Source organism: Podarcis melisellensis (genome assembly GCF_964234715.1).
Source record: "Podarcis melisellensis genome assembly, chromosome: 5".
Lineage (NCBI taxonomy): Eukaryota > Metazoa > Chordata > Lepidosauria > Squamata > Lacertidae > Podarcis > Podarcis melisellensis.
Window position 1 is genome coordinate 68,730,248 of NC_138537.1, and position 121,896 is coordinate 68,852,143.

General features: G+C 44.8%; 1 protein-coding gene and 1 long non-coding RNA gene across 5 annotated transcripts; one reads left to right on the top strand and one right to left on the bottom strand.

The window, feature by feature from the left end:
• Positions 1-10,550: 10,550 nt before the first annotated feature.
• Positions 10,551-121,253, top strand: PALD1 (phosphatase domain containing paladin 1). 4 transcript variants are annotated; one of them, XM_081913089.1, is made up of 20 exons: positions 10,551-11,020; positions 57,461-57,652; positions 58,345-58,447; positions 59,062-59,241; positions 60,711-60,875; positions 61,815-61,975; positions 63,102-63,177; positions 64,646-64,797; positions 66,208-66,304; positions 67,182-67,286; positions 72,889-72,984; positions 74,434-74,568; positions 75,608-75,724; positions 76,657-76,836; positions 78,671-78,868; positions 80,123-80,263; positions 81,116-81,187; positions 82,245-82,385; positions 108,654-108,809; positions 120,869-121,253. In XM_081913089.1, the coding sequence occupies exons 2-20, from the start codon at positions 57,474-57,476 to the stop codon at positions 121,016-121,018; spliced, it is 2,604 nt and encodes an 867-aa protein (XP_081769215.1). In that variant the 5' UTR covers positions 10,551-11,020; positions 57,461-57,473; the 3' UTR covers positions 121,019-121,253. The 4 variants fall into 4 exon arrangements, with proteins under 4 accessions (XP_081769215.1, XP_081769216.1, XP_081769214.1 ...); XM_081913090.1 differs by lacking the exon at positions 10,551-11,020 and adding an exon at positions 18,847-19,020; XM_081913088.1 differs by lacking the exon at positions 10,551-11,020 and adding an exon at positions 20,979-21,374.
• LOC309370946 lies at positions 15,290-20,791 on the bottom strand. Its single transcript, XR_014168753.1, has 3 exons — positions 20,538-20,791; positions 18,054-18,225; positions 15,290-16,875 (listed from the first exon to the last, which is right to left on the bottom strand). It is a non-coding gene; the product is annotated as an uncharacterized lncRNA (long non-coding RNA).
• Positions 121,254-121,896: the final 643 nt, after the last annotated feature.

The window sequence follows — 121,896 nt, forward strand, 5'->3', positions numbered from 1 at the left end:
GTTGTGTTGACTGAACAATCACAAGTACATATTCAGTGGCTTGCCATTTTAAGACGCCAGAACACACAGGCACTCCGAACATGCCCTTTCCCATTACTATTAATCCTGATTCCAAGATACTAAGATGGAAAGTTGCACTTTTTTAAAAACAACAACAACAGTGCAGTTTTCTGCAACTGCACTGAGGAATGGTGTTTAACCCTTGGCAGTCACTTAAAATTATGTTTGCTGCTGGCTTTTATGCTGTAATGATGTTACTTGAAAGATTTCTACTTGATGGCTGAGTGAGTAAAAAGTTAACAAAAAAGAACCCGACAGCAAGTTAGTATTTTTACCCCCACAAACTCAAAACTGCAATTTCTTATATTGTGTCTTCCTCACAATGTCACCACCAAAGCTATATGGTGGGTGTTTAGATTTCATTTTATTTTGCTTTTGAAAAGCATCTTTGGCTGGCTGAGACTCCCAAGTGCTGCTGTGACAACTCTGATCTATACCAGTCATTTTAGATTACCAGGGCTGCAATATTTGGTCTATCAATCTTTAGATTAACAGGGCTGCAATATTTAGTCTATCAAACATTTTGGTCAGCAGAAAAAAGGAACAGTAGATTGAAAAAATAAACTTTAATACAAGTACTTCTACAAATTGCAGTGAAAACATCCCTTTTAGAGCCGCCCCTCCATTTGTGAGAGAAAATGGGTATGGGTTGTTTTTTTAAAGCTATTGTATATGCAAATACATGCAGTTTTAATTAGTTACCTGACTAAAACTTAACCATCAGCTAAGATTTATTTAATCACTTGACAGCCTTGTTGATCAGTCTGTATTAGCTTGTCTTTATTCACACCAGTAAGTGACGAGTCAGGGATGGCCAATGTCTGTATTCTGTGGCTGTTCTGGAGGCCAGAAATGTGCTTTGCCTCCCAAACTGGATGGCCAGGCAATCTTGCAGTAAAGGGACATCACAGTTGTGTCTGAGCCCAGACATTGTGTGCAAAAAGCCAAAGAGAGTTGTAGCATGAACCGTATCTCTTGCTTACCCCACTTGCAAACATTCCCCCCACCCCACCCCATTAGTGCTGAAATTGTAAGATACTTTTTACTATGCCTTTGATTAAAGTACATTAGGGCCACTAGCTAATACAATATTGGAAGATTGGGAATTATGAGGCTACCCTGGAAGAAGGAATACAGCTCTGGCCTTATCGCCTAGTGTAGTAAGGAAGCAAATTGTGGCTTCAAACATTGTGATGTTATGAAGAGACATCTGATGTGGGGCAGGGGGAACCACCACTGAAAAAGAAACCCAATGACATGGCACAGTGGTATATGATTTGGGGGCATGTTGCCAGAAATACCTAGATAACATGCATTTTGGGTGTGCCTTCATTCTGAGATAACCGAGAACGTGTATAAAACGCCATGCAAAAAAAGATATGGTAAATGTAGTGCATACATTGGCTGAAACCTGTGGTTGGAGTAGGCAGTTTTCTGCTTCAACTTGGCTTCTAAACTTCCAGCTTTCTGACATAACTGCCGCTGAAAGGAAAATGTGCCAGGAGGCCTGAGCCTCTACTATGCCTTATGTTTCCAATGCCCTTCCTTACCTATACAAAACAAGAATATTCAAGCTCCAACACCTGATTGTCCTTGTTTCTACGTTAAATCTTGCATCGTGAGTTTCTTGTTGCAATAACAAGTCAGATCCCAGGTTTTCAAAGAGCACTTTTGTTGGCCCTTAGCTAAAATTGGACATTTGGGCTTGCTATACCTGTAAGAACCCTTACAGCCCTCAAGAATTGCCGCTTTAGTAAGCCTTTCGTTCTTACGCCTTTGTATTTGGGAACCACCAGCTGGCTTTCACAACCAAGGGTTTGGTGCAGATGAGTCTTGAGTGGCGTAGAAAGATTGGGAACCGAGTCAGTATTTCATTTTAAAGGGGGATGATTGTGATGGTCTGGAATCAGGAGTCTTATCAGGAATATGTAGTTACACTTTTGCTTAATTTCCCCCATGATAGGTATCCTGATAGGTAGCTCACCAACTCATACAGATCACCAGTTTTTGTGACATAGACTAGAATTGAAGATACTCAAGTACTTAACTTCTACTGTGACTTACTTCTGTTGTATTAGTAACAGCTTTAGCATACTGAACTAACAGCAACATAATGGATGCTTAAATGTGGCCTTGGAATCTGTTCTGTGTTATGCTGGAGTACCACGTTTATTGACTTTGAACAGAAACCACATTTGGAAAAGTTGGCCAAATCAGTGGTGGAGTTCTTCGTACTGTCACCAAAGATCACTAGCACAGCGTTGTATCAAGTTGTACAAGTATTTCCACCAATGAAAAATGTTTCCAGACCCCAATTAAAAATCACAGTCACTATTACTTTTAAGTGTCACATTCTATGGTATTTGGTTGTGTACATAGGATGTAAGTTGCCAGTGGGATTTACCATTGTAAATCAACTAAGGCACTGGAAGGGATGCTAGCTTCCTTAAGAGACCCATGGAAGGTTTGAGATTTCACATCAGTAGGCCATTTCTTGTCCGGGATCCCTTCAAGCAGCCAGCACCAATTTCACACCGGGGAGTGACATTCTAATGTCAGCCTTGGGTTCCTGCTGTCCGCTGCCATTGTAGCCCTGATACTTCTCTTTGCAATTTCTGGTGCCTCTCAACCATTGATGATACTGTCCTTGAAATTTCAATAGATTGTTTTATTTCCACTAGTATAGTTAGCCATTGATTATATTCAGTATTTCACTTTGGGTCTCAGGACTGTGCTAAAACATTCTGGAGTAGTTTTCTAGTTGGGATATTTTGGCGTCAAAGATGAAGAGATGTTTCACTCCTTTCTTTTTTTTTTCATTTGTGCTAATTTTATTTCTCTCTAAATGTACTTGGCTGATTGATGTAGCAATGAGTTTTAACTCAGTTTTTCTTTCTCTCTTTGGGCTGGGAGAATAATTCCCTTCTGCATTTCCGTAATTGTTCATAATGGTAAAAGAGTTCATATAGGAAACCTTGATAGGCATTTTGAGAAGTAAACTTTGTTTATGCCCCTGCGACATTCTGTGAACTGAACTTGATTGCAACAGTTCATAAAATGGATTTACAGAAATTAGCTGCTCCTTATGTACATTCTGTGTGGCAATGATCTGCTTGCCTTTTTCTTTTATTTTTGTCTCCTTCATCCTGACATTATGCTGCACAGAAAGCTTGAGAGGTTGAAAGATTGGCTTTTGATAGTCATCAGCAAAATTGGGTAACTGTGGAAAATTATAAATCTATTGTGTGGAGAAAGGGTGAGTGCAAAAATTAAATATGTATATGTATGTGGGTGGATGCTTATACACACACACAAATATATATAAATATATATAGATATATATATGAATTTTTAGAGAAATAAAGAACTGTGTTGATGCTTTTAATGCAGGGAGAAATTTTACTTAGGGCTGATCATAGGGAATATCTGGTTTAGCAGAGCATATATTTCACAAAACCAGCTTTACAACATCCAAGGATAATTTATCTTGATCCCAAAATGCAAATGCAGCAGGAACCAGGTATAAAAAGTATGTGTGCGAGTCAAATAAGATTTGGAAGATTTCATCAGCATCTTGGCCTGTGTTTACATCAAGAACACAACAGGACTTCCCTTCCTCCTCTTGCAATCTCCCTCTCTCATGTCAATCTGCATCTCTGCAGGATGGTAATCCAGTGTGCCTTTCTTCACCTTAAGACAGGAGAAGAATTATTAACATTTGTGGGGCAGCTTGTTTTCTGGGTTTTTGTGGCCTCCTCGGGAAAAGTGTGGAGGCTGCTGCCAATAAAATTACTGAATGTCTCTGACACAATTTTTTTTTAATTGGTTATACCTGTCTCCTTCCTATTTACTGAACACGTCCTTCCTCACCCTCCATATTCTGTCTTTGTCTAAATGTAATCCTGGTTTAAAAGAAAACAGAAGTTGTCTGAACAATCCTTGGGCTACTTCTGTACAAATCTGGTTTTTACTGAAACAGGTGTTTAGGGAAAACACTCACCAATGGTTGCTGTTACCATGAGATCAATAAAGATCTTGATTATATCAAGCTGCAGTGTTGCGTGTTTTTCCATATTGAATCGGTAAGAAAACGTGGGGTTGAGGATAGCAAAAGCCAGAGCTGAGCACATTTCTCTTTGAAGAAATAAAACTTGATAGAAATATAGAATACAGTGGTACCTCAGGTTACATACGCTTCAGGTTACAGACTCCGCTAACCCAGAAATAGTGCTTCAGGTTAAGAACTGTGCTTCAGGATGAGAACAGAAATCGGGCTCCGGCGGCGCGAGGCCCCATTAGCTAAAGTGGTGCTTCAGGTTTAGAACAGTTTCAGGTTAAGTACAGACCTCCGGAACGAATTAAGTACTTAACCTGAGGTACCACTGTATTGGACAATAATTGGATTTGTAGTGAATTATTATATAGCATATAATAATTATATAGCATATAATAATTACCAAGAGACCTTCAACATCCATCATTTTGTTGATCATCACAAAGTCCTTGCTAGATAGGCTGATGTTACCTTTAACTATTGTGTTAGAACTGGTAGTACTGAATAATGCAATAGGCCATTCAATTTGAGAACCTGTTTTTCCCCCAACAGATGGGAGAAGAATACCAGTAATCAATGGCTTGTATTTTCTTGGATATTTTCTTGTGAACCTAAATCTGGATCAGAACATTTAGATCTTGTTTTAGGAGGAAGTCCATCCCTCTTCACCAAAACAAAGACATCTCCATCATCATTGCCATAAAGGTTTGCTCATTTATTCCCGTTTCTTCTTTCAGGAACATGAGGATGATTTCCTGCATAATTTTTACCTATCAAGAGTAACAATATAGATACATTTTAATGCTGATTTATTGAACAAGACACCCTGCTCTTACATGGAGTTCCCAGTGGTCTCTCAAATTAGTGGTCAGGTCCAAACTCGATTAGCTTCAGAATGCAATAACTTCTGGTATCCACAGTCCATATACCAGGTCCCATTTACAATATTTACAGTCTACTGAATGTTTACATATGGCATTGGAGTGATGCTCTTACTTGGCTACAGCCATTCATAAGCAGAAACTGTTTTCAATGAAAAGTGTTACCTAGGGCCAGCCTTTCAATTAGAGAAGTGTGATATCTGCCTCAAAAGTACAAGTCTTGCAAAAACTGGCTGACGAATGAACAGCAGCTGGCTGCCTCTCAATACTGACACCCTCAAATTTAGCTTCATGAAGCCCTGGGATTCTGAGGAAGTTGGGAATGCAGTGCAGAAGTCCTGCTGTTGCCTGACTGGGATTGGGAAGGGGATACAAGGAAACCAGTGGTGCTGGGGTGGCATGTCCAGGTTGGGAAGAGGAGAAGGGTGTGGTTCACAGAGCTGTCTTCTAGAGAGGACACAGGATGGTTTGCTTTATGTACATTTTGGGAACTTGTTTTCAGTTTAGCTCATGTGAGGACCTGCAACGGAATGTTGCAATGCACCCCCCACTTAGTGCAAGTGGGCTTTTCTCCTGGGCTTTAACCACCCTGGAACAAGAACTTTATAGTCGTGTTGAGCTGAGGGCTCTGAGAAGTGGTGAGAAAGTTCTCTGGAAAGCATAAGGACAGTATTCCCTTTCTTCACTTTCTTACTCTCTGCAAACTTTCCACTGTAGTACTACATGATGCTAGCCCTGAACCTGAGCTGCTTATTGCCAAATAGTGGTGAGCATAGTGGGAAGGTTTCTGCAAAAAGGAACTGTGTCCTTTTTCATTCTCTTCCTCCAGGCCTCCCCTTGATGGGAATGATATGTATGCTACTCTGAACTCCTTAGAGAAGATATTAAACTGAGCTTGATCCAGTTTCTTCCAAAATTGGTGGGTGCTACTTTTGGCTTACTTACCAGCATGTAGGTATTTTTTGCTGGCTGGAATCCCTCTTTCAATGGGGCAGAACAGTCCCTCATGGTAGAAGGCATTGTATTGCTTGGGGGTATACAACTGAGGAGCTCCTGCCTATCTCCTCAAAATTCACATTGAAGTCCATTCTTTCATGCAACTCCAGTTCTTTCAAGTTCAGTAAACGAGAGTTCCAGAGTTATTTATTGTTGTGCCTTTGCCTCTTGGTGACTTTTGGGGTCTCCTGCATAACATATTGGCAGTGGATATGCTGGGCCGTTATCTTGCCTTGGTAATGGGACTGGATTAGATCCAACAAACTGAAGCTCAAATCAGATAAAGACTGTTAGTGGGCAGTTCCATAGACTGGATGGATGAGAAGTTTGCCTGCTCTTGGTCACATGAATCACGTTAGATGGAATAAGGCAAAATGCAGTGAGCAGCTCAAACCCCAACCCATGTACAATATATGAGAAATATTCTTGATGCCCTGTGTTGACAGATGAAAGTTGGAACGCTGCTTATTTTGGGACTTGGATGTGGGCATCAGCAGGATGATATCACCTATGCTGATTTTGCACCTCAGTCTCCAGCTATTAATTAGGAAACTCAGTGAAAGTGTCTGCATGGCTAACAGTGAACTTCCACATTTGGCATGTTGTCAGGGGAGAAAAAGCCCTTCAAATGACGCTTCCTGTGCTTTGGCATGTTTTCTACTGCACTGAACTGAGAGCACATCCTGTGTGGTCTCAACTTGAGCGTGCCCTTGCCAAACTCAGTGTAGCAGTTCCTGCTTCAGTTATTCTGCTTACTCTCTTAAGTAAAATACAACAGGAACAGGTGCCTGTGGAGTGTGTGCGTGGGAAGGGGAGATAAAGGGAGAGGTGAAAGAGAGAGACCCATCCTCACCTTAATTCAACACTGGCCTTCACCTGGCACCATCACCTTGCCTTGTCCGACTCCTTCTTCCCAAGGACTTCCGCCCAGTCAAGACGATGACATTTGCTTACTGTATGGTGGCACTTTTGGGGAAGGGCGCCCCACTAAAGGCTCACCATCAGGGGGGACAACTTGAATAAAAATGGGGGGGGGAGCTGAGCCCCGCCCTGTGTCGTTGATTACATGATATGGTGCATGCACACTATTTGAACGGCGATGTCCATCAACTTTGGGGGGCTCTATCCCCCTCAAATATTGGGGGGGCTGAAGGGACCTTGGCCCCTGTACACACCGTATAAGATGGCACAGCTGAGGAGGAAGAAAAGGAGAAGCGTCCTTCCCTTCCCTGCTTGGCCTGCAGCCTCACCGGGCTCCTCGGGCTCCTCCTCCGGCCACTTTTTGCGCCAGTCCCGCCGAGAGAAGGTGCAGCCGCCACCGCTTCCTCCTCCTCCTCCTCCTCCGCAAGGATTGCCAGGGTCGTGCTGACCAGCGGCGGCGGCGGCGCCTCCCCTGCCCTGACTTGCCGCTTCTGTTTCGCCGGCCCTGCGAGCTACGCGCGCAAGGCGCCAAAACTGAAAGGGGAGAAAGCGCACAGGGGAAAGCGGGGAGGATTGGAGATCTGCAGGCTTGGGGGGGGGAGGGGGGTGCAGCAAAACAGTGAAAGGGGGAGAGCAGGCTAGACTTTCACCAAAACGGAGACGACGAATACATTTTTGTCCCACCTATCAGCTTCTGAAAATATCATCCACTTGCTCTTGGACTCTTCGACTTCTTCCTACGCGGAGAGGCAGACAGCCCTCCCGCCTCCCTCGCGAATATCGCTTGCGTCATTTGCTGCCTCAGTCCCGGCGTAATTATTCCTTATTTTAGCAAAGAAAAGGCATATGCATTATAAAAGCCCATGGCACCAACCATGTCTGAGGGAACCAAACAGTTGTCGGGACCCATTTGGTAAAGACAAAAAATGTAGGGTCCTTTAAGTCATCCCAATGAGGACTGAGCAAATGTGAGCTGACTGCGGAATAGCGCTGGATTTCGGGCCGTGCAGGACAAGCCCAGGGGGCACATCCTCCTCCTCTATTTATAGGGTGTACCAAATTTTGTCTTTGCTCAGGGTGCCATATTACCAAGGTCCACCTGGGGGCAGGGAATGAGAAGTAAGGAGTTTGGCTGAGATCCTTACTTAGGCCCCACTTTCCTTCTTCAGCATCCCTGGATTTATCACCAGAGTCTCCTGCTGCACCAAATCCTCTGTTCCCTAGCACCCTCCTTCGATGCCCTCAGAATGCCTCCTCCATAATCCCTCTCCTCACAATATTGCACCTTCATAAATCCTGAGCTCACAAACTTCTATTGCTGCTTTCCCACCTGAACTCCAGGTGAAAATCATTGTATATAGTTTTATGTTCAAGAATTGCCTCATCCACTCTTACGGATTCAAAACTCCCTTCACCTTGGATCTTTCACAATTGTGCCACAGGCCTACATTTCTCAACTTTTTAGCAATAAACTCCCTGCGTTGTCTTCCTCCTGGCCTAGAAGTCTGTTATCACTATAATCAATTTAACCACAACTCTCGCAACAATCTCTCCAATCCCACACCAAATTCCCTTTCTCCAGATTCTCCTGCATGTCATAGCAAGAAACAATACCTTCCTGACTCATCCTCACAGCCTCCATGGTTCTCTGATTCACTTTATACCCTCACACCCTCCATAGCTTTGAATTTATTTTCAGGATGCAACTTTACATTATTAATTATATAATAACACCCTTTAATATAAATATTTCCAGGGCTTCAGACACTCTTAATAAAAGCAATAAAGCAACAAACAGATATAACAAAAAGAGAAAATTGTAGAATCAGAATTTTTTAAAAAGCAAAGCCTGGGAAAATAACAAGGGGTTTGCTGGGGTGTCAGAAATAGTGAAAATTGGGTGGGATGTTTGCCCTAGGGAAAGCATCACCACTGATATGTCTCTTCAATAGACACCTGCCTCAGTTTAGATGGCAGGGACACACAAAGAGTATCTCTGAGGATGACCTCAGTTCACAGGCAGGGTGGCGGGACAGTAGGCAATCCTTCAGCTGCCCAGATCCAAACATTTGAAGCAAGGTGCGGAACCTCTGGCCCTCCAGATGTTGCTTGATTGTTACAATTATCAGTTTCGATGACTGTGTTGACCACAGCAAACTATGGCAAGTTCTTAAAGAAATGGGAGTGCCTGATCACCTCATCTGTCTCCTGAGAAATCTCTTATGTGGGACAAGAAGCTACAGTTAGAACTGGATATGGAACAACTGATTGGTTCAAAATTGGGAAAAGAGTATGACAAGGCTGTATATTGTCTCCCTGCTTATTTAACCTATATGCAGAATTCATCATGCGAAAGGCTGGGCTGGATGAATCCCAAGCCGGAATTAAGATTGCCGGAAGAAATATCAACAACCTCAGATATGCAGATGACACAACATTGATGGCAGAAAGTGAGGAGGAATTAAATAACCTTTTAATGAGGGTGAAAGAGGAGAGTGCAAAATATGGTCTGAAGCTCAACATCAAAAAACCGAAGATCATGGCCACTGGTCCCATCACCTCCTGGCAAATAGAAGGGGAAGAAATGGAGGCAGTGAGAGATTTTACTTTCTTGGGCTCAATGATCACTGCAGATGGTGACAGCAGCCACGAAATTAAAAGACGCCTGCTTCTTGGGAGAAAAGCAATGACAAACCTAGACAGCATCTTAAAAAGCAGAGACATCACCTTGCCAACAAAGGTCCGTATAGTTGAAGCTATGGTTTTCCCAGTAGTAATGTATGGAAGTGAGAGCTGGACCATCAAGAGGGCTGATCGCCAAAGAATTGATGCTTTTGAATTATGGTGCTGGAGGAGACTCTTGAGAGTCCCATGGACTGCAAGAAGATCAAACATGTCCATTCTTAAGCAAATCAGCCCTGAGTGCTCACTGGAAGGACAGATCCTGAAGCTGAGGCTCCAGTACTTTGGCCCCCTCATGAGAAGAGAAGACTCCCTGGGAAAGACCCTGATGTTGGGAAAGATGGAGGGCACAAGGAGAAGGGGAAGACAGAGGAGGAGATGGCTGGACAGTGTTCTTGCAGCTACCAGCATGAGTTTGACCAAACTGCGGGAGGCAGTGGAAGATAGGAGTGCCTGGCGTGCTCTGGTCCAACAACAACAACAAACAACAACATGCTTTCTGGCAAACGAGTAAATCTGCACATCCAAGTTTCTGAAGCCACGTCCATCCTTCGGCGGTTCAAAACATGCACTGAGCTTTAGGTTTAAGTTCTGCATAATGAGGTGTGTGCAAAGAAAGAAAGAAAGAAAGAAAGAGAGGAAAGGAGGGGCGGTTCCGAGTGCTGCTTTTTCGTGGGACGGGCACAAGAGCAGTAGCTGAAAAGAGCCATCTGTCTGCGCCGGGAAACAGCTGCAGCAGCTGGCAAAGCGCAGCCGGCTGCGCATGTCCCTCCCTCCGCCGCCGGCGCTTTTGTGCGCACATTTGTAGCCAAGCGAGGGCGGCCGGTGAGCCTGAGGGGGTTCCGTCCGCGGGAGAAGAAGCGGCGATCGGAACCTGGAGCTAGGGCAAGAGGCAGGAACTCCGCCCGGCTCCTTGTTTGGGGAGGAGCGCGCGGCAGTGGATGCGCCCCGGGCTCTGGGGAGGAGGAGGAGGAGGAACAAAAGGCTGGCCCAGGCGGCGCCCCTCGGCGCAGCTCCTCTCTCCAGAGCCGGCAGGGGATGCCGTCCCTCCGGTGAGTGAGTCCCCTCCTTTGGTGCTCCGCCTTTTGGGTCCGTCCCGCCGCCCTCGCTCCCCGCGTCTCCTGGCGAGCTGGCAGGAAGTGCTGCTGCTGCTGCCGCTGCTGCCTGAGTCTCGTCTCCATGCACCGGTTTACCGCGAAGAGCCACCGGGAAGGAGGTGAGGCAACAGGGGCCGCCTTGAGTTCCCCAGCTCTCGTGACTCCCGCAGCCCGCCGGGGATCGGAGGCCTGCCCTGGCGAGGGCAGCTGTTGGGGCTGAAGGGCAAGATCTCAGCCGTCGCCCCTGCAGACTTTCTTGGATGCGAGACGCTCGCTGGCTTGGCGAAGGGAACCTCGCGTTGGCATCCCGGCGCGCTTCATGCCTACTCGTAAGTAAACCCCACGGGGCTCATTGCAGCTGGCTGCCTAGGAAGGGGTGCTTGGGGTTGCAGCCTCACAGCAGGCTAGTCCATACATGTTTACTCGGAAGTAAGTTTCCTTCAGTGGGACTGAATTGGGTTCGTGTCCTATTGCATGCATGCATACTCTGAATGGGCAGCATGTGTGCGATCCAATATTTTTCCTTTAAAAAAACACCAAAACACCCCATTCCTGGTCGGAGACCAAAAGGCATTGTTAAATTAGGCATTGTTCCACGGTTTCCTTTGCATAGGTAGGGGAAGGTGTGGGTGCAATTCTCTGTGTGGGTCTCTAAGGCAGTCATCTCCATCCTGACCTCTCCAGATACCTTGGAGTACCAGTTCCCATCAGCCACAGCCAGTGGGGTCAGTGGTCAGGGGTGATGGGAGTTGTGGTCCAGAACATCTGGAGGGCACCAGGTTGGGGAAGGCTGCGTAGAGGGTATGAGCCTCACTTTGGAAGAGACACAGAGCGAAAGGTGCTGTGTTCAAAACCTAGGCACTCTCTTACATACAATGGTGTGTTAGTTTGTGGCCATCATCTAGAAATAACTAATGTGAATCTCAGTAGGATCTGCGTTTTTTTGTATGTGTGTTTAGGATCACACAGTGTGTTAAGTGGTGGTTAGTGCATGGCTAAAAGAATTCACATATGTATTATGGTTGGTGTTTTTACTCAGAGTAGAACTACTGAAGTTAATCAGCCTAACTTAGCCGTGTTCATTTATTTCAGTGGGCCTATTCTTAGTGAAACTTAGTGGAATGCCACCCTGTTCTGTTCTGATCTCTTGCCTCATGCCTACTGTTTTAAGCACTTCTTTGTTCACACAGTCAATGGGGCTGTCTTATTTCTCTGCAACAGCCTGATAATCCACAATGTTGCTAACTGGGGGGGGGGGGAAGCCACCTTCCTAGAAAATTGAGCCGTCTCTGCTTCATTTGCTTTCATTTTGACTCTTCAGCCTTTACCCTAAAAATATATACAGTATATCTTCCCAAAAATACCCTCAGGGAAAAAAGAAGAAAACATTCCACATCTCCCCGTGGGATCCCTGATGGAATCAGGACTCTTTAGTCTAGCACAAAAGCCTTGCAACCAGAGGAGGCAGTTCCTTCCATTAGGAAGGAAATAGGTTTGCTTTGCCTTGGGAGTTAGAAGGCCTGCACTGACTGGGAGCGATATTTAGCATTTTCGAGGCTTTCCCTGCTAGACTTGGCCATGTACCAAACCACGTTGTGTGCTTACTGCATGAGTCTTCTCCAAATGCAACTGTAATTTCTTTGCTTCACTTGCTATGCTGCAAGATACAAATGGACACGATCATAATAGAAAACCCTTACTGAGTCAGCACAGGCGGCTGTTGGTTTCCATGGCATGGCTTCTGCTTTTACTTAAATACAGTATAAATGGGTGCATCCAGACCTGTGATGTATTGCCCAATCTCCATCCCCTGACATGTCTCTGTCGCTCCTTTCTAGGTGAATTTTCTCACAGCAGCGCCTGCTTCTTCTTATAGAGCTCCTAACCCTAACCCTAACCCTAACCCTAACCCTAACCCTACTGCAATTGTTGTGGACCAGTCTTTCTGAACACTTCTTCTCTTCCCAGCCACTGACAGTGTTTGCACATAATGCTAAGCCAGCATCCGCCAGCCTTTTGGAGCCTGTGGGCACCTTTGGAGTTTTGAGAGAGTCTCATGGGCAATATTCCCTCTGGTTGCTTCTCTCTTCCACACCCCCCATGTTCCCCCTACAGAGAAAAAGAGATTTCCTTTGCATAGGTAGGGGAAGGTGTGGGTACAACTGGGGTCCAGGTAAAAGTAGGATCCCGTGGAATTAAAAACAAATCCTCTTGAATTCGCATAACTTTACAAGGAGACTCCAAAAAGCACACTGCAAGATGGAAGTTTACAATGGTAATAAGGCATTTTAGAGCCTGTGCCTACTATTAACGGGGGGGGGGGGGACATTGATCCTCCTGGATATTCATGACATAAGATGGCAGCAACACCATCAACAAATGACAGAAGTCATCTGTAGACAATAGAAGAGACCTATGATTTAACAGAGGTTTTGAGTGGATCCCTTGTAAAAAAAAAGTTATGAGGATCAAAAGGATTCATGTATCAAGGCCATGTTTTTTGCAGGTCATTCAATGGAGATGTGATTTCAGGGTGGTTTGGTGGGGATGGAGGGGAGGCAGGATCCATGGGGAGATTATTCCATTTCAATATTATTCAATTTACTGTGTAAATTGCACCTGCCTTAGTTCTCTGGCATTCCCTCTTTTCCCTCTCTGGCACTGTCTCCCTCTTGACTCCTGCAACACTCAGCTTGGTCTTCTTTGCCTCCCCTCCGATCACTGTTTTCCTCCCCCCCCCCCCGGCCGCTCAAACCCTTTCTCTCCTGCCCTTCTTAGTTGCTCCAGTTTCTGCTCAGGTGCCGCTCTGGGCCTTGAGAAGCATATAGAGCTGAAAGAGGAAGTGGGAAAGGGGACCACTCTTCCCATGCTTGCTTTCATCTGTATGTGCTTCACAAGAAGAAAGGTAACCCTTGCCCCTTCACCAGGAAGTGCGGAGGACAAGCAATAGAGTGTGCAGAAGCTTTGTGTGCACCAGGGAAAGTCTTCAAGGGTGCCATTGTGCCCGAGGGCATCATGTTGGGGACCCCATAAATATGGTTTAGTAAGCCACAATGTGCATAAGCTGTGTCCTGAGCACTCCTGCTTTGCGCCTGTCTTTGCACAAATGGGTAAACAAACCATGATGGGGATAGCTTACCACAGGGATCAGCAAACTTTTTCAGCAGGGGGCCAGTCCACTGTCCCTCAGACCTTGTGAGGGGCCAGACTATAATTTTTTTGGGAGGGGGGGGGAATGAACGAATTCCTATGCCCCACAAATAACCCAGAGATGCATTTTAAATAAAAGCATACATTCTACTCATGTAAAAACACACTGATTCCCGGACCGTCCGCGGGCCGGATTTAGAAGTTGATTGGGCCGGATCCGGCTCCAGGGTCTTCGTTTGCCTACCCATGGCTTAGCATGATGTCCAAGCCCAGGATCATGGTTGTGCTTGATTGTGGTTTAATAGGGTGAAACAAACCAAGATTATGGATTTGAATACCAGGCTATGCAGCTCAACTATCTCCATTGTGGTTTGTTTACTTGCTTGTGCAAGATGGAGGAAAGCAGCAGTGTTTGGACTGTGTGCACAAGTTAGTTTACTAAACCGTACTGAATGGCTTAGTGTAATGTGCAAACACTTGTCTTTTATTATCATAGACTTTTTTTAAAAAAGCAACAACATATTTTTGATGAACGCACATTGTTGCTGCTGTGTGCCTGGTGACCTATGCCTCTGTGTTAATTTTATCTGTTGAAAGGGAAGGACTCAGATCTCAGGCAGAAAACATACTTGGAAAGACATTTGATAAGAGGCCTTTTCTGTCCTTGGAGAGTCAGAATATTAGACAATACTGCACTGGCTTTGATAGAAGATTGCTTATTATGTTCTTCTTAAAGAGGCTGTACTGTCACCCCTTCACAATCCTCTCAAAGCTTCTCCCATTTTTTGGCTGTGGTTGGAATGTGTCTTTTTGTTGTTGTTGTAGCAGCATACAGTTTATATTTTACTGGCCTTGCATCTGTGGGTGTTCATATTCAGCATTATCCCCACCTAAGAGTGCCTCTCTTGTCATGTGGATAGTGCATCAATGGCATAATCAAGTGGGTGCTCTCCGCTGGTCTGGCAAACTGTCTGTTGTTTGTTCTACTCATTGCTTTCTGAAGCAGAAATCCTTGTGTGCTTAGCTACACCTGTGCATAAAAGACAGCAGTCACAAGCTTGCAAGGGTATCCTAGAGAGCAGCTGGGCTTCTGGTGTTTTGGCGCTCCAAATGTGGAGCTACTAATGTCTTGCCCTTGCTTAGACTGGGTTATGGAGCCTTTGCATGCCTGTATGTTAGTAGTAGTGGTAGTAAGTAAGTAAGTCCCTGGGTGGCTCCTAACAAAATATTAGAAACAATTTTGGCTTTAGACCTATAACAGTTACCAGAGAATAATTCTCCTTAAATTTCAGTGTAGGCTTACTTTTGAATAGGCATGTATAGGATTGCCCTGTTGATGACAGTTTTGTTCTAGAAATTTGTTTTTGTTGATAGAGAATTACTAGGGTTTCTTCTTGAGCGTTTGTGCTCTGCAAACAAATCCAGAATGGTCCAGAGTGGATCATTAGACTTCCTTTATTTGTTGCTTTTTCACAAAAAAGCCACAGAACCCCGTCACCAATTGTTATGTACAATTCTTATCCATGCATCTTTTAAAACCTTGTGTTCTTATTATGCAGTTACAACCACTGCTTTTCTCTCTCTCTCTGTGGGGGTACTCAAGGGTACACAGTACCAGAACCTTTATTTTCTAGTAGAAAAGTACAGGTTGCAATTATTTTGTTCTTGCAGTCATTCACGCTGGCATCTGATGGGTCTGCAGCCTGTAAGTTTTATCCAAGGAAGAGGGTTAGACAGGCACATCCATAGGGAGAGTCCAGCTCTCCCTCCCATTCACTGTGGATGCATATCTGAGGTATAAGTCTGAAAGTGGGAGCATAAGCAAATGTCCTGGAAGCAAATTAAAATGCACAAGGCATTAAGACTGGTGTCTGAAACAGGTATGTCCATATATGAGCTTCACGGTGCATTGTCTAGTGGCAGGCATTTTGCACATAGTTTCAAAGTCTAGAGAAGAGTTTTGGAATTAATTTCCAGTCTGCATGCCTCGCGTTGCACAAGGGCTCAGTAAACAAACACAAGACCTGTGTTGTTAAGGCTGCAAGCTTTTATAGCTGTTTGCTGAGGACCAACTTCAATGGGGATACAAATTAAGAATTTGAAGGTAGCATTTCCTTCTAACGACATATTATGTTTGCTTTATATAAAATTGCCATACATACATTACATTCTTTACAGATAAACTTAAGCAAAAAGGGGGGGTTGCTTGCAATGTAGAGACAGAGGCAAAGGGTTTCAAAGAGTCTGAAAATGAACAAGTGCAATTGCATGCATTTAGCTTATAGAAGAGGAGGATTGTGAATGGCAACTTGCAATTTTATAAACCAAAGCTTTCTTGCACTTCCTTCAGTATCTCAAAAAGGCAACTCTCCTGTAGTTTTAATAATATGCAGATGTATCCAAGCAAGAGGAGGTAGTTAATCAGCTGATAGCCCTGTGTATTGTAGGGGGAAAACACCCCACAACTTGTAGTGCTTACACATGTTTTGAAAAGTGTTTGATGTGGGTCAGTGGTGTGAAGTAGTACCTGAGCCCTGCTCCACGTTCCAGATCTTAGGAATATGTCATTTGTAAGTTTGCCTTCTGTTGTTGAACTGGGTAAAATTTCTGTAAAACCTTTCCCAATACAGTAGTTTCAAACAGAGCTTTCTGAACTTTTCATGTTGGTGATACAGTACTCTTTTTAAACAAGTGTCATTTTGCGAAACAGTAACTAAGTTTTACTAGGAAACAGGAGACTAAACTAACCCCTTTCCAGCCCTGGTAGGAGCAAGCTCTGGTTTTTTGTTTTATTAAAGATTTTGTTGATTTACAAAAGTGTACAATATATCTCTCTCGCGTTTTTTCTTCCCTTGTAACATTTTTACAAATCAGTTTCATTTGTGGAGACATTAGGAAGAAAAGGGGAAAGAGGTGGAGGAGGGGAAAGATGGGTGGGGGTGGGGTCGGGTGGCGATGTTTCTATTTTACTTACTATATGTAGGGTTTGGTGTGAGCGTTGCTTGTGCAGGTTCTTTGCTGTTCGCTTGTGTTCCTTTGGTGGTGAGAGAGGTTTGGTAAGCTCTGGCTTAAAGGAAGCAGTTTGTGTGGGAATGCCTTACTTTGCCAGAAGAGGTCCCTATTTGACAACTTATTGAAGTTTTTGATATGCTTTAAATAAAAATAGAACCGAGCTGTCCTGGTGTTAAATGCAATGGTAATGAATAAAATAATACAGCAATGATTAAAAGGTATAGATCTAGTATTAAAGTAGCTGTTGACTTTTGTGGTTCATATTGATGGCTTTGCTGTGCACCCTTTAGAGATTTTTAAAATATGAAGTGGTTTAGAAATGAGCTTTAGGTGTGGAAGGAAAACAGCAAATGATTGTGGATGAAAAGTGGTGGGAACCCACTGACCTTCTAGATGTTGCTGAACAGCGCCACCCGCGTCCCTCTACCCACAGCGCCACCCGCGTCCCTCTACCCACAGCGCCACCCGTGTCCCTCTACCCACAGCGCCACCCGCGTCCCTCTACCCACAGCGCCACCCGCGTCCCTCTACCCACAGCGCCACCCGTGTCCCATTCTTAGATGTGCTCATTCATATATCAGCTTGCGTCCCTATAATTCACAGAGAACCTAATGGCATGTACCATGCCAGAGGCACCTGAAAGTAAAAATAGTGTTTCTGATCTTAACCTGCCATATTTATGTCAACAAAAAGGCTTGTGGCACCTTAAAGATGGAGCAGATTTATTACGGCATAAGCATTTGTGCATCAGGGTGCACTTGGACCTTGGTGCATGAAAGCATATGCTACAATAAATGTGTTAAGGTGCCACAAATCTCAGTTGTTTTATTTTTTGTGGCAAACGACTAAGACAGCTACTTATTTGGAAGATGGCACGTTTATGACAACATCAAACAACTTGCACTGCTTGAAGGAGAAAGGCCTGTGGCAGAGATTTTGGCAGGAAACCCCCCCCCCCATTTGCATTATCTTTTTCAACCATCTTCTAAAACTTTTTAAACAAGCAGGCTTTTTAAAATCCCAAAACCCATTCACTCAGGGGACTGAATGGAGGCCTGGGGCTACTTGACCTTTACCGAAGTTAAAATGGTTACCAATGCAGGGGATTGTCCCATATTAGGTTGTTGTTGGTGCCTGTACGGCAAATTTGCGCGGTTTCCTTACAAACATTGTTTTTCAGAGCATAAGCGTCTCTCTCACCATGGAACAGAACTCTTGCAGACTTCCTTTCCTTAGGAAAGTTAATGCTGAGCTGTTTCCCCCTTTCCTCTTCAGCTCTCTGGTTTCACAAATAGCATTGTGGCAGCAAGAGTTAACAACAAAGATCTGTGAAAGGAAATCTCCACCACTTGGAAACAGCTTGGCAACAGTCCTCATTTGAAGAAGTGGGGGGGGGGTGAGAAGAGAAAATAAAATGAAAATACTGTAAATCCATTCTCTGGGCAGAATTGGCAACAACAGGAAAGAATCCCCCCCCCACCCGCGATTGTTGCAAAATTCTGCTTAGCTTTGAATTTTGCCTTTAAAAAAGGGGGGGGGGGCAATATCATGTGAACTTTTAGCTCTCTTCCTTTGTTGGCCTGCTGTGTCTTGCCCATTTTATCTCTTTGAAAGGACCGCTGTAAATCTCCACCACACATTCCTTGCAGGGGAAATTTTCTGATTTCTTATGCCATGCCTTTTAGTTTTCTTATCTTGGTGCTCAGAGTGACATATGCTTAAGCCTATCGAAAGCAAACCTAGGCCACAGCACCCTTAGCAGCCTGGCCAGTAAGGAGTTCCTGGGCCAAGCCAAAGTAAAATGAATTCCTATTGCCAGCTTGTAAGGAGCCAGTGTAGTTTGGCTAGTATCTTAACATCCATAGCATGAGCATTGTATTAACAGCCTTCCATGCCTTCAAACGTTACCATTTTCGGGCACTGCCTGGGTTCCCTTTACATTCCTCCTGATGTTTATTGGGCCGAATGCCTTTTCACTACTTTTCCTTTGGCTCAGTGGCCTCCTATAAATATTTGGCTTCTGCTTGGCAGCTGCAGTGCAGGTTGGCAGCGTTGTAGTAGGAGGAAGCATAATATTTAAAGAGCGTGTCCCATTTATGCATGGTTGCCACTTAATCCAATGCTTTCTCAGATGAAACTTGCTGACCGTAGAGAGAGACTCCGAAAGGTGAGGGATGTGATAATGTTAGGGTGGGCAAAGATATTTCGTAGCCCTACCTGGAGTTGCCAGGGACTGAACCTGCGATCACCTGCTTACAAATAATCGACTCTATGACTGAGCTAGCTGCAGACATTAAACAGTTTTCCACAGAAATGTTTTAGAAGCCAGTAGTGAAAAACGCCACAACGGTTTACTAGCAGAGCTGGCCCTACTATTAGGCAGAGTGAGGCCACTGCCTCATGAAGCTGATTTTGGGTGTCATGAAATAGTAGCAAATTATTGTTTTGATTGTTGTTGTTTCACTCCCAAGGTGAGATGCCTGTGAGATTTTTTTTTTCCATTTTGGGGGCCAAAATGTGAGTACTACACACCTTGACTGGGGGAGGGCACTTGGAATTTCTGCCTCAGGTAGGAAAATGTATTGGGCTGACTCTGCAAAAGAAACACCAAAGCAAAAGACATTCGGAAGATTTGTATATGTGGTGGGCCTCCTTAGGCAGGGCAAGATCTGTTTTGCTGGGTCTGGTCTGTGTGTGTGTGTGTGTGTGTGTATCTTCTCTCAGTCTCTGTTCTGATGTCTGCAGCTGAATCTGAAGAGAATCCTGAAACTGAACTTATATATTTATATTAGTTGGACCTGGAAGCTTTTGCTTTTCTTCCCTTGTGCTATGGTGCTGCTCTCTGTTTTAGTTTTTTTTTGGGTGGGGCAAAACTGCAGACTGCAGGTGAAAATGGATGGTGGATGAGACACGAGGAGTAATAAGCTTGGGGCTGCTTCGTGCATTCGGCGAAATAGTGGGAAAGGGATGCGCAACTGACGTGCTTCCAGGTATCGCGAAAGGAGAACGGGTGCATCTCTCCTGCAAAGTGATGCACATTTGGAACACTGACATCTTGCCAGAGAGGAGCTAACAGTTCCTTATGAAACTGCTGAGTCAACATTGTGCCAGCCATCTCAGGACCTGGTTCACTGCGGAAATGATTAGCAGTTCAGTGCAATAAGATGGATATATTTTAAAAATTGACTTGAAGTATTGTTGCATGTTAAGACTAATGGACCTCATATTACCTGCCAGGAGAGTGGTTAATACTAAATCAAGCAATTTCTGGTGCTTCCACCGACCTACACCGTAAGAAATGAGTCTTGAGTCTTTGCTCCAAGCAGATTGTAATTTAGATTTTTAAACAGTAGCGGAAGTGATAAGGGATATGCAGAAAAGTTATCGGCTAGGATGAAGCTGAATGAATGCAATCAAGTGCAGTTGCACGTAGGCTATTTTCCATTAGCATCTCCCTTTTCAAAGAGAGAAGCTTTTATTAATTCTCCTCACTTCTCCAAATACTCAAGGCTGCCTATGCTTTTGAAAAACAAGATGAAAACCATAGACATCAGTATGCAGCCCCTGTAAAGCCAGCCAGTCGAAGTAGATAATGACACATTCTTATGTGATTGTATACCAGTCCCTGCCTGTTTAATTTTATATACTGATAGTTGGGTGGGAATAAAATATTTTAGTAATTACCTTGAGAGTGTTGGAGCATTTCAAGGAAAGAACAACCAGCAGTCAATTCCTTGTTTTACGGATTCTGCTTTTCCTCCTGGATTGGTGGTTGCTGAGACATCTCCTGAAAAGGAGAATAAACGCGAAAAGCGAATGATGGCAGAAAGCTACATCTAGAAAAGCATCCCTGTCAGGGGAGATGGTGGTGTTTCTCAAAGGTGCAGAAGAAGCCCGTCCAGCGGTTCGATTCCTGAGCTGAGAAATCTGCGCTTTCCTCATCTTCTGTAGGAAACCTTGTCCTGCTTTGGCAGTCTCTCTAGCCTGTGGTCTCCTAGTGCCTTGTGGCTTTGGTTGCCAGGAATCCCAAGCTTTTCATTGGCAGAGAAGCCCACTGAGCTGGCCCTCTTTTTATATAAAGCCCACCCCCACACCCTCCAGCACACAGACAGCCGAGGCTGTTCTGCTCAGAGTGTGCAGATTCCCGGGGCTCTGCCGGCCCCTGTTTTCATTGGCAAACGGGATAGGATTTTTGATCTCTCGAAAACAAAAGTGCTACAGTCTCTCGGCTTCGGCTGAGAAGACTCTGCTGCAGCAATTGTTTTGCCCCCCCCCACCCCCAGAGATGGTTTTAACTGCTTAGCCACCGAAGTAGCAGCGGCGACAGCAGCAGCAAAGCCTTTGATGGAACGTCCTGAGAATTTGCAGAGAGAAAGGAGGGAAGAAGCTCCCTTTTAAATCGCTCCCGAGAAAGTTGGGCGGCATCGTTTGAATCGCCGAAGTTTATGTATTTATTTATTGTTGTTCTTCAGTGCACCGGGAAAAGGATACTGGATGCGCTCCCTTTATTCCTCAAGTCAGGTATCTTCGGAATTTTCTCCTCTCTGCTGTTCTCTTTTATGGTTCGAAACCCTCTCCTCCCACACTCTGGGATGGAAAAAGGGTCAGTTCTTCCATGGATGTAGAAATCTTTGATACCTGTCCCTCTTCATCTCAGCTCCTCACTTACTGATTTCTGTGGCTATTTAGTAGGCTTGTTTGTTTATATATCTATAAAAGCAAATCAGAAATGTCAGGTGCTTAGCCCTTGGATTTTCTATTTTAATTCTCAGGTTTGTGGAAGGTGCCTTACATTCTTGGGTGTTGCATGTTGTCTTGATGCTGTTGAAATGCAATTTGCTTTGAGCATTGAGGAGCACATTGGAAACATAAAAAATTTGCTACCTTTCTGCACCAATGTGTCTTTTTTAAGCTATATGAAACAAAAGTAATCTTTCACAAACTGGAGATTGACTTTTAAAAAAGAAAGAAATCAAGCAGATCAATACGTATCGTTTATATACAGCTTTAGGTTGTTCAATGTATTATCTAGACTTTTAAAAAAGCAAGCAAGCAAGCAGATCAATAGGTAACGTTTATATACAGCTTTAGGTTGTTCAGTGTATTACCTAGATAAAAACCCTGATATATGACCAACAGGAAGTTATGAATGTTGGGCTTATCTGTGGAATGGAAAATTATTCTCTCTGTAATCAAGGAGGGACTACTCCCCCCCTTTTTCTGTTATTGTTTTTGAAGCTAGGATTCTGAGAATTCTAATTTGGAACTTGTGGACAATAAAAAATGTCATTGAGACCCTAGGTGGGCAGTATGTGGTGCGTCCTCGCTATCTCTGTTTTTCTTTTATTTTTCTTAAGGACTAGCATGCTGATCTGGAAGTGAATGCTGCTGACAGTGGAATGCGATTCCAAGTGCGCTTAGAATTAAAGCCATAGTTTTATTTCTTCTCGTGCCAGATTTGGAAAACTCCCATGCAGCAAGTTTCTTTGGCAGTCTCCCAAGTCTATTTGTGCCTCCCATGGCTTGTTTGTAAGCCTAACGGTTTTCAAGACAGTATACTCTAGCAAATGGGGGTGGGGAACCCATTGTTTCCCTGGCAGAGGCTAAAGGCACTTTGTGGTGAAAAGGGGAAGGAAAGGCCTTGTGTGATGTTATGCTGAATGGTTTATTTGTTTTTTAAATGCTTGATTGTTCATACTTGCATCTGTACATCAAATACATATCTTCCTTATTTTACATAAGTCAGTTTTATCAAAATGAAAACCCAACAAAAGAATATAAGTCCTCCTACAATATATTTAGTAAATAAGTTTGACTTCCTGTCCTTTCCCAATTTTTCCACTCTAATAAACCTATTGCCTCATGAAACAATAATTCTGTTTTCTCCCTTTTATATGCCGAATGTTTTAAGGGATGGACTTAGGGCCAGGTCCTTTTCAGTGATGGCTCCAACCTGGTGGAATGCTCTGTCCCATGAGACTAGGGCCCTACGGGCCTGTAAGACAGAGCTATTCCACCTGGCCTTTAATTTGAATTCAGCCTGATCTTTGATTTTCCCTTTCTCCTCCCCTCCCCTTTTATGAAGATTACTCGTTCTGAGACCCCACAGCTAATTCTCCCCTGGCCTCCTCGCTGGCCCACGTAGGACTAATTCAACCAGCTAGCCCTGGTGACTATCTAATGTTTATTGGATAGATTTCCCCCAAATTGATTTTTGAACTTTGAATTTTATTGCCATTCCTGCATTTATGCTGTATTTTATGCTGCTTCTATGTTGTATTAAAATTAAGTGTTTTAAATTTGTTGTTAGCTGCCCTGAGCCCGGTTTTCTGAACCGGGAAGGGCGGGGTATAAATAAAAAAAATATTATTATTAGGCTGCAATCGTGTATCCCAGGAGTAAGCCCCCATTGAACTCAATGGAGCTTATACCTGAATATGTTGTTATAGGATTGTGCTGTTAGTTAGCTCGGAGGGCATCAGAACATTTTGCATAGCCATGTGCAGCCCATGAGCCTGTTTGAAACCTTCAGAATGAGGGTAGGGGAAGGTTTGAAATGGGTTTGTGTCCCGGGAGTGGCTTCATTGGTCTGCTGTAGCAAAAGCAACCTTATAGCTGCAGCTGGTTTACTGTGTTATATACAAATCATATCCACACCATGGCTTCCCCCAAGGAATCCTGGGAACTGCAGTTTATGAAGAGTGCTGGGGATAGTAGTTCTCTGAGGGGGTAAACCACAGATCCCAGGATTGTTTGGGGGAAGTGACGTGCTTCACATGTGTGGTACGGATGTGACCCCAAGGTTTTTGTGGGCTAGAAACTTGCCCCATCTTCATCAAAGATGTTTGAAGTAGTTTTCTTTCTACTCTCTCTTGTATTGCTCAAACCATTGGCTTACCTTTTGTATGGGAGAAAAAAAAAACCTATGTGTGTAGGACAATGGACCTACCCCAGCAAACACTTGATGCATGTGATATAGTAGGATAGTGGTTTTCATCTTTTTCAAGTCCACGTCTTTCTTGACAAGCTACATTCTTTCTGCGGCTTCCTTGTGGAAGCCACTTATACTGGGATGCGGGTGTCACTGTGGTCTAAACCACTGAGCCTCCTGGACTTGCCAATCAGAAGGTTGGCGGTTCAAATCCCTGCAATGGAGTGAGCTCCGGTTGCTCTGTCCCAGTTCCTGCCAACCTAGCAGTTTGAAAGCACACCAGTGCAAGTATATAAATCGGTACCACTATGGCTTCCATCACAGTGTTCTGTTGCACCAGAAGCGGTTTAGTCATGTTGGCCACATGACCCGGAAAACTGTCTGTGGACAAATGCCACCTCCCTCGGCCTGAAAGCGAGATGAGCGCCGCAACCCTATTATCACCTCTGACTGGACTTAACCGCACAGTGGTCCTTTACCTTTTACCTTTTTACACTGGGGTTCCATTATGGGATGCTTTCACCTTGAGCAAATAGACTCTTCCTACCCTTGCTGTCGGCAAACTGTAACAATGAAGTCACAGCTGACAAGAGGAAGCTCTGGTCCCTACGTTTTTTTTTTGGCTTCCTTAACCAGGCAGCCAAGAATGATGCCTAGGAACTCAGACTTCCCCTAACTGGTGCCCTCAAGATTTTGCTGGACTACAACTTCTATCATCCCTGACCATTGGCCATGCTAGATTGGACTGATGGGAGCTGGAGTGCAGCAATATCTGGTAGAAAAAAGGATGAGGTAACTGGAGAACCGAAGTTTCCTGAACAACGTCTACGGGGCTGCTGTTTTCTTTTGTTTGTGTTTGGCATGTACGAGGTCTAATTTTTGAAAAGAGGAGTCCTGGGGTTTGGGCTTTTATGGCGCTCCCTCTGCTTCATCTGCAAGCCCTACCACACCCTAGATGTGTGAGGTGGGAATGCAGCCTGCATCTTCAGAAGCCCTTAGGTTGGTTCATGCGTGCCTCGGCTAGTCTTGACATTGGTAATGGGTATCAGGACTGAGGTCTGGCTCAAATTAAGCCCTGGATGTTGAGTAGAACTCTAAAATTACACTTCTTCAGGCACTGAGACGTGTCTATTATGGAGGGTGTGCTGCCAGCTGTCTGACGGGATCAGCCTTTGTGTTCCTAACCCGGCTCCAAACCATGCCTTGTCACAGAACTATTGTTAAGAGGCTGCTATAAGGAGCTATAAGGCAGTCTGTCTGTCTGCCTCTGGATGTCTTTCTGTCTTGTTTTCAGTAATTTGGTGGAGTAGTGAAGCAATCTTAAGCTTGCATGTGCCAGAAAAGTAATTGGCACATGTGCTCCCCTACCCAGATTAGGCCACGCCCAAATCTAGTCACACGCAGAGGAAGTTTGTCCCAGCTCAGGAGGAAACAGTTAGTTTTCTCCTGGTTGGTATGAAGCATCCCTTAGCATGTCTATTCTAGGAATGTTGTACTTGACTGCTAGGTGTTTCATATCCCACTGTGGGTGGGTGGGGGGCACTCCCATGCGTGCAGGGCAGGGGTAGCCCTGTTTGTTATCAGTATTAACCCACATGGCCAAATATGATACCAAGCATGACTTCATCTTGCTATCTGGCCTGATCCTGGATTGGGTGGGATTACTCAAGGAGGTATATAGAATGGCAGCAAAGTTGAGAAATGTATACTGCAAAGTATACAGCTGGGCAAGGAGAGGATGGGGGGGGCATCATTTGCCCCCTCCAAAATCACAACTTTCTTTTTGTCCTGAGAATGTCCAAACATTCAGCCACAGCCCTAATTCACTGTACAGTGGTACCTCGGGTTAAGAACTTAATTCATTCTGGAGGTCCGTTCTTAACCTGAAACTGTTCTTAACCTGAGGTACCACTTTAGCTAATGGGGCCTCCCGCTGCCGCTGTGCGAAGCAAAGTTCTTAACCCGAGGTACTATTTCTGGGTTAGCGGAGTCTGTAACCTGAAGTGTCTGTAACCCGAGGTACCACTGTACAGAAATTAACACAAGGTGGGACTGTCAAATCCACTTATTTACTTTTGCTGTCATTTTGAAAACTGCTGTTACTGAAACAAGCAGACTGAGGATTGTGGCATAGGTTGCATTTTTTAAAAATTCAGACTTTGTTTACATACAAATGTATTTCTAAGCTGCATAACATTTTAAACATCTGTAAAACGAAAACACTAAAACAATGTAATAAAAGCTGAGAGGAAAAACAGAAGTCCAGAGGTCTTCAGGGGTCCAGTCTTATGGATCAGAGAAAGCCTTTGCGCATATGCCTTTACAAGACTCCTAAAGCAAACAATTGAAGGTGTTTCTCTTTTATATACAAATATGATCTCCAGTTTATTTACAAATATGATCTTAATGGATGTTTGACTTTGGAAACCATGATGTTTCCAATCTATTATGTAACGTTAAAGAAGTATTTGTAATTCATGATTTTGAATCGGGTATGCGCCCCAAATGCTATTTAACCAGGAAAAATAAATATTGGGAGGAATCGACTTGGTTCTCTGTTTTGCCAGTTTCCCCTCTGCTTTGGCAGAGACTGTGGCAATGGGGATGGATCGGCTAAGATAATCTCTGCTCTTCTGTTTGTTCTCCTGTTGGTTCAAGCAACCTCGTCTCCCAGAATCGCAGAATAGGTACAACCCAATGAAAACAATACATGTAAAATCATGCTAGTTACATAAATTTCCGACCTTATGCATATGTGCCCCATTGCATTCAACGAAATCTTACCTGCATATAAGACAGCACAGTGCAGGATTGCAACCTCCCTCAAGATCCCTTGAAATTAGTGGAGCTTATTTCTGAGTAGACATGTATGGGATTGCATTAGATGCATGCTCAACTTAAGGAGATTGACATTTTTATGGCATTCAGTGTCGCAAAATGTGGAATTGTCTGCTAGGATAGATAGTTTATAATAATAATAATAATAATAATAATAATAATAATAATAATAATGAGGCAGATGATGGAGGATTGGCTGCTATTAGTCTTGATAGCTAAATAGAAGCCTCCATCATCACAGGCAGACCCTGCTTGTCATCTTCCCAAAAGCAATTGGATAGCAATTGTTGGAAATGCCATTTCAGTGTTTTGTATACCAAACAGATCACGGCGCTTTGCAAGGGAGGTCCTCCTTCCTGCCAGTAATACCCATTAGGATATCTCTTCTGTGCAAGGTAAGAATTGTGTATTTTCTGTGGTGGCACCTAAACATCTCTGTTGTCTTTTTGAGATGAGCATAAACAGTTGTGGACTGTAAAGTGGGACGTCTGCTAAAACCTTTGTTTGCACTGGGCAGGGTGGTGTGCAGGGTTAAAGAGCCCTTGTGCTTTGGCAGCTCCCAGAGAGATGCATAATGAGACGTGGTGTTTGGGAAGCTCACAAGGACTTCAGTTGTTGTCTCCTGCAGTTATATGCTGCTGGCCAGCTCGTATTTTCCATTGCAAGTCTTGGCCTTCTTCCACCTCACTCACCTTCTTTCATGCTCATAGCTCCTAGAAACCTTATTGACATTTATATTCTAACTTTCCTCAAAGAACTTCAAGGGGGTACACACGCATGGTTCTCTGTATCTCCATTTTGTCCTCAAAAGGCTGAGAGACTTTGGGCAAATGGCCCAAAGTCACACAGCCAGCTTTGTGGCAGAATGGGGATTTGAACTCTTGACCTCTTGGGTCCTAACCTGACACTTTAACCACTATACCACATTGGCTGTCCTGATGGGAGTTGCAGTCCAACAACTTTTTGAGGACCACAGATTCCCCATCTCTCCTGTAAAGGCTGTTAATCTGACAAAAATACAGTTGTACCTTGGTTGACGAATGCCTTAGCAGTTGAACGTTTTGACTCCTGAAAGCTGCAAACCCAGAAGTGAGTGTTCTGGTTTGTAAATGTTCTTTCGGAAACCAAACATCCGGCAGGTCTCCTGTGGCCGATTGGAAGCCGCGCCTTTTGGAAGTCGAAGGGACTTCCGGAACGGCTTCCTTTCGGCTTCCAAGGTACGGCTGTAAATCCAAAGTTAGGTATTGGAATAAAAAAACTGTAGTGAAAGGGGCATAGATCGCCTCGTCTTCTGTTTTAAGGCCAGCCCATCAACACATCCCCTCCTGCCTGTGACACACCTAGATTGAGGTTGCGGTGTACCATATTTGGAGAGCAACTGTACCCCTAAGGCTGCTGGAGGAACGATTGGCTGTAGGTGACAGAAAAGCTGTGTGTCACAGGGAAAGGCAGAAGCCCCCTCCCTTTCTCTCTTCGCACCTCCAAATACAGTGGAACTGAAATAGAACTGGTCAGGCTTCCCACCCCCAAATTTCTCTCCGTGCTGCTCCCTGTCCAGTTACTAGCAGGTAGATGGTTCCGAAGTAAGTTTTATTTGGGTGGTTGCTAGGCTGCATGTGTATAATCTGGCCATGGGTAAGAACAACCTCTGTGAGTTGACGAGAGCCTTCCGATAATAAGCATACAGTATTGCCTTTCTGGGCTAACCTCAGATTGCACTGCAGCAGCTCCAAGCAAAACTGGAGAGCGCCAGGGTCTGCTGCCCTAAAACAGGGAGGGAGATTTTTGCTGAACTGCTTTGTGATGTTCATCTGGTCCCCATTAACTGGTCTAGTGCTACTAGTCACATAGGATAAAAAACAACCAGAGGTGGATCAGGGGCTTAATTCTATTTTGTAAAGTATTGTATTCATGTATTCAGAATGGCCATGTACTGCATTTAATAACTTGCCCCATCGCCATAGACGATCATGAATCCCATACAGGGGAATGAGCAGGCTGGTGGAGGCAATGGTTTTTGTTTTGCTTTTAAGAAACATACTTTGCAGGGCACTCCCCCCCCCCACTTACAGACTGTGCTCTCAGGTGTCTTAATTCTTTCAGTGTGGAAATATTATGAGTGTCTTGTAAACATGGTCGTTGCTGTTTTCAGGATTCTCTAAATTGGCAGGAGGAATGGTGGTTTTTGCTACGAATAGAACAAAATCATAGTCTTGAGTTTCCAAATATACATCCTTTTGTATGCTGTGTGCTTTTCCCCAGGCCAAAGCTTACACACGAGTGTTTCTTGTTATCTTAAGTGCTATGTAGCGTTTGGGTTTTGCCTGGGTGTTTCCTCTTATACTGGGTCGAAAACCTCATACTGATCCTTAGGTTCTTTCCCTTCTCTTGGCTTCTGTACGAAGAGATTTCTGGTCACCACGAAGAGCAGCTCTTTGCAGCTATAGATAACCACTTCATTCTTCTTCTTTTATGCAGAGGCATCAATAGATGTGGTGCCTGTAGAATCAACATGAGCAAAAACACACCAAACCCAGTTTTGTGGTTTCACACACACCCTCTCTTTCTTGACCCAAAGCACATCACAAGATTGTGGGGTGATAAGATGCATGCCATCCATAGCTCTTTAGAGGAGCAGTGAGATACGAAAGAAATGGCAACCCGCTATTTATTGTGTTATGACACCATAATTAGGGGCCTCTCCAAATTTTCCTTGTATTTGTGCATTCATGATGATTTGTTCATGTGATAGTATTGGGTAGATTATACATGATCCTGCTTTCAAAATTGTTTGCTTTTGCAAAAGCTTTGGGAGCAGAGACACTGCTTCATTTCTAACCAGTGCATGCCCTGTGGCTTCCTGCTGAAATCCCGTAATTTTTCATACTGCAAACGTCCCCAGGTTTTGTTTTTTTTGTCTCGCTTTTGTTGCACAAGGGTGCTCCTCCAGACCTCAATAATGTGATAACACTGGGGGGAGAGCATAGCAGAACAAATAATGAAATGAAATGATGTGTGGATAATACAGTATGAAACTACCACGAATTATTGCAGTTGCATCAGTGGCATGCTGCAGAATTTACCTTAAAAACCCACCTATCTAGAGGGGCCCAAGTCAATTTTTAACGTGTATTTCTCTGCTATTAAAAGAATACTTATGGTCCAAAAACTCTAGTGGTTGTCTCCACCATGGGGGAGGGGGGAATATCCATTTTTAAATTTATCCCAGGATATTCAAGCTGTTCACAACTACCCACTACTCTGTTCCCTTACAATTCAATTTTTGCTGTTAATTGCATGGCTTCAGATGCTTCTCAGATAAAACTGAATTCTGGGCTATAGGATCCCTATTGCAACCCCTGAAATTGGCCCCAAGCAAGTTTTAGGAATAGACCATTAGTTCCTTTTTAAAATGTGGGCAATAGCCTGCTTCAGAACAATATTTTAATGGATGCTTGGAGAAGCTACTGGAAATCGAGGCTTTAAAACTCCATTTGGCTTAAGTACTCATGTTTCACTGTGCATAACAGTAATAAATTTGGGGGGAAGAAATTTAATCTCCCTCTTCATGTAAACACACTGAGGTTCTAATAAGCCATCTAGATTCCTTGGTTTTTGGCAAGCAGCTTCTTCCTTTGCACATATTTGATGAAAATTATATCTGTTATGTCTAGGTTTCCACCATTTCTCCTTACACTGAAAACAGATGTTGTTAATAATATTTCCTCAGCAGTGCATGCCTCTGTTAAGTTAGTTCACAATTCCAATTATCATTGTGCGATATCCCTTCTATCTTCTTGAAGCAATAGCTGCTTCAGTTAAGTTGCCCAGTACAGTTATACTGGTAGATATAGTTTAGTTTAGAGTAATTTAGAAGCACAGAATTTGTAGAGTCGGAAGGGATAACAAATTTGGCCCTCCAGCTGTTTTGGGACTACAATTCCCATCATCCTTGACCACTGGTCCTGTTAGCTAGGGATGATGGGAGTTGTAGTCCAAAAACAGCTGGATGGCCAAGTTTGGCCACCACTGGCACTATGAGGATAATTTAGTCCAACCCCCTGCAATGCAGGTATCACTTGCCCAACTTGGAGCTTGAACCCACACCCTGACACTAAGAGTCTCATGCTGTACCAGCCAAGCTATACCAGCCACAAGAACACTTGGCAGCAGTGGGATTCAAACCCACACCTCCAGAGACTTGCCCCATAAGATAGTCTCTCTTCCCATTGACATATTATTATAGTATGAAATAACTGCATGCACCCTATTGTCATTTTAAACGTGAAAAAATAACTCCCAAGTTCTACCCTAATGTTTCTCTTCAAGGCAACTAGAACAGCATGGGGTTGTTTTAATTTCAGCCCGGCAATTGCAGAGCCTTGCTTGACAGCCTCCACTGCAGATTTTATTTGGTGAATTCAGCCCTGTATATAGGCTGGAGGGTTTTCAGGGATATAAATTGTTAAGCTGTGGGTGAACATGTCAGACAACACAGCGATTCTTCAAACAGCTCTTGTTTATTCACAGGCCAGAACAGAACTGAACTGAAGGGTTCAGCTAGCCTGCTTATATAGAGGTCCACTAGAACGCAACAGTAACCATTTTCTGTAACTATCCAATCACTGAATGTCACTTTCAATCCCTTATTTGTATATGTGGACCTGAGTGAAAACTATCTACAGTATCCCCCTGTAGGGTGAGAACTTCAGTACATAACATATATATTGGTCTAATGAGTAACAACTAAACAAACCTCTATTATCTTGCAGCTGTGCAAAATTTCCTTTGCTGTGCAGTCAAGGTAATTCTCAATTAATTTATGGCTCAGTGAAATTTCTAAGGTTTAACGTATGACCTACTGGGCTGCGAGCCTATGTACGAGGAGGATACTTAATGTGTTACTGCTTTACCAAAGACAAAGGATTGCTGTAAGGCATTTCAGTCTCATTAATGCCTGATTTGCTGTTGTCAAAAACACTCAGCTCATCTACCAGGCAGACTCTGCTTCTGTGCTGCACAGTCTGAAAGCCCCTTAGTGCCCAGTTTAAGAGGTCTTGGCTGCTGTTGACTAGTTTCTTCTTCATTTATTCTATTCTCCGTTTGCAAGATTGGATTATGGTGCATCTGCTATATGTAAGAGTTTTATGACTTAAGTGTAGTGCAGTAGGATGGAGCAGGGCCTCTGTGTGGGAGACCCTGCTTTGTCACAGAGCACCTCGTGTGCAAAACAGCACGTGCTCAGATGTGAGCTCTAGGGAGACTCGAGGAATTTGGTCTTTGCAAATTGCTTTGCAAAAAGACCTGATCTGCTCTTCTCAGACTATAACGCACGGGTCGGAACATAGCTGTCGGGACCATGTTCTAAAGTGTAGCTAGGCAATGAAGCAGCTGTTAGAGTATTGGAAAGCTCTGAAGCGCATAGCCCGCTGTTTGAAAGGGATTTTGCACTACAGGCTGAGGTTCTCCAGTCAGAAGACTGGTGGTCTTGAAATCTTTGCAGATGCTCGTTTTGGAAGTGGCACCACGGGTGGTACAAGCACTTCTGGAGTATGCTATGTGTACAGTGGTTGTCTGTTTGACTGGCTGTGCAAGAAGCATGACAGTAAGCCTAAGTTCCTGTGAAGCAGAACTCAATGCTCTGTCATTTTCACTCATGGATTGTGAATGGTTGATGCAACTGTTTCAGGACATCAGAGTTTCTGTAAAATGTCCTATAAAAGTGTATCAAGACGATAGATCCTGTTTGACTTTGTTGAACTCAGAGTTGCAAGCAAAGAACTAAGTACTTGCAGATTAAGCTACATCGTGCAAGGGAGTGTATTCAGAAAGGACTGATTCAGGTGTCCTACATGCCAGGAAATGAAATTCCTGCTGATCTGTTGTCTAAGGTTGTTAACAGAGAACAACTTAAGGTTTATGTACAGAGGTTGCAATTGGGTTGAACCACAGGTACTACAGGTTATGCGGAAAGGGGGAGAATGTTAGGATATTTCCTAACAGCAGCATGCTTATTTTCTATTTCTCCAGCTGTGGCAACATAGCTTTTGTTAGTTGAGCTCTACAAGTACGCCTTTAAATGCGTATGTTGACAGAAAGTGCACATGTAAATATTTTGAGATGATTTAAAAAACAGACAGGCCCACAGATTAATGTGGGAATGAAATGGAGCAACTCTGCCCCGCAGTGCCAAGGACTGCCGATATCCACACGGCAATGTTGCTCCTCCCAGAGTGTTAACTGTGCTGCAAAAGAGGTATAAAGAATTAAAACTGCTAGGCCTTTTCTTTTCTTTTTTGGATAGCCTGTTTGTCAGCGAGATGATGACAGCTTTTGCCTGCTTTGTATAGGTCCTCATGGCTGCAGCCTTCAGCACAATCACTCTAGGTTACAGTCCCACTGAAACCAGCAACACACTTTGAAAATTAATGGTTTGAAGACTCTTAATAAGCCCTGCAAGGGAACTCTGAGTTTGAATTGTCTTTATGCTGGAGCCTTGGTCGCAGGGCTTGTTGATGTGCCACAGAGCGACAGGGCCACAAATGTTCTAGGAGCAGGGTGAGATCAGACGAAGAGGTGTTGCCGATTATAAAAAAGGCCTCTCCTGCTGCACAGGAAGTGTCTCTTGGCACAGATTGAGCTTAATTAAACAGCCCGCAAAAGCTGCTGCCTTGGCTTGAGTGGGGAAAACAGGAACTTTTCCTCCCCTCCTAGAACTGCGTGCCTAATGTTCTTTCCGGCAATTATAAGGGGGCAGGCTGCTTTTGCTTCCGGTCCCTTTCTTCCTTTTCCCAAGAGGTTTTGGTTTCAGTTGGTTTGCAGAGGAACCCCTTGTGCTGAAAGAAACCTGGCGAAGTTTGCCCACCTTTGCAAAAAGTGGGCTACATTTTGCAATTCATGTATCTCTCCTTCTGTCACTGTTGACCCTTTGGCTTTTTGATTGACCTCTGTTTTGAAGCCTTGAAGAAGCAAGGTGCTGTAAACCACAGCGCAATTAGGAGATACTGTGTAATTCATTGGGACAGCCTTACTGTTTTATTTGTTGAAAATATTCATTACTTGCTTTTCTTCAGTACAGATGCTAGGGGTGGGATGCAGAATACGTATTAAATAACAATATGTATTAAATAAAGTACAGTCAAACCTTCCTTTGGTTACGTAAACTTTGGGATGCGTGTGCGGCAAACCCGGAAGCATTTTACTGGGTTTCTCAGTGTGTGCATGCGCAGAAGTGGTCCTCAGGTTGCAGAAAGCTCGGGATCTGACCGGACCTCCGAAACAACAGATCCCATCTGCAACCGGAGGCACCACTGTATATAATCAAATAAACACAGCAGCTGAAAGCAATAGTGCAGCTTAAACAATACAGTTGCTCCTTGGATCCCAAACGCCTTGCAAGTCGAATGTTTTGGCTCCTGAACGGCGCAAACCCGGAAGTGAGTGCTCCGGTTTGTGGATGTTCTTTGGAACCTGGACGTTAGATGGGGCTTCCACGGCTTCCGATTGGCTGCAGGAGCTTCCTGCAGCCAATCAGAAGCTGCCCCTTGGTTTCCGAACGTTTTTTAAATCGAACGGACTTCCGGAACGGATTCTGTTCAACTTCCGAGGTATCACTGTAATCAGCTTTAAATGCCTGGGCAAATAAAACAGGTTGTGCCCAATAAAGATGTCCTGTTTTCACAAGGACTTCTTCTTGTACAACAGAAATTCCCCTCCTCTTCCATTTGTGCGTCTCCCAAATATAATATTTTTTGGTGGTGCATTTTGTTGAATAAAACCCAGAGTCTTTTAAATAAAATATCATCATCATCATCGTTGTTGTTGTTGTTGTTGTTGTTGTTGTTGTTGTTGTTGTTGTAACAATAGCGGAAAATATCTAAAAAGTAAAACAGAACTTTCTGCAAGAATACAGGATCATCTTAGAATTAGAACATATAAGACAAACTGGCACATAAAATTGCACCTACCTGCCGTAAAACTTAAAAAAGAAAAGAAAAGCTGACATCTGAAACCAAACAGAAGATGACTGGTTGTTACTCATTGCTGAAATATATCATACCATATATGGTCATGGGTGGGGGGGGGCTGCTGACCAGGACTACCTCTGTTTATATATTCAGCGAAGCTATGCCAAGTTGTCTCAGAAACAGCGCTGCTTGTGTTATTGCTGACTGCTTTAACCAAACTGGGTTAGCTTCTCAGCTAAAGCTGCCTGCCATTTATTCCTCATGCACGGAAAAAGAGGTAGACTTTAAGGTTGGAGGAAAGAGGCTTGCAAGTGCATGGCAGGTAACAAATCTAGGCTGGATCTAGACACATCAAAGAACCGTTTGTGTTGAACACGTTGCATACTTTGTATGAAAAATTGGGTAAGCAAAAGCCAAACTCCACAGCGCCATCTGGTGTCACAGTGTTAGAATACATAAACTGTGCCTGTAAAGCGTTTTTTCTTTGCCAGTGTAGCTGAGTCCTTGGTGGAGACTTGCAAATTGATTGGGGCTGAATAAGGTTTCCAGTGCTCCTTGCTCTCCTCCATAACAAGCAAAAGCAGACTAACTTACATAAAACTTAGTGGGACCCTCACCCCACCCACTTGCAGCCCAATTCTGTGCATGCTTACTCTGAAGTAAGTCCCATTGTGGTCCATGGGCTTTATTCCTCACCTTTCTTTTATCCAAAGGAGGCCTTAAAATGGGGGAGCAGGGAAAGAATTTTGGGAGGGGCACACATCCCTTCCATCAGAATGAATGTGCATAAAATACTATTTTCAGGCAGAGCAGTGCTTTAAAATGTTGTAGCATCCATGTCATACTTTTTGCAAATTTCTTAGATTCAGCAAGATTTACTTAGATTGAGTAGGATATGAGTTATCCTGAATCCCTCATTTTACCTAGTCAACTATGATACGTGTCACCAGATCCTATGCATGTTCACTCAGATCCAAATCCAATGAGTGCACTTATTCACAGCTGAGTGTGCATAGGATTTCTGTTTTAAAGTGGTTGTATGCTGATGAAGAGTTCAGCGTTTTAAAGTTTAACTGATTTTTTTGTTCTGTTTTTTTGCTACTTAATTGCATTATGTAGCCTCCTCCCTCCTAAACGTATGACCTGGTTCACACACCAGATTTATTAAGCCATAACTAAGTGTTATGTATGAACCCTGCCGAGAAACCTAACTGTGGTTTGATTGCTACCAGCAAACCATGAACTGAAGCCACAGTTGATTGTTGGCTAAATACCGTATTTTTTGCACCATAGGACGCACTTTTTCCCCTCCAAAAATGAAGGGGAAATGTGTGTGCGTCCTATGGTGCGAATGCAGGCTTTCGCTGAACCCTGGAGAGTGAGAGGGGTCGGTGCGCACCGACCCCTCACGCTCTCCAGGCTTCGCACACCTCTCCGCAAGCAGCGGGAGCCCAGCGCTGGGCTCCCGCTGCTTGCGGAGAATTGCCAGCATGCCGAAGCCTGGGCGCGCTGAGCTCAGTGCGCCCAGGCTTCGCGGACCTCTCCGCAAGCAGCGGGAGCGCTCCCACGGCTTGCAGAGAGCTGCCTGTTTGGGGGCTGGGGTCGGGGGAGCTTGAGCTTCCCCCGCCCCAGCCCTGCGCCTGGGGGAAAAATAATTTATTCCCCTTTATTTCCCCCCCAAAAAACTGGGTGCGCCCTATGGTCCGCTGCGCCCTATGGTGCGAAAAATACGGTAATCTTTGTTTCAGCTATGGCTTGGTGCTATGTGTAAACCCAGCACCCTTCCTTAACCATTGTGTGTTCGGCCACCCCATGCCAAATGCTCACTAAACTACAAAACCATGGGGCAAGAGCTGCTAGAGAACAAGACAAATGTTGGACAAACAGGGTCTGTTTGATTATCTGTAGAACAACTCATAGTTAACTCATGGCTTACGAAACAACCATGGCTTAGCATTATATGTAAACCAGACCTATGAGTTCGCTTTGTTTCTGCGCTATGACACTGATACCTGTATACAGAAACTGTATACAGTTTCTGAGCTTCAATAAACTTGATTGTTTTCAACCATGTTTTCCCCTAAATTTTCCCAAAGGCCAAAGCGAAGACATTTGAATACCTTCAGGTGTGGTTCAATTCTCCGCAAAGTTTGAGGTTGATTTTTTCTTTTTATAAAAAAGCGACAACCCTAGAGAGCCCATTTACTTTCTTCTTGCCACTCCCTCCCTGGGTTCAAAATTCCCAGAAATTTCCCATTTCTGCTCAGTGCTGTCCACCTCTGCTAGTAAAATATAATCCTTTTAAAATGCCCTTTGCCTCTCCATCCCTTCGTTCTGCCTGAATTTCATCAACAAGCCTTATCCAGTACTGTTTGCTGCTTTTAAAGTCACTCAAAACAAGGAGTGCAAGCTGGTGGCTGCAATTACAGAGATAAGGTCCCATCAAAACCATCTCTGTTGGAAAGAGGATGCACCATTGACTTTAAAAATGCTGTTAACTTTTTGACAGAGGACTTGAAAAGAAATGCACGGGATGTGCCGGATGTTCACTGGGAAATCCCAGAGGACAACCTGCTCAATGAAGTCATTTCCTTCCTTGTTCTCCAGAGCGCTAGCTGCTGCTTTCTTCCACAATAACATTTCCATTTTTACTGCCTGTTGCTGTTGTCCCATTTTCCTCCTATGGTTCAGGTCATTGGCAGATGTGATTCTGAATTTGCACGCTGAGCTTTGAAACGGAAATATCTTTGTCTTCCTTGAATGATCTCTCTTTCCTGTCAAATGAGGCCCTTTCAGAACAGACTGTGTCAGCAAAGGTGCAGTTCTTTTTTAAAACAAGTTCTTTTTTTAAAAAGGAAGCATCAATACTAAGCCTTGGAGATAAAACTAGAACGCTACTTTTGCTAAGGGTTAGCAATGGTCTAAGGGACGCGGGTGGCGCTGTGGGTTAAACCACAGAGCCTAGGACTTGCCAATAAGAAGGTCGGCGGTTCGAATCCCCGTGACGGGGTGAGCTCCCTTTGTTTGGTCCCTGCTCCTGCCAACCTAGCAGTTCAAAAGCACGTCAAAGTGCAAGTAGATAAATAGGTACCGCTCTGGCGGGAAGGTAAACGGCGTTTCCATGTGCTGCTGTGGTTCACCAGAAGTGGCTTAGTCATGCTGGCCACATGACCCAGAAGCTGTACGCCGACTCCCTCGGCCAATAAAGCAAGATGAGCGCCGCAACCCACGCCTGGACCTAATGGTCAGGGGTCCCTTTACCTTTACCTAGCAATGGTCTAGATGGGCCCTCTATTCCTGGAGGTAGGCTTTTATTAATCTTCTTGGCTCTGGTTCCCAAAGGTTCCCATAGACTTTTTCAGCATCCTCTTCCTTTCTAGGGAAGGAGGATATGGGGAGATGTCATGCAAAACTAGTTGCTTGAGATCCCTTTATCCCCAACTCCCATGCTCCTGCTGTACTCACAGGGGCAGAAGAGAATCATGGACCAGCGTGATGCATGGTTATTCAGCAATAGCCCATGTCTTACTGATGGCCAAGGTTAATTCTCCTGGTAGGCATCCCCTCTGACAAAGAGGTGGCTCTGAATGTGTTGCGCTCTGTCCCTGTTCGGGTGAATGTACGCCTGACTGCCAGGTAGGGATAGGGGAGCAATTCTGTTCAGTTGACATTTAAAGGCAAACCTACCTGATGTGCACTTTCCAAACTATACACGAAATGATACAGAGTCTTTCTTCAAAATCAACACTTCTCTGAGTTTTGCAATGCAGTTCTCTAGCCAAATATTGTGTACCAAAAGCAAATACTAGAGTAAAGTGTGCATTAAAATGCATATATATATATTAGTGAAAATAGCTTTAAAACATATTAGGGAAAGCTGTGCATATTAGCTAACATTACATAAAGGTAAAGGGACCCCTGACCATTAGGTCCAGTCATGACCGACTCTGGGGTTGCGGCGCTCATCTCGCTTTATTGGCCGAGGGAGCTGGCGTACAGCTTCCGGGTCATGTGGCCAGCATGACTAAGCTGCTTCTGGAGAACCAGAGCAGCGCACGGAAACACCGTTTACCTTCCCGCTGGAGTGGTACCTATTAATCTACTTGCACTTTGACGTACTTTCGAACTGCTAGGTTGGCAGGAGCAGGGACCGAGCAACAGGAGCTCACCCCGTCGCGGGGATTCGAACATTACATACAGACATGTATATGTGAAGAAAATCACTGATGCATTTTCATGTGGACTCTTTTTAAAAATGCAATCTGACGTGGAGAACTGAACTTAATATTGGAAAAAGGAGAAACTGAAATCAACAGATGCACCCACCCCTCCTTCTAATCTACATGATCAGGAGGATCAGCTCTTTCTGGACTATATACTATTTTAGCCTTCAGATGTTGTTTTGTATGCTTACTGTTTGTTTACATGACGGAGTCATACCTTAGCCTTCAGTAAATTCCCAGCAGGGCTTACGAAACTTAAAACCAACGTTATTTTAAAAGGAACAAAAACAAACAAAGAAATGGTGCCTAGCTAAATATTGAAAACGATTGCGGGTGCAACATTTACACATTTCCTACCTGCAGGCTGAAATAGAGCTTTATTGCAACAATTTAGCTGATCATGTGGCTCAACTTGCTTTGCAAGTCTGCAACACTCTTGGGCTGTTTGTACACATGATGGTTTTCTGTGGTTCCAGGGTGCTTCCTCAACTGGCTTTTGAATCCATGTACACACTGCATTACCCACAATGCAGGGCTGCCCTGCCGTTCCTTGAGAAATAGTGCTGTTTGATGCGTTCCTTCTCTCAAACCACCTTCAACCCAAATTGAAAGCTTAAGCCACATTTGCTTCGTAGTTGAGCTGAAATGTACATATCTGAGACCAGCTGTTGCGTATGCGCAGATGGCAGCTTCATGAACAAGAGCTAAGGGGGTTGTAAGTGTGGGGTAACCAAGCAGGTAACGAGCATTAAGGCATCCCCATCTCCTCTGTGTACAACAGTGTGTGAACGCAGCTGGGGTGGAAGGGAATTTGCTGTGTTTTAAGCTGCTAACGTGCATCTAGCCTTAAGTTCTGTTATTGAGCAGTAGTCTATTTAACAAGAAAGTAGAGGTTAAAAAAACTGTGATTTGCTGAGACCACTATGGTTCTGAGGCTGATGGAAGTATTTGACCAAGTCCAACACTCCAGCCACCAATATTTCACTGGCTTTCAAAGACGGCCATGAGTCTGTAGAAATCCACTTTTGTTGTGAGTATCTTCTCTGCTTAGGTGACATTGCGAGGTGAGGTTACCGGGAACCAGACAGAGGGCCTTCTCGGTAGTGGTGCCCACCCTGTGGAACACCCTCCCTTCAGATGTGAAGGAAATAAGCAGCTATCCTATCTTTAAAAGACATCTGAAGGCAGCCCTGTTTAGGGAAGTTTTTAATATTTAATGTTGTACTGTTTTTAACACTTGATTGGGAGCCGCCCAGAGTGGCTGGGGAAACTCAGCCAGATGGGCGGGGTATAAATAATAAATTTATTATTATTATTATTATTATTATTATTATTATTATTATTATTATTACCTTCCTTTTCAAACAGAATGCGTTCTGTTCGATTCCCGGAACTGTTCAAAAACCAAAGCGTGGCTTCTGATTGGCTGCAGGAGCGTCCTGCAGCCAATTGGAAGCCACGGAAGCCATGCCAGACGTCCAGCTTCTGAAAATCGTTCAAAAACTGGAACACTCACTTCCGGGTTTCGATCGTTTGGGAGCTGAGGCGTTCGGCTTCCAAGGTACGACTATATACCCCTTTTTCCTCCAAGGAGTTCAAGGTTATTTGACATGGTTTCTCCCTTCCCCATTTTACCCCCACAACAAACCTGTGAGATAGGTTAGGCTGAGAGACAGTGACTGGCCCAAGGTGAACTTCGTAGGGATTCAAACTCTGGTCTCCCAGAACATAGTCCAACACACTAACCATTGTGCCACACTGGCTGTGACTTGGACAGAGGCTTCTGGGGTTAAAGATGGGTGCCTGCATGTTTGGGCATTTGAGGGTGTGAGTCCAGACTTTCCCCCTCCTTTTTCTTTGCATCGATTCTCTTAGCTCAGAAAGAGAAAGAAAGAAAGAAAGAGAAAGAAAGGTGAAGAGATACATCCATTGAACGAGCCCAGTCCTGGACAGATGTATCCTGCAGCTGTGGGCCTCTTTTCTCCTCCCCGATAGACACACTGTCTATATTTAGTTCCATTGTTATGTTTCTCTCTCTGATTCCTTGCCAAGCTCGCTGCTTTGGTGGAATGTAAATTCAAGATGTGTGAATAATTGTGGTGCTGGACAACCCAGGGAAAAGAACGAGGCTCCCATGCAAGGGGCTGGTGCAGGATTTTGATATTTCTATGGTAGTTTACTCTGCAAAGCAATTTTTTGAACAAAATGTGGAGTAGCCCCTAATAAGCAAAGGGCTTTTAGATATACTAAAAAAACAAAACAAAACAAAAAAAACCCAGACTAGGGCTGAGCGATATCTGGTTTTCAACATCGTGATATGTCAGCAGCTAAATATCAGGATATTCTGATATATCACAGTGTCTGAAATTGGATCGCAGGCGTGCGGGTGAGGGAAGGAGCAGTCAAGGAGATCTGGCAGGTGGCGTGTGTGTGTGTGTGTGTGCAGATCAGGTTTGGGAATGAGGGAAGGAGCAGGCACAGAGATCGTGTGGCTTGCGGGGATGGGGCAGCCAGCAGTGGCAACCAGCGAAGATGCACATCCACTGTGGCTGCTGCTGCTTTCTTGCTGACTGAGAAATGTTGATGTGCCTCAGTGCCAGGGGGAGGTTTTTCCACGGTGCCTTGAAGTGAGGGCGATCAGCTGCCTTGTTCTCCCTCAGTGTGAGGGGAAGGCAGCACCTCATAATCGGCTGCCCTAGTCTCCCTCAGCAGGTGGGAAGGCAGCTCAGATCAGCAGCGTTATTGGCTGAGATCATGGCGCGATATCAACGGTTTCTTGAAATTGACTGCCCTACTCTCCCTCGGGCAAGGAGTTGCGTATTGCTGCGTATTGCTGGGTCAAAATCGTTATCGTGGTGCGGTTTCAAAACCGATTTTGGCCAACATATCGAATATTCGCACGGTGCAAAAACAGACCATAAAATTTGTGATATTACCATACAAAAATGACAAAAAATGTAGTTGGGAGGCACAGATGGGGCTGCGGCCCCCTGGGTGCCTTCTGGGGTCCCTAATTGGGGACCACTGCTCAAAAGAAACACTTGCCTGACAGAACCAGTGTCTTCGGCACTGGGTCGCTGCAGTGTTTTTCAAGCACATCTCTTTAATTTGGAGCCACGAGAGCTCAAAGAAAAGATGTGTGCTGTAAATTCCAAAGAACCTGGAGAGCTATCTTCCTTGGGAGTACATGTGAGCTACCTGCATGTTACTAACTCCTGAGTGACCTCTTGTAAAGAGAGAGACAACAAGTTCCTGCAGCAGTCTTGCCACCTGATCTGATGGTGATTGGAGTTAGCTTGGATTTGGTGTCCTTTGTGGATTTTGAAAGCGGGTTTTCATGTTTAATGCCATTGAGGGGGCAGACAAATGTGTACGCTTTCTAGTGAATAAAATGAAAAGCAAATGCTGACTCAGCAGTTGAGGCTGCAGCTGCTTTGCAATCTGAGAGCCCTTTCCTTGAGACGTTTGGCGCAGAGAGGAAGCAGACTTAATCCATTAAAAAAACCACTTGGAAGACTATAGTCCTTTTTAAAAAAAGTGTGTATTTTTTAAAAAAAGGCAGATGGTTATTTCTTTGGATGGTTGTTTGGCCATTCTGGAAAGAAACTCTGTGTTTGTTCACTCAGTTGTGAAGCCCCTATTCTCTTTCCCCTTTGTTTCAACTCCTTTCATTCCCCTTTGCCTCTGTCCCCCTCCTTTTTTTTAATTTGCTGCCCCCAACATTCTTCTGGAAGAGCTGAAGGTTTGGTCTTCTGCCAGACTCTGTTGGTTTTGTGGGGTGCTGCTTTCTGTGGAAACGAGGTACAAGACATGCAGGCATTTCAAGCATTAGAAAGAAAAGCAAGCAGGGTGATTTTCGCTCCCCAACAACTTTCCAGAGAATTGCACCAATCACAAAATTGCATCGGATTGTATGACCATAGGTTCTCTCTGCATTTGATCAGGAATCCTGCACAGTCCCTGATATTTCTTTCTGTAAAAAATTGAGCAAGTTTCTACCCTTTAAGAGAGAGGCTTTAGATTCAGTTTTCTACAATACATAAGATTCATTTCACTACATAGATTTCTGACTTTGCTTGGCCAACTTTGAAATAACTTGCCGATGAGGTAGTTTAAAAGTATGTTTAGCCAAACGGGTAAATTTAAGCACATAGGCAAATCTGTATTTGGGGAGCCCGAATTGTTGAGGTGTATTCGATGACAACAAGGAACTGAGCCATTAATGTCATTGGCCCAGTGCTGTGGAATACTCTGCCGATGGACATTCATCAGGTGCTTTTGTTTCAACTTTTAAATGCCTGCTGAAGACTTCTCTAGTCCATCTGGCATATTAAGAATTGCATCTTTCCACAACAGTTTTCTTATTTTCACTGCTTTATATGGATTTTAATGCATGGTTTTATGTACAGCCGTTGTGAACCACTTTGATAGTTTCCTTAAGGATTAGCAGAATACATTTTTTTAAAAAATAAAATAAAATAATGTACAGTCCACAGAGTTTCAATTTTCCCCCCTTGGCTGCAGAATTTGATTTTAGACACAGATTTTTTTTGGTCTCCTTTAAAAGTACACTTTATACTTGACAGTTTACTATGGTCCTCTGCTGAAACGAGTCGACAACAAGCGACGATGTACTAACTTCCCTGAAGGCTCTTCTATCTTTGGCAATCACTCGTAGCCAAGTAAGGTTGTCTTCCATAAACACTGTTTTAACAGTGAGTCCATAGGTGACTGTGGAGGCCAATTCTGGATCCACACGTCCTCCCACAGTGGGTACATAGGTTTCTGAGTGGGAATTGATCATGGTGAGGGTTTGCCAAATGTGCCTTCCTCTTAGCTCATTTCTCTCTTTTCTTCTGAGTTTGAGCATCTTCAAAGTCCATGACACCTTTGGTAAAGGCTGTTCTCCAATTGGAGTGCTCGCAGGCCAGTGTTTCCCAGTTGTTGGTGTTTATACTACATTTTTTTAGATTTGCCTTGAGAGAGTCTTTAAACCTCTTTTGTTGACTACCAGCATTACGCTTTCCATTTTTAAGTTCAGAATAGAGTTGTTGCTTTGGAAGACAATAATCGGGCATCCGCACAACATGACCAGTCCAACAAAGTTAATCTTGAAGGATCATTGCTTTGACACTGGTGATCTTTGCTTCTTCCAGTACACTGACATTAGTTCACCTGTCTTCCCAAGTGAAGTGTAAAAATTTCTGGAGACACAGTTGATGGGATCTTTCGAGGAGTTGGAGATGGCATTTATAAGTGGTCCATGCTTCATAAGCATACAATAAAGTTGTAAAGGCTGTAAACACAAGTGTTTTTTGTACTTAGCACATTTCCTTTGTTATTGTAGATCAATGGTCCACCTGGTTAAATGTCCATTTCTGGTTGTAAATCCCCCAGCATCTGATAGCTGGAGAGCTCTAAAAGAAAAGTGGAGGTTACATAGGTGACTACCATGGCTATTAGTTACATCCTTCCTTCATATCTTAATCTAATTCTATTTTTAAGAAATAAAGAAGCATTTAACCTCTGTCTGCACAATACATTTGAAACAGTATCGTGCCTCTTCAAACAGTCATGGTTCCCCCCCCAAAGCATCCTGGGAAATGTAGTTTAAGGGTGCAGAGTTGTTGGGAGACCCCTGCCTCTTTGTAATGTACAAAGGTAAGTGCCACATCCATTGAACTGCCCGTTTTTGTCTCTAGCCTTGCCCCACACTGATAAAATGGTCTCCAAAAGACCTACCCCTTCCATCACTTCCTCCAGGTAGACTAGAGTTGTCTACCTGGTTCTGCCCCCGACATTTGGCTAGCAAGCTACTTTTAGCCTTGGCCCTAAGCTGTGCAGGCCTGCCTGGTGTTATATAGCATTGAGAGGTGAGAAACAGCCTGAAATTCTTCTCCCATCCCCCATTTCATGGATAGGCAAACTAAGGCCTTCTCAATCCGGCCCACGGATGGTCCGGGAATCAGTGTGTTTTTACATGAGTAGAATGTGTGCTTTTATTTAAAATGCATCTCTGGGTTATTTGTGGGGCATAGGAATTCGTTCAATTTCCCCCAAAAAATATAGTCCGGCCCCCCACAAGGTCTGAGGGACAGTAGACTGGCCCCCTGCTGAAAAAGTTTGCTGTCCCCTGCCCCATTTCTTTGCTTGACCCCACCGTCACCACACACGCTTCAGATGTTGTTCTATAATATTGTCCCACTACCTTTGCCTCCAGTGAAACTCCTGCATACTTTGAAGGAGTGAGAGTAAAGAGACAGAGAGAGAGAGCTGGGAAGAGAATGTCTCTTGTTTCTTTGCAGAGAGAGGCTTGGGGAATAGCTGTCCCTTCTCCTATACACATGTAAATGGGATGCATTCATTCTCTTGTCTTGACTGGAGGACTGTTTGAGGCATGCTCTGTGTGCCAATTTGCCATCTTCGCTGGAACTGGGTCCAGGCGCTGCTGCATAATTCTAGCCTGTCAGTTTGGATTTGCTGTTTGGGAGCTTCACTGAATGAAATGGCGTTCTGTAGCAAATGAGGCTGGCTAAAGGTCCATTTTCTCCACGCCAGAGCACTGATGCTTAAAACCAGCTGATTTCCTGGTGATGCCGTGAGAGTGAGAGGCTGGTGTATGTTTGGCTGGCTCAAATGCTTATTAATCTTCCTTCTGTGGATGTGACACAGATGAATTGTGCAAGAACTCTGCTGGTTTTTCTACATGCACCCCACACACAGACAGTTGTTTTGCATGATTACAGCATGATGTTTATTGTGTGTGTGTGGAGGTACTTTCATGCACATTATCAGCAAATGTATGTACAGTTAATCTTAGCTAAAACTGGTGTCTTAGTGTTCAATTTTGCATGCTTCTGAAAAATCGTAGATGGGTGAATGCTAGATTTTATTACTGGAAGAGCATTCTTGTACATTAGTTGGGCATTGCATTGGTAGTTGATGTTGGCTTCTGTTTCCCTATATAAAAGAACATCATACTTTCCAACATTTCTCCGACGAAATTAGGGACATTCCATTCCATAATGATAATTTTACTATTTATACCCTACACATCTTACCTGGTTGCCCCGGCCACTCTGGGCAGCTTCCAACACATAAAAAACATAATAAAACATTAAACATTTTTTTAAAAACTTCCTTATACAGTGGTACCTCTAATTGCGTTCACCTCTGGTTATGTATCCTTTGGGATATGTATGTGGCAAACCTGGAAGTATCTCTCCAGGTTTCGCCGTGCGCGCATGCACAGAAGCTCTGAAACGCGGCATGTGCAGAAGCGGCACTTCCAGTTGCGAATTCCTCGGGATGCGGCCGGAGCTCCAGAATGGATCCCGTTCGCATCCGGAGGTACCACAGTACAGGTTTGCCTTCAGACATCTTGGGAGTCAGATAACTCCATACCCACCAACATTTCTCCAATGAAAATAGGGACATCCTAAGGAAAAGTGGGACATTCCAGGATCAAATCAGAAACCGGGACGGCTTCTCTAAGTCAGGGATGCCCTGGAAAATAGAGACACAAGAGGGTCTGGAACATTGTTGAGGGGAATTATGAAAAAGCTTGTGAATTTAATACAATTTTGCAATTCCAAACACAACTTGCAAGACAACCCAAAAGCAAGTTTACCTAGAATAACTCCGAATGAACTTGATAGAGGCTTGCTTTCTAGGAAGTGTGTGTGTGTGTGTGTGTGTTTCAAGATTGCTAGCTAAGTCAGATAGGGTTGGTGAGGCTCTTTGGCATGTGTGGCAGAGGTCAAGGCCAAAACAGGGGACAGCCTTGCTTTTGTGAAGTATATGGAACATATGCAGTGACTTTTGCTCTGGACTCATCAGCCCAGGAGTAGGCAGCAGATTAGTGCCAGAAAGGCTGACTCCACAAAGGAGACCATTGTGACTAACTGGGGTTCCTGTTCATGTGAAGGAGCTCCAACATGGGTGCATCTGTATGTTCACAGATACCAGATGCCTGGGAGTATGGCAGAGGCTATGGGGTATGCAGTGTTGGGGTAGGGCCTGGAAATGTGGTCCCACTTTCCCTCTACACCAATGTTTCTCCAACTTGGGTCCATAGCTGTTGTTGGACTACAACTCCTATCATCCCTGGTTAGCAGCGCCAGTGGTCAGGGGTGATGGGAGTTGTAGTCCAACAACAGCTATGGACCCAAGTTGGACACTGGTGTAGAGGGAGAAGTTGGGAGTCGAACACTGAACAGCATCAGTGACTCCTGGTTTCTGTTTGTATTTATTGGTTTGGAGATAAAAATCTGCAAGGGGCCTGGGGTGGCATACAAGGGGCTATTAATCCATTTCAAGTACTTTTGAGGTCTACTAGGCTGAGAAATAGAAATAAGCCACGAAAATCTCCTTCAGGGTTGTGTGTGGGTTTGAATCCACGTTTTACAACACTGTGCTGACTCAAAAGCATATTTGACAGGAAAAGTTAAACCAGATCTTTCAAATAAACATTCTCCTTCTGTCATGTGTATCAGCATTTCTTTTTTTAAAAATAAAATTACTCCCATTATAGTAACAAATGAGGGGAAGGGAGAAGCAGAACTGCCTCTGAAGAGAATTTTCTGCCGCTTTCTCTGAAGTGTCAGCTGTCGTTTTAAGGACATCGTGTTTCTGTGGGAAGGAGCCCTTACGAACTCCTTCATGTTTCAGATCCTGACAATATAGCTGCTGTCTCTGAGAGCATCGTTTCCATCTGTCTCCTCCAAGCTTTCCTACGTCTCTTTGAGACTGTTGCGGTGAAATGTTTGGCAGCGGAAAAGAAATCTTATTTTCTTCTTTGGAAAGTAAATGCGGCTAACCGAGGAGGACTGTTAGTAGAGTGATGACACTTGTTTTCCCAGTGGAAAAAGGCTTTATCAAAATTTGCTGATGGGAGATGGTTCTCTCCACTTGAAGCATTGCATAGTGTTTGCCAGTCAGGAGTGATGCTTCCTACCATAGTAGCCAACTCCTAGGGGCCGATGGTGTGTGGGTACCACACCTTGCAATCAGTTATGTGGGGGAGGGGTTTACTTGCCCCTTGGAACCCCTGCTTCCCACCCCCCTTGCCCCATCCTGCTCCTCTTTCGGAACATAGAAAATAATGAAGCTATGACTGCCAAGCCAATAGCAACGAGTCTGGCCATTATTCCTTCGCAAGAACAGGGCTTTTATCTGAATACGCATAGCTACTGCACATGGTGAACTTGATAGAGCTGGTGAGGCCCAAGGACCAGGTTTAATGCAGCTTGAGGCCTGTTGATATCTTTAATTGCCCTTTCTGAGGCTGTGTGAGGGAAGGAAGGAAAGAGGCGCTTGTGGGGTTTCCTGTCCCAGGTGTGGAAAAAACATCAACCTTCTATGCACCTTGACCAGAACCCCTTCAACACTTCCCTCCCCTCCCCTAGCCCCAGTTCTATATTCAAAGGGAGTCATAGCTATATGGGAAACTAATGGGAAACCAATGAGGTCACTGGCCCATACACTTTCCCTGTGATTCTTCTCCTGTTTGCACTTTTTTTTAAAAAAAATCACTCCTTCTCCAATTACTAGGTCACAAATTGCCCCCTTCCCATGTCACCACAACTCCTTGGGACTTCCTTCCCTGTAGTGAAATTCCCATGAAGTGTGGTGAGCATGAATGTGAACAAAGCAACCATATAGGTGGGGGAGTACAGTGGTACCTCGGGTTACATGCGCTTCAGGTTACATACGCTTCAGGTTACAGACTCCGTTAACCCAGAAATAGTGCTTCAGGTTAAGAACTTTGCTTTAGGATGAGAACAGAAATCGTGCTCCAGTGGCGTGACAGCAGCAGGAGGCCCCATTAGCTAAAGTAGTGCTTCAGGTTAAGAACAGTTTCAGGTTAAGTACGGACCTCCAGAACGAATTAAGTACTTAACCTGAGGTACCACTGTAGTATGAGACTTGCCCAGCTAGGAGCAAGGAACATCCCATCCAAATGTTTGTGCACCTCTAATTGTTTGTGCCTCCAAAGCCCCTTTCAACCAAGGGAGAATGGGATGTGTGTTTCCTCGGAAACAAGCCTTCTGCTTGATCCTCTGAACAGGAATGGAGCGAAAAGTGTTTAGATCTATTGAAGAAGAAGATTGAAAAGGACGAAGCAGGTTTTGGAATCCTACCCAAACACGTTCTTTTATTACGTGTATTCTTAAACTCTGTTGATTTTATCCATATTTTGATAATTCTGCTATGTCGACTTGTGATTAAAGTCTGTTGATATCGTCATTTTCTTACACATATTTGCTACTATTTTATGTAAACTCTGTAGATGTTTTTTTTCCTGGTTAAGCAGTCTGTAAAACTTGTTAAACAAAATAACGGAAAGGTTGGGGTTAGCAACTGCATCTCAGTGCATGTTCTTTGCTACTTAGTGCGGCAGCATTTTGGAGACCGGTAATGGCCTCTTCTGCCTGGTTCAAACAACAGGAAAATAATGCCCTTCTTCATAGAAATAGGATGCAATTTAAATAGAATGGAGAGACTGGGAGAAACTGCCCCATAATTGCCAACAACTCTTCTATTTCTTGCAACATCTGGAGTTAACTTCTTTTAAAAGAGAGAATTTGAGGTTTTTGTGGCCGAAGGGTTGTTTTGCCTTCTAAAAAGCCATTTCTTTTTAATGATGTGCCAATTGCCCTTGTGCTGCATTTCTTCTTATGTGTGGTGGCGGCCAGGAATATGAAAACACGACTAAATGCTATCACAAATGGCAGCGTTTTTAAGATCAACGATTTACAGATTAACTTTATTGAAAACTAGCTGTGTAGGAAATTATCCTCCCACATAGGCTGTTTTCCTTTAAGTGTATAGCAATTTCTGGCTGGATGGTGAATATGGTATGCCCAGTTTCTCCTGTGGGCTGTTTTTAATATACTGGGTCTAAGATGGTAACAGTTTCCCATAGACATTGGTGCCATTCAGAAGATTACGTATGTTGAACTTTGGTTTGCTCTTGGGGAAATTACTGCCACAGCAGTACGCCAACTTGCAATTCACTATTATAGCCTGCTGTTCAGTCCTGTTTGAAAGTGCTATATGCTCATCCTTTGGTTAATTTCCACAATAACCCTGCATAGTAGCAAGAATGTTTATGCCACTCATTCACCTCAATTGATTTGCTGAGATACAATCTGGTTTTTTGTGTTTTTTTTAAAAGATATTTATTACATTTTTTTTTACAAACAAAGAAAATTACAGTATAAGAAAAGAAAAAGAAAAAGAAAAAAGATACAAAAATACAAAAAGGTACAAAATATGTGAAAAATAAAAAAAAAACAATTAAAAACAAAACAATCTTTTCGTGTCTTATATTTCAATTACTCATTTCCTGACCTCCTCACACCTCCCTTTTTTGTATTCTAGTTCACATAGTTAATTCAGCAAATCCTTTCCCTCTTTGTTTTTATCTTAATTATAAATCTTAACATATTGAACATCATATTTTCATCTAATTATTAATCCTTTTTTGCATATTCTTTTAACTTTGTTACTAAAACCCAATCTGGTTAAGTTACTTCTGCATTTTCTGTATTCGGATCTGTGCAGTGCAATATGAACGGTTAAATATTGCACCAGCCTTTTGGAGTAGATTGCCTCTCCGGTCAGTAAAGTCCTAAATGGACATTTAGGAAGATCAACTACTTTGGGACCTTCTCATATTAATATTTGTGATATGGTTATGTCTATAGTTATATGTAATTTTTTTAAAGCCCCCACCACCATTGCTTTTAAACAATTCATTCTAGGATTTCTCTCTAATTCCAGTGCCTTTGCCTTTAATCTTCCTCTATTGTGCTTCTTGCCATGGTATTTCCTATATGCCTTTCTCATCAGTTCCTAGCCTTTAAAATTTAACCCACTGAGAAAGAGAGCTCGCAGCGCCCTGATGCTGATGGTCTGTGTATTGTCCTTCATGAACCACATGTCGCAAGATGCTTTTGGCTGCTTCCAACACAGAGATAGGAAAGCAGAGTGATATTTATTGTCATGTTTTGCTTCAGAAGCCTTGTGAATCAGTGCATCGCAATTGGCCTGGACCAGATTAGCTTCTGCTGCAATTGATCCTGGGGTGTGGAGGAAGTTCAGGTTGGAGTTAGACATTAAGGCAGTTGTAAAGCTGCCGTGGGAATACTTGCGTATCATCCTCCTTGATTACTCCTAGCAATATGGAACATGTGGTGTCATTTTACTGCGTGTTTCTCTCTCCCGCCCAAGAAGCAACCAACACAGCAGGTTCAAATTGGGGAAACCTGCAGAATAATGACGACGGTATGTCATGTGTCTTGGGTGACCCACAAAAGAGGCGCATGAGAGATGGGGCTGTTGTTTATGGGAGCATTTGCACACCATTCCACTAGAACTCAAAAGTGAACAGAGAACAGGGTAGGGAAGAAAATTGATTCTACCAAGTATGTTGTTCTCGACTGGCTGAGTTACAGCAGCAAGTGTAAGCCAGGGGGTTGGGGAGACTTTACCATCGGAGTTTCGTGTGACTGGCTTTCCGAACTTTCAGCTGTAAACATCAGTCTCTGCTGCTTAGAAGGCAGCCAGCTGCTTTGAGCAGCTGGAACACGTCACCACGAGCGTGTTGTTCTTGGGAACTGAGAGAGCTCCAAGGAAATGTTGCCTCCTTCACTCAAAAGTCACCAGTTCTGGGAATAAACAAATAAAGCGGCTAAAACTTTCACCTAAAAGTGAGCTTCGGAAAAGTAATTTTGTGGCCAAGGCTGTTTAGCAGGAAAACATTTCATGGTTCAACCGTGCCCACTCCCATGCTAATATAGTCAGGGTGTGTTGACTGGGTGGGTTTATATTTGGTGTGTCTGAAATTGCTAGCAGAATTCTTGACTTCCAGGAACAGAGTCTCTGCTTCTCTGATTCCTAGAATTATTTTCCTCCTCCAAGGTGGCACACAGTTTTCAGTGTGACAACAATTTCATTTTTGCGGTTCTTGGTAACGAAAGCACATCCCTCCGTTGCTCTAATGATGCAAAGAACCACTCCACTGCGGGATAAATATACAGTGTAGATGTGGCCACTTGGTTAGGCTGCACCATCCTGCTTGGCGGCAAGAAGAATTACACCATACCCGATTAGAAGTCTGGGGAAACAGTAAAATTCTCTTTACCAGTTGGCAGGATGAATCAAATGGCTGTGTGCAAGTTATCGCTGGGTAAATGGAGGTCTGAAGCCATCCATGATAAGGCTTTCTTCGATATGTTGCGTCCTAACATTCTCACTAAAGAAACCTCTAGAACACAACAGAAGCATGTTGTAACCCACTCATAACCTTTGACACATGGTTTTTTAAGGGTTTGGGTGGGGTAGGAATGGAGGTAAGGCTATTGATCAAGAGAAAGGCTTTCTTGGCTTAATTGAAGTTCTTGGTCTGCTCCTCTGCCAAACACAGACCAATTAGGGATACGGGAATGCAGCCAGGTTTGCATTTTGTTAATGAAAGATCCAAGCAAGGAAGGAAATGAAGCTCTGATGTTATGCCCCCCCCCTGCTCTAGCTGTCTTATTATAAACCATTCATATAACACCATCTGTTTTGTGGCACTTGTCAAAAAGAGGTAGGGCTTGTCGCTATCCCAAGAGGCTTACAATCTGAAATAGGCACAGGGGAACAAGAGAGGAAATGGAAGCATGGGCAGAAAATGGGATTGCTACAATTGCATGCACTTGGGTTGATCATGAGCAATAGACCTAAGTGGGAGAGAATCAGGACCCAGTAAGGAAACAGGAAGTCCCGGGGCAGGAAGTCAGGGAGAGAACCCCACCCATGCTATATCTGAGCTGGAGCAAACTGGTGTGTGAACCTGCGCAGAACTCAATCCAACATTTTACCTCCAGTCTAAATCCTTCAAGTGCTTTGTCATAGGTAAGGATGACGAACTTGCAGCCCATAATCCCCCTTGGGGGCTAGTAGTCAGGGATGATGGTGGTTGGAATCTTAACATCTGGAAGACCATTGATTTCCTCAGCCTTGCAAGAATGTGGAGGGGCTACTGGGATTAAGGAATGGTAATCCTGTGGGCTATACACGAGGAGGACAATGTGCTGAACAATATGAACAGGCTTTTCAGAGGCCTGGTGTTGCAGTTTACAAGGTAGGAGGAGCCCTATAGAGCCCACCTGGGCAAAGATGCCACGCCCAAGCAGCCTTCCTTGACACACAGAGTTTATTCCACCTATTGGCATCCTGCAGGAATATTCCAGTTTTAAATATTCTTCTCTGTTTCCCCATGTACACTGTATACAGCCTGAAGGAAGAAGGAAATATCATTGAACATGCATGTAATAGTGCTTTATAAGGGATGTCTTGAGGCTTTTCCCTAATGTTGTAGACAGCACATTCCTGTGGATGGCAACAACTCTCTATAAACTAGTCTGACAAAGTAGACTTTGCCAGCTATACAAACAGAGGCCAAGTCTTGTTTAAAACTTTTCAGTAACTTCTGAATATTGTCACACAAACGCTTACTAGGCCTAGCATCTCCCTAGTCTTAATCACCAGGTGTGCTGGGCCAGGTGTTAATGTAGTCTGCTATAGAATATCTAATTGACTACTAATTTAATACCTGTGGGTCTGTTGTTGTGGGTGCTTCTGGTTAAGTTCTATTTAAATGGGGGAAGACTGGAGTCAGGTCTTATTAGCAAAAAAAAAAAAAAAAAAAAAAAAGCCTGGTCTCTGCCTCAAGGTGCTTGCAAAAATTTGACCATGAGTGACTGGAGGCAAGGGTTACAGGAGAGGAAGATAGGCAAATGGAGTTACACGTGCTTGGGCTTTGTTTAGGGTGGGAGTAGGATTAAGCTAAAAGTTTCATTGAAGAGGTGGGTTTTGAGCAATGCTTGGAATGAACTGATTCAGATTAACCAATTCACTGTATTAATTTTAAAAAATCTCTGAACTGTACCTGAAAGTAGTTCATAGAATTTCTAGGTGAACTGAACATGAATTAAGTTCCTTTGGCAGTGGAACTTTGGGTGATTTTTAATTCAGTTCCAAATTTAATTCATTATGTACTGTGTACATGCTACCCCAGGCAAATGTTACTCTATGGTTTCTGGTGAGTTTTCTTATTGCTTTTCTTATCACAAAAATAAATCAATCTGTATTTTCTTTTTTTTGGGGGGGGGAGTAGGTCTGTGGCGCAAAAGGTCCATATCAATTTAACTGTGTAACCTGAATAGTCCAGTAGCACCTTAGAGACCAACTAAGTTTGTTCTTGGTATAAACTTTCATGTGCATGCACACTTCTTCAGAGAAGTATTCATGTACACTTCTTCAGAGAAGTGTGCATGCACACGAAAGCTTATACCAAGAACAAACTTAGTTGGTCACTAAGGTGCTACTGGACATTTTTTTAAAAATTTTAATATCTGAAAATAGTCACAGTTTAGAAGCACCAACAAATGGAGAAGAGGAAAAGAACGAATGACCTGGAAAAGCCATTAAGACAGTTGCTCAAAAGCAGACTTGTGATGGGTAAAGTGCTATGCAGATATTTTATGGAGTGTGCTTAGAAAACAAAACTTAGGGTGTCAAAAGCCCACCTGCTATAATCAGTATCATGATATGCTGGCTTGTGCTTAATTCTTTTGGATTTTTGAAGGAGGTGGGCGTGTCTCTTTGCTTTTCAGCTATTTGCCCATTTACCCACTTGCTCAGGTGCGCCACCTGCTGACTGATTTAAAAACAAAAACATATTTGGGCCCTTTGATGGAAATTCATTCATCTTTCCCATGCATTTTTTTTTAAGCTGCATCTGTCACAGCAAAATTCTCATTAGAATGAGGCTTCAAGGTGGGTCAGTTACAAATTTGCCCACCCCCTTTCTCACTACCCATTGGTTAATAGGTGAAAAGGTGTACCATTTTAATTACTGTAGTTTAGATGCTAGAAGGAGTCGCAGGGGTGGTCTTTTGCTGCAGCAGCAGCAGTTAAAACCCTTATCATATGGCATTTCAAAGACTTAAGGCACTGATAGTGGCATAAGCTGCTTTCTCGGGAAACGGTCATTCCTTTTCATCTTTCTAGTCCACAAGCCTTACTACATAGAGGAATATACACATAGTTAAGTGGCTTGCGGGATGCGGGTGGTGCTGTGGGTTAAACCACAGAGCTTAGGGCTTGCCGATCAGAAGGTCGGCAGTTCGAATCCCAGTGTCGGAGTGAGCTCCCGTTGCTTGGTCCCTGCTCCTGCCAACCTAGCACTTCGAAAGCAAGTCAAAGTGCAAGTAGATAAATAGGTACTGCTCCGGTGGGAAAATAAACGGCGTTTCCGTGCGCTGCTCTGGTTTGCCAGAAGCGGCTTAGTCATGCTGGCCACATGACCCGGAAGCTGTACGCCAGCTCCCTCGGCCAGTAAAGCGAGATGAGTACCGCAACCCCAGAGTCGGCCATGACTGGACCGAACGGTCAGGGGTCCCTTTACCTTCTAAGTGGCTTGCGGTGTGCAGCTTAAGGCTGCAGCAATACAGCAAGCTCCATTTCTGCTTCACAATACCCTTGCTGTGAGCTACAACTGTTTGTTAAATTGCTATTACAAGGTGGCAAGAGAGCTTGGCCTTAGGAATTGCCCAAGTAAAAAAAAGGTGGGGTGTATAAGGGGTGGGGGGGGCCACTGAACATTTTGCACATATTCACAGCCCCCTCAAAATACCAATAAGTAAATAAACCAACCCAAACAAAACTGGTAATGCTTGGGTCCCCAAAGCAACAAACAACCCCCCTCCCACTCTCAAAACAAAGAAGAAGGGGAAGTCACTCCTCCCCCCGCAAAAGGAACAGACAGCCCCCCCATCCAAACGATCATCAAAAGTATTTTATTTTAAAAGTTGAAAGGGGTGGGCGACATTGGTGGGTGCAAAGTGTGGAGGCCCGCGGGTGCTGTGATCCCCAGAGGTTGACAGATAAATGTCATGGTCCAGTTCACGGGCCATCAAAGTCCTGGCAGGGGGACCTCAAGACCGGGAGCAAGATGGCAGGGTGGGAGCAGGAATGGGGGGCCAGAAGCCAGGAGTCAGGAAGCCAAGAGTCTGAGGGTCAGAAATCCGGGAGTCAAGAAGCCAAGGGTCCGAGGGTCGAGAAGCAAGGAGGCACAAAGTCAGGGGTCCGAGGATCAAGAAGCCGAGGTTCAAGGATCAGGAATCAAGAAGCCAAATGCTGCAAGGAAGGGAGCGTGTTGCTGTGGCAAAAAGCCGAAGGGAAATGCTGACCTTATATCCCTTCCCAGCTCTTGCCACCAGGTGCTGTGAGTTACCAATCGGCCTCACCTCTGGGGCCGCACCTTGCCTCTTCAGAACACACTTAGGAAGGCCCCAGTCCTGCAAAGTCCTATTGGTCACGGGGCCTGGCTCCTGCACGCACACCTGACAATAAATACGACTCTTCCAAGTATTGCCTGTGAGGCATGCTAGACACACGGTTAGGAGTGTTGCGTTCCAAATATTTACGTGGTTCTGCATGGGACTAGGCATGAAGGCAGTGGCACTCCTGATGCTCTCTGTATAGCTGTATGTGAACTTGGAGAAAGATGGGGAAATAGACTGATAAAGAGAAGCCTCCAAGGCCTATGTGGATTTGATGCTGTGGGGAGGAAAGGGTGAAGAACAAGCCGTTAATTAAAAATGGGATACTGGCTCACACTGTCGTAGCCACAAGCTTCCAGTTCAAATATTGTCTTTGTCACAAGCTCCCTAGATACAAAGGGTGTCCAAGTTCCTGTGAGAGTTGGAATGTTATTAAGCTAGTTATGAATAGGATTAGGAAGAAACAGGGATCAACTTTGTACTTCGGTGCTGGAGTGTGTGTGTGGTGTGTGTCCTGCGTTTTGCAGCTTAACATGACTTAGTTTACAAGAGTTTTTAATGAAATTGAATCTTTATTGAGTCACCCACTGTTTGTTGCCTTGGGACCTAGAAGGTAGCACTCAAGATGTATCTCTCTGTGTTTTCCCAGTAATGAAAGAAGGCTCATATACCTGGGATTAGTTTGGGGAGGGGGGGAAGTCTGTAGTGGAATCCAGCCACTGAAGTAGGCAGTGCAAAAATATCCTGCATATTCCTCAGAGGATATGGCCACTTCCTCAAATTAGTCCTGTACTCCACTAATGCTTAGAAGCCAACAAAACCCATCTATAAATGTCAAGCGTAACTGGTGGAACTATAAATGGGTGGCTTTCAGACTTACTGCTTTCAGCACCAGCTCATCTGCTAAGGATGCTTGGCACATCTGCCACAGAACTCCAGCACTGCAGAGTGGCTTTTTTGGGAGATGCACAATCACTCGTTTCTGAAGGGCGCAGACCAGGCCTGTCTGATCTTCCTTTCCTGAACTGAGTGTGCAGCATTCTCTATCACACTTGCATAGGGGAAGATCAGTGGTGGTGGACAAGCTTGTCAGTCATTGCTTACCTTTCTGTTGAGGAGGTAATGGTAAACTTCCATGGAGGTCCAGGGGTTCCCTGAAAACACTGCCGTTCTAAAAGGATTATGTATGTTTGTGTCAAATCCAAATTCCCTCTTCCTGGATATCTTTGTATTCCTTCCTCCTCACTCCAGAAAAAGCAGTCTTTTGATCTTTCCTTGTTTCTCTTCTTCACCTTCTGATTTTGTACAGTTGCCTGTGGATTATGGGTACAACTGCCAGCACAGCTCAGCAGACGACGGCAACATTTGAGAATATCCACGGCAGCAGCGGAACGATGGAAGACCGCCATTCCCTCAGCATCCACTCCTTCCAGACGGTCGGCCTCCACAACAACAAGGCCAAGTCGATTATTACCAATAAGGTGGCACCTGTAGTCATTACGTGAGTTGCCCCCCAAACAGTGATGTTCCTGAAATTCCTTGAACTTCTGTGCTGGTAGCTTAGAGAACCGTTGTCTTAGACTTGCAGATCATGGAATCATAGAGTGGGAAGGGATCTACCCTGAGGATCATCTAAGTCCAGCCCCCTGCAATATGCAGCTGTCCTATACAGGGATCGAACCTGCAACCTTAGCATTACCAGCACTCTTTTCTAACCATGCTCTTCTGAAATGCATGTGGCTGCTTCCCCCTGTCTTCCTGCGTCAAAGGTTAGATGCAGACCAGACTGTTGGCAGAAAAGGCATCGCTCAATGGTAGAGCATCTGCTTTCAGGCAGAGGGTGCCAGGTTCAATTCCCAGCATCCCGGAACCTTGGAGAGCTGCTGCCAACCAGTGTGGACAATTCTGAGCTATGTGAACTCTGTATAAGGCAGCCTCCTCTGTGATTCTGCCTGTGCAGTTTGGTAGAAGAGGCAGTTTGCACAGACTTCTAACATCTTAACACCTCTTTTCATCTCTTCTCAGTGCTCCAAACTAACTAGGGGGGGAAAGAAAGTAGACTGGGATCTACTGCCAGATCTTTGGGTGATTTGCAGTATTTGTTAAAGTGCTAAAAAAAGAAAAGCACATATTTAAAGCCCTATTTAATTGCAGAAAACCCCACTATGAATTTCTTCCATGTGCTTCTTACAGCTACAATTGCAAAGAAGAGTTTCAGATTCATGATGACTTATTGAAGGCCAGCTATACTGTGGGGCGGATTACAGAGTCTACTCCAGAGCATTACATTGTACAGGTGAGTGCCATAGACTTGGCTCAGGGCATCCGGCATGCAGGGACTGAGGCATAAGGATGTAAGAAGAGCTTCTCCCCCTCCCCCCATACTGTGACCAACCAGATGCTGCTGGGAAAACGGAGCATGAAGTCAGTTGCCCTCTCCTGCTGCTGTCCCATCTGGCAAATGGCCTCTGAGTAGCAGGTTCCCTCCAGCCAAAACAGCAAATAGCTGTATCTTCCATGAATCTGTGTCAATCCCCTTTTAAAGTCATTTAAGCTAGTGGCTATTACTGCATCTTGTGGCAGCAAATTATGTGACCGATTTATGTGCTGTATGGAAAAGTTGGTTGGAGACCGTTCCATCAGTGTGAGCGTTTCAGCTTCTTGGTTGGAATGACCTCCCCTTTCCTTCCCCTGGACACTGTTTTGGAGGTTCCCCTGACCTTCCCAAAGTCACGTTTGTGGGGTTTGGGTGCCCAATGGGAGCAAAAAGGCTCATTGCAGAAAACCTTGCACTGGCTTCTGCTAGCAGGACTTATCAGCTGAATCTGGCCCATAGCATCCTGCCTTCTTTTCCATGTTGAAAATATGCATTATACTTTCTCTACTTCCTTTTTCCCTTCCCTATTACAGGGGAAATACTTTATGGTCCGTGACGTATACAGCAAGCTAGATGTCCTCAACACTGCCAGCAGCTGCGGTGCTCCAAACTTTCGACAGGCGAAAGGGGGATATTCTGTGTTTGGGATGGGCCAGCCCAGCTTAAACGGATTCAAGCAGGTCCTGCAGAAACTGCAGAGCGACGGCCACAAGGTCTGTGTGTGCATGGAAGTAAAGCTAATGCACAACTCAGAATGCAAATGGGAACAACAGTTCACTACTCCCACAACCCTCCACACGTTCTATCAATGCGTAAGGGGGGGTTCATGTGAAGCCCCTGCTGACCATTTTACTTTTAAAAATCCTATTTGCTTTTCGTTTTGAGGTTGTTGTTTTTAACAACCATGGGGTGTATACATGTTAATGAAACAAAGGATAAATAAATCATTGGGCACCGGCACGATGACCCCCCCAATTTTTGTAAACTTTTAATTATTGGGTTTTTTAAAAATAATATTTATTAACAGTTTAAACACTACAAAAGAAAAAAAAGTTAAACAATACAATACAATACAAAAACAAAGACACTACATAACACTAACACTAAGACATTAAACTAACAAAACAAAACAAAAACAATTTAAGACACATCAAATAATTTCAATATCTTATCTTTCATTCACTTGTTTCAACGACCTCCTCACACCTCCCTTTTTGTATTCCACTTCAGTTAACTGTTTCAGCAATTACTTTCCATCTTCCTCTGTTTTCTGTCCTGTAATTATCTTAACATATTCTAACCTTATTTTTCCCCTTTAATACATTCATAATCTATTTGTACTTAGTTCCTTCTAACATTTCTACTAAAGCCATATAACTTCATTCCAACATTTTTCTAACATTCATTGATTTTTACAGTATTTCTGTAAATAGTCTTTAAACTTTTTCCAGTCTTCTTCCACCGACTCTTCTTAATTATTGTTATTTCATTTTGTAATGCATATAAAACAGGGAGTGCAATTATAACAACCTACAAAAATTACAAGGCGAACAAACTATGAAATAGTAAGATGAGCAGTTGCACCGGAGTCAAAATAACAAAAGTCCAAGTAAATGCTGTCAGTTTTATCAGATTGAGGGCACGGGCGCTACTGAAATTCGTTGCCCATCCGTTTCTACATTTGAGATGTTAGCAAAGCATTTTGTGTGTGCCTTTGTGTGCTTCTGATTATGTCATAAGTTCCTATCTGCTTTCAGCTATGATGTGCCGTTAGCCTCATGCTTCCATGTCCCTATAACTATACGAATATGTGTGTGGTGTTCTTATACTCCCACTCCCACATGTGTGCATGTGTTTGATGAATCCAAATATAGCTGTTGAGTGGGAACAGAACAAAAAGATTCCACTTTAATGTGTACATGAAGACCGTGATGTAGTGACAATCTTTTATTCTTCTCGGAACAGCACCTCGGAGTTTTGCCTCGAGCTGCTGTGCATGTAGCACATAGTCCATATACTTAGTCAGGTTCACTAAAGTCAAAAAGAAAATGCTAGAGGTTAAAAAGAAAAGAGGTGACCCACAGGAAAGTGGCAGTGCATCAAATGGGCTCTTATCTGATATCAACTTGCAGCTTAGCTTACCGACACGGCTTAGCCAACACTTTCCTCTCTGTTGCAGCAGGAGTGCATCGTATTCTGTGTCCGTGAGGAACCTGTGCTTTTTCTGCACGTGGACAATGACTTCATGCCCTACACTCCCAGGGGAAAGGAGAACCTGCACGAAAACCTGCACAACCTACACAGGGGTGTCAAAGTCGAAAACCTGGAGCTCTCTATTCGGAAAGAGGTGATTTTTCTGAGTGTCCGAGGAAGTTGCACGGTACTGTGGGACCTGCTAGAGATGGGATAGTCCGTTTATTCCTTGTCTCAGTGCCTTGCCACTACCGCAGACATAGGAAGCTGTTCCATGTACCTGTTCCTGGAACTGGAAGTGGGGAGAGTGTCTGTGGTGCTCGGATCTTGCTCTGAGGGCTTCCAACAGGCATCTGGCTAGCAACTGTGAGAACAGGATGCTGGGCTTGTTGGGCCTTATGTTCTTAAAGTCAGACCATTGATCTATCTAGCTCAGGACTGGCAGCACTGGAGTCCCCTTGCACGTAACGTGTGACCTTTATTCCAGATCTCCTGGCTTATTTTTTGATATTTTAAAAAAATATAGCTAGATGGTAGGTATGCACTTAAATTATTGAGCTGGTCATGTAGTTTATTGATGGGAAGTCAGTATGTGTGTGTACATTCGCTGATATTTCAGTGTTGTAGTTCTGGGAAGCCATATTAGACAACTTCATATTCTGCTGAGAGGACAAATGGGTATATTAAGTAGCATGGCATTCTGGGAGCCCCTTTCTCATGGTATAGTCCAGTGTTGTTTCAGTAGCATCTGCCTTACTGGATAGGACTGGGCTAGGGATAGGAAGTGGTTCCCAGGTTGCCATGGCGACCTATCCATGGCCAAACTCGGCCCTCCAGCTGTTTTTGGGACTGCAACTCCCATTATCCTTAGCTAACAGGACCAGTGGTCAGGGATGATGGGAATTGTAGTCCCAAAACAGCTGGTGGGCCAAGTTTGGCCATCACTGCAAAAAATTTCAGCGGGATATGCAGATATCTGCCATGGTGCCTCTCAGTTCAGTGGCACACAGGTGTGTGTGGAGGGAAGTTGTGAAGGCGTGTTTTATAAAGCAAGGCTCTTCTCAGGTTGGTTTATTGGCTTTATCTGTTGAAGATACACGACTTCGCCCAGCTGAAGGAGAACACGTATTACGTCTACAACGATATCGAGCATTTCAAAGATGAGCCCCATTCGGTGAGAATCCGCTATGAAGAAGACATCCATGTGACAGAAGAAGTGTATAAGAGGCCCGTCTTCCTGCTGCCATCTTACAGGTAATTTTTCCATGAGAGAACAAAATGTTCCCTGCTTGATTATATCATTTGTGTTAACTTGGCTGTCACTTCTTTTCAAATGTTCTTTGCCCATCTTCATCTTCCTTTTCCGCAGTGTGTGTGTGTATTAGTAAGGGTTCTGTGCCCCCCCCCCGTAAGGTAATAGAACTGTAAAAACATACTGTACTTTCCTCAAGGACAAACATTTTTCCTGTAAATAGATTAGATTAGCAGTAGTGTCCCCGTTAGTATTCCTCTGCTTTCAGAAGTGGTGGCAGCCTGGAAGAGGCCTTTTCTGTGGCAGGCACCCCCCCCCAAGTTGTGGAACACCCCACAGAGATGTGTCTGGTATTAGATACAGCCTGGCCTTTGACACTTGAGATGTGTGTTCTTGGGACTATCCATCGTATTCCTGTGTCTGTAATTTGTTTTAACTGTTTTTAATTCTAAATTTCAAATTGTTGTCAGGACAGGTAATAATAACAATGATACAGTGGAACCTTGGTTCTCGAACTTAATCCATTCCGGGAGTCCGTTTGACTCCCGAAACCATTCAAAAACCAAGGCGCGGCTTCTGATTGGCTGCAGGAGCTTCCTGTACTCAAGCGGAAGCTGCGCCAGACGTTCGGCTTCCAAAAAAGTTTACAAGCTGGAATGCTTACTTTTGGGTTTGCAGCGTTTGGGAGCCGATTTGTTGGACAACTAAGCCGTTTGAGAACCAAGGTACCACTGTAATAATAATGGTAGTGGTGTTTAAAGAATAAAAGTATTTTTGTTGAGAGGGGAAGCCTTGCACACAGCCTGTAAGTTCAGAAAGCAAACAGGCTCTTACACCGCTGAGGCACACAACAATGGCAAGAACCAAACATGGCCCTACTACAGAGGCTTATAACTGAACAACTGACAAAAGAAAGAGTTGGGGGATGAGTGGAGTGAATTTAGCAGGTTGCCACAGGCATCGTATGTGGGTTCCTCCTCCTTTCCATGCTGGCACATTGAATTAACCTAACTTCTGGGTGAGTGGAATTGACAACCCAGTATTAAAAACAAACAAAAAAACCGCCTATAGTTTTGATCCTGGCTGTTTTTGTCTCTCTGCTCCCAGTAACACCCCCTTTCTTGGCAGGTACCACCGACTGCCTTTGCCTATGGATGGAGCCCCCTTGGAAGCGCAACTTGATGCTTTCATCAGTTTCCTCAGGGTAAGGGCTGCCAAAGAATGTTGAGGCCAACAAGGTGCCTTGAGTGTAGCATCCTCTGTTTTAAACAGGTGGCAACATGCAAAGCTGTTGCTGCTCAAGGTAGCGCAAGTTGGATGCCATTGGTTGGTGAAAGATTTATCTTTCCTTCCTTTTGCCTGCTGCTGCCATGCACATACAGCTAAAAGCGGTGGCTATTTTTTGGCGCTCTGGAGCTTGTAGCTGAATACATGCATTTGTTGGCAAACCTGTATTCGCTTTGGGAGCGTGTCTGGAGTTTCGCGACCATGTTTGGATGCCTGATGTGAAAAACCCAAATGTCTACCCACACAGGTTTGTTTGTGTGTGTTTTTTAAAAAAGGTGTGTCACCCAGCCAGAAGTTTAAAATACTTTTTAAAAAGTTTCATTGATTTCATTTGAAATCAGTGTGGTTTGAAACTGCAAGCATAAGATTGTTTTAGAAATGAGATATTGTTCCATTGATAACAAGAAATAGAAATGTGTTTTTCAATATTTCTGCTGTCCAAGCAGTTTTCAACCATGTTTAATATATGAAACTAATTTGAGAAAGGGGTTTTTTTGGGGGGGGGGAAATAAGAAGATCTTCATGGCTTTGGGGGACAGTAAGCCATTTTGGAATGTGTTTCTCTTTTTTGTTGTTCATTTTTATATTCCACACTCCAAAAAAGAGCACTCAAGGCAGCTCATTTTAAAAACAAACTAATGGTACATCATAAAAAAAGAAATCAAACAGTAGTAAAAGAAATAGCAGCAGCATGTAAAAATCAATCACTTTTTGTCTTCTTGCCAACTCTTCTGTTTATTTATTAAGGCACCCGGTCAACTGTACCCTCTATACCACTCCAGTGTAAGTTGGGAGTTGAGGCATTCTGGTTTTTCAGATTCACTTTAGAGACTGATTAGATGAGTGAAGTTGTACATGTTATGTAAGCCCCAAATAAGTTTGCGGCTTGGACTCTGTCTGAAATCATTGGTTTCTTTCCCCCCAAAGGTTGCAATCTAGCCTGAGGTATCAATTGCAAGTCCAGTCTGCTTGGTGGGATACAGAACCCTTGGTGGGATACAGAATGTCCTTCCAGATGGCATGGGACTGCAACTCCCATCAGCCCCAGGCAGCAGAGCCAAAGGTCAGGGATGCTGGGAATTGGAGTCCCAGCAGCATTTGGAGGGCTACAGGTTCAGCATCCTTGGATTAAACCATACGTGACATGAGCAACATAACTATCAACCCCCTGATAGCAGAACGAACGAGATGGCGGACTAGTTTGGGAGAAATGCCGCTTTCCTCTTTCTGCCATGTCCTTTTCCTTCTCTCCCTCCTGTGCTTCAGCGATACAAGCCTGTTATTTCCCAGATTGTAAGAGAGACCTCTCCTCTGGCCCCATCAGCTGTCAATCTGAGGGAATGGCAGCCCAAGAAATGTCCTTGCACTGTATTTTTGTCCTGCAGGAAAGTCCCAATGTGCTCCTTCTCCAAGACCCCAGCAGGCCTCCTCCCGCCCTGATCTTCAGCTGCCAAACAGGAGTCGGAAGGACCAACCTAGCCATGGTTTTGGGCACTCTGGTGCTTTATCACCGCAAGGGTGGGCTGCAGAAACAAGAGTAAGTATGCCTTTTCATTCTGAGCTATCTTCTTGGTTGTCCTTGACTCTTGTCAACCAATAAGCTGACATGTGCCACAATGCAGGAACCAAAGAGAGAGAGAGAGAGATTTCAGGATCCAATCAGAAGCCAGGGTGGCTTCTGTAATTCTGGGATGTCCCGCTTAAAATGGGTTGGTTGAAGGGAATACAGTCTCCCCACTAGCCTGATATTTCCCATCCCTGAACTGGGTAAGCAGAGCTGGTAAAGAACTCTGTGAGAGAATGTGGAAAATTGTTGTCACTCAGAGGAGACAGTACTAGGCTAAATGGGCCAATAGCATGTTTCAGTACAAGTCAACTTCACAACCCCACAAGCCTTTTGTTGTGCTTCTCCCATACCCAGCAGTAAATTGACAGTCAGACAGTTTCACCCCTGACAAGTTGGTTGACAAGAGTTCCATAATGGAAATGAAGCTGAGAGGGAGGAGTGTTGGTTTGACTGGCATTGGAGATTCTGGCTTCCCTTACATCCAAATGTTGGGACTGTACTCCATTTGGAACTATATAGTTTCAAGGGGACAGAAGACTCTTTTAGGTTTCGCCTCCATACACCACTCTCCCTTGCGGATCAGTCTGTGTACCCTGGTCCACAGTGTCTACCTTTCCATTGTTACTATAACTCGGATTGGTGGGAGCAAGTATGACAGTGCAAATAGTTGTGTCTCAAGTAAGTGAGCCACACCATAAACTACAGGGGAAGCATTTGTGGGAACCCTAGACGTTCTAGGGCAGCCTTTCTCAATCTTGGGTCCCCAGCTGCAGTTGGACTACAACTCCCATCATCCCTAGCTAGCAGGACCAATGGTCAGGGATGATGGGAGTTGTAGCCCAACAACAGCTGGGGACCCAAGGTTGAGAAAGGCTGCTCTAGGGTTATTATCCTGGGAAAATGAAGCATCCACTGCTTACATTCCTACATTGCAGGGGGTTGAAATAGAGGACTGTTTGGGTCCCTTCCAACTCTGCAGTTCTATGAGTCTATGATCTAAATCTTTGATTCTGTGATTTTAGATGTTGCATGTAGATGACCAAAATGCAGAACAGGAAAATAGGATTATGAAATAATTGGCTTTGGAGACATTATTGACTCCTGCAGTAGTATATAAGTGGCCAGCTCTTGAAGCGGAATGATATTTCATTGAGTGTGGATGTAATAAACACCATGGCTTGTGTGTGTCTATATGAAGGTGTTGGTATATGAAGCAGGGGGTTACATCTGATGGATATTTTTGAATGGGTGGAATTGTGCTCTCAAGTTGACATAGCTGTGTGTGTGTTTGACAGAGAGAGAGAGAGAGAGAGAGAGAGAGAGAGAGAGAGAGTTCACTTCACATTCAAGATATCATATTTTGACCTTTTCCAATTACAGCCTTCCACAGCCCACTAAGTCTTTGCCAAGGGATCGATTTCGAATTATTCAGACCTTTATCGACATAGTACCGAAAGGCCAGCAGATAGTTGAGGAGGTAAGCAAATTTGCATTGATTTGCAGATGGAGCCTTGGCAGTAAAGTCCACGGCACCCATCCCCTGCTGCCTTTGCCCTTCTCTTGACTCCCTTTCTCCCCCGCCCCATTTCTGCTGTCTGAAGTCATTGCCCGCAGCAGCTACTGATGTAGAACCAAACATGCCGTATCTCTTCAAGGCTAAGATGGTGTTATCGGGCACCACTTGTTGTTCAGAAGTGATTGTCAAAGCTCTCTTCACAACAGCTAATCAAGGGTGTAGACACAGAGCTTTCCAAACTGTGCATCGCGCGAACACTCCTCAAGCTCCTGGGGCTGGAAAGGGGTTAGCTTAACCTCCAGTTTGCTAGTAAAGCTGAATTACTGTGCTGCAAAATGATGCATGTCCAAAAGGTGTGTCACCAACATGAAAAGTTTGGGAAGCACACACTGGTTGCAGTGCTCCTTTAGCATTCTTTGCATAATGGTTAGTGTCGCAGGTTGGTGATGGACTTTTTCTTTTAATCAGGTTGTACCTACCAGCACCATTTTGGGGGATTTATACAAATGCATGGAATAGTAAAACAAATTTAATAAAACCTGGATTAAGAGAGCAGCATAGTCAAAACCAAAGCTGTTTATTCTCCCCGTTTCTCAACCCCCCGGTAGAGAAAGGGAATGCATCTATGCTGGAAACTTTTTGATTACCTGTGAACTTGATAAATTTGAAGGTTGTCCAGAAAGTGGCTGCAATTTTGAACTGTGCCGTTAAACTGGGGAGTGCCTTTCCAGGCGATAAGACCAATGGGGGCCTGCACAAATGTAGCATGCAAGAGATTGGAGGGTACAGAGTCCTCTCTCTCTTGCGTAGATTGACATTTGGCTTTTGGCTTTCTCAGGTGGATTCCGCCATTTCCTTGTGTTCAGAAATGCATGACATGAAGGAAGCCATCTACGAGAATAAGAAGAAGCTGGAAGGGATTGGAGAAGATTATCGGATTCAGGTATCGGTCAGGCGGAGCCTCCTCCTTAAATTTTTAAGCATTTAATTTAATGATTGAATTAGTTTACTACTTAAAATATTGACCTTAAAATCTTGACCTATGGCATTATTAAGTTTCCTAAAGTGGCGTCCACAGCTGGGTTTGACCCATGTTATGATTATGCCTTTCTACGGGACATTGGGATATTTAACATACATCTATCTAAGCTCACAACTGATACTTCCTTGGAAGAAAGCCCACCTTTAAAAATTTGACTAAGACCCCATCTGTGTTATACATTAAAGCCGTCTCATACCACTTTAAACAGCCATGGCTCCCTCAAAATAATCCTGGGAACTGTAGTTTGTTAAAAGTGCCAAGAGTTGTTAGGAAGCCCCTATTCATCTCACAGCGCTACAGTTCCCAGAGTTTCCTGGGAAGAGGGATTGATTGTTAAACCACTCTGGGGATTGTAGCTCTGTGAGGGGACTAGGGGTCTCCTAGGGATGCGGGTGGTGTTGTGGTCTAAACCACTGAGCCTCTTGGGCTTGCTGATCAGAAGATCGGCAGTTTGAATATACACGACAGTGGTGAGCTCCCGTTGCTCTGTCCCAGCTCCTGCCAACCTTGCAGTTTGAAAGCATGCCAGTGCAAGTAGATAAATAGGTACCACTGTGGCGGGAAGTTAAATGGCATTTCCATGCACTCTGGTTTCTGTCATGGTGTCCTGTTGCGCCAGAAACGGTTCATGCTGGCCACATGACCCGGCAAGCTGTCTGTGGACAAACGCTGGCTCCCTCGGTCTGAAAGCAAGATGAGCACCATAACCCCATAGTCACCTTTGACTGGATTTCACTGTCCAGGGATTCTTTACCTTTACTTTTTTTAGGGGTCTCCTAACAACTTTCAGGAGCTTTGGTGTATTGGCTTAGTTGTGTTGCTGCAACTCATTCTAGCTAGGAACTTACATTGGTATACAGGTGAAACTTGGAAAATTTGAATATCGTGGAAAAGTTCATTTATTTCAGTAATTCAACTTAAAAGGTGAAACTAATATATGAGATAGACTCATGACATGCAAAGTGAGATATGTCAAGCTTTTGTTATAATTGTGATATTATGGTGTACATGCACCTGTGACTTTGCAGAATATCTTAGCATCTTGCCTCCCTAGAATCATTAAAAATAAATATTACACTTAGGATTTTATGTAGTGCATTAAAAATCTTCCAAGGACTTCCAAAGGCCATAGAGTAGCATTCAGTAGCCCCATTCAGCATAACACTGTACTTGCTCTCCAGTATATCTGAAGGAGCGTCTCCACCCCCATTGTTCTACCCAGACACTGAGGTCCAGCACTGAGGGCCATCTGGTGCTTCCCTCACTGTGAGAAGCCAAGTTACAGGGAACCAGGCAGAGGGCCTTCTTGGTAGTGGCGCCCTCCCTGTGGAACGCCCTCCCACCAGATGTCAAAGAGAACAACAACTACCAGACTGTTAGAAGACATCTGAAGGCAGCCCTGTTTAGGAAGGCTTTTAATGTTTGATGTAGTACAGTATTTTAATATTTTTTTTGGAAGCTGCCCAGAGTGGCTGGGGAAGCCCAGCCAGATGGGCGGGGTATAAATAATAAATTATTATTATTATTATTATTATTATTATTATTATTATTATTATTATTAGTTCTCCCAAGCTTCATTACACATTTTCTTGTTTTGCATATCAGTTCACTGTCAGTGTTATGTGTTGCCTCTTATTGGACCCACTGTTGGTAATTAGTGTGTACAGTTCTCAATAGTTCTGGGACTCGGCTCCATCTGTCCTTGCTGCTTTTTAGATTTTTGTTTCGTTTTTTGAGAAAATGCACTCTCTGTTCCTGACATGCAGCTTTTTCCTAAAAGTCGACAAATGTGAAAAAGGAAAGATGAGCACAGGGGACACACTGCTTCAGTTTTCCTTTTGGGTGCCTCTCTCCCCTGCCCTCCCTGCACCCCCCCACCCCCCGCGTGCCTAAAGACATAAACAGGATAGACTATAAAATTCTTCAGGTGTAAATTATGGCTATAAACAAGGACAGTTTGTACTGAAAGTCAGAAAGCTTTCCAAATGTTTATTCAGGAAACCGGAAGGATATATTGTTTTTTCAAGAGAACACTTGCCGTTGAAGATAAAAGCACTTGCTATTATTTGTTTTTTATCATCACATTTGTAAAGAAGGATCCAGGCTTCAGGTGGTGCCAGGGCTCACACCAGAAGGGATTTATTTTCTGCGCCAACTCCTGCTTGGCTGAAGAAGACTTAACTGCACTTGCAAGGAAACTGTCTTACACCGCTAGGGCAATGTGTGTGTGGTGGCAGGGCTGAACTCTCATAAAAGCTTCCCATACCTTAGGCTCTTTTTCTCTTGCCAGCTGTGCAATGCCTTTGTCTCTTTTCCTTCTCTTCCTTCATTAGCAAGGGCACTTTCTAACAGGCATGGAAGGTGCAAGGTGAGGATGTGGGCTGGGGGGTGGGGAAGAGGCTTGGCTGGGGAAGGGGTGTGGAATGAGGAGAATCTTGAGGGCCGGATACAAGTGTCTGGAGGGCCACATTTGGCTCCCGCCCTGAGGTTCCTCATCACTGCCTTAATCCAGCTCTGTTAGCTGCAGTTAGTCTCCTGCAAAAAAAGTGCTATATGCAAGGCTGTGTAAGCAACTCTTGGTTTTTAATTTGTGCAAGGGAGGTGTGGCAGCTGCACCTCGGAAAAGAATATTGAAGTAACAGCCCTTCAATTTTTAATGTTTCATCAATGTTTACTGTGCTTATTAATGTTTTAATTTGTTGGAAGCTGCCTAGAGCGGCTGGTGACATATAAATAACTATTTCTTCTTCTTCTTCTTCTTCTTCTTCTTCTTCTTCTTCTTCTTCTTCTTCTTCTTCTTCTTCTTCTTCTTCTTCTTCTTCTTCTTCCAGCATTCCAAAGCCCCAACTCCTTTGATATTTGCCTTTATAGCAAGGTGCATTTGTATGCACAATACAGTTAAATAGTTAGCATATAAATGAATCTTTAGAACATTGTATTCAGTTAAATACAAAGTTCATTCTGTTGATGCATACTGAAAATCTGTTGCCTAGTACATTAATCAAGGGATTGAGAACCTCCTTTTTTTTAGCCTGAGAGTCTTAATACCCTTCTAGTCATCGTTCTGGGGGCCACACTCACACAGCCCCCTCTGTCCTCCATCCAACTGAATCACCTGACATCCTGTCACCTGACACAATGCTTCAAAGCATTATGGGAGTTCACGGATGCAAAGGAGGGGCACGGTGGGGAAAGGGGATGTGGTCTGGCGGGAATCCCAAGGTGCAGGCAGAGAGGCTCGGAAGGCCACATTCACCCCTCAGGCCTGAGGTTCTCCATCACTGCTCTAATCCACCCTCTGCAGACTGCTTGTGACTGGTAGGCGGGACTACCCACTGTCAAGGATGTGACATCCTATGGTGTCAGGTGATACCACTTTAAAGGAAGAATTGAGAGTGTGATTTAAGCGCTTCCTTTGAATTCTTTTAAAAGGTGGCAGGTGCAACCTGGCTGGTGTGCCAAGCACCGACCCACTGCTTGAGGCAGCTACCTTACTATGCTTCATGATAGGGCCCGGCTCTGAGACTCAGGTTTGAAGATCACTGGGTGACCTTGGGCCAGACACTATCTCATCACAACCTTATCTACCTCATAAGCGTGTTGCGAGGGGAAAAAGGATGGGGAAGAACCACTCCATTTTGCGAATGGAGCTCTGGAGCAGCCATTTTGCGAATGCAGCCCTGGATTTCCTGTCAGGGTGAATTTCAGTTGGCCTTTGCAGGATGCGGCTGGCATATGTTTTCAGCGGCTCTGAGAAATAAGCCTTTGGACCCTGCTCTACATTTCAAACACAGGGACTGTTTATTTGAAGTTCAAACACAGTAACAGCTCTTCTTAAAACAATGGAAAAAATCTCCTAGGGTTATGTTCTCATTGGACAAAATGCATCATGGGGGAAGAGTGATGTGTCTCTCTGTAAATCTATGTTTATAGTGTATACCATGCCTTTCCAGCTTGTAAATCTCTTGATTCCATCTCAAAAGCCGCTAATGGCTGCCTGCTATAGAGTGGCTAAATATCCCTCTCTTCACCTCCCCTCTCCCCCAATCTGGAACTGCAGAAATGGGAGAGGTTGACAGGTACCTGGCAGGCCACAGCAGGTGGGCAGGCTACATTTGTCTTGATAAATCACATATAAATCTGATATCTGCACCATTCAGTCTTCTTTCACTGAGAAAAGGCAAGAAGGGACTGTTTTGTTTAACAGGCTTGTATATAAGTTTACGCTAACAAAAAACATGGTATCGCTCACTTGACAAACGAATGTTAGAGGGCAACCATAAAGTGTGTCACAATTTTAAACTCTTGCCTCACCTTCACCCCACAGATAATTAGGGAGACTTTAATGTGGCGCGTGCCCAGTTATCTCTTCTCTCTCCCCCTTTAACGAATAGCTGCATATTTTCCATGCAGGAGAATGTTCAGTTCAGTCCTAAGCATGTTCCTTAATCTTTTTGATAAATGACTTGTGGCCGGATTTCTCTTAAGGGCGATAACAAGTAAATATTAATGAAAGACAATTATGTAATGTCACAGATTTCCAGTGGACCGCTTGCCAAATTCTTTCTCTCCCCCCACCACACCTCCCTAAAACAGAATGTAGTCCCTTTATAAATAGAGTCAAATGTTAAAGTTCTACATTTTCCATATGGAGAGCCAGTGTGGTTTAGTTTTGTAGTTGGACAGGGGAAATCAGTCAAATCCTCACTCAACCATGGAACTCCCTGGGTGATACAGCAAAGTGTTGAAAACCAGTTATCGCCTAGCCCTACTCTGCGGGTGAGGGCCTCCTGGAGAGACCCTCTTATTAGGATGTTCATTCTGCACCATCAGGCTTTTAGTGTGGTAGCACCTACGCTTTGGAATCCCCTCCACATGAATGTTAACACAGCTTCTGTCTTCTTAAAGGTAAAGGTTAAGGGACCCCTGACCATTAGGTCCAGTCGTGGCCGACTCTGGGGTTGCGGTGCTCATCTTGCTTTACTGGTCGAGGGAGCTGGCGTACGGCTTCCAGATCGTGTGGCCAGCATGATTAAGCTGCTTCTGGCGAACCAGAGCAGCACACGGAAATGCCGTTTACCTTCCCGCCAGAGCGGTACCTATTTATCAACTTGCACTTTGATGTGCTTTTGAACTGCTAGGTTGGCAGGAGCAGGGACCGAGCAACGGGAGCTCACCCCATCACGGGGGTTCGAACCACCGACCTTCTGATCAGCAAGTCCTAGGTTCTGTGGTTTAACCCACAGCGCCACTCGTGTCCCTCTGTCTTCCTGGTGCCTACCAAATACAGTCCAACTTCAACAAGACTTTTAAGCTGAGATCTGTCCCAATCTGTGTCTGTTTTGGAATTGCTTTTAATATGTTTTTATTGTTTTGTCATTTGGTGTTTGCTGCCCAGGGCTCCTTTGGGAGGAAAGGTGGGATGCAAATTTAATAGCAACAACAACAACAGCAATGGCAAGTGCCTCTTATTAATATTACTATTTGTGTGTTTGCATTGTAGGGGAACAGCACCAAAGAGTATTTCCTTCAGAGGACGTTACAGAGCCTTCAGCGCTACTTCTACTTGATAGCTTTCAACTATTACCTTCACGAACAGGTGAGTATTCTTCCCTGAGCTCCTAAACGATGCTGTGCATTTTCCCACCCTTGCCGGGTATACCCAGTGATGGGGTGCAGACATCTTACATATGTCAGGGAAAGTGGAACTAGATGTTGCGGTGCCAAGGGGGCTAGGAACCGGACACCAAGCCTCTTTCTTCAGAGCCAAAAAAAAAGGCTCTCAGAGCAGCTTATGAAAGCCAGTTCCAATATGGTCCCTTGCCCCCTAAGACTTGCCATGTAAACACAGGAGGAAAATGAAATGGGAGGGAAGAGGGGAAGCAAGCTTGAAAATGAAACAAAAATATCCTTAAAAGCTGCAAGAGGCAACAAACAAACAAAAAGCTTTTAAACCAGGCCAAAACTTCTCTATAAAAAGCCCCATTTTCACTTTACAGCAAAAAGTAATGAGGCACACAGGGTCTCTGTTGGGAAGGGTGTTCCACAGCCTAGGCACCACAGCTGTGGGGTGGGGGAAGCCTGAGCAGACCCACATGGAAAGTGGGGGGTTCTTGCGAAATGCTGAATCCACATTGTTTAGTTCCACCCTTATAAACATTTCACTTGCATACAATGGAAACTGAACGTGAAGCCCAGAGAGACTGAAGTGAATGTTGAACCCAACCAGTCATCAAAAGTTTCTTTGCTGGCAAGCTCTTGGGCAGGCATAGGCAAACTTGGCCCTCCAGCTGTTTTGGGACTACAACTCCCATCATCCCTAGCTAACAGGACCAGTGGTCAGGGATGATGGGAGCTGTAGTCCCAAAACATCTGGAGGGCTGAGTTTGCCTATGCCTGCTCTTGGGGGTCTGTGGTCAGATCAAATTGTAAAGGGAGATGGCTTGTGTTAGATAAACCTTTATTATGCTAGCCAAAGGCCATGGCATCAAGTTGGCTGTTGTCAGTGTCACTGTTGTTCCCACTGCTCTTTACCATTCACTCAGTGGCCACTATGATGAAAACATTACGAGCCCTGTAATAAAAGAAACCTTCAGCTCAGTCAAATCAAGCAAAACACCCTTGACAATTTGCCATGTTGGTTTACAGCAAGTGTTCCCCAGACTTGGGTCTCCAGCTGTTTTTGGACTACAAATCCCACCATCCCTAGTTAGCAACACCAGCGGTCAGGTTGAGAAACACTGGTTTACAGAAAAGGAAAGGGAGAAAAGGACAACTTTATATCCTGTTCTGCGACAGCAGATTTGGCCACCATGCCTTGTGTCTTCCATACCCAACAAGATGTTTACATAATTCTCTCTGCTGCTAAGATTATGGCCTCAACTAGCAGCATCTTCAGCCAATGCGTGTTATTCCATAAGGAGGAGAAAGTGTTTTTTGTGCCAACAGGATGCCATGTTTTCTAATGATTACTTGTGATGTGTGCAGTATGTTGATTTTCTTCTGACAGTGTCCCTGTCTGTCTTGTCTCCCTTTCCTGGACTGGAAGTACCCCCTTGCTTTTGCCCTAGATTTCAGCCGATGGATGTGCAGGCACTCTGAACTATACAGGCTTCAAGCCAACATGAACCTGTCGGAGCTTGTGGTCACAGGGGAGCAGATAATTAAGGGGGCACGAGTGCTGGTGAGTCAACTATTTTGAGTTATTGTTGTTGTTATTATTATTATTATTAAATATATTTACATTGATCAGCCTGCCTACACTGCCTGACTTTTGAACACCCTTCCTTGGAGCCGTCTTGGACAGCTTCTCTGCATTTTATTACATTTCTGAAATAATAATTATGATTTATTACTACCACAACTACATTTATATCCCACTTTCCCTCTAAAGAGCTCAAGGTGCCATACACTGTTCTCCTCCCCATTTTATCATCACAACAACCCTGTAAGGCTGAGGCTGAGTGGGGATTTGAACCCTGGTCTCCCAGGTCATAGTCCAACACTCTAACCACTGTGCCACACTGGCTCCCACTTGTGGATGCAATTGTTCCCCTTGTTAAAGGGTTGGACTATATCCCCTTTCTCCCCCACCCCTACATGCTCAGCCTTCTTCCGAGGATGGAGTCAGGTTTTATGAAACGTAACAGCATGTTCTTCCAGGGATTCTGTTAAATTGAGTGTGTGCAGGCATGCCTGAGCACCAGCGGACATTGGGTGGCATTCAGTGCTAGCCCTACTCAGAGCAGCCCCATTGAAGTTAGTAGATGTGGCTAAGTTAGGTTCGTTAATTTCAGTGGGTCTGCTCCGGGTGAGATATAGTTGAATGCCACCCATTGGGCAGATTACCCTACGTATCTGCGTATGCTTTGGGTGATTTCAGATCTGCATCGCATTCATGTGATTTGGGGACTATTGTTGCTATTTCTGTAGGCCACCCTCCCTCAACCTGGCGCCCCCTGGATGCTGTTGGGCTGCGCTGCTCCTCATCCCTGACCACAGGCCGTGTTGGCTGCAGCTGACAGGCTTCATCTGGGAAGGCACCATATTAGGTTTTTAGTTTAACTGGGATTTGGAAGGAGGTTGTTGGTGTAAGAGCTGCTGTCCTTCCTGGTATGATCTTGCTGGGGCAGGAAGTGTCTCTGGGAACCACATGAGCAAAATGAATGTCCAGCTTTTCCTAATTGTTTGCCACAGCCTTTAGAGTTCTGCTTCTGCTGCAGGTGGTGGATGAAAGGTTTTCTCCAGATGTGCTCAGCACACTCAAGGAGATGAGTGTGGCCAACTTCCGGAGAGTCCCCAAGATGCCTGTGTATGGGATGGCACAGCCAAACACCAAGGTAATTGAACAATGCTGTGTAGTTTCTGAGAAGAGAGACTGAGATAGGGCCAAAGAGCTCTTGGATTAAAAACAGGCATTATTATTATTATTATTATTATTATTATTATTATTATTATTATTAAAAATCAAAACAGGAATTTGATCCTTAAAAAACTAAAATAAAAAGACAGTGGAGTTTCCAGATTTCCAACACCTGTGAAACCCAGTGAAGTTGTGGAAACAAAAGGAAGCTGACTGAGAGCCCTTGAGAAACAGTCACATAACTAACCACTTGTAGGGTTGTTGTTTTTTAAATCTTTTTAAATGCAAGCATGATTGTAGTTACTCATTCTCTGACTGATTGATTGCTTTTCAGGTTTATACATTTCACTAATTTTGCAATCACTTTAACATTTCAAAACTTGACTTCCTTCCCCCTCTTTCTGCATTTCCTTAAACTTATTTTTAATATCTTCTGCATATCCAAATTAACTTAATGTGCTCTTTTATTCATCTACTTTAAATGTATACTCTTATAAAACTGCAGGTCATTACAACAATCCTGCCAATGTTCTTATCTGCTTACAATTTAATCAGTAAATATTCAATAAACCATTTCCATTCTTTTATAAAAAGTTTGTTATCTTGGTTTCTTATTCTTCCGGTAAGTTTCACCATTTCTGCATATTCCATAAGTTTTGTATCCATTCTTCCTTTGCTCGGACGTCTGCTTCTTTCCATTTTTCAGCGAGTAGCATTCTTGCTGCTGTAGTAGCATCCATGAATAAGTTTCTATACAGTTTTGGTAGTTCTGTCCCTATAATTCCCAAAAGAAAATCTTCTGGCTTTTGTTTTTTTTACAAACATTATTTTAAACATCCTTTTCATTATATATCATTTCCCAGTAAGTGTTAACCTTACTACAAGACCACTATTACTCATTTTCTTCAGGCTATTGGGAATGTCTTGACCTACTTGACAGATGCGAAGAGGAAGTATTCCCACATCTTGTGGGTCAATCTTCGTGAAGATGTGGTCCTAGAAGGGAACGAGCAAACCTACACCGTCCGGGAGGTGGGCAACCTGGAGCAGCAGATTACAGTGCCTGCAACGTCACCTGAACAGCTGGAGGTGAGAGCTCAGGCGCTTTTAACTTCTCTTTTTTCCTTCGCCAGGCAAGTATTGGGAAACCTTTGGGTTGATCTGGGGCAGTTAGCATTTCACAACAGGCGGCCACTCTGCAGGAATTGGAAAATAATGATAGTTCTCCTCTAGGCTGGCTTCTAAGGATGCTATGCAGTTAAAAAGTATCCGACAAGGAGATTCTTACTATCTGTTTACATTGGATGGCATGTTGCATCTTTCATTGTGGCTGTTGTTGTATTGGTGTGACAGGCTAACTGTTGCGCCCCCCACCCCAAGCCCCGGTTTTTAAACTCTTATGATGCAGGAGTGAACAAGGGGGACGCATCCATGGTGGCATTTTGAGGCATCCAAGTAAATAATGTGTGCTCATCACAAAGGGCATTTTTCAGCCTGTTGTCTTTTTCAGATTTAACCTTTACGTCTCCATATGGAGCTGATCGATCCTCTTTCTTAGAAATTATAGATGCCAGCCTTGCTTGTTCTCCCCCTGCATTATTTATCAGACAAACTGAGTTTGAAAGTATTATTGGCTCACTCCATTTATTTTTTTAATTTCCACCTTGGAGCACTTTGGAGCCTTAAATTGATCAGCTTTCTTTTTTTAAAATTGATTTTTATTGTTTCTCAAAGATTTAAACAAATTTATTTGCATACAGTATTCCATTCTCTTGCATATTTCTTTTTGACTTCCCACCCTGGTGTTTTTGTTCATATCCTTGGTTGCTGCATTATGCTTATTATCAACTCCCCCTAACTCCATCTTATATTTTCCCCACCACCACTCATATCTCGAATCCTGCTCACGATTTAATATCGCTATAATACTTCAACAGTATAAAAAGGCCTCCCCTTTTCCATAAACAGTTCATCATTTGGGTCCCTTAGTTTTGCAGCCAGTTTCTCCATTTCAGCATAATCTATTACCGTATTTTTCGCCCCATAGGACACACTTTTTCCCCTCCAAAAATGAAGGGGAAATGTGTGTGCGTCCTATGGGGTGAACGCAGGCTTTCGCTGAAGCCTGGAGAGCGAGAGGCATCGGTGCGCACCAACCCCTCTCGCTCTCCAGGCTTCAGGAAGCTATCCGCAAGCCTTGCAAGCCCGGTGGGAGTTCCCGCGGGCTCACAAGGCTTGCGGGCAGCAGCCTGCAGCCCCAGCGAGTGTCTGCAAGCCTTGCGCGCCCGGCGGGAGGTCCTGCCGAGCGCGCAAGGCTTGGGGCGGCAGCCTGTCGCCCGAAGCATGCGGAGCCCTCCGGAGGGTGCCCCGTTCTTCGGGCAGGCGTGTGCAAGGCTTGGGATGGCAGCCGCGGCTGGGGGGGGAAAAATAATTTTTTTATTCATTTCCCCCACCAAAAAATGAGGTGCGTCCTATGGGCCGGTGCGCCCTATAGGACGAAAAATACGGTACTTTTATAAGCCATTCTTCTTGGGTTGGAATCTCTTACTTCTTCCATTTCTGAGCATGTAGAATTCTGGTTGCGGTTGTTGCATACATAAAAAGATTAGTTAGCTTCTTCAGAGTCTCCATCCCAATTACCCCTAGCAACAAGGCTTTGGGGTTTTTTTGGGGGGGAGGGGAGCACCAATTTAAACATCCTTTAAAATTCATTATTATTAATGGCACCTGCTTTCATAGACCTCATTCCTTTTTGTCAGATGCATGCAGTTACGAAAAGTAGGCACACAAGGATTGTGGGGAGGGGAATTGTACGTGAGTGAGGCCAGAGGGAAACGAAAAGTGATAATTGCATAGTTAACTGTGGTAATTCCTCATGAGCCTTTTCGTTTGTTTGTTTGGCCGCATTGCTTCCCTCCTTCAGAAACTCGAATCCGTTGTGAAGAATGACCTGCTGAAATCCCAGAAATGGCTCGAGGTCTATCTGGAACAGGAGAAGCAGATGAAAATGTTAAAGACATGCCTGACCATGCAGGAAGTCTTCAACCAGCACAAAAGCACCTGCCAGGGGTTGGTGTATAAACGGGTTCCAATCCCAGACTTCTGTGCTCCTAAGGAAAAGGTAAGCACCACACAGGGACCCCATATCTCCACCCTCCCACCTTCTTCCACATGGGAAATTTTAAGATGGCTGATACTTAAGCAACCCTTCTTTCCGCTTGCTAGTCAACTACTGAATACAGTGGTACCTCGGGTTAAGTACTTAATTCGTTCCGGAGGTCTGTTCTTAGCCTGAAACTATTATTAACCTGAGGTACCAGTCTAGCTAATGGGGCCTCGCGCCGCCGGAGCACGATTTCTGTTCTCATCCTGAAGCAAAGTTCATAACCCGAGGTACTATTTCTGGGTTAGCGGAGTCTATAACCTGAAGTGTATGTAACCTGAAGTGTATGTAACCTGAACCGTATGTAACCTGAGGTACCACTGTAGTCCAGCCTTTTGTGGGTGCCTTGCTTTTTGGGGTGGGTGGGGGCAGGGAAGTGAAGCCTCTTGTGGAAATATAATTGCACAGCTGAACATAATGTTTTGTCCTAAAACCATTTGTTCAGCTAGACAAAAACCAGGAGCCATTATTCCCTCCCCCTTCGCCCTGTCCACTTGATTTTGCAATAGGGATACCCCCAGGGATTTTGTCTAGTCTTCGTGTTTTCAAGTAAACAGACCTGATTTGTGCTTCATGAAATGCAGTTGTCCTGTGGTTTTTTGCACTTCACCAAATTATGTGATACAGTTCACATGACTCAACTAAAGTCTCGGGTTGCTCAGCCCCTGGATGGGGGCGAGCCCGCCCCCCACAATAAACCCGGTGTGCGCTTCCTTAAAAGAGGCATTGGAATATGCATTAAAAAAGGTAAAGGGACCCCTGACCATTAGGTCCAGTCGTGGCCGACTCTGGGGTTGCAGTGCTCATCTTGCTTTATTGGCCGTGGGAGCTGGCGTACAGCTTCCGGGTCATGTGGCCAGCATGACTAAGCCGCTTCTGGAGAACCAGAGCAGCGCACGGAAACGCCGTTTACTTTCCCACCGGAGTGGTACCTATTTATCTACTTGCACTTTGATGTGCTTTCAAACTGTTAGTTAGGTGCTATTTAGAATCCCTTTGCAGCAACTTAGTGTGATTAAAATCTGGTCTGTTTGTAGTGGATCTGCCTCATCAGGGCATTGCTGCCACCTAAAGGCCTTATGAGGGACAGAACATACATTTGGCACATGCCGTGAGTACAGTACTGAGCACTGAGCACGTGTGAAAATCACACACACACACACCTGAGAAAGACTAGGCTGCTCACAAATGCCCTTTGTGTGCCACCTTTAGGACTTTGACCAGCTGCTGGAAGCCATGAAGGGTGCTCTGGCTGAAGACTCCCGCACAGCCTTTGTGTTCAATTGCCACAGTGGCAGAGGAAGAACCACCACAGCCATGGTCATTGCTGTCCTCACCCTCTGGCATTTCAACGTATGTACTAATTTGGAGACCTGTCCCACTTTGTGAGGGGTCTGGGATTCTGCAGGGAGGGGTACCTGATATTATGGGCAAAATCCTTCCTGAAATGTGTGCAGTGCCCAGGGTTTAAATCTTCTTGGCTTCTGCAGAACAATTTTAAGGACTAGTCTTAAGTTTCAACTTTTTTAACATATACAATCAAGATACAATAATATATTTTCTCTTATTTTTGTTGACTTCCCACCCCGTTTTTCTTGGAGTTGTTGTCTCTCCCCTTCCGCTGCGCCCTATTTTCTATCTATTAAATCAAAACCACAATATTATAACCTAATTACACCTGTTGCTCACAGCTCAAATCCTGCTCGTGAGTTCATCGTACTATAATATTTCTTTAAGTAGTTTGAAAAAAGGCATCCATTCTTCCTTAAAACACTCATCATTAGATTCTCTTAATTTTACTATTAATTTCCCCTAGTTTTTCATAGTCCATTATCTTGCTTATCCATTCTTCTTCCGTGGGAACTTCTTGCTTCCACTTCTGCACATAAAGAATCCTAGCTGCTGTTGTTACATACATAAACCACTTTAATATTTTTTTAAGGAATTTTCTTAACCTATGCAAGATACATAAATAGAAATAATGGATAAAGGATACGTTTTAAAAAGAATGATATCTTTTCTAAAACATAGAAAGTGAAAAGTACCAGAATTCTACAATATTCACAGTTCCTTGTGTCTTACATGGCATATTACTAACTTCATAAGCAGCCATATATTGCAGTTAGTAATAATTCTGTGATACTGTTGTTTATCTCCTGTGTTGCTCAATAATCAAACCTAAGACTCCTCTTCTTGGTGCTTCAGGGAATCCCTGAGATGGTTGAAGATGAAATTGTGAGCGTGCCTGATGCCAAGTACACCAAAGGAGAGTTTGAGGTTCGTATCTTCCACTTTTAAAATTAGGCGACAGAATATTCTTAAGGTAGTGTTTCTGAAAGGGCAGCCTTAACCACCACAAATAAATAAATCAGCATTATCACCACAAACACATCTGAGTGCACAGGTGATCTTACATCTTGCTTGGTTGCTGCTGACATCAGTTTCTGCCACATCTCTCCCACTGCCTCTGCAGTAATTGAATTCCGGGGACCCCCCCATATTTTCAAGAAGGGGGCCACCCCCCCAAAAAAATGTGGTTAACCTCAAAAGGACACACCAGGACAAAGATGTTTAGCCCTGCCATATCCTTTTGAGTATTGCCAGGAACCTGGCAAGGCAAAGCGTCTTCAACCCATGTGTCCCTTTGATGATCGCCAGAGCACCTTCCCGGAAGGCGCACAGGCGATCTTTGCCAGGGACGTGCAGGGCGAAGCATCTTCGCCTGCACATCCTTTTCAAAAAAGTAAGGTGGCTGGCAGTGGATGGGCCTGGCTGGATTGGGTGGGGGGCGTCACACATGTGATATTATTCATGCGCGTGCGCCCCCCCCAATATTGGACACAACTCAGCACCGCTGCCTTAGTTTGCAGCTCAGAAAAGAAAGGGACAAAAACAAAATATTGAGGAACAGAATATTTTGTCAGTGCTGATTTGAATCTGGCATGATCCACATCTTCCATGCTGGTGGGCGGGTTTGTACCGCCATACCCAGCAGGTCAGTAAGACATTTTTGCAGGCTGGTAACTTTTGTGGGCTTATTTGCAAGGCTGCTTTAAAGGGATCTAAAGGGTCGGAACTAAGTGTGACGTGTTGAGTCCTGCGAACATTCTTGAGACTGGCATTTGTGCTTGTCAGAAGGTACTTTTGTGTCCCTTATGTGATGTTTTTGCAAAACTAGTAGGGAATGGAATGCCAGAAACGGGGGGCAAACTATTTCCCTCTTTACTTCCCCCAGAAGAAAATTTCAGCGGCTTAACATTTGCTCTTTGTGAAAGAGAACGTTCCAGGTGGGAAGGTTTCATGTTAAGCTGGGCCCTTTGCTTTTGTCTGCCAGGTGGTCATGAAGGTGGTTCAGATATTGCCGGAGGGACACCGAATGAAGAAGGAAGTAGATATGGCACTGGATACCGTGAGTGAGACGATGACACCCATGCACTATCACTTGAGGGAAATCATCATATGCACCTACAGACAGGTAAGCCTAGCAAACGCGTACCATGGATGTTGCTTTGAATTTCCGCACGCCTTGGGTGGCTCCCTCTGTTCTTTGCTGTTTCACTCTGCTGTTAAGACAGACATAGATCTGTTTATACTTGGCAATTAGTTTGAATGGGCAGGGCTGGACGTGCAAATGAAATGGCAGGAGGAGTACAACAGGGAGAGGACAGAGACATCAAGAAGCAACAGTGGCGTAGCCTGGGTTGTCAGCACCCGGGGCAAGGCAAGTAATTTGCGCCCCCTAACCCGTGGATTTGCGCCCCCTAACCCGTGGATTTGCACCCCCTAACCCCCAGATGTTGCGGCCGGCCCCCCTGCACCCCCCACGCTACGCCACTGAGAAGCAAAGGGTGTTTGCTGTCTGTTCCGATTAGATAGAGATCAACTGCTGATCTCAGGAGCTGAGTGGACAAGTCATTGCATTGTCTATTAAAAGGACATCAAAACCTGCCAGCTTCTACCAGAGCTGCTGGTTGGTTACAGCAATCCTGTGCACCAGCGCTAGTGCTCACCATCGTACTGCTAGCAACACCCACCCACCCACAAACATATGCACGTCCTCTGCAACAATATATCTGGAAAGGCACTTTTTGCGTACAAGTTTTTGTGAGGCTTTCTTTGCATGATATTTCATGGATTGCAAAGGAGCTTTTTTGAAACAAAACAGAAACATGCTATCACATACATAACTGAATCGTAATTCTGTGCTAATATATAGAGAACTCTGATTCCAGCACCACCGCCTCCCTGGAGTCATTGAAGCCTGAGACACTCTGACACCAGTTAAAGAATGCTGAACAATGTGGGTCTCAGTTTGCAAACATGACACCAGTCCCATGACAGCCTAACCTGCGTGGAAGCTGTTTGCAGTTGTTGATATACTGAGCAACGGTAGTATATATTAGCCGAATAACTAGCCTTCAGGTCACAGAGTTCATTATTTACCAAAAGCCAACAGAGGGCAGCCGAGTGCCTTTGGATTGTCTGATAATATGTGTCAGGGTTTCTGGGAGAGAGGAGGAGATGACAGAGGAGACGGAGAGCGAGTGGGAGGAGGGGCAGAAGGATGAGGAAAAAGATGACGGAATTCTAAGGGAATCCACGAGTCTGAGCAGCGAGTCAGAGGATTCTCAAAAGGGGGTTACCTTAATCAAGCAAAAGGGAGGAGAAGGGAGAAGCGGAGAGGAGCCCAGTGGAAGACAGACGCAGCAAGAGGCGTCTCAGCTGGAACGGAGTAAAGGGGGTGGAGTCGTCAGCCTCTCGGAGGGAGCAGGATTAGGAGAGAACAGAGAAAGGGGGTTGGAGCAAGGTGTTCAGCCGGAAAGGGTGGAGAGCAGAACAAAGGGTGGTGTAGCGGTCGAAAGAAAGGTCAGGAGCAACGTACGCGCGCCAAGTTCAAACGTAGAGGCGCGCGGAAGTGGAGAGAGCTCAGGGGAGGAGCCCGGCCCCAAAGCCAGAAGGAGGGGGGAAGAGGCGGCAGAGGATTCAGCCTCAGGCGAGTCACGGAGAGAGGGAACCCAGGGGGGCAGGAAGACCCTGCGGAAAAGAAAGGAGAGGAAGAGGTGGTCTAGAGCCAGGCTATTAAGTTGGTGTGGAAGAGGGGAGGAGTCAGAGGGGACTTCAGCGGTCTAACGTGACAGACGTACGGCCACAATGCTGAACTGTATGAGAAGCAGAAATCTTCAATAAACTTTTCCTGTAAATAAACTGCAACGGAGTGAGGTCTCTTGTGAGCTGGGACCCATCCTGGGTGGCCGTGACAGTAAGTCCCCTCTCTGAAAGCAAAAAATTTTTTTTTTGCGAAGCTCACGAACGGGAGCAGCCATGAGCGCTGAGGAGCAGCTGGTTGCACTGCGGGATCAGGTTACCGCTCTCACATCGGCAGTCATTGCTTCGCAGAAGAAGAATGACGACTTGGAGAAGACGTGCCAGGATTTGCAGGCAAGGTGGGAACACGCGGACAGGGCGGGGGCCCCAGGATCCAGAGCGGAGGGCATTGCGCTTGGACGGCGGGGGGGTGCCCTGGTTCCGCATTTTAATGGCAACTTGCAAGACTATCCCAATTTCAGAGCGGACGTCGTGTATGCACTGCATTTACTCCGTCACGATTTTAAAGATGAGGAGGAGAAAGTGGGGTTCATTGTTTCGCACCTGCATGGGGAGGCCAGGGCTTGGCTACGCAATCTGTGGCGCGAAGATGGACCGGCCCGTCGCAATTCAACTGCGTTCATCAAAGCGATGGATTCTTGTTTTCAATCCTCTGTGGATGTGGACATTGCGCGCCGTCAAATGCACGGGCTGAGGCAGGGGAAAGCGACTGTGCGCCAATACCACTCTAAATTTTTTGCATTGCTCACCGCCTTAGATTGGCCAAAGGACAGTAAACCGGTCAGAGATCTTTTTTGGGAGGGATTGAGCCCCCCCATCAAGGATGAGATCGCTAGAGGGGACAGACCCCAGACCCTAGAAGACGTGGTGCAACGGGCTTTAGCTATTGGAATTCGACATGAGGGACGTCCGTGGCACGAGGAGGACGGGCCCCAAGCGCGTGCGCAAGCGAGGACTCTCCCTTTTGTGCACAGGGATTTCAGCCGTGCGCACCCCTCGCCAATGGGGAAGGACAGCGAGGAGCCAATGGAGATTGGTGGTGCTAGGGCTCAGAAGCCATCCCAGAGCCCTGTCCCTGGTGCAGCCAAAGCGAAGCCTCCTAGAGGAACCAGGAAGTGTTACATCTGTGACAGTGCGCACCATATGGCGAAAGAGTGCCCCCAGAGGCTCCAGAAGCACACTGCGGCACTGGCAACTGTGACAGCAGAGGTGCAACCAGGGGAGCGACTTCAGGGAAACGACAGTGCCTGGCTGGAAGCAGAGCTCCTGGGGCTCAGCCAGGCGGATCTGTAGACAAGCCCCCAGCATCGCCGCAGAGCGTGGACCCTTTGCCTCCCAAACCGGCAGTTCTGCTCACAGCAACACTCCAGCTGCCTGATGGGAGACTCCTCGAGGTTCCAATAACGATCGATTCGGGAAGCAACGCCGACTTCGTGGGACTGCAGTTCGTTAAGCAGCACAACATGGCGCTCCTGCCTGCAACGACGCCTCTGAACGTGGTCACGGTAGACGGCAGGAAGTTGCTGGGGGGGCAAGTGGTGCAGCAAACCCCTCCCATGCTGATGCAGATTGGCAACCATCGAGAACTTATTAGTTTCAATGTCACCCACTTATCGGACACGCCCATCGTGTTAGGCATGAGTTGGCTGGAGAGGCACAGTCCCGCGGTTGCGTGGTATCAGCGGCAGATCACCTTTTGTTCATCGTATTGTGCTCAGCATTGCTTTCAGACCGATCAGGGAGGAGAAGCCGAGCAGCAGTTGCATCTGGGTATGGTGCAAACAGTGCCTCACAAGTACCAGGACTTCTTGGAGGTTTTCTGTGAGAAGGAAGCTGACAAGTTGCCGCCTCACAGACCTTACGACTGCGCGATTGATTTAGTGCCAGGGGCGCAACTGCCTGCTGCCAAGCTGTACTCCATGTCGGAGGACGAAATGCAAGAGCTTCGGGAGTTCATAGACCATAACCTCAAGCGCGGTTTCATCCAGGAATCTAAAGCAGCGGGAGGCAGCCCTGTTTTCTTTGTGAAGAAGAAAGACACGCCCCAAAAAAGGCTTATAGTGGATTACAGGTTCATAAACAGCTTGACTAAGCCCAAAGCTTTCCCCATGCCCAAGATTGACGACCTTTTAGCGACCGTCAGGAGGGGCAAGATTTTCACCAAGCTGGACCTACGTGGAGCTTACAATCTCATCCGCATCCGGAAAGGGGATGAGTGGAAGACCGCCATGTTCACCCCTCTGGGCACGTACGAATACAGAGTCATGCCTTTCGGCCTCCAAAATGGCAGCCACGTTTTTCAAGCATTTATGCACCACGTGCTAGCAGGTCTCCTCTACAAAAAGTGTGTCTGCTTTCTCGACGATATCCTGATTTTCTCGGAATCGCCGGAGGATCACGATAAGGACGTGAGGGAGGTCCTGCAGAGGCTGAAGGAACACAGGCTGTACGCCAAGTTGGAAAAATGCCAGTTTGATGTCAGAGAGGTTGATTTCCTTGGCTACAAGTTGTCCGACGAGGGACTGGCCATGGACAGGGCTAAGGTTCAAGCGCTGTTGGACTGGAAAAGCCCTCGAAATCGGAAAGAGGTCCAGAGGTTCATCGGCTTTGCCAATTTTTACCGCAAGTTTATTAAAGGCTTTGCGAACGCGACGGCGGCTATCACTGACACCCTCAGTTCCAAGAAGAAGAAGTTCGTCTGGACCGAACAAGCGGAGCGGTCCTTCCGGACGCTTAAGGGTCTTTTCGCCTCCGAAGAGCAGCTGCTCCACGTGAATCCCGGCAGACCCATGCGGGTAGAGACCGATGCGTCAGACAGAGCGGTTGGGGCCGTTCTTTTGCAAGAGGATTCACAAGGCAACTGGAGACCGGGTGCGTTCTACTCCCGGAAGCTCAGCAAGACGGAGCGCAATTATACCATATGGGACAGGGAGTTGTTGGCCATTCATGCAGCTTTCAAAGCGTGGCGACACTTCTTGATAGGAGCCAAGCACACGGTGCAGGTCCGCACGGATCACAAGAACTTAGAGTATTGGCGGACGGCTAAGTTGCAGACCCAGCGACACATGCGCTGGGCGGAGTTCTTCGCGGACTTCGACTTCAAAATAGAATACATCCCAGGAGACTCCAATGTTATTGCAGACGCGCTATCCCGAAAGCCGCAATACTTGGAGGAAGCAGCTCCAATCGCAGCAAAGCACATTTTCGCACCGCAGGCGTGGACGTGCGCTACCATCGCAGTCGACCTGGACGCGGTGCGACGCGCGTTGCAAAGGGATCAGTTTGCACAGTCTAAGATGGAGGAGCTACGCGGAGGGTCGCGAGACAACGATGAGTTTCAATTGCAAGATGGACTTTTGACTCGTAAGGGTGCCCTTTACGTGCCCACCGACGAGCTTCGAGCCAAGGTTCTGCAACAATTGCATGACGCCCCTAGTGCAGGCCATTTCGGCAAAGAGAAGACGATGGAGTTGGTGGCTAGAGACTTTTGGTGGCCCCAGATGAGAGGAGAGGTGGCGGACTACGTCGCCAGGTGTGATATCTGCCAGAGGTCCAAACCAGTGCACCAGAAGCAGGCGGGATTGCTAGAACCGCTGGAGACACCGCAGCAACCGTGGGAGAGGGTAGCGTTGGACTTTGTTACAGACCTGCCCAGCTCCAGAGGTAAGACGGCGGTGTTAGTGGTGGTGGACTTGTTCACCAAGATGGCGCACTTCATCCCTTGTGCCAAGGTGGCGACGGCAGAACAGACCGCAAAGCTCTTCATCGATCACGTCTTCAGAGTGCATGGACTTCCGCAGTCCGTCTTGTCCGACAGGGGGCGCCAGTTTGTTTCCACTTTCTGGCGAAAGCTTCTGGGCATCTTGCACGTCAAAATCAACCTGACATCGGCGAGGCATCCACAAACCAACGGTCAAGCGGAGAGGGTCAACGCGATCATGCAGCAGTACCTGCGGTGCTACGCCAACCAGCGACCTGCGGCGTGGGTGGACTATCTGCCGATGGCTGAATTCGCCTACAACAACACGAAACACGCATCCACCGGGGTGACGCCTTTCTTCGCGAACAATGGCCGTCATCCCAGGACCTTCCCGAGATTTGCGGCACCAGGAGGGGGGGGGCCTCAAGATGCCGACCAGTTTGCAGCGGAGTTGCAAGAGGTGCACGAGGAGCTGCGGAGACATTTGGAGCTGGCAAAACAGGCGTATAAGGTGCAGGCCGATAAGCACAGGAGGGCGGGAGAGGACATCCAGGTTGGGGACTGGGTGTGGTTAGCAGCCCACGCGATGCCGGCCAGGTCATTGGCCAAGAAGAAGTTAGGACACAGGCAGCTAGGGCCATATCAAGTTGAGGCTAAGATCAATCCGGTGGCTTTTCGTCTAGCCCTTCCGGAGGGTTCCAGGGTGCACCCGGTCTTTCATAGGTCGGTGCTCACTCCCTACAAAACCCCACACAGGTTTCAAGAGTCAGGAGCACCCCCAGAGCCACGTAGGAGGGCGCCTGAGAGGGGGGAATCGCCAAGACCAGAACCTCTTAACGAGGTCACAGAGATACTGGACTCGAGATGGGGGGAGGAGGGAGTTGAATATTTTCTCGCCAGGGAAGGCACTCCGGCCTCTGCCAATAGCTGGGTGCCGGGTTACGCGTTGGACGAACCCCTGTTGAAGGAGGAGTTCCATGCACTTTTTCCGCACAAGCCCATGCCCGAGGAGTATTTTGATGATTGGCTTTTCACGCCCACTTTGTCGGACAGCACGTTCGAGGGTTTCTCCTCGCCCGAGGGCCATACGCCCGAAACAAGCCCGACCAGGGATCCGAGACTGGGGGGGGAGGAGACAGGCCCTTGTTGGTGGGTGGATCAGCCAAGGGAGGCATGGAGTCAGAGATGGATGGTAAGTCCTTGGCAGGCAGCGCCAGGAGAAACAGTGATGGAGGAAGAGACTGTGATGTCTTTGGGTGGGGAACCCGAGTTCGAACACACATATACGGAGCTGCCAGAGGAGAACGTTGAAGTGGACAACCTGTATCCTGAACCGACCCCGGAAGAACCACGTTTTCCTCAACCTGCACCCGGCGAGCGGGAGGGGGGAAGGGGGGGCTTCGAGGGGGGGATGGATGTCAGGGTTTCTGGGAGAGAGGAGGAGATGACAGAGGAGACGGAGAGCGAGTGGGAGGAGGGGCAGAAGGATGAGGAAAAAGATGACGGAATTCTAAGGGAATCCACGAGTCTGAGCAGCGAGTCAGAGGATTCTCAAAAGGGGGTTACCTTAATCAAGCAAAAGGGAGGAGAAGGGAGAAGCGGAGAGGAGCCCAGTGGAAGACAGACGCAGCAAGAGGCGTCTCAGCTGGAACGGAGTAAAGGGGGTGGAGTCGTCAGCCTCTCGGAGGGAGCAGGATTAGGAGAGAACAGAGAAAGGGGGTTGGAGCAAGGTGTTCAGCCGGAAAGGGTGGAGAGCAGAACAAAGGGTGGTGTAGCGGTCGAAAGAAAGGTCAGGAGCAACGTACGCGCGCCAAGTTCAAACGTAGAGGCGCGCGGAAGTGGAGAGAGCTCAGGGGAGGAGCCCGGCCCCAAAGCCAGAAGGAGGGGGGAAGAGGCGGCAGAGGATTCAGCCTCAGGCGAGTCACGGAGAGAGGGAACCCAGGGGGGCAGGAAGACCCTGCGGAAAAGAAAGGAGAGGAAGAGGTGGTCTAGAGCCAGGCTATTAAGTTGGTGTGGAAGAGGGGAGGAGTCAGAGGGGACTTCAGCGGTCTAACGTGACAGACGTACGGCCACAATGCTGAACTGTATGAGAAGCAGAAATCTTCAATAAACTTTTCCTGTAAATAAACTGCAACGGAGTGAGGTCTCTTGTGAGCTGGGACCCATCCTGGGTGGCCGTGACAATATGTATAGATGCTGTTCTGAAATTTGCAAAAATCCAAACAAAAATACTAGGAGGGGTCGCATACCACTTTAGAAAGCTCAAGATACTGAGTCAGTGTGACAGTCATTTTCCTTCCAGTTTAGAGATGGCTCACATCTCCGTGTTTACTGCTTGATGCCCTGCATGTGTGAATGACCCATTGTGCATGAAATTATTTTTATTTTACTCCATTATTACTTACTTCACATATGTAAACACCGCAGAGGGAAATTTCATGTCGTCTCAGAACGCAATCCCAAACGCAGTCCTTTTTTCCCAACAGGCTTCATGGTTATTCTGCCTCCTGTAGTGAAATAAACGTACATGCATATAGGAATCGGATCCAAGATCTAGCTTAGGAAGCCAATGTTCGGAGCATTCAATGCCCAGACCCAACACACAGCTTCAAGCTGTTTGCATATAGGGTGGTTTCTGCTAGTCATTAAAAGAGACCTTGTGCAGTATTGCAGACACAGAACTGAGCCTGTGTGTCTTTTTTTTCTTTTTCACTGGCTTGTCTTTCCCCCCATTACCCTGTCTGGAAAAACCTGTTTGACTTCCCTGCTATCAAAAGCCCAGCAGTTCAAGATGAATGAAATTTGGCTTTCCTGCCTCAGCCGCAAAGCTCTAGGGGAACTGTGGTTCTTGACAGATGTGGACTAGTTTAGAGATCATATTGACCTCCGCTAGTGTGCCTAAGGTTTATGAGAAGCAAGAGCCTATAGCTGGCAGGGGGATGAAAAGGGCCTTAAATGTGGAGGTGGGTGATCTTGGTCCTGTTGAAGACCTTGTTGCTTTGACACTTACCCTCTATCTTTCCTTCAGTTAATAAAAATGAAATCCAGCATCCTAACTAATATTTATCCCTGAATACAGCTCTTCTCCCTTTTACAGCTGTAGGCCTTTGTCATCATGTGAAGTTTTTGGGTGTTCTTAGTGAGTGGGAAATCCCACTAGATGGCAGGTTTCAACAGCCAAGCACTCTCAAAGGCTACGAACACAGCATTATTGCATGACGTAGTGAAAACAACAAAACCTTAATTTTAAAACCACATTATCAGGGTGTGTTTTAAAATCTCGCTGTCAATCTTGTGTGCGCATGTGCTTTTCTTTAAAAAGCAGACAAACTGTTTTAATATCTCCATATTCTGGATTGTGAACATTTTTTAAAAACCAACAACAACACATTTGTTCCTAGAGAGCTGGTGGAGGATTTCCCCATTTGGTAGCACAGTCTATGCAAGACTTACTAAAACTAGCAATGAATCTGATCCTTGCATGTGCTGGGCTGCGTGCAGGCATTTCCTCACCTAGCAAATGGTTTGTACTTTGATTTCTAATCAACTATTGGAAAGGAGGGAAAAGGTGGCTGAAATAGACTTCTGGTTGCCTAATCCTGAGCAAATATTTAGTATTGTCAGAGCTGGCAACAGCAGCCAATAGTCTACTAGTGTGTGGGTAGCACACATCCCCTAAATTAGGATATGTATTGTGCAGACCTGGGTATGCAGAGGACTCTGTATGCAGAGGATTTCCTCTGAGCTATGGTCTCTTCTTCCTGACTTGTGCAGAGTCCAGTTTGGAGAACAATATGTGTAATCGTGTCTCAACTCCCAAATTGCGCTTGTGAAATTGGGGTTAATTTAATTCATGCATGACTAATATTTTATCAATGATCTCTGTGGCCGAAAGCGCTAAAAGTCTGTAACGCATAATTAACATGTCAAATAGGTGGAAATGCCACAAAGATGCAACAATGGCTTTAAATTGTTTTATTTTATTTTTTGCTAGGAAAAAACAACAACACCATGTCTGTTAACCATTCCTGGCAATAATGCCATTACAGTGTGACACTCTGAATAATAATAATAATAATAATAATAATAATAATAATAATACTTTATTTATACCCTGCCCATCTGGCTGGGTTTCCCCAGCCACTCTGGGCAGCTTCCAAGCGAATATTAAAAATAATACATCATCAGACATTAAAAACTTCCCTAAACAGTTGTTAAATAGTTGTTTATTGCCTTGACATCTGCTGGGAGGGCATTCCACAGGGCAGGCGCCACTACCGAGAAGGCCCTCTGCCTGATTCCCTGTAACTTTGCTTCTCACAGTGAGGGAACTGCCAGAAGGCCCTCGGCGCTGGATCTCAGTGTCCGGGCTGGATGATGGGGGTGGACACGCTCCTTCAGGTATACAGGACCGAGGCAGTTTACATCTTTAAAGGTCAGCGCCATCGTAGGAAGGGCAGTTCCACAGATTTACAGATAAATCAGCCGTGGCAACGGAAAGAAACCTTCACGTTAAAAGGCATACTCATGAATAGCCGATGGGCAGGAAAAATAATGGGGAGGCTATCACTTTCCAGTGCTGTTTGTGAGCTCCCAGAATTACCACTACCGATGAAGTAGATAGGCTGGATCCAGCTAAGGCATTATCCCCTAGAATACAAAGGGAACAGGGCACCAGGAGACAGAGTCTTTTTTTTACATATGAAAGTCCCTGATATGGTTAGTAACACTTAACAGTTGTTTAAAAAATGGGTTTTAAAACAGCCTACCCCCTCCCTCTCAGATTTATAATCTTCATGAGGGCATATCTTCCAATACGCACTTTTTTAGACCCAGGTTTTCCTTCTTTGCTGCCGCACTGATGCTGGGAGCACTGGTGCCTTTTAGGCTTTTCAGGTTTTCCTGGTCAGTATAAAAGGTAAATACAGAGCTGTGGGACATAAGCAGGTAGTCTTCTCCTCCGCCTCGTGAAAAGAGTCCTCTTTCCAGTGACCTTGAATCAACCCTGCACCACGTGGTGTTTTTGGAAAAAAGGAAAGCAGAAACATTTCAGAAATAACAAGCATATACCTTCCAGGGCCTTTGCAGGGGGGAAATGTCAGCCAGGGCTCAGTATTTGGGATTGGTGTCTGTATGGACTAGCAATAAATAAATAAATAAATAAATAGAGGAGTTCTGGAGGGAAACTCCACCTTGAGGTTACTTAAAAATTAAAAAAAGAAATCCTGGTCAGGATTGCAGAGATCACCTCATGCTGAGAGTTTCAGCAGCGCTTGCAGCCTGCAACGGGAAACGGAAAATTATCTCCTTCCCCAGCTCCTGTAACTGTTCAGTTGCAGACTGTGTTATCAGAAATTAGTCTCTCCTAGGTTTTCCAGTGTGGCTGTGATATGGCTTGACTTCTGTTCTGTTAGAGGTACCAGTAGCATTATTTATATGGGTTGGGGATCTATGGCCCTCCAGATGTTGTTGGACTCCAACTCCCATCAGCCCCAGCCAGCAGGGCCAATGGTCAGGGATGATGCGTGTCTTGTCTCAAGCAACATCTGGTGAGAGTGGTGATAATATGAAAGAAAGATTTTTATTCTTTCTCCTTCGGCTTTTCTTAGGACTAAAATGTCAAGATGTGCTGATGTTTTGCTTTGTTTTTTTAATTTACAAATTTAAAAAGTGCGTATTAAAAGAGTGCGTATTTGGGCTGTATTAATGCATAGCTAATCTGCGCTAAGTGATCCTGAGTATGCACTTTTTTTTGCTTTGCTGGATCAAATCAAGGCCAATCTAGGTCAGCAACCAGCCAGCACTAAGCAATTCACCAGGAATTTGGCCAGTGAGCCATGAACTATCTTGGCAGCGACAGAATTGCTGCTAGTAGAATAAGGGTTATTGGCAGGCTATAAAGTGAATAAGGAAGCAACAATATATATATATATATATATATATATATATATATATATATATATATAGGCATTAGTGTAACAACAAATTAAAGTAAGACAAAGTTGATTTCCTGCTATAATTGGAAATCATGGCCAATACGATATTTTGAAATTAAAATATCAAATAAAATGGACAGTCTATATGCAAATAACTATGAATCACTTTATATGGAATTTGGTACTCTGATTAAACAGTGGAGAAAATCGACTCTTCTTTTCAAGAAGAAACTCTATGGATAAAATGGTTTTGTTATCAAAATTAAATTTACTGCTTCACAGCCGAGGTGTGTGGCCAAGTCTAAGGGAATTGTCACTTAACAAGGGCTCCCTTGGAAGTTCATATGCTACACCAATGCTCATTTTTTTTTGGGGGGGGGTATCTTGGAATTGCTTCTGTCACATGGAAAGCCCTTGATGCACCTTCTGGTGAGTGAAGAACGGAAGCAATAAGGCAACTTTTACTCATTACCTTAAGATTAGTACGGGCTAGAAATCAAAATGAATATTAACTGGGATGTTATGAATCCAGCGCCAAGGATTCAACCTCATGTGTAGCCTCCATCCCAAAATTTATACATTGCTGCTCTTGGCTACATCCAGTAGTCCATTTTTAGGTCACAGCTGTGATGACAATATTCCAAGGTTAGGGAATTTTTAAATTCCACATCATATATGTAATAGACAAGATTGGTCTCTCAGTGAATCCGCAATTGTTCTAGTAGAGGGGGACTTGTATGTAGGGCTGCTCTAAATATTCTCTTGTTGTCATTTTCAGTCCAAAAATACTGCTTCTGGGTGGCAGTGTGTGCAGAAATATTTTCCAGGGAAAACAAATTTTTGCATTAGAGAATATTCACCTTTTATTCTCATCCTGTTCACTGATGCTTTAGCATTTGCTCTCTCTCTAGATACTGATTCTTTCTCCTTCTGAGTTTAACACAGAAGAGACCATGTCACGATGGAGTGACATGTGAGGGCATCACAGACCTGTTACTGCTCAGTTGGAGTTGGCTGTGATGATATCACTGAAGTAAAGCCAGTTGAGGAAGAAAAGCTAGTGTAAATCAGTGGTGGGAAACCTTTTCCTTTCAGAGGGCCACGCTGCTTTCTGAGTAACCTTCTGGGGGCCAGATGCAAGTGGTGGAAATTGCCAGAGGCAAAAGGGGGCAAAAGGAATGAATGTAAAATTTAGGTTTATACAGAAGGGTAGTTTCTACACATGTCCTTCATCCCGGCAAGCAGGAAGCAGGATTCAAAGATAACATTCCAGCCAGACAATATCACTCAAGGAGGATGCAAAGCAGGGCCAAGAGGGGGTGTGGCTGGGGAGAAGGGGGCGTGACTTGTGGAGTGTCGCAAGGGCCAGGTGGGAGGGGCTTGGGGGCGCATTTGGCCCCTGAATCTGAAGTTTGACTTCCCCGATGTAAATGAACTAGGTGAACCTTTTTGACAACTGTTGCTGGGAAATAGTTGAGAGCTGTATGCTTTTTGGAGGAAAAGGTTTCTGAAATGCTCTCGGTTCACCCCTGCTTTGGATGTTTCTGTAAGCATTTTAAGCCTCCGTTCGATACTTAACATGACAAGAAGCGATGTGGTCCTTTGAGACTTAATGTGGTTTATTATGTACAAATGTGGAAATGTTTAACATCTGCCCAGTACTAAATCAGGGGAGGCGTTGCTCCAATCAGGCTGCTTTGGGTTGTCTTTGCACTCTTCAACTGCTGCTGTTTTCACCCCAAGGATCAAGCAAAGCTACTCTGGGGCCTGGAATGTGTGGGGTTGTTGTGTGTGTTTTTTTAGCACAGCAGTGGTTTTTCTTTTCTGTACTAAATGGTTTCCAGGTGACAGGGGAGAATGCCGTGCCCCTGGCTCTCTCTTAAAACACTGGTGGATTTTAAAGGTCTCCCCACACCCCACCCCACTTTGTTTTTAACGCAAGTTCAGGTGCCTTTTAAAACCACGTGCCAAAATTCCAAAACAGCAGCCTTCGAGCCTTGCCACGGTATTGGCACAAAGCTCCCTTTCTCCAGCTCAGTGAGGTCAGCAAAAGGTCAGCAGGGAAATGGGCCTTTGGCTGCTAACTTGCTTTCAAATATTCATCCAAAGCAGTAATAGGTGGGCACAGTTGTTATCTCTGCCATTCTCTTGCTAAAACCGGCTCTTGCTCAAAGGTTCAGTCTCCATCAAGGTCCTCCCAGCTTTCTTCGTGACTTGTACCAGTGACCTGATCACAGCCAGATGTGGCCCCTTCAACCTTGCCTGCCACATTAGAAACAATGACGCTTTACCCCTCCTCTTTTCTTGTCTCATGTAAACTGCTGCAGATTTCCTTGGAGAATATTCCCGGTTCGTCATAACCTGTTTGCAAGTCTCTATGTCAATTTCTTTCTTTCAATGCATGCTTGTTCATTCCTTCCAAGTAAACCTCATGGTTCACATGCCACGATGCCTAAACGGTGGTCGGGTGACTTTTTGCAGGCATTGCCCACGCCATCAAAACTTGCAAAGGGAGGGAGAGAAATAAATTGTTGCATATGGCGTTCATCTATGTGAACGTTGGATTTTTATTGCGGAACAAGCCTTCCAAAAAGCTGCTAGTAAGAAAACTTTGCAATGAAATGCAGGCTACTTCTTCCACCCATATTAGGTTCATATTGCCTGCTTTTGTGTGGCAAGAGCAATATTTGCCACACAGAGTTGCAAGAGGTGTTTGGTTAGGCACTAGGTGTGTCTTTGGCAGGAGAACAGCTTCTGTTGAATAGTCTCCTCATCAGATGAGCACGATTTCCAGGTTGCATGTGAATTTGGATTAGCTTACATCATCTTGTCCGGATTGTTTTTGTTATTGCCAGGGTAATGGAACTGCTGTGTTTTTGTCCAGCAGCTTTACTCCAATCCCTAGCATTTGAATGAAGGCATTAAAAGATACCCCACGCAGGTAGGTTACGACACGTTCCTCCCTGTGGATCCTAAATGGCACATCTTACCTGCCAGTGCTGTACCCTGCAGGCTTTCTGAAAACAGCTTGAAGTCTTAACTTTCTGCACAAGCTTTTTCTTGAAGGAGAGGGCTAAGTTGGTGGGTTTGTTTCCTACTGTTGTGCTAGAGGCTAAATCTCAGTAATCTTGTGTCGACTGCTTCTTTTGTTTTTATATATTACTGTTAACAGGTTTGTTTTTTTCTTTGTTATTGTTCACCACATTATGAGCAGTTTCCTTGAGGTTGACTGGTAGTGCCTATGCATGTTTTAAAACCCAGGGGACTTAATTGGAAGAAGAAGGAAGAAGAGTTTGGATTTGATATCCTGCTAATTTATCACTACCCTGAGGAGTCTCAAAGCGGCTAACATTCTCCTTTCCCTTCCTCCCCCACAACAAACACTCTGTGAGGTGAGTGAGGCTGAGAGACTTCAAAGAAGTGTGACTAACCCAAGGTCACCCAGCAGCTGCATGTGGAGGAGCGGGGAAGCGAACCCGGTTCACCAGATTATGAGTCCACCGCTCTTAACCACTATACCATGCTGGCTCCAGTGGGGGTATTGGAGGGGGGAAAGTGTGTCATATGTGTTTCTAAAAGAAACATATTAAATAGATTTCTTTCTTTAATCCCACTGTCCCAGCAAGAAAATGTTGTAATAGTATTGGAATACTCAGATACGGTAGGTGAAGAGAAGAAACTCAACTTAAGGACAAGTTTACACAGAGTCTACAAATGAGCATTCAAGCCTCCTGTAAGCCACATAGTTCTGTGCAGATGGCTAATGTTTTCTCAGTGACCCATCTGTCACTTCAATTTCCGAGTCAACACCTGGTGGCTTCTTTGACTTGGATCAGCAAAGGAGAATAAGGATGTTGCAGCTATTGTCTTCTTTGCGATCCAAGAAGAAGCTGGAGGGAGGCTGAGCAACCAGTGGCACTGGCAAAGAGTTGGCTGGGGGCATCGTCAACTGACTGTGGCAGCTGTCATATTTGGTAGCTATTGCAGCCACCTGGAGGCTTCTCAATGCGCATGGGCTCATTCATGGATTCCTCTGTGAACCGGGCAACGGATTTTAGCAGTTGTATTTATTCTGAGCACTATGCATGGAAACTGGGCTGTCACAGAGCTTATAATGTGTAGCTGGATAATAACTTAAGTGGTAGATTTAGACAGAGAAGTGGATTTGCGGTGGCTTCTAGGATATCTTTTTTAGGATGTGGCTTTCTTCGGGTTTTTAAAAGTAGTGTCCTAAAAATAAAGCTCTAACGGCTTTCTGCATGTTCTATTCAGTTACATAGGACAGAGCTGAATAACTGGTGTCTATGGCAGTGGTCTGCCACACAATCCTGATCTTAAATTGCTATTGATGGCAAACCTCCTGCCGGGTTTGATTGAGCAATTGATCAGCATCATAGTTTGAATGCCTCCTATTGTGCATGCCTGTAGATTAGGTTGCAATGTCATTTTTTCAGTGCCCCCCCTTTAATCCCTGCTGAGTTGGACTTCCACATCAGGCAAGTTTCTTACGTTCTAACTAGGAGGGATTCATCCACCCCCCCAAACAAAAAGCCTTCTGCCACACACCAGGACAGACAGGCATAATTAAACGAGAGTTTCTCATTGACATCTGTGTATAACTCTCTGGGAGGATGAAACTGAAACATAATTTGTACATTAATGTCATCTGCTTCCTGTCAGCTTGGATCTCAATTTATATGTAGTCCTCTGACTTTTCCATTCAAGAAAATGACAAATTGGACTTGAGCTCTTTGAATACAGGATACGCTTTATTTATGTAACTTATTTAAAATTTGCTCACATTTTATAAAATGGGGAGCTGATGTAAGTGAGAAGTACATATAAACCCCATGTGGCTTTTATTTAATTTGGTTCCATTTTGATGCAAGAAAGGTTGGGTTAACGTAACCACCCATATTTCAGTCAAGCCACAGGCAAAATTTGGGCTGTGGAGGGGGCTTGTTCATACCCTCCTCACCTAGGAATTGTCTACATGGGGGGCTGCCTTATCCTTTCGAGAATCTCTGCTGTGGAACTGTAAAGCTCAAAAGAGAACTGGCAGGCTAGCTGGTGAAACCTTGTGCATTCGATAGGCTTAAACTAGTTTAATGGCGAGATGAAGGCAGGTCAGGAAGTACTGGTAGAATTATAGTTAATCTGCAAGAGTTTATGATTCTCAGCAAATGAACAGTCTTCCCTCTGCCCCGCAAATTAAGTTGTAGATTCCCTGATGTAGCTTAAGGTGCTGATTTCTACATGTTTATTTGCAGCTCCTCTCATCTCATGGCATGGTGGGTTTTGGCTGCACCCCTTGCCACTTGGCTCTGGTTAATAGACCCTAGGGTTTTTGTAGTAAGCGTAAAGTAGATCGTGCAGACCTAAAGTCTCCCCACACTTGTGTTGGTCTTAAGTTATCCCCAGCTGCTGTTCAGATCCAGAAAGCTTGGTGGTGCCCTTGTTTCTTCCCCTTGCAAGCAACTCTTTCTCAGCTGTGTCCATCCGATCTCCATAATAAATATGTTTGCTGAGCCTTTTAGACCATATTCTTAGACCACAGTAGCCACAGCATGTGCCTGTGACTCCTTGGCTCTGTCCATACAGGTCAGCCATACAAAGATACATAGTCAAACAGACCAGTGGCACATTAATGTTCTCCCAGATTCCAGCATAGCTTCACCACTCCAGGCACCCCAACATTTCTAACCTGACCTGTAAATAGCTAGTGTGGCATAGTAGTTAGAGGGTTGGACTAAGACATGGGAGACCAGGGTTCAAATCCTCCCACCAGCAGTGAAGCTCACTTGGGCTGGTCATTCACTCTCAGCCTAACCTCCCTCAAAGGGTTGTTGTGAGGGTAAAGAGAGGAATGAGGAGAACTATGTATGCCACCTTGGGCTCCTTGAAGCTGAGGGATATAAATTAAATGAGAGAGAGAGAGAGAGAGAGAGAGAGAGAGAGAGAGAGAGAGAGAGTATTTCCAGATGAGACCTGCGGCACTGTGTGGGCAACAGACCGACTGTGCCCTTGCTCAGGTAGCACAGTAGTATTGCTCCTGCCTGGGTGCTGCTCTCCTGGTCTGCCAGCATCAGGGCACTTCCTTGTGCTGTTGCCTGGGTACCTGTAGTCATGTTCCAGCCCCACTTTTCCGATCTATATGTACCAGGTATCCATGAGAACAAGGCAGACTTAGTGGTTGCAGCACCACGGATAGCTCCAAACAAGCAACTTGCCCTGGTGAAGGCTAGAAGCGAATGGAGGCTTTGTTAAGTCACTTCCTCCAGCCCCCGTTTCCTGAGGTCCAGCCCCTGATCCTAAAGAAATGGTGGCTGTTAAAGAGCAACCTCTTGGCCTTCATACAAGCACCTTCTGTGGCCTCCCTTCTGGCATGCTCCCTGCAACTTTCATCAGGTGCGGTTACATTGGAAGGGCTTGTTTCCTCTGATAAGTCAACATCACAGAACAGCATCTGTGCTGGCTCAGGCTCTGCAGGCTCCAGACCACCAGCCTTCGGTTCTGTGAGCACCAACCTTTGGCTCTGAAATGCCAGCATCAGGAACGTGGTCCAAGTCCACCCAGATGTGGCTGTTTCCTCCTCCTCTGAGGCCAAGGCCATGGCAGATTCTTGACTTGGAGCCTAGCCTGCAGCTGACTTAACTATGAATCTATCCCAGCAATGTGGCCATCTCTAGTTCTAATCCTGCCAGGATTCACACTTTGGCTTCCTATCTACAACCCAGCGATGAGAGGTGACTCCCACCTCCAGGTGCCTCATAATGGTTGAGCGAAACCTGGCACACTTTGGCGTCTAGCGCGGTGCTGTGGACACTCACCAGGGCCACTTTTGCTGTGGCATCCTTCTTCCCCACTTGCACATCTGAGCCAAATTCTGTGCATGCTGTCTGCTTCCATAAACCTTTACTGTGTGGCACCTGCAGCTGGAAATGGCCATGCCCCCAACGCCTGCAGGACTTTGAGACTAGGTCGTAGAAAACACAGTCCCCTCATACAGCTGTAGGCACATATTTTTGCTTTGTTTTCACTTTAAATTGCTTATTGGGGGAATGTCTTACCGATACCAATGTTAATCCCCAAATGTAAACTCTGCATTGGCCTTCTGCCAGGCAAGGAACCCCCAGCCGTTGCAATCAGTGCTGAAAATGCACTGGCTAAAAGCATAGTAGATGGTGGCTGTGTGCCATTTCTCTTGGGGGTTGCGTCCTATCTGATAGTTACAGGCAAGCCAAACTTGCAAAAGTGATGGAAACTCCCTGCTTGGATATGAAGATAGGTTACCTGAAGGAAGCTCATGGGAGTCATTTTTCCTGTCCTGGCCTTCCCTCTGTGTTTATCAGTGCCCCCCCAAAAGCTTCCCAATTGTGGGTGGGGCTGCAGTCTTGACCAGTGTAGGGATGAGGCAAGGTGGTTGCTGGGAGAGGAAGAATAGCAGAGAATCAAGTTAGAACCCCAGACAATCCAAACTTCATCCGAAGATGGAGCAGCCCCCCAGCCCAGTTGTCGACGGATAAAACTCTGACTTTTATAAATTCTTTGGTGCTATAAGGATACATCAAAATGAATGTAGCACACCAAAAACAAACACCTGCATAGCAAACCAAGTTACATTACAGATATCACCCGTTGGATGAAGAGAGCCATTGAGAAGGTTCCACAAATCAAAGGTCTTGGAACTTCTTGGCACATCCCAACAACTCAGGGCTTTTATTCATCATCGACCCGCTGCAAGTTTCCGAGAATGCCCATCTACGACGAGAGGACAGTAGGCATTTTGGGGAGTGACACAGGATGCTTCTGCAAGATAGATGGTGCCAGTTGTTTAGATGACTTCATTGGCCCTAGGTACCATGGAGCATGCAAACCTTGGTGTCCCGCTTAGGTGGCATGCAGAATAGAATTGTAGAGTTGAAAGGGACCCTAAGGATCATTCGATCTAACCCTCTGCAATGCAGGGATATGCAGATGTCCTATACGGGAATCAAACCTGCAACCTTGGTGTTATCAGTACCATACACTAACCAACAGAGCTATCCAGACTGGCAATATGAAGGTGGCCATTGTCTCTTTAGAGGTCTGCTGCCTGCTAACTCCACACTGATTTCTTTGGCTACGAGTGACCACCTCTGGCCCTGCAGAGTGAAGGGAATAAGCCCTGTTATGTAAAGCTAAGCATTCCTATTTGAAGAGCGGAGAATTTTGTGCAAAATCAACACGCCAGAGCTAATCCAGCTACAGACACCACATTGCCCTGCAGAAACACTGCTGGTGAAACCTATTGCCTCGATTACACTGAAACCCAAATAGAACTTGGGCATTAATCTTCAACCAGCATCTGGAGCCTGTCTAGCTGCATCTGAGCTACTGGCACATACCGCAGCTTGGCTGAGATCATCACATTTTCTTCCTTTGTTCTCTCCTCCCCTCCCCTAATATTTCTGGGCCGGGGAGAGTGCTTTTTGAGAAAACAGGCCGAAGTATTGAATAAGCTCTAACTCAAGTAGGAGCTTTCAGCAGCATCAAGTGTGAAGCTTACATAGAAAATATACTGTTCCCTGGAGAAGTTTTTACCAAGCATCTTTATCTTGCTAGTGGATAAGGCATAAAAAGCTACACTTTCCCTAAAGTACTTTTAGAGTGATAGATTGGAGGGCCTCATTGGTAGGGGGAGAAGTAAGGCCCTTACTGGACTGTAATGGCTTCCAGCCCTTTTGAGTAGAGAGAGGGAGATATATAACTTTAGTATGTAGCAGACAGATTGTCTGCTAAGAGAAACAAATGGCTTTAGCAGACAGAAATAATAGTAAGAAACTAAGTACAGGCCTTAAATTTTCTCTGCCTGACTTGCCCCCACCCTTTTTGATTCTTTAAATAAATCCTCTAACTTTTCTATTTATAATTAAGTTGTAAGAATCTTCTTTGGGTAGATCTTTTTCCTTGGGCAAGAAAAATCAGCTAAGCACAGAAAATCAACACCAAACTGAACTTCTGTTTACTTTGATCCAAGTTCTATTAACATGTTTTACTCTCAAATGCCGTAGTTTTATGACTGCAGATCAAGATTGGTTTCAACTATGCAGCTACACACACACACACACACACACACACACACACACACACACACAGAGAGTTCCCTGTTTATTATTTATAGAGAAGATTACTTCAATGCAGGATTTCGCTTCCCCGCCCTTCTGTTCTCATTGTTTGTTGTTTTCGTTTGTTGCTTTTATGGTGCAAATTGTCTCTCTGGTTTTTATACCCGCCACTTAGGGCCAAATTGGTTGAATAGAAGCAGTGGCATAGCATGGGGGTGCAGGGGGGGGGGGCGGCCGCACCGGGCGCAACATCTGGGGGTTAGGGTAAGGGGGCGCAAATCCACGGGTTAGGGGTGCAAATTACTTGCCTTGCCCCGGGTGCTGACAACCCACGCTACGCCACTGAAGAGAAGGAAAGTAAGAGTATCTACATAAGTAAATCCCCCATTGTAGATTGGAATTATGTCCCCCAAGTTAATTTCATTTCACACTGTTTAAATGCAGCTGGCTATTTAAATGAATATTGGTTAATTTCGGAAGGGGGAACCTCTGGGTTTGGGTGGGATATGGACTCTCAAGTTCAAATCTTCTTAACAGTGAAGCATACTGCGTGTCCTTGTAAGTTCCTTCCTTCTATCCTGAACAAACCCACAAACAAACTTAAGAACGATGGTTTCCTCAACCATTCCCTCTTTTTGAAATATCCCTTCATTTTTTAAAAAAATTAAGTTACAAATGGAAAAAAAAATTAATACTTGCATCTGTGTCCCTAAAGTTTGATGCTTTGCATGTCAGAACTGCGCTTTTGCTTACCACAGAAACCATATTTTTTTCAATGGATTTTCTTCTTGGCATTTTTGTGTGTGTGAAATCGAACCTTTATCACTAGACCCTTTTGAAGCAATAGTGTGCGTTTAACCATGCAGATCCCCAAAGAGCATGGGAAAAATGCATAGCTGATAGGATATTTGGGTCAGGAAGTGGGTTTTTGGGGGCAGGGAGACGGGTTACCTACACAGCTAAGAGCATACTACCAGACTACTAGAGACATAAGGAGTAGTAAGCATTGCTTGGAAGGAGGCAAAGCATTTCTTTGCGTCCATGGAAAGACTTTAAATCTCAATCCATATTGTTCTGTTCTTTCAAGTGCTGAGAAGCAGCTAATATTAAAGGTTTATGATGAAGTTTAATAAAAAAAGAGAACTTGAGGCTGCACATTTTCAACTTTTTTAATCTTTTGTTTGGATATAGCCAAAGGAGAATGTCCCAATCATAAGCAGGATGAAATCAAAATCAAATGAGTTAATTGTGACATGTTCTAGGCTGCATACCACTGTGATTAGCAGCTCACAAATGCTATGCCTAGGAAAAAAATTGGATGGACTGTCCACACATTCCTTGTATTTTTGGATTTCTTTTTGGACCCCAGTTGATAAGTTTTTCTCTTTGCTTAGAATGAATAACATTAAATGAAGTAAGTGTGACTTCTGAAGGGAAATGGGAATATTTTTATGTGCTGGTTATTTTGGGAAGAAGGGACTTGCAGCAATAGTGAGAAACCATATTCCAAATGCCATCCCATCATATGCCAGAAACCATCAGTCTTTTAAGACCACCAACCTGACTGGGATGTTCTCTAGAGATACCTCTTTGGCAGATTGCATTTCTGAGGTCTCGCCACGTGTAATTAGAGCAGCTTTGGAATGCTGTGAACTGTCATATAAATTGCCTTAACTCTGCCTTAAAATTGATCTAATGGTTTTCTCCTTTTGGGTACTGGCACATTTTATCTCAAGACAATACAGAGTTTAGTATCACTCTACTTAATCATTTAGTTTTATCTCATGGATTGTTTAGATCATTCAGCTCATCAGAAAAGCTGTGTATTTTTCAGTCATAGGGGCAGTGAGCTGTAAGGAACAGGGCAGAGGAAGAGCAAGCAGATCTTTAGCAGATGTTTAGCGAAGCCAAATCTCAATTCTACATTGGCAGTTGTTGTTGATGATGATGATAAATAAATAAATAAATAATTTTTTTATTATTATTTGTACCCCACACATCTGGCTGGGTTTCCCCAGCCACTCTGAGCGGCTTACAGCATATATGAAACATAATAAAACATCAGAGATAAAAAAAACTTCCCGATACAGGGCTGCCTTCAGATGTCTTCTAATAGTTGTGTAGTTCTTTATCTCCTTGACATCTGAAGGGAGGATATCCCACAAGGAGGGCACTACTACCGAAAAAGGCCTTCTGCCAGTTCCATCCCATGTGTCTTTGGGTGACCCAGGTGGTTTACCTGGGATCACTTTATGCCTCAACTCTAGACTAAATATGCACATGCAGATGACCTTCACAGATTTTCTAATGGCCACCACTGATCTTTGTACTCAAAGCTTATGTTTTTCCCAATGGCATTCACACATGATTGGCTGCTGGTAATCAGCTGCAGATGATTCAAGGGATGTAAGTCCAAGAATGAACCACTTCAGAAGCTCACCAATTTGCACCAGAACCTACTTCGCACTCAATATGTGTAGGAAGCTCCGGCATGAACCATCTTTCTGCAGTTTATTTGAAATTCTGCAATGGAATGGCATTGGAATGGTTACATACCTCCTGCATTTTTTCCATTGGGTGGCTTCTGCTTGTTTAGTCGTGAGGTTAAAAGCACTGGGGGGGGGGGCTAGAGAACCATGTACCCCGCCTTCAGCTCTGGGGAGAAAAGCCAGGATATATATATATATTGCCAGGATATACATCTATATATGTGTGTGTAATAAATAAATGAATTTACCAAAAAAGGAAATTGGCAATAAAAGTGGAAAATGAAGAATAGCAGCCAGTGAATAATGTTGTGCTGGAGATAGATGAAACACAAGGAATTAGCCCAAATGCATGAAAAGTACCAGCCCACCGAAAAGAATAAAAATAAAAATTACCAGCTCCGCTTCTCTCACACAAAGGTTAATCAATTTGTGGTCAGGAAGAAAGAAAAAGAACTATTTTATAAAAATGTTCTGCTTGGTTGCCTGAAAACAATTCTTACTCACCACAAACGAGCGGCTGTTTACAAGATTGCTGAAATATAATGATTTAAAAGCCAGGCAGAACTCAGGGCAGATAGACACTGTAGTGGAAGAAGGACCTGGCAGCCGTTTGAAACGGGGAAAGTCGCAGTAAGATCAGGTTGCTACAAATAATGAGCTTCATGTCCTCTTCCTCTGATTCTTTATGATAATATTCTGGCAGCTATCCCGCGGGTCCATTAATTTTTCAGGACAAGAGATCACAGACGAACAGTTCTGTTTGGGATTCTTAAAAGTTGTTGCATTGCAGTGCTGCAGTTGGAATATATGTGTGTGTGTATGTTTATGTTGCATGTGTGTTTAATTAGAACGAAATGTCTCTTGAGCGTCTGGGTTGCTGCCAGTTTGGGTAGCTGTCAGTGGAGCCTGCTTTCCAGCTGCGCCGAGTCTGAGTCCAAAATTTGGTCAATTTGTTAGCATTTGGAATACTGCACCTTCCATCGGCTGCGTTCCCGCCCGCTCGCCTCTCCAATTAATATTTGCAATCTAAACAAAGCAATGTTTAAAACTGAAAATAGTGGCGTGTTGTGAAATTCTGCCAAATCAAAACAAGGAAATAATGGCAGCGTTTGCCGCTGTTTGCTGTCGTTTATTTCCTGGGATGCTTTGGATGCAGTTAAAAGCAAGTTAAGTTGCGTCTAAACCCTGAATGAGCGAAGTGTTAAAAGAGGAGTAGCTGACTTTTCTAAACGGTTGTAGCTGACAGTCCTATGCACCTCGACGCAGAAGGATACCCCACTGAGCCCAGTGGGGTCTTAATCCTTGAGAAATATGTGTAGGATTGCAGTTATAGGGTGTTAGTTAATGGCCCTGTTTTCTCAAGCTCTCAGGTTCTTCCTTTCCAGTTTTGTGGTGTTTCTATTCTATGAAGCTTTAATTGGTGTTTTCTACTTATAGCAAAGTAGCTGCTTAAGAGGTCGTTTTGAACTGGAAGATGGCTGGTCTCCGTGTTTGGCCAGAAACTATGAATAAAACCCCTAACACACCTCAGGCTTCTACCTCGGCTGGCCTACTGTTGTGTGGTCATGACTCAGTTGAGGTCAAGGCAGGGACAGACGATAGGAGGGGACTAATTCTTGGTCACCACAGCCTTTCAGGAATAGAAGCACTATATAAAATAATGGCACTGTTTATAGCTTGGTGTGTGTATGATTTTTTTTTAATGCACATGTGTACGTGAAAGTAGATGCATACAGTGCTGCTTTAAAAAAACAACACTTATTTCGGAGGGGTCTTTGTGTTTAAAAGAGGAAAGCATTTGCCTTAATGAGAGCCTGGGCTGCCAAGTTTAAATGCCACCCTGTTTTAGCCACCTTCCAAAGACTGCCGTTTCTCCTGGCATGAGAAGCCGGTTCATTCTAAGTTGACTGCAGCCAGAGTCTTCAAGGGAAGTTTCCCATAATACAGTCCCCCTCCCCCACATGGTTGCCATGTGTGTGTGTTGGGTATGTGTATGCATCGATTTGTAACGTTTACAAGTCTCTTCCCACGCCCTTTAGTAGCCTTTGGATAATGTGCAGCCCTGGCCCGGAGGTTCTCCAGATCACCAGGCCACTGCTGGCAAGGTTGTTTTCCATGCTTGGCGCACCTCTGTAAGAAGCAGTTTGTGAGCTGCTTCCATAGAGGGGCTCCCGTAACTGAAGCATCCCACAGTGATCTTAAATGTCAAAGAGGAACTAGGGTTGAAAACAACTACATAGCAGCAGGCCCAGCCTTTCATCGAAATGCCACAAAGTACCCAGCTTTGGGTGGCAGGTCCTAGGGTGGGGGAGTCTTAATCTCCTTCCATTTGTGGTCTTCAAAAGCATAGTCCACCCCCATCCCCCAAAGAAAACCAAAGCTCCCCAGTCTATGGTGTTGAAGTTGGGCTTCAGGTGCAAAAGTATTTTAAGGCCCCAGCCCTACCCTGGGACTCAGTCTACGACCTCCTGAATGCAAAGCATGAGCTCCACCAAAGAGCTTTGGCCCTTCGCAACCTTTCTACCGTACTCCTCCCCTCCGACGGGCAGCTTCAGAGCTCAACCTCCTAGCACAGGAAGGAGGAGCCATGCTGCTGCAATTCTCATTCCACCATGGTCATGTCAGAAGCAGTCCTGAGCTGTTGCACCTGCGGCATTTCCTTTGATAAAATGCAAGGTGGTCTGCCCTAGTTTTGGGACTTGCAGGGTAGTTCTGCTGTCTAGTGTTGGCCCTTAAGCAATTGTAGTATTATTATTTTATTTTATTTTATTTTTATTTTTTAAAATATTTTTATTGATTTTTACAAATAATTTCCAAAAATCATATAACATACTTACTTGACTTATACAATGTTTTGGACTTCCATCAACTGCATCTGAAGATTTTTCAGTCTTTATCACTTAATCTGCATTTCATTATTTTCAGTATTACATTTAATACTCCTTCACTAATAATTCTTATCATAGTTTTCTCTGCAATATTTCACATAATCCTCCTTACAAAACTTCTTGCAGTCCTACTAGCGTAATCTGTTGATTACAATTGCTTTTCAAATAATTCATATATTCACTCCAGTCCTCTGAGAATCTCTGATCCCACAGGTTTCGAATCCTTCCTGTCATATTATCCAATTCTGCATAGTCCATTTAATTTTGTTTGCCATTCTTCTTTCGTCGGTAGTTCTTCTTGTTTCCGTTTCTGTGCCAACAATGCTCTTGCTGCCGTTGTTGCATATAAAAACAGTTTATTGTCCTGTCTATTAATGTCCTCAGTTACAATGCCAAGTAAAAATGGTTCCGGTTTTTTTTAAATAAATGTATATTTCAACATCTTTTTCATCTCATTATATATCATTTCCCAGAAGCTTTTCACTTTCTTACATTCCCATATTATTATTATTTTCAGGGGAAAACAGCTAAGGAGGAGAAGGAGATGCGGACATTGCAGCTGAGGAGCCTCCAGTACTTGGAACGCTATATCTATCTCATCTTGTTCAATGCATACCTGCATTTGGGGAAAAAGGACTCCTGGCAGAGGCCTTTCAGTGTTTGGATGCGTGAGGTAAGCGCTTTTCCAACACTATTCACTTCTGGCTGTGCCAAACAATGCCCTGAAAAAGCCCAGATATTAACTTGGAAGGAAGCACGCCAACATGTATGCTTTTGTCTGGTAAGCAGCTCGCCATTCAAACAATTGCAAAGTCATTGTTGTCATTATACTGCCGTTTGCCTGCGATGTGACATTGGTCATCTATACTGTTATAGACAAACCACTGAGTTGCTAACTCCAAATGCTAAGCACTAACACTGGCCATTTAATAGATGTTGAGATTTGTAAAGGTCGCTGATTTGTTTTATTACGTTTTGAACTTGCTGGGTGTTTTCCCAGCCCCTGCTGCTTAATTGTCATCCTTATAAAAAAATTGCAGCCATGCTTTTCAGTATGTAAAAAAAATGACTGCCGGAGAGAGCTAGATTCTAACAAAATCATAAGCTACATGAAAGTGCTGTGGAAGCTTAGGTATTGTTTCTGTTGCATATCCCACGCATTGTTGTTTAAGTCTAAAGTGTAATATCTTTGCTCAGCTGGATTGACTGCAGGCATCTCGACTGCTGTGGGACCGGGATGATAAGATGGTTATTAGGCTGTCGGGAGACCCATTACCTTAAATGTCTACATTGTATGTCTGTTCAGTAATGGTGCAGTGGATGGTGATCTATATGGGAACAGCATTTTAGGGTCTTTGGGTTTTGTTTCCCAAGCCCACATTTCTGCCCTCTCAGTTTCACCAGTTGCTCATAGCTGCTGCTGGCGGTTCACCCAGCTGTCGCAGAGAGCTTTCTCAGCCTTCCACCCCACCCATCATCACACCATGCCCTGGAAAAAAATAAAAGCACAGCAAACACAGCCTGCTGCCCTTGCATTCCTTCTGGATTGATTCCCATGGAAAACAGCTGTTTTTGTATTTTATTATTATTTTCGGTTCATTGTCCTCGGAGTATCTTTTTATTTAGTAAGCATATTTGGCAGAGAGCAAGTCTCATCTGAGTGGCTTCAGTTGACCAGGAGCTGTCAAAATGCTCTGGCGGCAGGCTCACAGCTTCAGCAGGACCTAGCTCTTGGTCGGCCAGTAGCTCTGTGAGAGCACCACTTTGAGGGGAGAGTTGCTGAAGGAACCTACAGCCCCATCTTCCTCTCCCTGGAGTCCACATGCTTTGGGCCCCTCTTGGGAGCAGCCACAGTTCTGCTCTTGGCAGCTCCAGCAAAAAGGATGGAGGCAAGCTATTCATGGATGCATAAACAGGGTTCTTGACTTCAGTAGGTAGGGATGCACACCTGGCTCCTGTTTCCATAGATCAGGGTGTGTGCTATCCAGACCTATTCCAACAGAAACCAAGAGGCAACTTCATCCATTACTTAGGTTATTATTTACATGTCATTAGTTACCTGGGATGCAGGTGGTTCTGTGGGTTAAACCACAGAGCCTAGGACTTGTCGGTCAGAAGGTCAGCGGTTCAAATCCCCGTGATGGGGTGAGCTCCCGTTGCTCGGTCCCTGCTCCTGCCAACCTAGAAGTTTGAAAGCATGCCAAAGTGCAAGTAGATAAATAGGTACCGCTCCAGCGGAAAGGTAAACAGCGTTTCCGTGCGCTGCTCTGGTTTGCCAGAAGCGGCTTAGTCATGCTGGCCACATGACCCGGAAGCTGTACGCTGGCTCCCTCGGCCAATAAGGCGAGATGAGTGCCGCAACCCCAGAGTCATCCGCGACTGGACCTAATGGTCCCTTTACCTTTACCTTTAGTTACCTGCTAACTTAGTCTTCGAGTCTTCAAGACCAGTGTTCTTCAACCTCAAAAGTTGTTGTCCTGCAGCTCCCATCTTCCCTAAGCTGGGTGGAGATGATGGAAAATTTTAAAAATGTGTTAAGAATCAGATCAAAAAACTTCACCATAAAAAATATACCATACTTTTCTGTGTATAAGATTTCGGGGACTCAAATTTAAGAAAATGGGGGGGGGGATGGCACAGAGCTATTGAGCTTTTTTGGGGGCGGTTGCCAAAAATTGCTCACCCGCATTTGTCGCAAAATCTGCCTCCCATCTGCCGTCTGTACCATCACCGGCAGAAGCTGCCAATCTCCCGCCCAACTGCCGCAGCGCCAGACAATCAACACCTGCCATTGATGCAGCAACCAATAACATGCACAACAGCTGCTGACAGCTGTGGCAGCAGCCAATCAAACGTCCACCCTATGCACTATCCATGTGTAAGATGCCCCCACTTTTTTGCATGATTTTTGAATGGGGGAAAAAACCCATAGTCTTATACATGGAAAAGTAGAGTAATACATGAAAAAGGGATACTGCAATCCTATAGTGGGGTAGCGGGGAAAGGAATGCCAGGAAAGGAAAGTGCAGAAAGCAGGGGAAGATAGGTTAATCAGCGGATCAGACAGTTTAGCTTCACCAAGCACTGCATGGAAAATAGGAGCCAAATATATTGCCCCACATGATGACAGGTATGCCTTTCTGTCCCCAGTGTGTCATTTTGGAATGCTGTCAGTGCAGAGGAGTAAGTGGAAGGGAGGTGTTTTAAAAGCAGCTATATGTCCTGGTCAATATGGATGTTTCAATCAGTGTACTGACATGGAAAGCACCCAGTTTTTAAATCACCCGTGGAAATGCTTCATCTGAGCTTTCCCCGACCCTCCAGACATTTAGACGCTGTGCCTCTGCCATGTGTGACCCAAATGAAATAAAATAGCTAAGGGCCAGTTCACATACTAAGCCGCCTCATCTAAATTCCCCACTGTATCCAGCGAACTTTGCATGGCATGCAGTGGAGGAGCAGGGGGGGGGGGCATTCCTTTTTCTCCAGTTCAACTGATTCCACCGGTAAATACAAATGAGCAGGTATTAACAAACAGCTTAGTGAGGACTGCATGCAACCGCTTGTCTGTCTCATCCTGCCGAGTGGTGAGGAGAACATTATCACATGCTCATACCTCATTAGAATCTGGGAAGCAGTAAAATTTTGGGTTTCCCCACTGATACATAAGTGTTCACTGGAAAGGGGAACTGATAGCCTCATGCTTTGGTGGGGGGGGGGTAGCTTTCCAAAACAAAGTGGACTGGGGATTTTCTAGGGAGGACAGAGTACAGAATAGTAGCCTAGTATTTGAGTGCTGGACGGAGGCAGGATTAGATCAGATAGTCCTGTGACTATCAGGACAGCTGGCAACCCAGAAGAATTTCCTCTCTGCAGGTTGAAGAATGCATTAAATATTTGAGGAGCTGAACAAAAAGGAGATCTGAATATCAGACACCATCCAGAATAGCTGCAAGATGGTTGCTCTTAAGTTGCATTGCGGCAGAGGGTGGAATTCTGCATTGCTGCTTGCCAAGTGGAATGATTGCCCTTCTTTCCCTCCTTTTGCTGTTCTGGGCTCCTCCTGACCCCACAGGGTCAATGGTGGGGGGCACACAAGGGAGGGGAGGGAAGCCCCAGTGCACAGGTGGAAGTCCTTGCACAGAAAGAGGCATGTTAGGAGAAACCTTCCCAGAATCTCCATAGTGCTGCTGCCTTAGAGTGAGTCATTCAGACAGGAGACTGAGGGGCCTCATTGACCTTTTTGTTATGTTTAAAGCCACCCATTTTGTGCTTAAATAGAAAAATTTGGGGTTGAAAGAAGCCACGCAAATACATCTAGGCATTTTGCCCTCTCTGTCTCATGCTGCTACCCTGTCATGTTCTCCCCTCCAAATATTGGTCTTGTTTAGTGCTTCCTCCTTGACTGCACTCCCAGTTCCGTTCTCCGTTGCGCTCTCTCTCTCTCTCTCTCTCTCTCTCTCTGTGTGTGTGTGTGTGTTGTGTGTTTGTGCCTCCCACATGGTTGTCCTTTCCTGGTTTATCCAGAACTCCCACAAATACTATTATGTTTTTTCTCCTGCCAGTCTTTGAGAAGGCACCTCAGTTTCACACATCCAAAATCTAATTTTGTCCTGTAGAGAAAGAATTGTGGTTTGTCCGTAGATGAACTCCCTGCTATTTCTCTGTTTTGCTCTCCCACTCTTTTACGCAAGCAGCTTAGAGAAGATGGAATATCATTGTGTTAACCTGTCAGGGCTAACCTGCTACACTTAGCAGCTAAAGAAGATAGGTGTGTTTTGAGTGATTCTTGTTCGTCTCTGTCTCTCTCTCTCTGCTCCTCCAGGCTGCTGGTTTTCTTGCAAGTGTATTCTGCAACATCTCATCGATGAAATTAGAGTGTATGAGTGGTGGATTTATACTGGACCGTCCACACCTCATTCCGCTTTCTTAGTTGTTCTGCGTTGCTTCCTTGGTCTTACTGCAGGGGCAGTCTTGTGCTATAGTGCAGCAAAGGTGGAACAAAAAATAAACCGAAGCGTTCATGGTGTTATGGTGTCAGGAAGTTATGAGGACATACACTGACTGGAAATGAAACGGTTTGTCCGCGCCAAAACTTGCAGACACAGTGTAAAAAGTGGGATCACATATAACCTCTGCAGTATCCTCCTGAGCACAAATCATCATGAATGCATAATAAGAAGGATGTCTGGAGGGACTCCAAATCATAGGCATCTTCAGAAGTCCCTTTCTGAACATCAACAAGAGCAACAAAAGGCTCATAAAATACACTTCAGAAATTAGGATGGTTTAATTTCCTGGACATCGTCTGGACCTCTGTAAAAAATCAGTCTGTAGGATTGGACCCCCTATTCCTGGCATGCAGCTATGATGCCCTCTAGAACAAAGTTTCTCAACATTGGGCCCCCAGATGTTGTTGGACTACAGTTCCTATCATCCCTGACCGCTTGTCCTGCTAGCTAGGAATGATGGGAGTTGTAATCCAACAACATCTGGGGACCTGAGGTTGAGAAAGGTTGCTCTAGAAGCTTTTAATCCTTACTTTAATTTGTGCTGCAAATGTGTCATGCTGTGAAAAAGCCTTGTCAGTTTCTCCTGCTTCGAATAGCAGAAGTCAAATTAATATTGTCCACTTGCAGCATGGGGGGGGGGGGCAGGGATGGAAAGAATGGGGGAAGGGGAGTGAAATCTGCACTGCTTCTTTTCTAGCACAGAAGTGTGCATCTACCTCTACACTTCTCCAAAATAATACAGCTCCATTGTCACTTGCTGAGAGACTCTCAAAAAGGGGGAAAATAGACGCATTTGACTTTTTGGCATTTGCCATTTCAGTTAAGAGCCTGTGTACCACATCCCAGGACCAGCTCTCAGTCTGCTTTCCTTTTCCATATTTTCTCCTTCTTGCCCCCCTTTGAATTTTCCTACCTCTTCATCATTCTACCTCTTCCTTGCCACTTCCTACCAAACTTTCAACCATGTCCCACTTTTTGTTTGTGGTACATGGGAAGGGGGCGGGGCGGAAGACACAGAGGAAAAGGCAGTTCTGCCCTTGTTGTAAGAATGTATGTATGTATGTACCGGCATGTCATGGCTCCCTATTGTTTCCAGCTCTGCTCTTTCCACAAGTGAGGTTTCGTAGTGTCTGTGGCTTGGCGAATTAATCTCCATGCAGTTTGGTCAGATGGACATACACAGAAGGGAATGGAATTCATGTGCATTCTTCACAGATTACAGCTGATTCATCAGCTCTCGCCACTTCGATGCGCTATTTTGCTCTTCTCTCTTTGCTGAAGAGAGCTTAGTGACAGCAAGAGGGGAATGTTGTTGCTGGGTAAACCCGGGGTGCTGGTGAGGATTGCAAGAGGAGACGGTAAACTCTCTCCCAGACTCCCCTACCTACAGTAATGCCTGCATTTTTTTGGCAGCTCGTGCCGAGAGACCAAAGTGTGAACACATCTTTCAAGTTTTCCTAGGCTGCATCCCTGTACACAGGGGGACTGGCTTTTGAATTAATATGTACAAGATTGCACTGTGAAGAGTACTGTTTCCTTGACAGGTTTTGTAATCTATTTTACTTCTTTTTGCATGGGACAGTTGTGCACAACAGAGCGTTTCTCTGGTACAGTAATAGAGAACAAGAAATATCCATTAACACTCTCCAGATTCCACATGTATCTGAAAAACTCATGCATGTTTAAAGCATGGCATACAGACTTCCATCTCAAGAGGATGTAGTCTTGCCATTTGTCTTAGAAGTAGGTTTCCACCTAGGGGAATATTTCTCCTCCTTTGTGTCTGCCTTCTGCTTAGGTAATGGATCTTTGCAGGTACATCGTTCTACTTCAAACAAGCCACGCTGCTTCCTTACCCACAAAACAAGTCCATTGCAAAGAAAGTTGACCCCCTTCTCATGCCCACTCTTCTCCAGAGACAGTGAATTATTTTGGTGTGAGGTGGCATGGTGGTTCTGTGCATCTCCGAAGAAGCAGAATAGGAAGCCATGTCACTATATTCAAAGCTGGGCTGAGTTGCTCTTCCCAGAGGATGAGGTCATGTTGAGGAAGTGAGGGAGATCAACTGCAATCCATTGCAGTGTTTGCCACCAAGGCACAGAGTCCCCCTGTTTTCATTCATAAGGTATCAAAGCTGTCCCTTGAAAAGCATCCTCCTTCGCCCTATTATTCCCAGGCACAAAAGGGTTTTCGAGGCCTTTCATTTCATTGGACCTTTGGCCTTCCCTCTCTCGTTTTTTTTATCAGCCCTCTGCCTGTGCTGTGGTTGCCCCAGCTCTGCAACTTGAAAGGCTTTGTAGAGGCAGCCAGCAATGTTGATTGAGCCGGGGTGGTCCCCTCATCCATCTCTCGCCCTCTCTCCGTTTGGAAATGAGAGCTTTTTGTGTGCATGAGAATGGGAGAGGCCTGGAGAATTGTTGGCCGATAGAGCACCATCTCTGTCTTTTGCTCCAGTAGAAAGGAACCTTCCAAGGCATCCCTCTGCAACAAATTAACCCTCCAATTAGCCTCTTTGGTAAGAGACGCAAACGACAGCTCCACGTTTTACGTGACAGGCATGATTATGCAGGTATGCTGATGCAGCACCAGTGTTTTCTGAAACCAGTATGCAGAATGTGGGTGACATCTCCCATGTTTGCAGATACCCATAAACATGCACCTGGAAACCATGATCAGGCAGCAGTTCTCAAACGGTTTCCCCTCCACCCCAACCACTCTAAAATAGTTGGGGGGGGGGTCTTCCCTTGTTTGCCTTCCGTGCCAGCATTGTGATCAAACCATCAGCATGTTATGAAAATCAGGGGTGTCCTAAGCCAGGCCACTAAGAAGAGCCCTATATGAGGGGAGGTTGTGGAGCAGAAGGGGTCTGTGGATCACAGCTGAGAACCTCCAAGCGATTTCAGAAGGTGTACATATGCTTGCCAGTTTAGGATTACACCTTTCATCAGATGAAGTGGTCTCTGCTCTACAAAGGCTTGTGCCGTAATCATTTGTTAAGCCTTTTCAGGTGCCAGGAGGCTTGTTAAAAGAATAATTCTGGAACTCTAAATCTGTCTGTGTATGGAGAAAGATACAAATTTCTTATTGGAAAAGCCGGTGTGCGTCCCTTCTCTTCAACTGCATGTTTTAAAACTCAAGCGAGGCAAAGTCAAAATGAAAAAGAGGATTCCAGTTACTGTTACCAAGTCTGCTGATCGGCAGTTCCTAGGCCAAATCTGGCCTGTACACCGGTTTCCAAGAAGTAAAAGAAGGGTGTGTGGAAGGAGCGGTGGTGGCTGCAGCCTTGTGAAAAAGAACCTTAAGAAGCTGCTTTAGACTTTGCCAGATTATTAGTGCACCTAGTCCAATACTGTCTTCTCTTAATAGGTAGTGGGGTCTTTCCCATCACCACCTGCCTGAGATCATTGTCACTGGAGATGCCAGAAATTGAATCAAATACATTTTGCATACAAAGCATGCATGCAAAGGGCAGGTGCAGAAGATGGAGTAGATGGTCTGATTTAAAAAAAAAAGTAGCTGAGGGTTGATTTGGTAAGCTGTGGTTGCAGAATGCAACCTTCCATTGAATTTTGAATGTTGTATTGCTTGGAATATAGACCACCCTCTGAAATGAGACCACAGCTTCTCTATCCTAGAAGAGTGTGGTTATAGGCCACACTCTGGTTCTTTTATAAGCCAGATTTTTGGGGGAGTCGGGGAGAGGAGCTTAGCCAGTGTTCAGACCAATATGTCATTCACTGAATAGTCCCCAAAGAGCCACCTCCTACTTCAAAAGACAGGGCGTTTCGTGTTTTGAAACACACCATAACATGGGCAAGTGCACTGCAAATGTAGCTCCAGTGGTAAAAAATAAAATTAAAAAATGGGTGGAATTGCACAACAAGAGTGCCATGATTCAAAATAACCGTTCGGTGACAAGAGAAGGTGAAAACTGTGCAGACAGAGGAAAGCGGTGTGGGTGTCGGAACGGGCTCATTTTATCGGTGTCCTTGAGACGAGCCTCTCTCCCTCTCCTGTTTGTGTCAGCTCTAAGTGGGGAGTCGCTGACTGGTGTGTGATGGGAAAGCCTCGGCTCCTCTCCGTCTCAATTAGCTTTGCTAATTCATATTGGCATGTTTGATCTCTTTGGTGAGAGATGAAAGGGGCATCTGCCAAATGCGGTTACAATCAGAGCCCCGGCCATTCTTGGTTGAAGGGACTTGCTGGAAAACGACATTCACCCCGCATGCATGTCTGGGGCGGGGGGCGGGGAGGAAGCGCTGGAGGGGAAATGAACGGGGGGGGGGGGGAAATGTTACCGGTGTCCCATCGATGTACAGCATGAAGCGGAGAGAGAGAGAGAAGGAAGGAATATTATCTGCACGAGCTCACTTCGTGCTTGGTTAGAAAGCAGAATGGAGCTGGAGTGTGCTCTGTTGCTAAACTGAGTTAAGTCAAAGATGGTGGCCCTTGTTTATTTCATTCCCCTAGGGAAGAAGGCTCAGCTTCACTCTTTACTCCTGCCTTAAGCAAGTTTCCTCAAATCAGGAAGGCTCCATCGCTCCATCTTGTAGATCCCATACCATCCAAGGGAGTTTGTTGCACCAGGAAACTGATCGAATAATGTTTAGACTTCTAGGAATACTGAGAACAATGATAAGCACTGGGAGTTCTAAGCCCTGCATGGTGCCTCCTGATCCATCAGTAACTCACCACATGGTCCACCTTGAAGCCTAGGAAAGGTGACTTTTTTAAAAAAGAAACAAACATGTTGACTTACAAAATGCAATTCCTGGTTTGTTTGTTTTTTAAGCCTTTGCCGATCATTTCAAACATCAGTCACTAGATGTTTGCAAGAGTTAAATTTGTAAAAGCTGCAGTTTCTTCTGTAAAATTAAGAGCACCCACATGAAGAAACCTACAGACTGCTAAATTAAGAACTTCTCAGCGATTAAATGAAAAGATAAGTTTAACGGATTTCTTTTTTTAGAAAAAGAATTTGCTTGTTCTAATTAATACAGAGGGTTTTATAAAAAAAATCTATTAAAAATTAATAATGTATGCACATTACATAACAAAAAAATCCAGAAGAAAGGAATATGCATGGAGCAAATTTATGTAAGTGTTCCCTATAAAATACATACATTGTCCTGCTTCTAAAGAAATTGATTTTAAAAGATGTTTCTATATGTGTTACATCACAATGTTTATCTAATAGCAGTCAGGCTGAAAAATAGTTTTTGTATAAATTTGTTATACAATGAAAGAATGACAAACCGTCTCCAAACATCTCTCCTCGGAGAGGTATGAGTCAAAGGAGAAGCCCAATCATGTTCTTTGTTAGCCGCAAATTTTATAAAGCAAAGCCAGTTCTCATGAAATACACCTTTCTTTCTAGGAACACGGCCTCTTTTTTATTTGCTTGGCCAGTTTCTCCATTATCACTAGACACTAGACATGAGGTTATGAGTCAATCTTAGTGGGCCAGACGGTTAAAAGTTTTTTCACCACACTACCTTAACAGGAAGGCCCTCCTCAAGGAAGGAAGAGCTTCTGGCTATGAGCAAACGGTCCCAAATAGATGGACCAAAAGTTATTTAAGCCACATTTGATTTGATAATGCTTAGAAATTGCCGCTAACCCCAGCAGCAAACATGTTGACGTCAACAATAGCAGCCTTTGCCAAGCTGCAACCCTCCAGATACTTTCAGCTACAGTTCCCATCGGGGCCAGCTGTGGCATGGCAGCACTGCCTGGGGCTGATGGGAGTTGTAGTTCAAAACATCTGGACAGCACCTGGCTGGCAAATGGGAAAGGCAAACCCTAATGGAGCAAGATTCGTAGCCTTAGATGAACGATTCTAATAGGTAAGCATGGATAAGAGACGCGGGTGGTGCTGTGGTCTAAACCACAGAACCTAGGCTTTGCCGATCAGAAGATCAGCAGTTTGAATCCCTGCAACAGGGTGAGCTCCCGTTGCTCGGTCCCTGCTCCTGCCAACCTAGCAGTTCAAAAGCACATCAAAGTGCAAGTAGATAAATAGGTACCACTGCTGCGGGAAGGTAAACGGCGTTTCCGTGCGCTGCTCTGTTTCGCCAGAAGCGGCTTAGTCATGCTGGCCACATGACTCGGAAGCTGTACGCAGACTCCATCGGCCAGTAAAGCGAGATGAGCGCCGCAACCCCAGAATCGTCCGCAACTGGACCTAATGGTCAGGGGTCCCTTTACCTTTACCAAGCATGAATCCCAGTCGATTGGTTATCTGAAAGGTGCAGTTTAATTTGCTAATTCTTAGGGAGGAAAATAATGGAATAGTCTCTCTCTCTCTCTCTCTCTCTCTCTCTCTGTGTGTGTGTGTGTGTGTGTGTTTAACTAAATCTATTTTCATACCACCAAGATAGATAGCATTTCCTTATAATACATTTTGTATTGCTTGGAGTCATTCTCTGGCAACTGAAGGTTATGAATGGATGGGCAGTTGGGGTGGGGGTTATGAATGAAAATTTCAGGAAAATAGTGTGGATTATGCCTTTCTGGAGTGCTTGGGTAGGAAGTTCTGGCTTAAGAACAAGCTTGGAGAGGAACACAAACAAAGCAGATGTTTGCCTAATTCACTGCTGCAGCAGAAGTAGATGAAACATACTCTGAATGAGTCTCTGGGCTCTCCTCTTGCATGTATCTGAAGTAGGTCAGGGAGACATCCCAGATGTTCCAGGAATAGCATTTCCTTAGGTTTTATAACCCATCACTCTGCCCCCCCCTCCTCGCAGCCTCCTATGCATTTTTGTTGTGAAATAACTTCATAATGGCAAGAGCTTACATTTCCCACAATCTGAATCTCATGTTAACACAGAGAAGGAAACAGATGCATTCGTGTTTTCTCTCTAAGTGTAAAGCCAATTTGAGGTTTTCTGGCCATTAGTTCCAGCACATTTTTTTCTATAAAAATAACACCGATTAGGGTGGTTGTCCAAGCTTGATGTGGGAAGGGGACAAGGAACAACAGCAAGAAGACGTAAAAGTGGGGACAAGAAGCCACTATGGGATGGATTTTAAAATATATATGTATGCTTAAAGGTGATGTGGCAGAAGGGAGATAGAAATTCTTTAAATGAATAAATGATAGCATAGAGGTGCAGGGGGAAGTCTCAATAGCCAGAAGGGAAAGGATTTCAGAATAGCCTACGAATTGCTCCTTTTGTATGAAGCCCCATCCCCTAGGCTAGGGAGCCCCTCCTCTATAGGACAAAACCCAAGGTGAAGTGCTGCAGAGTGCAGAAGTGACGCTTGCAGGAAGCACTTGCGAACACTAGCCGTGTTGAATTGGAGCAGGGTCTAGGTGTGCACACAATCAGTACTTAGCTGTCTGCAGACATGTCTGAAATAGAAGGAAAATACAGCAGTGTTCCTCAACATGCTGCTAACGATGCATACAACCAGTTCTTGCAAGAGATCTAACTGCCAGCTGCAAAGGACATTTTGGGCCATTCCTCCTTTCCTGCCCTCTGCAAATGACTTTGCTGTTGCTCTCCAGAGAACCAGAGCTGCCTTGCTGTTCCTTGCCACCCTCACCCCCCATATGCCGGTCATTTATTTAGGATGTTGTCTCGTCCCGTCCCCCCACGCTGCAAAATGACGAGGCATGCCACCTCTGCAATGTGGACACTTGCTCACCTGTATACATGGAGGAATTTAAGAGTATATTTCCCTCTCTCCTTTTCTTTCCCCTCCCTGCTTCCAGGTGGCGGCCAAGGCTGGCGTCTATGAGATCCTGAACCAGCTGGGTTTTGCCGAATTTGAGAAGCTGGAGGACAAGCCGCTCTCCCAGCTTCGCTACCGCTGGCAGGAGCAGAGCCAAAGTTCACTGCCGTTCCGGGGAGAGTTTGTTTAGGACCTGGCCTTTTCCAAAGCACAGTGAGGATTGCAGCGCTTCTCCCCACACGGCCACATCGCTCTCTTTTTGCTTTTCCAGGTGGATTTTTTTAAAGACTTTTTTTATATATAAATATAATGTGGAGAAATACGTCTTAAGGGAGGACTGTGAACTGAAGAAGACATTAAGCTGCCTCGAAGACGTTTTCGTAGGGTTCGTTCAGACACAATAAAAATAAATTAAGATAACTGCAGACGAGTGTCAAGGCAAGTGGTGTGTCCTTCCCTCTCCCTCCCCCCAAAGTCCCTCCCAAATGGGAGCTGTCCTGCCTTATTTTCACCCCCACCCCCAAAGACTTTTATCCCCTACAGGTCTGCTGTATACTTTATGTGTTAAATAATATGCATGTGCAGGGAAAACATACGTGGCATTGCTGCGTTTGTAAGTGGGCAGTTTGGGATCATTTCATTCTTCCACATGAATCTCTTGATATTTTTTATGATGAGGTTTTCAATTTGTATGGTACCCTTTTTTGATGGTGCAAGGAGCTACTGCTGTTAGAGGGTTTGGCTTGACGAAGAATGGGAGAGGTCCACGGGGGTGTCCATCTGCATATCTCTGCCATGGAACACAGGATGGAGAAAACATAGGATGGTGGTGCTTTCTTTATATGGCCATTGAGCGCAGCAGAAGGCTGCTGTGCACACATGCTTTCTAATCTCGGTCTAGATCATGCTATGGTAACCTATGGCCCTCCATATAATGCTGGACCAGAACTCCCACCATCCCTGTCCATTAAGCCATGCTGGCTGGACCCAATGGGAGCTGGTGGAGTCCAGCCACAGCTGGAGGGCCACAAGGTACCTATCCCTGGTTTAAGTAAAGACTAGACTGGC

Excerpts from the sequence above, each read along its gene's own strand:
- PALD1 (XM_081913089.1), top strand. The coding sequence starts at position 57,474 with ATGGGTACAACTGCCAGCACAGCTCAGCAGACGACGGCAACATTTGAG. Across the intron at positions 72,985-74,433 it reads ACTATTACCTTCACGAACAG|TACCCCCTTGCTTTTGCCCT; the intron begins GTGAGTATTCTT and ends CTGGACTGGAAG. Across the intron at positions 78,869-80,122 it reads TCTGTGCTCCTAAGGAAAAG|GACTTTGACCAGCTGCTGGA; the intron begins GTAAGCACCACA and ends TGCCACCTTTAG.